Here is a 144,179-nt window from a genome sequence, read left to right as displayed (position 1 = left end):
TTTCATACCTCTTTTCTCCCCTCTCTCTCTAACAAATAATAGTTTTCAACAACTGTGATCCCTAAACCATGCCTAAACACATGTAGGAATGAATCTCTTTCATTGGCTTTCCCTCTTCCTCTTTCTCCTCAAATCTCTCTCATTCTCTTTAGATAAACATGGTCAAATTGGCTTATGATAAGCTAAATAGCATAGTAAAAATCTCCTTTCGTGCATAGCTCCATTGCATCATTCAAAAGCCTATAGTCATGCCCACAAACACACCAATGGTTTTTATATGTAGCTAGTGATGTTGCAAGACTCAAGCACCATGCTTGGATGATCATACATGTGGCGATGGTCCTAGATCCAATGCATGGCTTTAATATGAAAGATTTAAGACTATAAAAGGTTGCATATGTAATAAAAAAGAAACTTAGGTACAAATCCAATAGTCTCAAAATGAGGTTATCTCCTTTGCGATTTTTTGGAAATCTCTTGTAAAACTGATTAGTTTGAAGACAAGAACTTCAATTCTAACTAGTATCTCCGAGTGTTCGGATTTCTGTCAAGTCTATTTCTTCCTCTCCAATAAGATAGGCAATCCCAAAAACTCCAGGCTTCGAGCCCTCAAAAAAGAGTTTAAGTTGTTGAGCGTGTCCTCTCTTGTCTCTTCTCGTGTAATAAATGTGCATCTCCTTCACATTGGTGTTGGGTTGTGATGGGTAGCATGGTGGGCTTGATAGAGGTGATGCCATTGGTGTAGCTTGAAGGTTCAAACACTATAATTGAACCACATGTACTTGGAGAATATATAAAAGGAAAGAATTATACCCCTAATATTTAATTGATTTTATGAGAAAAGAGAGCGTAGAGGATTGTTCAATAGTGATTTATTAATTAATTCATTAAGCCATCTATTTATTCATCGATGCAACATGATTAAAAAAAGATATTGTAACTCACTTAGGATAGATGAGCGCTCATATGGAAGCTGCAACCAATGGAAAGCCAAAGAAGTGGAGAGTGAGCTTTTCCTTGGGAAAATGGATCTAGACATGTCACCATAATCATTTTCCACCATTTTTTTCTCATTGAAATGACTTCTCCCTCACCTCATGCTTCTTTCTTTTGTATGGTTTCAATATATTTTTGGCTTGGCAGCAGCACTATCCTTGGGAAATGAAGCCTTTCTCAAAACTAAAAATAAAATTTATTACACATACCAAAATACAAAGAAATGGACCAAGAATCCATAGCCATAACTTGCATCATGATAAAGTTAATGGAACAAATAATCCATGGTTAAGATCACGAAACTAGCAACACAAAGAACAAGGTTCTTGGTGAGGCCAAGACTTATGCATGATTATAGACTATTGTACTAGATTAGCATGAGGACACACTCTTATGTTGAGTAGGAGGATCCAAGTTCCTTAAAGGATGAATCATACAAATGATGTGGACAAGTTTTCAACTATAACTTTTATACTAAACCGTAATGATCCAAGGTTTAGTGTAAAGGCAAGTCTAAAATTGCTACATTTACAAACCATTGCTGGTCATCCTCAAATCTAAAATGAATTACCAGATACAATGAGAAAATAATGATGGAAACCCATATCTATAATAGGCTTTACTAATCATATGCCATGATAGAAGTCCTCCAATGAATAGAATTCATTATTTATTCTTTTAGTGACTATTGAATAAGGGAAGATTGATCACACATTGTGATTGTTGGAGTTCCCACATATACTGTCTCTTTCTCTTAGTCTCTTGCTCCATTTGCCAAAGATCTTGCTTCCGCTTGTGTGCTTCCACTTGAGCCAACTTGGAATCTTACTTTGATATCTACCCTAAGATAGATGAGCAAAAGAATTATTTTCCAATGCTTCACCTTGAGGATTTTGCAAACTTGGTAGCACTGTGTCAAGTGTGAAAAAAATTAGCCTATCCATGGGTGGAAGGACTTCAAGGCCCACATGTTGTAAGTGTTTGTCTCTCTGATTGAGAAGGAGCAATTAGCTAGAAGGTGATACCAACTAAATCAATGTAGCTTGTCTGTGAAAGAATACACAAGCCAATTTCTCAACTTGTGAATGTATGTGAAAAGTGCTAGAGTGATGTCTCTAGATTGCACAAATACATATATGGATTGAAGCCCAATTTATCAGTTGATGTAAAGGCACAACAACCTATTGCACTTTTTCGAGCACTCAAGCTTGCTAAAAAGTATGCCCGTAAATACATGAAAGATATTGGATTTCAGCATAGTTTTGGATAGAAAAGGGCTATAGCTAGACCAAGCTCTCAAGGATGTGCATATGGGGAAAGTAACACTCCTTATAGCAATCCAAAATACCCACTTACGTTCCATTTAATGCTTCAAAATAGCAATCAAACCTTAGGTAGCAAGCGACACTAAGCAAACTGAAAATGGATCCAGAACTACTTCATCCCAAAGCAACCAAGAGGGCCAATAATTCATCATGATGAACTTCTTAAGAGAGTGTAAAGATACGGGCTTATGTTTTTGGTGTGGGAAAAATAAATCATGGATCATGTATCTAAATGTCCTTATAAGAGAGCTAAACTCATTAGTATGTATGTCTTGGAAGATGTGAAAAAGGAAAATACATATGACACCATGGATCACTTCTATGACACATTGGATGTGTTGGATCATAGTTATCCTTTTGACCCCTATGGTAGTGTGGGGACACACTTGAATGGATGATCTCTATGCCCCTTATACCTACCATATAGATTATCCATTTGATCCCAAGAAAAGAAACGGCTTGAAAAGGCTCTACCTAGATCAACATTTCTCCAACACAATTTCCCTACCTTAGAGATGCACTCTTGGTTGAAGACTAGCTAACTTTGGCTTAGTTTGGACTATGGACACCTTGTAAACATCACAGTGCTTTGGAATAATTTCACCCTACATTAATGACAATCAAGTGTAACCTATATGGGATGAAAGTAACTTCATGAGCTTCATTTTGACATAACGCATGTCTCATTCGAAGAGTGGCCCATAGAAAGTTATGATCTATTCTCTACAATAGGTTTGTTTTGGATTGCATGCTATCCATTGTTTGTAAGACCCTAACAACCAATAATTGGTGGCCAAACTCATATATTGCCAACTCTTACATGTTGTACATATCACATGTACATCTCTATATTTCATTTTCACATGAAATTGAGCTTCCCCATATAGATATTACCCTTTGTAATGCTAAATAGAATAGTAATCAGTAGCCCCAGTGATGAGCCACACTAACAAGTCTTCTTCTTTTTATAAAAAGAGCAAAAATATTAGTGGTTGGGATGGAATGTAAAAGAGTGGGATAGATAGGTTAGACATGGGGTTAACGCAACAAAAATGCTCAATCACACTGAAAGATATATAAGATGTTGTAAGACTCAGTTATGATATTAGTTATTGCATAATCAAGTCTCTTCACCTTTCTCTCTAGCTTACATAACTTCCTTTCTCTCTTTCTTGCTCTTCTTGTCTTTCTCAAGTCATTCTCTCTCTCTCTCTCTCTCTCTCTCTCTCTCTCTCTCTCTCTCTCTCTCTCTCTCTCTCTCCCTCTCCCTCTCCCTCTCCCTCTCCCTCTCCCTCTCCCTCTCCCTCTCCCTCTCCCTCTCCCTCTCCCTCTCCCTCTCTCTCTCTCTCTCTCTCTCTCTCTCTCTCTCTCTCTCTCTCTCTCTCTCTCTCTCTCTCTCTCTCTCTCTCTCTCTCTCTCTCTCCTCTTTGTAGTCTTCTCTCTCTTCTCTTTTCCCTCTCCAATCCTCTTTATTACATTCTAACACAAGCATAAATTTTGAATTATATATATATATATATATATATACATATATATTTATTTAATTTACAAAAATATCCATACATTTTTTGGGAGGTTTTTATGATTTTTTTCCTTTAGTTGACAAGAACTCGAAAGGTAACTCGAATCTAATTTTCCACTAGGTGAAACCTATTTTTCTTAATGATTATTAACTAAAATTATAAATTATTATTTTTAAATTTGTCTTTGGTTGTTATTCTGCATTTCCTTTTTTTGCAGTGTTCCACCTTCCTACTTATCTTCTTTTCGAGCCTCCTCACTAATGATCAAAGAATTTTGCAGATCCCCTTTAGTCCTGTTCTGCATGATTTGAGCTAGATTTGGAGGGGAAATTGCATGGAAAGTTCCCATTGAATTTACATAGATAGCAAGCATTCAGGAAGGTGGAAAACTTGACACTAAGGATGATCTCCAATTTGCTTGGATCTTTAAGTTTCAGGAATTCAAGGGGTTCATTTCTCTTATCCCATAGAATGAATGCTCAACAAGTTGGCTTGAGGAGCCCCCATGCTATAATTGGTGATGGGAAAAAAAACACTTTGCCCATTGTCATAACAATGTCAGTAGCCTCCTCCACAGCCAAGGAGGAATGTGTTTGAGCTCAATCCATGCTAGGCACTCATGCACTAGGATGCCTTTAGTTAAGAAAGATGACGACCAGGGGAGGGTGTATACCAAGTTCCCTCTAAAGAAAATGATTGATGCTAGAACCCAATCTCATTCTACCTTAGAGCCAAGGAGGGCAATGTAGAATCCTTTTCCAACAAAATTATGTTGAAGCAAGGAATCACTACCTTGATAGGCATCATCAAACCACTTGATGAAGTCTTGCTTAGTCTTGGCAGCCTCCCCATGAAGTAAAGATACACCTCATGCCATAAGAGTAGCACTGTGGACCGTGAACCTTCCTAGGCCTTGGCCTTGTAAGCCTCGTTGTGTCTTTGCTGATCATTTTTCAATGCCTTCCCAATCGTAGCCACATCAAGATCATGGCTTTTAAGAGCTTTTCTATAATCGAGTGTGGCTGCAACCTATGCATCGATCATTTTCTTTATTCACTTCCTCTTGCTTTGTGCAGCTTGCATGTGCTTTAGATCACTATGTGTTGCATTCTAGTTACTTGAATGCACCACTCTTGATCATAAGTGGTGATTGGAATGCAAAGTGGCCACATTGTAGAGTGTCATTCACTGAGCCTAGAGAAACACCTACTTACCAACGACAACCGGGTCTCTAGCCTTCCCTTGTTCCCCACTTGTGCACTTGAGTACATTGATTTGGTGCCCTTTTAAAATTTATTTTCCTCTTTACTTCAATCTTCACTCAACCCCACCTTGGGAATGATTTTATTCTCCTTTCAAGATTACACTTGCGTGTGTGACTCCCTTTTCCCTTTCCCTTCTCTTTTGCTTATTGAGTGCACTCAAGGCTTGCCCATAGGGTGTTTATCCTAAGATGAATTCTACCTCCTCTTTCACAAAAATTGTTTTGATCCTTCCCTTCATACACATAGTATACTTAAGGGCTTGATTAACCAAGAAGTTCCATTAATATATTGTAGTAATCATCAAGTTAGCACAATCATACTCTCTCTTATAGAAGTTTAATGGGCTATTTTTTTTGGGGTTTTCAAGTTTTTCTTAAATGTCTAACTTCTACCTACTCTAATCTACTCAAAGAAATAGAATAAACTTCAAAAAACACTAATTCAATTTCCTATGCTAGCATGATGTAGCCATATGTCTTTTGACTTAAGCATGGTGTGAAATTGGGATATAGGCTCCTCACCTCTTTATCCCAATCTCAAAACATGCATGCCTCCTATTTCACTGCATGATGGGAATGTGAGCGCCTTAGAGTGATTGATTCTATCCATGTCTTAGTAATAGAACCAAAAATTAAGCTACATGCACAATATATAGGACATTGGACTAAACTACTATTACTTTAGAAGCTTCAATGCTCTTGTACTCAACCACCTCTCATATGGTTGGGTCATAACTTGTGGGTCATAACCTAATCTCACAAGCATCTACTCTCTCCTTACTATCCCAAGTAAGAAAGAAAAGCGCACAACCAAGAGTTCATAGTAGACTCATCTTACCACCTTTGCATGTTGTAGTCCAAATGTCTTTAAGTCTCTCTCTCTCTCTCTCTCTCTCTCTCTCTCTCTCTCTCTCTCTCTCTCTCTCTCTCTCTCTCTCTCTCTCTCTCTCTCTCTCTCTCTCTCTCTCTCTCTCTCTCTCTCTCTCTCTCTCTCTCTCTCTCTCTCTCTCTCTCTCTCTCTCTCTCTCTCTCTCTCTCTCTCTCTCTCTCTCTCTCTCTCTCTCTCTCTCTCTCTCTCTCTCTCTCTCTCTCTCTCTCTCTCTCAAGCAGTGGTACAAAAGAGAATATAATAGAAGCAAGAAGAGTGGCTGCTCTCAAAATTTGCACACACAAGAATGAGATCTCTATTCAAATTTTCACCTTTTATACATAGAGTTGATTTTAGGGTTTCCTAGTTAAGTTGGGTCCCCCCTACACTTTTCCACTTAAATTGTGACTAGCCATTTTCCTTGCATGCAGTTAACATTTTGTGGACATGCTAAGGAGAAAATGAATAGAGATTTCCCACACCCATCTCATTCGTTAAGGGTCTTCTAACCATAACTTTGGGTGATACTACAAGTAAGTTGAAATTACAACTATACTCTACATATGAGGGGTTCTTAAAATTAAAATAATGAAAGTTGAAGAAATAATCTCTTCTTAAAAAGAATTTCCAAGCATTTGGACTCTGTATACCTCTTACGATTTTACTTTAGCTTTGCATCCTTCATCACTTCTTGAATGTAATCATCAGGGCACTCCACTCACCACAAACCCCATCAAGGTACAAGAATTTGATGTAAAAGGCAAGGATGTTGAAACAAATATTGAATCTTGGATTGAAACCATCGAGGATTGCTTTCACCTTGCAAAGACTAGAGCTCCTAATCAAGATATGATAGCTAAGTTGAAATTGATAGGGGAGGCACATCTATGGTGGAAGTAATGATGTCCAAATAATGGAGTCCTAGAAGCCATTTCCACTTGGGAAGAAATGAAGGAAGCTATGCATATGGGAGGTATCTTCCATTCTCTTATCACACCTTCAAGATGAATGAGTTCTTTGAACTTCACCAGTTTTAGCATTTTAGTTGGAGGCTTATTACTCCCAATTTATGACATTTAAGAAGCATGCCTGCCCATGGATATCACTCAACAAATGGCCAAGTTTTGCAAGGTTTAAGTCCTCCCATTGAACGACTAGCTAGAGGCCATGTGACCCTAAAATCTTCAAGACACCATAATCTGAGCTAAGTCACTTTCTCAAGACATTCAATTTAAGACTAACAATAGGTGATATTGAGAATTAGGCTCATCATACAAAGGAACCTATACTTTTCAAGAGGTCACAAATCAAGCAATAGATATGTTAGAGAAAAAAATCCAACACCAATGCTATCAGTTCCTTTGTTCCAACAAACTAGAATATTGAAGGATAGAGGTGCTACCACTCTAGTGAAGTAGGGTGTAGTTTTCCAAGTTGAACCAACCCCCTTGACAAGCATAATTCACTAGGGAGAACAAAGGTGTAGTTGGAAGGGAGAAAGGAAGAGTAGCTACAGATAATGATTATAAAAGGAAGATGACAATGATGAACCCACAATGGAAATTGAGATGGAAAGGGGAGCAATCTATGTAGCTATCAGTAATACGAAGAGGTTTAATTGTTAATTCTTAGTGATTTAAACACCTACAAATTATCAAGGTAAGTCCTTCAAAATTTTGATAGATTGTGGAAGCACTTGTTCCTTCACTTCTCCTAAATATACAAAGAAAATAGACTTAGAAATTGCACTTATATCCAAATTCTTAGTAGAACTAGCTAATGAAAAATAAGTTGTATCACAAGAGACTAGAGATGTGAATTTTAATCTACGAGATGATCCCACTTACAAAAGGTTTCGAGTCATGAACTTGGGTGCATATGATTTTATGTTGGGAATGGAGTGGTTAATTCCCAATGACACCCATATCCACTAGGGGAAAGGCCAAGTCTCCTTCCACAATCAAAAGGGAGATTATGTAACTACCCAAGGAAAAGCTCATAAATAAAAAATCTAGTTAGCTAAAGCCTCATACATTGTTGAAGGATTGAGAACATGATTAGTGATTTATTTGAATAAGTTTAACAAGATTGACAAAGACCAAAAAATGGAAGAGGGTCTGGACCCTCTTGGGTGAAGGAGTTCTCAGATGTTTACCTAGAAAAACTAATCAACTTCCACCCAAGAGAGAAGTTGATCATGAAATTAAGATTATGCCATGAGTAGCTCCAACCTTCCAAGAGGCCTTATTGCATGTCCATTCTAGAGGCCATCAAGTTGAAAGACAAACTCAAGCAATTATTGGAACAAGACTACATTTAGCTAAGTAGTTCACCATGGGGACCCTCAATTTTGTTCAAAAGAAAAAAGATAGGACCATTAGTCTTTGCATTGATCATCATGGGGCTAAACCAAGTTACAGTGAAGAATAAGTATCCAATTTCTAAGATTGGTGAGCTTCTTGATAGGCTTCAAGGAGTGAAGACATTTTCAAAAATTGATCTATTGTAGTAGACCTAGCCAAGGTCAAAGATGTGTAATAATGGCCACCTCCAATGACAATTAAAAAGTGTAGCTCTTTAGGATTAACCAAATAGTACCACATCTTTATCAAGGATTACATATTGATTGCTACACCTTTGAGCAATCTACTCAAGAAGAAGACTTACATAGTGTGGACTCAAATTAAGGATTCTAGATTTGATAGACTCAATCCAAGTCTAGTCTAGTAGCAGATCCCATCTTAAAGCCTCTTAATCTAAACTAGGAATTTGAGGTTGAGATAGATGCAAGTTCTCTTAATTGGGATGAGTCCTTATGCAAGAAGGACACCCACTGGCATATTCTTGAAGGAAGCTAAAAATGCATGAAATAAATTATGCTACCCACGATTTGGAATTGCTAGCTTTGATTTATGCTCTCAAAATTTGTAGGTGTTACTTACTTGAGAAAAATTTCACCTTAGTATACTTGATCATAAAAGTCTGAAATGGATCTTTACTTAATGTGACCCTAGTATGAGACAATGAAGATGGGTCCTACATGAATATGGCTTTGAGATCAAAGTAAGGAGAATGTGGTTGTAGATACACTAAGCTGAAAGCCTTAACTTTGTTATCTTGAAAGAACCTTCAAGGGTAGATCATTAGCTTATATAATGTCAATTCCTAGCAACCCTATTATTCAGCTAGTAAGGAAGAAGTGGAGAAGGATTCAATGTATCAACAACTAAGGCAAGATGTTCAGCTTATGGACCAAAGTCTAAGTCTCAATATAAATACACATATTCCTTTATTGAAGAGGGAATTGTGTATTTTAAGAGGAGACTATGTGTTCTAGCAAGTCGAGAGCTTAAGAAGGATATTATTTGGGAGGCTCATGATTGTCCATTTTCAAGGCAACCATGCTATGCTACGGTAACCCCATTAGAAAGAGCTACCACCAGGAGAAGCTAAGAAGTGATGTGCTCAAATATGTTACTCAATGTCTCAACTATGTCAAAAGAGTCAAAGTAGGGGATGTCAAAGTAGGAGAATCCATTAGTATGGGCTTTGTTGTCAGACTACCCTCAGCTCAGGGAGGATATAATTGCATCATGATGGTTCCATTCACCTATGGCTTCTATATCGAAAAAAGGGATTCAAACCCCTAACTATTTAGCACATCTTGTTCTTATCAAAACAACTTATAAAGCATTTTAAATTGCAAGAATATTTGTCAAGGTGATATTTAAGTTTCATGGGTTTCCTAAGGAGAGGACAATCCCATGATTGAGATTCCTCATTCACTTATTCTTGATTTTGGGAGAGCTTATTTGAGGCCATTAGGACACAACTATATTTTAGTACGATTTACACTCACAAATTGATGGCCAAACAAAAAGAGTCAATCAAGTAATATAAGATATACTAAGAATATTGTTGTAGAGAGCTTAAGTGGCACATACCATATCTACCCTTAGTAGATTTTGCTTACATCTCATGTTGTTGAAGCATCTAGGTGAGTCCATTCCAAGCTTTTTATGGGCAAGACTACCTATCTCCACTCAAATTCTTGGATCCAACTCTAAAGCTGAAAGTATCCAAAAATATGCTAGAACTGATGGATGAATAGGTCAAGGCTATAATGCAAGACATTCAAGTTGTTAAGGACTACCAAAAAGAATATGCTAATTTAGTGAAAGGTGAGAAGGATCGAAGCTTGCACTCGAGAGCTATGGCAGGAGAGAAAGAGCAAGAAAGAGAGAGACAAGAAATGAGAACTCCAACAGTCATGATGTGTGACCGGGCCTTCCTTTATTCAAATTGTCACTAAAATAATAAATAATAAGTGATAGTGACGGACACCCGCCACCTGCGGTGTGCAATGGCGGTGACTGTCAGTGTAGTAATACACGAGCGGCTAGGCGGAGGCACCTTTACCCCCAACAACCTCCCACTTAAAGGCGAATCTGCCCTAGTGAGGAGTGAAAAGAAAAAGAAAAAGATAGTACAACATGTATACATGTACAACAAGATGAGGAAAGACGTCATCTCATCCCATGCCCATCAACCTCCTGAGGAAGGCAAAGTGCTCTGTAGAGAGGCTTTTCATGAGCAGATCTACAGGATTCTGGTCAGTCGAGATCTTGACAAGATCAATAGACTTGTCCTCAATGACTCCACATATGAAGTGATACCTCACCTCAATATGTTTCGTCTTCGCATGGAAGACCGGATTCTTGGCTAATTGAATAGCACTCATAGAATTCGAATGCAGTGTAAGGATAGCATCAATACCAAGGTTAGCAACCAAATGACCCAACCAAATGGCCTCCTTGCAAGCCTCAGTGGCTGCAACATACTCGGCCTCTGTAGTAGAAAGGGCCATGCATTTCTGCACCCTGGACATCCAAGAAACAACACCTCCAGCATAGGTGAATACATAGCCATAAGTGGAATTTCTACTATCTACATGTCCTACATAATCAGAGTCAGTGTACCCCACAACTCCTGTATCCTGGCTACCATAGCATAGGCACATATCTGCAGTGCCCTTAAGGTACCTCATGATACCCTTCATGGCATCCCAATGCTTCTTTCCAGGTGTAGCCATATAGCGTGTCACAACACCAACTGCAAAGGCAATATCTGGATGAGTGGCTATCGTGGCATATATAAGACTGTCCACTGCGGATGCATAGGGAATCTTGGCCATCTTGGCCCTCTGCTCATCTATCTGTGGACAATCAGCTTGTGAGACCTTCACATAAGAAGGCAATGGACAACCAATAGGCTTTACGTCCTGCATGCGGAAGCGCTCAAGGACTTTATGAATGTACTCCCTCTGTGACAAGTAGAGGAGTCCCTGATGCCTGTCGCATCTAATGCGCATATCAAGTATGTGAGCGGCCTGTCCCAAATCTTTCATCTCAAAGCTCTTTTTGAGCTGAGCCTTAAGAGCATCTAGCTCATCACGAGCTTTCCTTGCTATCAACATATCATCCACATAGAGTACTAAAATCAATAAAGAACCATCACAGGCTTTCTTTGTGTAAAGACACGGATCCATAGCACTCCTGATGTAGCCCTGTGACTGCATAAAGGCATCAAACTTATGATACCACTCCCTAGGTGCCTGCTTCAAGCCATAAAGACTTTTCTTCAATTTGCACACTAGGTGCTCCCTACCAGGTTCTGCAAAGCCCTTAGGCTGCTCTATATAAATCTCATCATGCAAGTCCCCATGTAAGAAAGCCGTCTTGACATCCATCTGGCATAAATCCAAGTCAAGCTGAGCAACCAAAGCCAAGGCTAAGTGCAGGGTAGTTATCTTAACCACAGGAGAAAAGACCTCATCAAAGTCCATACCATGCTCCTGCTTAAAACCCTGTGCTACCAATCTAGCCTTGTATGCCGGCTTGAGGTGTCCAGGGGTACTTTTCAGCTTGTACACCCACTTGCATGGTAAAGCCTTCTTGCCCTTAGGCAAGGAAACCAAATCCCAAGTGTCATTCTTATGCAAGGAGTCTATCTCAAATTGCATAGTCCTCTCCCAGGAGTGACTGTCACCCCTGCGCATAGCCTCATCATAAGTGAAAGGCTCTCTTGCATCTGTAACCAAGACATAATGCATCGAGGGCTGAAATCTATCAGGTAGATGTCTGTCTCTAGTAGACCGTCTCACGACAAGCTCTGCTGCCTACCCAGCTGCTTGTCCAACACCCTGACCATGAGCATCTGCTGCAGCTGTAGGCTATCCAACTGGCTGTGCGGGAGCTCTTGGCTCCTCCTGAAATATGACCTTGCGGATCTCAACAACTCTCTCGGGCTGCCTATGCATCTTGTCTTCATGGAAGACTACATCATGACTGCAGATGACTTTCCATGCCTGCGGATCCCAGAGATGATAACCCATCTCGCCTGCATCCCCATAAGCAAGGAAAATGCATTTGAAACTCTTAGGATCCAGCTTACTTCTCCTGTCCCTAGGCACATAGCAAAATGCCTCATATCCAAAGACATGGAGATGCGCATAAGAGGGAGGTTTTCCAGTCCATACCTCCTCTGCAACCTGGAAATCCAAACCACTAGAAGGTGATCTGTTTATGACATACATAGTTGTACTAACTGCATTAGCCCAAAAGCTCTGTGGTAGGCCTGCATGGCTAAGCATACTGCGTACACGCTCCTGGATGGTTCTATTCATCCACTCAGCCAAACCATTCTGGGGGGGTGTAGGGGGCGGTCAACTGACGCTTAATACCCCTCTCATCACATAATTGCTCAAAAGCACGTGAGACATACTCACCCCCATTATCTATTCTTAGGCATTTTAGCCTATACCCAGACTGGTTCTCAACCAATGCAAGCCATCTCTGAAACACAGCCAAGACATCGGATTTCAACTTAATGGGATAAGCCCAAACTTTCCGTGAAAAATCATCTATGAACATAACAAAATACTTTGCACCATCCATAGACTGACAAGGTATGGGCCCACAGTCATTCGGATGTACTAATGCCAAGGGCTCACTCATGCGTGGCCTACCAGACTTCTTATGCGTAGACCTAGTCTGCCTGCCATAAAGACAATGCTCACATGAATCAAAACATGCATAATCAAGGGGCGGTAAGTACTGCAAGCTAGAAAGCATTTTCATTCCCTTCAAAGACATATGGCCCAAACGGGCATGCCAAAGAGATACGTGTGGGATAGAATCCACAAACAAAACATGATCAAGGGAAGGAGCAGATACAATCAAGGGATAGAAGCTGCCAGCCTTGGCACCTCTCACAATCACAAGTCTGCCATGAGTGATCCTCCATGCAGAGTCTCCAAAAGATACATGATAACCTGCGTCATCAAGCTGTCCAGCTAATAGGAGACTACGTGTCAAAGTAGGTACATGACGTACATCCTACATAACAAAACTGCTGCCAGAAGGAAACTGCAGCCTAACATCACCAATGCCCACAATATCAAGAGAGTTGTCATCACCCAAGCGCAAAGAACCCGAAACATTACGGTATGAATGAAACCACTCTCGGCAAGGTGTCACATGAAAGGACACACCTAAGTCCAAGAGCCAATACTATGCATACATAGAGTGTATCTTTGCCATCTGTGAAGCACTAGAAGAAGCTGCAAGGATATAATCATCATCAACATCCTCAGGCTGTATAACATTGATCTCTTCAATTTTAACACTGGACTTTGCAGGCACTATGCTGCGATCAGAAGACTTATCCTGCAGTTTGTCTTTCCCCTTATCTTTGCACCTTTCATTGCGCAGTTCATGACATTGTTGCCTAATATGGCCCTTTTCCCCACAATGGTGACAAGTAACATCTGCATTCCTACCACGGGATTTGCTACGTGACTTCCCATGAGACTTGGACCAAGATTTTTGAGAATCCCATCCACGACCACTGCCATTGCCATGCTTTCCATATCCATCATTCCTGCCTCTAACTATCATAACATGTGACACACGAGAGGCATCCAAATTCTTACAATTAACCTCTTCCTGCAGAAGAGCACTCTCAATATCAAATATTTTCAAGGTAGCAGTAGAGGTACATAATGCAGTGCGCAATACATCCCATGACTCATTAAGAGTACCAAGCAAGAAAAGAGGAGTGACATCCTCTGCAAAAGTGGTGTCCTATGAAGTCAAGTTCTTGAGTATAGCATGGAATTGGCTCAAGTGAGCAGACATAATCACATTCTCCTTCATGCGTAGATCCATAAGCTGCTTCAGCAATACATCTAACTCGCTCAACTTTTCTTGTCATAAAGATTCTTGATTTTATCCCACAACTACCATGCACTCTGTTCTTCCTCAGATACATTGTAATGAACCTATTCTGTGAGAGATAATACAATAGTAGACTTGCATAACTCATCAAGCTCAAACCATTCCTCATCTAGCATAGTTGCAGGCGGAGCCGCCCGCCGCTGAACCTCAATGGTTTGATCTGCGATTTCTGCACCAATACCTACCAAATCTGGCTCTTCCAATAAGAGTAATTCGTACCATCAAGCTTAGTGATGTTGAAAATAGCATGATTAGTGGATGAACTTGCCATAATGCAGGCTAGAAGACTGTAGACAGTTCAAAATTGATTGCTATTTATTGCAGAAAATGACCTAAAAATCACCAAAATCGAGAGAAAATGGTGAGAAAAGTATAACCAAAGCTGTTGCCCACCAAGTACTAGTGAAAGTACGTCATTTCAGAATATTTCAGCATGAAAAATCCATGTCAGTCCGGAGTTATATGCTTGCTGTAATAAATGACAACAGGGTACTGTGAGAGTCAATTTCTGACCAAATCACTGCACCAAGTCAATAAATGACAACCAAGACATGACCATCCATAAATGGGCATAAATTAGCACCAAATAGTCATCAAGACCCTGAGCAAACACCCAAACATGTCACCAAAGCATCTGTCATGACTGAGTAGGCATACCCCCTGGACAATAGGGAAAAGTATACATAACACTGGCAAGACCTGACACTAGTAGGTGTATGCTCACTAGAGTGCAAAGCCCAAGCTCAAAACAAAAGCAATTCCAAGATATCAGTGCATGAACCATGCAACATGTAAGTGTAAGAGATCCCAAAGTCTCAAGTATCTGCAAAATGCTCAAATAGCATAAACCTCTTGCTCAATGTCGATCCAGCATACAAGATTCTCCCACTGGTTCAAAAGGTGGATAAACGAGCTCAACAGCTCAAGCAAACCAAGTCAAAGTACCAAAGATAGGTAACCAAGACAATGCCTCAATAGAATCTAAGGTCGTAATGGAAAAAGCCAAGTCGCAACAGAAAAATCCAAGTCAATATCCAACTACTCAAGGGAATACTCAAATGAATGTCGAGATGAGCTCAAACAACTGCCATCCACAGCCAAAGCATAAAGCATTCACCAAGACATCATAACCCGTACTAGGTAGCCTAGGCATAAACCATGTCATAGATGAAATGCCAACTACAAAGAATTGATAGTAAAACCCAAAGTGAGCTCTAATCTCAGCTCAAAAGCATTCCGGAGCATAAACAAGACATGTGGCATAGTAGCCAGGAGCACCTCGTGAGACCAATAGGCATAACCCAACTGTAGCATAAATAGCTTCATCCCTGAAGTTTCCAGCAGCATATAACCTCTATAAACTCAGCAAATCAGTGCTCAGTCCAAGCTCAAATCCATAGGCAAACCATAGGCATACATTCCCGTATATATAGGCACCAACCGGGCATAACCGGGCATCAAATGCCAAGACATGTAAGCATAAAATTGAAGTAACAGGTGGCTGCCCTGTTTTGGACAGATCTGGGATTATTCAAAACAATCAATGGCTGAGCTAAATTGGCTCCAAATGCATCTCACATAAGAGGCATAACATCACAAGTGATTCGGTATCAATAGACATCAGTAGAAGCATCACATAAGCCATAGGCATACAAATACATGCTTTCTCAGGACTGAAATCTATTGCAAAATATTATATCATGAGAATTTGGAAAATTTGACATCGCTATCGTGTCCAGAGCATGCCAAAACCCCAATTTAAACTCTTATCTTGCCTGAATTGGGTTCCGAATGCTCGAGATATGACAAAAAGAGTGATTTTTGGGCCAGATTTTGAAACAGGCCCAAAAAAAAAGTGAGCTGACTGGGGGGGTCTACTATCCCACGTGTTAACAATGGGGCCCAATGGGGGCACAAATGGGGACCAAAGAAGGCCTACACCAAGCCTTAGCAAGCCTTGATAGGCTGGAAGCAAGATTTGGGTGAAGGAATCTCTAAGAGGTGTGAGCTATGGCTACCCACAACCTGTGAAAACCTTGTTTACCTAGACCTGTGGATTGAGATAAATCTCTGAAATAATGAAGCAACACCTCAATGTCAATGCCCTGATGGTGCCTCAATAGGCCAGGAAGAAGCTCGGGAAGCCGTGGAGTGACAGGAGCTCAAGAGAATGAGCTATGGCTGCCGGAAAGGAGACCCAATGCGAGTGGGGAGTCGATGGGAAGCTGAGAATGCCATGAGCCAAGCTCAAGAGTTGGGAAGCCGTGCTCTGATACCAGTTGAAAGGTGAGAAGGATCAAAGCTTGCACTCAAGAGCTATGGAGGGAGAGCAAGAGCAAGAAAGAGAGAGACAAGAAATGGGAACTCCGAACCGTCACGATGTGTGACTGGGCCTTCCTTTATTCAAACTGCCACTAAAAGAATAAAGAATAAAGTGGCAGTGAGACGGGCGCCTACCACTTGCAGTGTGCAGTGGCGGTGACTGTCAGCATAGTAATACACGGGCAGCTAGGCAGAGGCGCATTTACCCCCGACATTTAGGGGGATAGGAGTGAATATTCAAGGAAGGAAACATGGTTTTTCTCCATGTCCATCCCCAAAAGAGCTTACTATCCTTAGGCACATTCAAGAAGTTAAGACCAAGATATTGTAAGACCCTACAATGTTATCAAGTATCTAGGGATAGACACATACAAGGTCATGAAGTATCTAGGCATACCTGTGTACCATACAAGTTGTAGCTTCCTGACCACTTAAAATTTCACAATGTCTTCCATGTTGTCTTGCTAAAAGCTCATGTATCCAATCTCAAACATATTCTTGATGGCCAACAAGTTGTAATGTTGAGCCAAGGAATTCTTAAGCTCCAACATTAAAAAGTGGTTGATGTAAAAGAGAAATAAAATCCTTAGGAATAAAACCCTTAGAGAGTATCTCATCTAGTGAAACTGCTAACTTGAAGAGGATGCCACTTGGATTAATGTAGAAACTTTATGTAAGTAATATCCTCAATTCTTCTTGAGATGAGAACACCTTAATTTCTCTAAGGGAAAGAGGATATAATGTCCCAAGTTAAAAAGGGGCATGTGAATGGAGGGCCATTATAAAGGCAAAAATAATTAAAAGCTCTATAAGCTTTATAAGCATAATAATTTTAGGAAATATTGTCTTTTTTTCATATATTTTTTTCACATTAACTTGCTTTTCTATCCATTACCATGCAAACACAGAGAGGATAAGATTATATATGCGATGCCATTGAGATCCTCTAAAGATGATGAGTGTAAATGCAATGATGAGCAAGAGAGAGAGAGCAATGACAAGTGTAAATGCAATAATGAGCAAGAGGAAGAGAGCATTGATCAAAACAAGGATGGAACTTGAGAAGGGGTGTATGTATCAATCAAATAGTAGCAATAAACTCCTCTCTAGTGTCACTTATCTGCCATGCAACACATCCATAAGTCGATGCTTTTGATGGCATACCTAAAAACTCACTATAGTGACACTTCACATTATCAACAAGGAGGGAGACATTGATATCCATGAAGTTGAAGAGGGAACAAGAAGGCTATAAGAGCTAGCCTTATGATGGCCTTTACTAAACATCGTTCTTGCTCCATTTGTTGCACTTCATGTGGTGGAGAGAAAGTGAGTAGATAGAGGGAGAGAGACATAGAGAAGGTAGGGAGAGAGGAATATATGAAATGTGTGTGTGTGTGTGTAGAGAGAGAGAGAGAGAGAGAGAGAGAGAGAGAGAGAGAGAGAGAGAGAGAGAGAGAGAGAGAGAGAGAGAGAGAGAGAGAGAGAGAGAGAGAGAGAGAGAGAGAGAGAGAGAGAGAGAGAGAGAGAAAGAGCCATAGGAACAAAGGATTTGAGATCAAAGGACCATCTATCATTTCCATACCTCTTCCCGTTCATTAATGTTCCTCCTCCATCTGTTGTCTGCTCCAATTAACCCCCATTTTAGAGCTAGTTTTTCCTATCAAACCCCCTTATTTTAAAGCCAATCAACTCCACTATTTCAACCCCCTATCAATCTCCATTCTTATGGATATCTTATCCATATCCTATTGCTAAAGAGATAGTAAGTAGAAAGGCCATCTAAAGTTACCAAAGACCCCACATTTGTTGCTTAAATCACCCAAACCTTAGCTCCCTATTCTCTAGCCTACACCAAAGTTTATTCAAATTCTACCCTCTCCAAATTTAACATTATTACAATATACTATTTTAATCAATATCACCTATCAACTATAAATTACTAAGGACTCCGTTACCTAAGCTAAGAAACCCATTTATCCTTGACCTAAGATCTATCTCAAGGATTGTGATTGGGATTTGAGCTAAGGGGCATTATAAAGGAGTGGGAAAGGATCCAATTTCTCCACTTTTCAAAGGGTTTCCTAGCAATCACTTATGATAGCTCCATTTTATCCTTTTGAATGGCAAGTGGTGTGTTGGGACTCATCATAGTGCTTTAACAAAGCATGCCACATCCTTGAACAAGGTAGGCCACCACAACTAGGACTATTAAAACTTAGAGTAGTAGCTTGGCCATCAAAGTGTCCACTAGCAATGCCTCCATGGGCTTCTTGAAGCGCACACTCAATCTCACGTTCACACATGTATCCTTGAAGGAGATTGTCCTGCCCTAGATGATAAAGTTATCTAGAAACCATTTGGTAGGGTCAGGTCTTAATCACCAAGAGAGTAGCTCAATGGGGCATGTAGGAATTCCATTGTTCGAAATAGCAACAATATCATTTGCCCAATGATGTGTGAGATTATCCTAGAACAATTGGGACTCTTGTTAAATTCTAAATATATGGGCATCAAGTTATCATCTACGCTTATGGCCTTTTCCCCACTTCTCAACCAAGACATGTTATTGGCCACACAAATGCTTCCTTTCTTTGTGCATGACCATAGAGAAATCAAACTCAAGCAAAAGTGATAACCATTTGGCAATTTATCCTATAATACATGGCTTATTCACAAGATAAAGAAGAGCTTGATGATCAACAAAGAACGTGAAGGGAGTGGCAAGTAAATAATATCGAAACTTCTTAACTTCATAAATCATTACTAAACCTTCCCATTTAGTGGTGGAATAGTTTGTTTTGGTCTCAATGAGTTGCCTCCATGTTATGTTCACCAAGTTGGCACAAATACTTCCAATGGAAATTTTGGGCATATCAATATGAGCATGGAAGGTAATTGTCCAATTTGGGGCTCGTAAAATGAGTGCAAAAACAAAATCCTTCTTCAAGGCCTCATAGGCTTCCTAGCATTTGTTGGGGGTAAAGGCGCCTCTGCCTAGCCGCCCGTGTATTACTACACTGACAGTACCCGCCATTGCACACTGCAGGTGGTGGGCGCCCGTCACCATCACTTTATTCTTTATTCTTTTAGTGACAGCTTGAATAAAGGAATGCCCGGTCACACATTGTGACTGTTAGAGTTCCCATTTGTGTCTCTCTCTCTTCTTGCTCTTGCTCTCCGCCATAGCTCACTTCCAAGAAAGCTTCGATCCTTCTCACCTTTCAACTGGTATCAGAGCTTTGGGTTAGAGCTTGATCATGGAGCTTGGCCCGACATTACTTCAACTCGGATTGAAGACCTAGAGCTTGGAGCTTCAATGCCAGCCATGGCTTCTTCCCCCGAGGTAAGATTTCATCTCCGGCCTCTCCCCAGACCTCATAAGCTCTTTGCAGGTGTTCTTTGGCTTCATTGGGCACCTTGTATGCCTCCATTTTCCCCCTTATCCTCAGCATAACCAGCAGGCTCCACAGTCAGCTCACGTTTTTTCTGTGCCTATTTCAAAATTTGGCTAAAAAATCCCATTTATTCTTATATCTTGGGCATCCAGAACCCGATTTAGGCAATATGAGAGTCTAACTTGCGGTTTTGGCACACTCTAAACACGATGAAAATGTCAAATCTGCTAAATTCTGATCACATCATTTTTTGCAATAGATCTGATTTGATTTACAGCAAGAAAATGTCATGCTCTTAGCTTATGTGATGCTCTCGAGGCTTGGTATTTGATGCCCATGTACTTTGGGGACGTTTGCCCACTGTTTTGTGATGCTTTGGGACTTGGTTTGAGATTCCATAGCTCAATTTATGCAGGGATTTATTGATGTACATTGTTTGGGCAGCAACAAGATTTTATCAGGGACAGCTTATGCAGAATGCCCTTGTTGACATTCGGGTGTCCTGTTGGATGTATTGATGCTTGATCATCATAGTTTATGCCTGGATATGCTATTTGAGAGCCATTGAGCCTTGATTTGGATGCGGACACTTCATTGTTAGTCGGGATTTATGCTATCTTGGTTGACATGTTATTTTACCTCCAGTTTGGTTATGCATATTGATTTCGGGCTATGTCTTTGGGATATGCAATGAAGTATTGACCTTCAGGGTACGACATCGAGCTTGTCTTTGGTTCCAGATCTTCATTTGAGCTTGAGCTTGGCTTTGTAATGCATTTGATGCTCCGTCTTGGATGTACATATAGCATGTATGTTACCTATGTCTAACCGGTCTTGACATGCTTGGCCTATGCCACTACTACATACTACTTACATTGTTTAGAGCCAATTGCTACTAGTGCCTTGTCTTGGCTTGCATCTGGCTTTTGGAAACTTACTTGAGATATTTCTTGGCTTGTCAGAGTTGTATTTGGGATACAATTGATGTCTATGGATGCTCTAATTGGAGGCTAGTGAGCCTATATGCTCATGATGTCTTATTGATGTCTAGTCTTGGATATTTCGTCACTAGTGCTCTCATATGCCCTTCTTGAGCTTCTTGGCTTGATCCATACGGCTTTTGTGCTAGTGGGAGCATCGTTGGATGCCTGACAGACATTGAGCAAGTGGTTTATGCTATTGAGCTTTGAGTCTTCCGAGACTAGGATCTTCTTCACTTGGATGTTGCATGGTTGATATGCCGTGGTACGCATACATATACTTGGGTTGATTTGGGCTTTGCACTCCCTGAGCATACACCTCTTTGTGTCACGTCTTGCTAGTGTTGTGTACACTTTGCCCTACTACAGAGGGGGTGTGTCGACTTACTGACGGATTCGTTTGACATGCTTGGGTGTTTGCTCGATGTCCGTATGACTGTCATATGCTGATTTATGCCCGCTTGATGCTGGTCATGCTTTGACAGTCAGTAGTTGACTTGGTGCATTGATTTTGCCTACAGTTTGCTCTCATTGTACCGGGCTATAATTTATCTTATGGACCTACACATAAAGGAGAATATGACAATGTCTACTTATTTGAGCCAATTCCATGCTATTCTCAAGAACTTGACTTCACAGGGTATTACCTTTAATGATGAGGTCACTCCATTATTTTTGCTTGGGACTCAAAGTGAGTCATGGGATGTATTCCGCACTACCTTATGTGCTCCTGCTACTATTTTGAACTTGTTTGATGTAGAGAGTGCTCTTCTGCAGGAAGAGATCAACCGTAAGAACTTGGATACCTCTCGTGTGTCGCATGCTTTGACTGTTAGAGGCAAAGATGGTAAAGGCAAGAATGACCATGGGAATGTCTATGGTAGAGACTCGCAAAAGTCTAGGTCTAAGTCACATGGTATGCCGTGCAGCGTCTTGTGGGAGAAATGCTAATGTGACATGTCATCATTGTAGGAAAAAGGGTAATATACACTCATAGTGTCATGAGTTGCACAATGAGAAGTGCAAAGAGAAGGGGAAAGACAAAGTACAGGAAAAGTCCTCTAATCGTAGCATTATGCCTACGAAATCCAATGTGAAAATTGAGGAGATAAATGTCATGCAGACTGATGACTTCGATGAGGAGTACATACTTGCATCTAGTTTTTGTGATGCTACATCATTGACTGATGTTCACTCTATGTATGCCAAGTGCTCGCTTTTGGATTCTGGTGCTTCATTTCATGTTACACCATGCCGTGAGTGGTTCCACTCCTACTGCACTGTCTCTGGTTCAGTTCACTTGGGTGATGAAAGTCACTTGCTATTGTTGGCATTGGGGATATACAGCTGCGGTTCTCTACTGGCAGTACTTTTCTGTTACAGGATGTACATCATGTACATGTGCTTACACGCAGTCTTATGTCTACAAGGTAGCTTGATGATGCTGGGTTTCATGTTTCATTTTGGAATTCTACTTGGAAGATCACCCGTGGTGGCAAACTTGTGCTTGCTAGAGGTGCCAAAGCTGGTAGCCTCTATCCTCTTGTAGTTGATGGGTCCTCTATTGACCATGTTTTGTCACTTGGGTTCCATCCCACATGTATCTCTTTTGCATGCCTGTTTGGGCCATATGTCCTTGAAGGGAATGAAAATGCTTTCTAGTTTGCAGTACACATGTTTTGATTTATGTGAGCATTGTCTTTATGGCAGACAAACTAGAAATGCACATAAGAAGTCTAGTAGGACACACATGAGTGAGCCTCTGGCATTGATACATTCGGATGTCTGCGGGCCCATGCCCTGTCAATCTATGGGTGGTGCAAAGTATTTTGTGACGTTGATTTATGATTTTTCACGTAAAGTCTGGGCTTATCCCATTAAGCTTAAGTCCGATGTCTTGGCTGTATTTTAGAGATGGCTTACATTTGTTGAAAACCGGACTGGGCATAGGATGAAATGCCTTAGGATTGACAATAGGGGAGAATATGTGTCACATTCTTTTGAGCAACTATGCGACGAGAGGGGTATTAAGCATCAATTGACCACCCGCTATACCACACCCCATAATGGTTTGGCTGAGCGAATGAATAGAACCATCTAGGAGTGTGTACGCAGTATGCTTAACCATGCAGGCTTACCACATAGCTTTTGGGTTGAGCATTCAGTACAGCTATGCATGTCATGAATAAATCACCTTCTAATGGTTTAGATTTCCAGGTTGTAGAGGAGGTATGGACTGGGAAACCTCCATCTTATGCGCATCTACGTGTCTTTGGATGTGAGGCATTTTGCCATGTGCCCAAAGACAATCGTACTAAGTTGCATCCTAAGAGTGTCAAATGAATTTTCCTTGGCTATGGGGATGCATGCAAGATGGGTTACTGCCTCTAGGATCCGCAAGTGCGGAAAGTCATCCTAGCCCATGATGTAGTCTTCCATGAAGACAAGATGCATAGGCAGCCTGAGAAGGTGGTAGAGATACGCAGGGTTATATTCTAAGAGGAGCCATGTGCTCTTGCACAACCAGTTGGACATCTTGCAACAGCAATTGGTACACATGGCTAGGGTGTTGGACCTGCCATAGAACCTATTGTGAGATGGCGGTCTACTAGAGATAGACGTCCACTTGATAGATTTGAGCTGTGGATGCATTATGTCTTGGTTACAGATGCAAAAGAGCTTCTCACCTATGATGAGGCTATGCGCAGAGGTGACAGTCGCTCCTAGGAGAGGGCTATGCAGTCTGAGATATACTCCCTGCACAAGAATATGACTTGGGATTTGGTTGCACTACCTCAGGGCAAGAAGGCTTTGCCATGTAAATGGGTGTACAAGCTAAAAATTACCCCTGGAAACCCCAAGCTAGCTTATGAGGCAAGACTTATCGCTAAGGGTTTTAAATAGGAGCATGGAGTTTACTTTGATGAAGTCTTTTCTCCTGTGGTCAAGATGACCACCCTACGCTTGGTTTTGGCCTTAGTTGCGCAGCTTGACTTCGACTTGTACCAGATGGATGTCAAGAGTGCATTCTTGCACGGGGATTTTCATGATGGGATATACATGGAGCAGCCTAAGGGCTTTGCAGAACCTGGTAGGGAGCACCTAGTGTGCAAGTTGAAGAAAAGTCTTTATGGCTTGAAGTAGGCACCTAGGGAGTGGTATCATAAGTTTGATGCCTTTATGGCTTGAAGCAAGCACCTAGGGAGTGGTAGCATAAGTTTGATGCCTTTATGCAGTTACAGGGCTACAACACAAGTGCTATGGATCCATTTCTTTACACGAAGAAAGCGCGTGATGGCTCATTGCTTATTTTGGTACTTTATGTGGATGATATGCTGATAGCAGGGAAAGCTCATGATGAGATGGATACTCTTAAATCTCATCTGAAGAAGAGCTTTGAGATGAAGGATTTGGGACAAGCCAGGCATCAGGAACTACACTACCTCTCACAGAGGGAGTACATTCATAAAGTCCTTGAGTGTTTCTGCATGCAGGACATAAAGCCTATTGGTTGTCCATTACCTTCTTATGTGAAGGTTTCATAGGCCAATTGTCTGCAGACGGATGAACAGAGGGCCGAGATGATCAAGATCCCTTATACATCAGCTGTGGGCAGTTTGATGTATGCCATGATAGCCACTCATCTAGATATTGCCTTTGCAATTGGTTTTGTGGCACACTATATGGCTACACTTGGCAAAAAGCATTAGGATATCGTAAAGGGTATAATGAGATACTTGAAGGGCACAACAGATATGTGTATTTGCTATGGCAACCAAGATACAGGAGTTGTGCACTACACAGACTCTGATTATGTAGGACATGCAGATAGTAGGAAGTCCACTTCAGCTATGTCTTTACCTATGCTAGAGGTGTTGTTTCTTGGATGTCCAGGGTTCAGAAGTGTACGACTATCTCTACCACTAAGGCCGAGTATGTTGCAGCCACTGAGGTTTGCAAGGAGGCCATATGGTTGGGTCATTTGGTTCATGACCTTGGGATTGATACTATACCTATGATGCATTCGGATTCTGTGAGTGCTATTTAGCTAGCCAAGAATCCGGTCTTCCATGCAAAGATGAAACGCATTGAGGTGAGGTATTACTTCATACGTGGGGTCCTGGAGGACAAGTCTGTTAACCTTTTCAAGATCTCCACTGACAAAAATCCTGCAGATTTGTTCACGAAAAGCCTCACTACTGAGCGCTTTGCCTTCCTCAGGAGATTGATGGGTGTTGGATGAGATGACCTTTTTCCTCATCCTGTTGTATGTGTTTATTGTACTGTCTTTTATTTTTCTTTCCACTCCTCATTAGGGCAAATTCACCTTTAAGTGGGAGGTTGTTGGGGGTAAAGGCACCTTTGCCTAGCCGTCCGTGTATTACTACACTGACAGTACCCGCCACTGCACACTGCAGGTGGCGGGGGCCCATCACCATCACTTTATTATTTATTCTTTTAGTGATAGTTTGAATAAAGGAAGGCCCTATCACGCATTGTGACTGTTGGAGTTCCCATTTGTGTCTCTCTCTCTTCTTGCTCTTGCTCTCCGCCATAGCTCACTTCCAAGCAAGCTTCGATCCTTCTCACCTTTCAGCATTCAATAGTCCACTTAGGGAATTGTTAGTCCTCATCCTCGAGAGGGGGTGGTGAAGGAGATTTAATGGAATGGCTCAAAAATCTCTAGCTCTGCATGAAATTATTAAGGTTCAAGCAAACCTGGAGGGGAGTGGTGGAGAGGAAAGAATGGCTGCAGCAAGTGAGCCGGCTGTTGCTCATGTCTTCAAGAACAGCGAGGTAGAAAGAAGGGAAGAGGCTAGCTCTCATCATCAGGCGGGTCATCGCACAGCTATCAATTTCATTACGATAAAAAAAGAGTGGAGAAAGGCCGCGTTCGACAGGGGTGGGGTCTTGCCTAAGTAGGATTTTTAGGAGCCTAAGATAGTTACAAGTGGTGATGAAGGCGGGATCCGAGCAGGAGGAGAAATCAACAATAAAGCATGTCATTGTGTAATCTAAGCTGTCAGAGGTGAAGTTGAGGCATGGGCTAAAGTGGTGGTAAAGGGGTTGTATATTATAGGGAAGTCATAACGGCCATGGGCGTTTTACATCGAAGTCTACTCCTATTCATTGAGGGTACGCCATGTAGGTAGGGTTGTTCCTCTCCGAAGGGAGAGTGTTAGAGAGGGTACGCCATGTAGGTAGGGTCATTCCTCTCCGAAGGGAGAGTGTTACAGAAGGCCATCCATACGAATATTTTGTCGTCCCAGATGCGCCTTCGCCACAGTGGTTGGTACTCGTATTCAGGCACGTACTGAGGCACTTCAAAAAATTTATTCTACAAGTATTCCACATCCTCGGTGCCCGAGAAGGTGGGATTCTTCTCTCTTTCCTTCAGCCACCACTGTTTGCTTAGTCAGCTTCCAACATTGATCACCTCGTCCACTATTTTAGTGGGAAGAACTCTGCGCAAGGCATTGGGGATGAGGAAGTTGAAGGTGAAGGGCTGCTTCTCCTGTTCATGTCTCTCCCAGAGTATGAGCTCCACATGAAAACTGGGAGGCATGTCATTTGGGCATGGCGGGAGGGGTATAGAGGGCTAGGCCATAGGGTTAGTTCTTAATCTTTGTCTAGCTTCTTCCACCAGTTTCCTCCTCTTCTCCCTCATGGTGGTTTTCCTCTTCGCCGACGTGTCTGTTGCTGGGCTGCCCTTGCCCTTCAAGATGGGGTGAAGGGGGTTATGGAACCACTTCTTCTTCGAATCCACCTAGGTCGATGTGCAGTTCTGTCTCACTCCATGGGTGCTCTTGCTATTGTATCCCTTCTAGGAACCCTAAAGCATCAATTTCCTGGGGGTTTAGGCCGGTCGATAGCAGATACCTATGTTGTTCCTCCGGGCTTAGCCCCATTGTAATGGGTTGGGAGGGCATGTGTAACCCTGCTTGCAGGGCTGTGCATGCTATGCTTAGTTTCTTTTTTATTGCCTCCAAGGACTCTCCTTCCTCCTCATGAGTGGCATCCATCAAGGTGCTCAAGAAGATTCGTTGTTGAGTGTGGAAGGCCACTTGGGATGCCTCTACTCTGCATTCTGCTAGGATTTTCTCTTTCTCCACTAGAGCCAGGCCATGCACCAAGGTCTTCACTCTTTGCTCATTCTGGCATGCCCACTCTTCAGCCCTCTTTTTCATTTCTTCCATGCCTTCTCCCTGTCTTTGCACCAAGGCTGTGAGCCTCCGCTGCTAATCTTCCGACTCTCTGCTCATTCGCTTCTGCTCTTCTCTTTCAAGGCTCAGCCTTTCGGTCATTGTTTCCATTTCTCGATGGTGGTGCTCCTCTTCTTGTTTCCTCCCTCCCTCCCCTACGATAAACTCCTTCATGCCCTGTTCGATCCGCCCTATTTTTGCTGCTAGATCCTCGTGTTGCATGATCATAAGGTTATATTCTTTTTGCATCTTCTCAAGCTTTTGATTTTCATCTATGAGATGTTGCCACCAGCTTTGCTCCTTTTCTTCTTTGGTCTTTAGTTACCTCTTCAAGTCGAGAATTTCCTTTTGTTGCATAGCCATTTGCTTTGTCTTTTCAAGCTAGAAGGCTTCTACCGCTTCCCTTTCTGCCTCCAACTCGGCCACCACGATCCTCCTTTCCTCCCTTGCCCTTTCTAACTGCGAGAGCAATTCATCAACGTATTCGTCACGATTTACGTGTGCCATCACAATGGTGGGGATTGGGGTGGTCGAGGCTTCCATCTTTTGGCGTTTTGGCTCTTGCCTAGATTTGACATCTGTAGTTGGCCTTTTGTGCCTGGTGGTTGTGGCCTCCCCGCTCCTTCCTTGTGCTAGTTGGCCGGGATGCTTGGGGTGGCAGTGGTGGCTTTGCTAGCAAGGGGGCCAGAATGGGATGGATGGGGGCCTTACCCTTGCCCTCGATGACCATGGACGGCATGGCTTCAGGTACTTGTGTGCTTGAGCCAGGTCTATCTTCCCTAAGCGGACTTAAGGTCCCTAGGCAATCGAGTCGGCTCTGTTGTTCTATAAACCAACGAATTGCTTCAGCCATGTCTTTCTCCTCCTGTTTTCTCAGCTCTACCTCCTCTTCCATAACTCTTCTTTCTCTCTTTTCTTCTATTTTCCTTGCTTCCTAGGCCAACCTTTCAATTTCTTCCTTCTCCTTCTTTTTCCACTCCATTGCCTCTCTCAAGGATTCCTTTTTTGCTCTTTCCAGATCTTCTTCTTCCTTTTCCCTGCACACATTCTATTTCTTATTTTGACTTGCCTTCCCAATGAACTCCTTTGTTTTTCTTCGTCCAGATTGAGCCTCCTGCTCCTCCTTCTCTGTCTCGATTTCTGTCCAGTTGCTCGATTGCTCCTCCTTTTGATGGGTCAACGAGCTGTCTAGGGTCTCATCTGCTCCTTTGCTTCCCTATTGGGCCTCTTTCATAGCCTCCTAGATGATGGCTGTCAGTATACTTCCGTACCCACTGAAGGAGGCTTTGGAGGAAGGTTTCTTCCTCTCCGTATTCTTAGATGTAGGGGATTCTCCACCTGCATGTTTGTTGCCCAGGGCTAGTGCTTTGGCCGCTTGGTCTATTGTTTTGCACATGTAGCCATTCCAATCCACCTCGTCCAAGGTGCGGGATGCCACATTCTCTAGCACAGGTACACCAATCCAATGCATGAGGGAATTGTAGTGTTGGCTAGAGAAAAGGGTGTGTACCAACTTTGCCTGTATGGGAATCTCAGCATCGGGGATGTCTTGTAAGCTGATGCTGTCGTTTGTCAAGACTTCTTCCCTATTCATCTTCAGCAGGGCATACACATCCCTCTTATGTTTTTTCTCCACCCTAGGTTCCAACCCCAGTGCTTTCTCCACCAAGGCCTAGTTTAGTAGCACATGCGCTTGTTGGGCATTGTCCCCCCATCCCATCGTTACCATTCTGCATTCTCGGTCAGGGTTGTACGTTCTCAAGAACTCTACACACTTCATGTGGTCAGGTTCCTGTGCAAACTTCTCTAGATACTTGTGGAGGTTGCACTGTTCCACTATTCTCCTTGAGGCCTACTCCTTGGCCACCATCTTCTCAAGGTTGTGAATGCTGTGGAATCTTAGCTGACTATAAGCTTGATTTTCTAGGCTAATGCCATACTGCGCTCTCTGTTCCTCTATGAAGGGGAGTCGATGGGCACGGTCTTGTTGCAACATCTCTCGTTCTTGTCATGAACCATACTTCCCCTTAGTGCTATAATTAATATATATACAATAATTTGCTGAAAAGAAAGATTTTATGTTTGTTGAATGAAAGCATTAAGATCCAATACAGATTCTTCCCTTCAGACTTTCTTTTTTTTTTCAAAGTTTTTGTGACATTCCTTCTACATCACCAGTTTCTTATGTGTTTATTGCGTTTACTTGATCTTGACTGGTTTTAATTTGATTCACCTTCATCCTACCCTCGTACCCTCTCCCCTTCCAAATTGAGAAGAATCCTTCCTAGGATTGAAGGTTAGGAGATCAAGGGTATTCAACGTTCGGATATAAGGGTTACTTGCGCACGAGCCAAGTATAGAATTTTGGGTTATATTCCAATTGAACCTTGGGGTCTAGAGCAAAGGGTCGGGTACTTACGTGTGTGATGTAAGTGAGGACATCTATTAGGAAATCACTAGAATCGACATGGCTAGCGATGAGGAGCTCTTCCTTAGTCAAGAGACGATCAAAATATGGGTGTCCCTTGACGTGCTCTTCCATGGGTCGGCCACAAAGAGTGGTTAACACTCTATATGAGGTGGGTGTGGCATAGGTTGGGTTGTACTCTGATGTCTTGATTGCGTGGCACTGCTCAGCGTTGGTCATGATTTGACATCCTTTGAGTTCCCACTGCAATCGCAGAGTGTACCAACTTCGTAAAAATGGGGAGTTGGTGTTAACTAACGCTTTCAACTCCCTGACTTCTTTGTCAGTGATGGAAGAAGTCACACGCTTATTGTAAGACGTAATGAGGCGTTTTTTGATGGCTCGTTCTCTTGATATCTCAGTGCGTAGCAACTCGGCAGTTGAGTAAGAAGCTCAACAACAAAGGGTCAACAAAAGGCATAAAAACCATGCAGCTTCAACCAAAACCACTTCAAACCATCCAAAACCATTCAAAATTCTCTTAATCAATCCTTAAATGACTTATTCACAATCTCAACCTCACTAACAGAGAGAAAATAGATTTTAAAAAATCTAATATAACCAAACAAACTCATCATAGAACCTATTAGAATATCAGATCTCAATCAAAACCCATCATGACTCTCCCAACCATAATCAAACTATCCCCACACATTCCAAAATACTTCCAAAGCTATCAAATTCCAATCAACACACCCTCATATCAACCAAAAACCATCCAAAAACCAACAAAAAATAGCTAAAAGGACAATCATACCTCAAATGATGGTTTAACCATAACAAGAACGGCCTCAAATAGTTCCCCCAATGGCAACTCAACAACAATAGTGGAACCCTACCAACTAGAACCAACATCCCCTAGTCTCAATAGGAGCTCTGAATCAGAATCGGAACAAAGGACCCTCTAGATCAACCCAACCAGTCTATGTAGTGATTACAGAGGCTTTCGAAAACCCTACTGCAAGTACTCCAAGAGGTGAAAATTTGAAGGACTATCTACCCAATTCAGTTGCAAGAATTAAGAAGGAGTTGATGGATGTGATTATAGAATAGTTGCAGATGTTGAAGGTGAATACTACCAACATATCCAGTCCTGTAAGAAGTGGAAGAGATGTGATGCAATCTAATACATGGTACAAAAAGTGCCATCAAGTGGGACATCTAGCCATTGAATGTACCCAAAAACTAACCATCCCTAGAGCCTTTTGTTTGTATTGTTTAAGGAAGAACCATACAGAGGATATCTGCTCTTTCAAGGAGATGCATGAAAGAAGGAAGAAAGATAAAGAAGCAAGATTCAACTTGTTGGAATCCAAGATGATCACCCACGATATCGAACCAAATCTTAGAGATTTTGGTCCTAATTTCGGCCCAAGGAGGTTTTCCTCTCAAAGTTATGGAGGATCACAGTCTAGCGATGGCCAGAGATTACAGATGGAGTGTTACAAATGCAGAGAAAAGGGACATACCTTACCAAATTGTCCAAACTTGATAAGGTCCATGGACTACAAACCCTTATGCAATCGATGCAAAGGAGAGGGCCACACTGCAAAAGATTGTCCTAGTCCAACCCCTATGAAAGCTACCACTGATACCCAACAGAAGACCCAAGAACCTCTCTCCAATTTCGTGGAATTAGAAGTTGCCACAATAACGCATGCCAAGAAAAGAGAACCCACAGTTCCAAAAGAGAGCATTCCTTTTACCAAAATGGTGATGTTCAATCTTCTCAAGGAGAAAATAGAACAATACAAAATAGAATGATACAATATAAAGCCTCCCAATAGTATAGAAGGATACAAGGACAGTTACAGAGATAGGACCAGAGGTCCAAGAGATAGAGGATGCCAAAGTACCTCCAATAGTAGAAGAAGTGTAGATGTTGCCACTTTTGGAAGAAAGAGAAAAGATAAAAGTAGGGGTTGCCCTATTTCCTAGCTGATTGGAGAAGCCCATGGATCCTATTAAAGAATATGACTTGGTCAAAGACCTAGACATCTTTAAACTAAACCCAATATTCTGACAATTGTGATGATGTTGTCTCCTATCTGTTTAAGAAAATTCAAAAGCATGCTGACTAGAAGAAGAGACCTAATGATTGCTCGTACCAATGTCCCTAAGTCCAACAAAGCCCTAGAGCTTGTAAAAGAAGTGGATGTGACTAACGCCTTCTTGGATTGTGGGCCTAGAGATTGGCATGTGGATTGAAGGATGCTTTATAGCAGATACATTGATTGACAGAGGTTCATTTTAGTAAACATAATGACATATGTAACAATGAAGGATATAAGCTTGCAAGGTATGCAACCTATGTAATGGCTTATCAGATTGGTAGACCAAAGTAGAATTAAGTCCTTGGGCATTCCTCCCATATGTGAAGACAACCCTCGTACAAAGAGACTATTGGTGGCTGACCTACTTGGTGATAAAACCAAATTCCTACGGGACCTCATACCCTGTGATACTGGGAAGACCATGGCTTTTTGAAGCAAGAGCACAGACAGATTGGTTCAAAGGAATCCTAATCCTAGACAGAGGACCCAACAAAGTAGTGTTGAAGTTATATGGATCACAAAAAGGTAATGAATCCACTTCCATTGAAAACAAACTCTTCTAATGAAGTAATAGATAGCACATCAGGAGACGAAGAGGCTTAAACCTGAAATGACTTTGGAAATCACTTCTGAGAGTGAGATAGAGACATGGATGTACTGTTCTCCTTGTTACATGGCTGTAGCAAAGACAAAGATAGAGAAAAACAAAGATTGAGACAAAGAGAGGAGCATAGACAAATGCAGAAGCAAAGGTAGAGGATACAATAGAGAATCTATTCTTCTCTTATAGAGCCCCTACAGAGGCAGAGACAGAGTCTGAAGAGAATAAAGATGGCAGTATAGAAGAAGACTATGAAAGTGAGCTAAAAGAATCTATCCTACCTGAAGAAGGTACAAGTGAGGAAGAAGTTCCAGAAGTCTCAAAAGTAGAAGATCCCGTGTTGTTGGACAAAATGACTCTAGTATCCTTTGGACTAGCTAATGAGTTGCATTATACGCAAAATATCCATAAGAAATGGATTAAGCAAAATAAGTTTTTCTTCAACAACAACTCTTGTCACCAGAAGTTACCCTTCTTATTAAGAGAGGATGATGATGATGCACCTTGCCAACAACCACCAGTCCTACAGCCCAAGCAGAACTTAGAAGGTTCCTGTTGTGTAACATTCTTGGAAGCATCCTCAAAAGACGAGTTCTCAAGCTAAGAAGCGACTAATTTCCAAACCAAAACTGAAACAACCTTGATACCATTACAACATCCCAAGGAGTCAGTCTAGCCCTCATTGACAAAGGAAGTCGGTTCCAGTGGGGCACATCAGAAGAGGAGACCACTCCCTTGAAGGAGTCAGATCTATAACCAAAAGCAGTCTGTGGGGACCTTCATTCGTGAAGTGGAAGGTGAAAAGAAATTAACATTCGTGGATGCTAATGGTACTGAACATCACCTGAAGATGGATATCAGTCTTCTAGAAGAGGAATTGCCGGTCCGGCATGACTTACTAAAAGAGAACTTGGATGTGTTTACATGGTCATACAAAGATCTAAAAGGGATTGATCCCATACTGTGTCAACGTCACATTGAAATAGATCCTGATACCAAACTTGTGAGACAAAGACAGAGGCGTATGAATCCAAATTATTCAGCCCTGGTAAAAGCCCAATTATTGAAGCTCCTTGAAGCTAAGTTTATCTATCTAGTGGCCAATAGTGAATGGGTTTTGCCTATCATGGTAGTATCCAAGAAGAATGGAAAGTTGCAAATATGTGTAGATTTTTGAAAGCTGAACTGTAAGGCTAAGAATGATAATTTTCCTATCCCTTTCACAGACCAATTGTTGGACATAGTGATTGGACATGAGCTTTATTACCCCTTGGATGGATTCAGTGGATACAACCAAGTCCAAATCGCTGAAGAAGATCAATCCAAAACAACCTTCACAACAAAATGGGAAACATATGCTTCTAGAGTAATGCCATTTGGACTCGGTAATACTCCTATTACATTCCAACGAGTGATGATGGCTGCATTCCAAAATCATTTGCATGACTTCATTGAGGTGTACATAGATGATTTCTGTGACTATAGCCTAATCCTTGAGCATTAGGAACACCTAAACCTGTGCTTTGATAGATGTCGAGAGTATGGGATCTCTCTCAACCCCAACAAATGGGTCTTCGGAGTCTCGTCAGGAGTTATTTTGGGACACACTGTCTCTACACAAGGGATAGTAACAAACCCTACCAAGATTGAGAAGATTGCAGCCTTAATAGTGCCAACCAACCTCAAATAGTTGAGGGGATTCCTTGGCCATGTGAGCTATTGCAAAAGGTTCATTGTCCACTTTGTAACAAAGGCATCTCCATTTCATAAGCTCCTGAGGAAAGAAGTAGAGTTTATGTGGACCACTGATTGTGATGAAGCATTTAACACCCTCAAGCAGTGCCTGATTAAAGCACCCATCCTATTGCCTCTTGATTGGATGAAGCAGTTCCATGTGCACACTGATGCGTCAATGGAAGGCCTAAGCGTAATCTTATGCCAAAAAGGCTTCTCAAAGTTAGATCAACCTATCTATTATGCAAGATGAAATGTAACTAATCGAGATGTGAAGGAAAGTTAGATTATTCTCAAAGTTAGATCAACCTATCTATAATAGATGAAAAGGCAGATGTGAAGGAAAGAATACTGAGATGGCTCCTTCTATTCCGGGAGTTCAACTTTGAAGTGGTTACCAAGCTTGGTTGCTCCCATATCTTGGCAGATCATTTATTGCTGATTTATTAGAGCGACAATGAGGAGAAGGATGATCCTAACCTCCTTGATGCTTCCCTCTTTCTAGTCAAAATTGTAAACCCATGGTATGTAGACAAAGCCAACCTCTTGGAAACTCAATAGTATCCTTCTGGTACCTCTAGCTATAAGAAGAAGAAGCTTCTATTGGAATCAGCCCCCTACACCTTTTTAGATGGCACTTTGTACAAGAAAGGCAAAGATAAGATATGTTGAGAAGATGTATTCCAAGAGACGAGATTGAAATAGTGCTAAAAGCATGCCATGATGATCCCTGTGGAGGACACTTTATAGGAGAAGCAACAACCAGAAAATCCTTGCTTGTAGGATATTGGTAGTCGACTCTCCACAAGGATGCCTATGACTACTGCAAAAGCTATGATGATGGGAAAGCATACCAAATCTAATTTGAGGCTGTTGCAACCCATCCTTTCTCTAAAGTCGTTCAAGAAGTGGGGAATCGACTTTGTTGGCCCCATTGATCCTCCCACCACAAGGAAGCCAAACAAATACATCCTAGTATGTACAAACTATGTGACAAAGTGGTGTGAAGCCAAAGCTCTCAAGCAAGATGATGGCAACATCGTGGCTCTCTTCTTATATGAGAACATCATCGCCCATTTTGGCAATCTCCTAAAGCTAAAAAGTGACAAATGTACTTACTTCCTCAACAAGATTATGGAAGAATTGACAAAGTTGTATAAGGTTCGCCATTGCAAGTCCACATCTTACTACCCTAGAGCCAACGACCAAGTGGAAGTTACCAATCGCATCCTTTGCTTGATCCTAACAAGGACGATTGCTACACATCACTATGATTGGGATGATCGACTTACAGAGGCCCTCTAGGCATACAAAACCTCCTATAAGGCTGCCATAGAACAAACCCCTTTCCAGCTAGTGTATGGCACAGAAGCGGTCTTCCTTGTTGAACTAGAGTTGTCCTCTTTGCATGTAGTTATCAAAGAGCACTTGGGAGATGAGAGTCCTTGCAATGTCGTCTCTTACACTAGAAATGTCTCGATGAGACTCATAGGATGGCCCTATAGTGTATGGAAGCCACGCAAGCTCCACGAAAGGGCTATCATGATAGCTTGATCAAGCAGAAGGAGTTTAAGGAAGGTGACTTAGTCCTTACTTATGATTCATATTTTCGAACTTTCCAAGAAAGCTTCAACAACGATGGACGGGCCCCTATAAGGTACTTGCTGTCAACCCTAATGGCTCTGTCTAAGTACAGATAGTCGATGCTTTTGATGATCCCTTCTAAATTAATAGCTATCACCTAAAGAAGTATTACCCTCCCTAGAGATCCTAACAACCACGCCTATAGTCTCTTCATTCCTTGCACATCAATCGGTAAGGCTTTACCTATTGTTCCTGATAGCCATCCTGCTTATCATGATGAGGTAGTCTCATTCTTCTAGCCCTTCATAGCCACCTTCCACCCCTCCTTTGCTCCCTTTCTATTTGATCCATCAGAGGTGGTGAGGATGGTTCTAATACACGATGTTCTTGCCATTCTCTTCTTTGAAAAAAAAAATCGATCATGAGAGAAAAGGACTTCGGTTCTTGTCATACCAACCTATTCTTCAAGAAAAGGTGGAAACACCCTCGGGAGTAGGAAAAAAAGGAAAAAAAAAAAGAAAAAAAGAAAAAAAGAAAAAACAAAACGTTTAGGGGAGAAAAGGAAGAAATTCCCTATCATAACAAGCCTCGTTCCAAGAAAAGGTAGCATACACCCTTAGACAGAGAGCTAGCTGTGGAAAAGGTGGCAACATCTCGCAGTCCAGGATAGTTGAATCACTAGTAGAACTCTTCTAGGATACAATTCCAATGCCACCTCCCTTGGTGCGATGTCTCCTGCAACTCCATCAGTACCTCTGACTCCTAAAGCATATGACATTTTCTAATATGCAATCCAAGGTACTAGACTTGTTGGCTACCTCCCTGGGTATACCTCTTCATCAACTAATCCAAGTTGACATTATCAACCAGATGAAACCGATATTCATCAACAACCCTTGAGTGACATGAGCTTGCATCCTAACCGAATGGGGATGTGAGTATGGGCTACCCTCTATATTTATTAGACGAGTGTGAGACAGAGGGTGGGGTGAGTAACCAATTTTCCTTACCCTTTATATTCAAATGAGAGGTGAGATGTGTGAATGGAGTGTTACACACAATGGGATGGGCCTCTCAATGCACAATGCACAATTTGTTTCTGTGCATGATACTACAAGGCTCATTAGCCTTTCTTCTCACACTGTATGACGGCATAGGATGGGATGCGTTGTTGCACTATTAATTGTGCACAAGATATATAACCTTTGCATAAGTGACAATGAGGATTACATCAATGGGGTGTGAGGAACTCTGTTGCCCTCCTGTATTTATCAATAGAGCATGAGACAAAGGGGGGGGAGGGGACTAAGTGAGACTGATTTTTCTTTCATCAATTGAGATATGAGGATTGAGGAATGTTACGACAATTGGAGTCAGGTATGTTTTGTTTTTCCTATCCACGCATAGGAGAGGCCTCCACTATCACTACACAACTCACTCTATTTGGTGCACTACACAATACAACTCCCTAGCCTTTCTTCTTGCACCTATGCCAAATGGGTTGGGACACACTGATATACCATCAACTATGCACACTAGCATACTCCTTTTGAACCATCTCTCTTGTTGATTTCTCAACCAGGTGTGAGATATGGGTTTCAATTATTATCCATCGAGTGACGTGAGTTATGAGGTGAGTGCTTGATCTATCATCTTCGCATGAGTGACTATTGAGCTAATTGTTGTATTCTTCTCCATATTGACAACTTAATCAACTCTTCATCAACAACGCTAACTCCTCGAGTGCTACCACATGGTCCCTGTCATGTTGGACAAGTGTGATATGGCGAGCTATAGTACCTCTTGCCAAGGATTATGACATTTCACGTGTCAATGTCGGTTCACCTCAACCATCTACAAATTGGGCTAAGTTTTTCTAATCCTATCCCTTTTTCTTGCAAGTATTGATCCTATTTTAAGTGTGGGGATGTACGGGTATAGGTCGTGGTCAAGTCTTGGATTCCTATTGCTTAGTACCCCCTCCTCAGTAAGGTCTTAAGTGTGGGGACACGTCCCTGCGCATCTATTCTGCATACCCTAATGGAAATGCCCCTATCTAATCACTCATGAATACCATGTCTTTATTTTCCCTACTGGGGTCCCTTCCCCACCCATTTGTCCTACTTTCATCCCATCCCTAGGACCACCATTATCTTTATCCTTTATTTTGTCACTTTTCCACGAGAATGCATCCTACATTCATCAAAATTGAAATCTGATTCTATAGCCCTATATGTCCCTTTGACTGGCCTCTTTTTCTTTTTATGATCCTCATTTCTAAGCCCTAGTTCATAAGATATTCATTTTTTAATAATGTTCTATAAATTTGATATGTTTCCATGCGAACATGTCCTTTGTGCTTTGGAACAACAATATGATGTGAAAACGCGTTTTCGAGTATTCTCACATGTGATTTTTGTCTTTTTCCATGTAACCTACCCTTTTCTCCTCAAAATTCAATTCTAATTAGATAGCCTTGTCTAGCCTACTTCTTTGCACAATTCTTATTTTTTCTCCATCATGTTCGAGCCCATCGATTTTGTGTCATTAATTTTTACGTCTATTTTTTTGCTCATTTTTTCTATTTTTTCCATGTGAACACACCTTTCTTGCACTAGAATCGTGTTTTGGTCTGATAGCCTTGTCGGCTATCATTTCTTGAACATTTTTCCTTATTGTTGCTCCATGTTCCAACTTACGAACCATTGAAAATTAATTTTTGTTCAAGACTTCAAGTGTGTTTCTACGGTTTTTTCCATGCAAACCCCCCATTTGCCATCGGAACCATGTTCCAACTAGATAGCCCTATCCCACTTGTTCCTTCCCACATTTTTCCCTCTTTTTCCCTACTATTCTAACTCTCTGATTTTTTGTTATTAATTTCCAATTCCATTTTTGAGTTTGATTTTACAAATTTTCCCATATGAACGGATCCTATTCTTGTTGAAACTACATTCTGACATAATAAGCAGATCCATCTCCTCCTTATGAATGCTTTTCCTTCTTTCTACATTTCATTCCGAATGATAGATTTTGTGAAATTAATTTTTATGTGATTTTTTTGTAGCCAATTTTTCATATATTTCCATGTGAAACCTCATATTTGTTGACAAACATACCAATCGCATTGTCCATGCCATTTCCCTTATCGCCCTACCTAGTTTTTCTTTTTACAACATCTTTTCCAATTCCCATGTCTCTTTAAATTAACTTTTCCGTTTAATTTTTGTATTTTCGCCCCCGCGTGTCATATAAACGACAGGTTCTTGTCTCAATACGCAAGCCCGGCTTTCGTTGCATGGCGTTCTGTCGCTTGGATTCTCATACGTCCCCCCTAGTCATTCCTGTTGGCGTAAATTTTTTTCTCCCCGCCCATGTTCGTGCACGGGGCACACTTTATATGCATAAAGGGGTACATCCCATCAAATGTGATGTACATACGCAGCCATTTAGTGCTCTATTCACTTTAGAAACATTGGAGGCAACCCTCAACAAGATGGGTAATGGAAAAACATGTGATACTTTGCAGTTGAATAAGGAGATGTTGAAATGGATAACAAAGGAGACGAGACTGTTTATGTTGCATGTGATACATCATGCTTTTGCATATGGTTTTCACTGAGAATGGCAAGAGAATTGGATACAACCGTTGTACAAGGGAGGAGATTGCAATTTACTCACAAACTACCACATGATTATGGTCAATTCAGTCATGGCAAAGCTATTCAACACTACCCTGGAAATGCAATTGAGTAAATGGGCAGAAAGTAATAACAAACGAGCTTATGAACAAGCAGGTTTTCGCCCTGGTCATAACACCATAGACCATTTGGTTACTTTACATGTGCCTATGGATGAGAGTTGACTTGAGGGAGCAGCCTTCTATTGCTATTTTGTGGATTTTAAGAAGGCTTTTGACACCGTACCAAGGGTTGGCTTATGGCAACAAATGCAAGAATTAGGGGTTCCAAAAGATCTATGCATGGGAATTTACATGATATATCAACGAGTGGTGTGCCGCCTCAGAGGTCGCAACGGGCTATCACAAGTATTTGAGAGTAATATGGGAGTCAAACAAGGTTGCATTCTCTCCCCTACATTATTTGGTTTATGCATTGATAAGCTAGAGGAAATACTTCTCACAGCTATGAATGAAGAGGAAGCTAAAAGCCCGCATATTGGTAGGTTTGTCATCTTGCTCCTGCTTTATGCAGATGATGTGGTCTTCTTTACATATACTAGGGAACGTATGTAACAGTTAATGGGGATTCTTGAACGGTTTTGTCAAGATAGTGGTTTGATAATGAATGTGTCAAAAACAAAGCTAATGGCTATGCGCACCAAGCAATCAAAGATCCCACCAAAAGTACATTATGCGGGACAGTCTATAGAGGTAGTATCTACTTTCAAATACTTGGGGATTGAGATACGTACAGACCACAGAAGGCATATATGTGCGGAGCGGCGATTAGCAGCAGGGAAAAACAAGTATTATCACTTTGAAAATGACTACAACCGTACACATACTAAATGATGGAAAATACGGTATATGATTTTTTATGCATATGTTCTACAGAGAGATGGTATTATATGGGGGGGGGGGGGGGGGGGGGGGGGGGGGGGGGGGCATCTCCTCATCTGCATGGAACGACATTGAGAAGCTACAAAAAGCTTTTATTCGTAGACATTTGGGCATCAAAAGTACCACATCATATGTACTTATGCTTTTGGAAACTGGTCGTCGGCCAATTGAGGTACATGCTACAATGCGAGTTCTGAGATATGCCACCCGAGTACGTCAAATGGATGACAGTAAGCTCCCCAAATGGGCATGGAATGCTAGCACATGCCTACAAAAAATGTGGAAAAGTAAAGTGATTTCAATGGGATGGGTGCTGGATATGCAAAAATGGTTTAAAGGGTGGGGAGTGGATAGTTATCTAGATATGGCATCTGAAGATATATGCATGGACACATTTCAATCAGACCTCTTACGAGCGTATCAAGCAAAACATCAAAGAAAGGGAGCAAATGGAAAACTTGCTTATTACAGTATGCATATATATCCTTCATGTTGGGAATGCTACATGCAGGTAGAGGCACACATGCAGCCATACATAGCCAACCCGCTCTCAATGGTATTTAGACGGAGTTTGCATGACTTTGAACTCAATCACACACTTTATTGATCGAGACAGGTGCATGGAGTGGACACACAAGAGAGACGAGGTTATTCAAGCTGTGTAGGCTATAGAGTGTAGAATCAGAGGAGCACATGATTATGACATGCCCAGTATATGTATACATATAGGTTGACTTTGATATCCTTTTAGAGGGACCACTTCGCCAATTTCTGATCACTACTCCTATATCGAAGTTAGAGACTCTCATCACCCGCATGTTACGCTTTTGGGAGAACCACGCTGCATAGATCTTCCTTTCACCATAGCCATGGGGGAGGAGAATCATTGTATATCTGGAAAGGTCCCATGGCTCATAATTTGGCCTTCCATGGTGGACGATAATAAACTACTCTACTCTCTCTCTCTCTACTGCATATTCTATCTCCTCCCTCCATCTCCTCTCCTCCCTCACCTTCTCCTCCTCCTCCCCCGCCTTCTCCTTCTCCTTCTTCTCCCTCCCTCCTCCATTTTCCCTCCTCCCTACCTCCTCACTTCTTCCCTCCTCCCTACCTTCGCCCTCCTCACTTCTACTCCCTCCCTATCCCCCACTTCGCCTGCAGCCATCCTTTCGGCTGTTGCCCTGTCTCCAAATGCTACCACCATGGTCTTCCTCGCCATTTCCCAATCGCCTAATGATGTTGCCACCTTGTGCCCTACTGTCAACACTCGCGGCCGACTTGGATGCCGCCCCACCTATCGCATCGCCCTCTTCCTCTCCCTTGCCGTTCTTCTTTGTCATCTTCCTCCTCTCCCCTTCCTCGCATGCCTCCCCACCCAGCCCCACCACTCTCTACCACCCATCCCACCCATCCACCTCCACCAAGCCCTTCCCCCCCCCCCCCCCCCCCCTCCCCCTAGCCTAACTCCCCACCATATTACCCCACCCCTCCCCAATTAACTACCCCCTCCTACACCCTCACACCATTACCCTATCCACCCCCCCCCCCCACCCACAAACAATTAAACCCCACCTACCCCGAAAATGTACCACAGTATCTTAATTTTCACCCTCCCCCGTTCCTTTTCCTCCACCATGTGAACATCTTCTAGACTGTGCGACGTTTGTGTGTCACCTATGGAGGGGAGGTTCATGTGCAAGATTTTGGTCCTAGTGGGTGGTCATTCCTGTAAGCCACTGTTCACATGCAAGGACACGTGTGCGGTGGTGAGTTTTCAGCTGTTCACATGCATTAACACACAATCCATGCCCGACTACCCTATTCTTGACATTTTTAAATTCTAAAAAAACCCTTAAAATATTTTTAAAAATATCCAAAAACTATTAAAAATTTAAAACAAATCATTAAAATTTACAAAAAATAAAAAACCAAATCTAGAACTTTAAAAAAGATATTATGTAAATTAGATGAAAATATAAATAAAAATGGCTAAAAATTTAAAAAACTTGTAAAAACCTTAAAATCCATTAAAAAATCATAAAAGTTCACAAAATTAATTTAAAAATACCAAAAAATAAAAAATATAGAAAATACCCATGACCGCTTTTTTAACTTTGTCTTATTGATTGAATATTTATTTATTTGTTCATTTATTTTTTAAAAAATAAAAAAACACAAAAATATTTTTTTTTTAAAAACCAACACAAAATTTCAGTTAGCCACACTATATTTTGGACTCAATCATGATTGTGCTCCTTTCTTCTCTTATCAATTGATTTTTGTGTGTGTTCAAATTTATTTGTGTACACACCCTCCTCTAAGTACCCCATTCCTCCCCTTATTTTCCTTCTTGCACCAAATAACACAATTAATTTTTTTAAAAAACCAATTGACTACATTTTTCATGTGCATTCACACATTTTAATTAATTAAAATAAACCCATCGTTCATGTTGCACACGCTTTATGCAACAAACACACTTTTTTAATTTATAATAAAATGAAATTGCTGTCATAAGTGCACGCACTTCAAAAAAAGTGCTTACGCACATTAATTTGTAAAAAAATGAACGTAGTCTGAGGATGTTAATAAGCATAGTAAAACTTAATAAGTTTTTAATTGGATAAAATAAACTGCCATTTTCTTATGAAGGTTTATCACCTAATAAAAGTTCACCCCTTGTTAATTAATTTGTCAAATGAACATTCAATTAAACTTCCCCTTTCTCCTCACGTTGCACAATTCCCTTTTCAATGAAGCATTAAGTGGAGGATAGGTGACATGGTTGTCAATCGTAGTCCCTATATTGACCGACTTAGTTAGTTGAAGTTTGGTTTATCAGTCAGTTGTGGTTTGGTTTAGTCTAATTTTTTTTGTTGGTCATTTGATTGGAGTCAGGGAGACGGTGTGATTTGATTTTATAGGCTTTCCTAATGGGGATATTGGGTGCCTATTTGTATGCATAGTATGAAGCTTTTGGTTGAATAAGTGTAGAGGTCATGCCGAAATTTTTCTAGGATTTGGATTATTTAGGGTGGTCAGATAGTCGGTCAGGTCCTTGTAAGTTTTTTTTACTGTAAATATCTTATCTGCTGGTATTTTGTTGTTTTGTAGGCATTCCTTGTGATTGTCTATGTTTGAGTGTGGTATGTGTTTGAACCATCTAAATGGTGTTTGATACTCTTCCCCCACTCCAGTATTTTCCCTTAATGTTGCATGATTATTCACTGTTGCTGGATTCAAATCTTATTGTCAAGGCAGGATTATCCAAATTTGTGACACTTTCACTACCACTTATCCCAAATGATTTTGACATGTGTTATCCATTTTTAGCCTTACAACAAGAGGTCTAGTCCTATTCATGGTATAGTTATCCACATGATGTATAAGAGCCTAGGCAAAGCTCTTTCTTTACCATATTGTGGGGAACCTTTTCCTACTGCCCGTGAATTGTTCTCTAATGAGGTTTCTGAAGCTGTTACAGAAGCAGACCTAGGATATATTGGATCCTAAGAGGGTTATCACTACTTCAACAGTTAGTGTGTCCATGATCTTCAATCCTGTTTGAAAGTAATTGTGCCAGTTCCTTCAAAACAGGTCTATGCCTATTAAAACCCTCTAATTACCTTTTGAAGGAGTTATTCACAGCTTCTCCCACATGATGATGTGAAAGGAATTACCATTGATTAGATTTCATATCTCTTGGCTAAGATGGATCAGTATTTCATTAGAGCCACGAGCAGTAATGTGACTAATGTCACGTTTGGTTCTTACCTTTGTGTTTTCCTAACATATGATGCCCTTGTGAAGGAAATTCCAACACTACCAATTGATCATCCAAAGGTTCCTCCTTCTCCTCCTATTGAAGATGATGATGTTATGATTGAGGATGTTGATCCTTCTCCTCCTATGGTCATTCAAAGAGGAAGTTTCTTAAGCGAGTGGTTGAATCAGTACCAGTTTTCCCACTCCTCCAGTTTCAATTTTTGTTCAATATTGCAATCAACTGCCTACTTTCCTTACAACGCCAAACCTTTTCAGAGCACATAGAGATGGTACTTTGGATATTTCCATTCCCTCTGTGCAATGTCTAGTGACAGGAGATGCAATTCCCTTTTTGTGCAAAGGCATCCAGAGCTCTATTGAACTCTTAGTTACTACTTGCATCCAGTAGCTTTTTTCTTCTTGTTATGAAGGGGTTCAACAATCCAAGGAGGAGTTTAATAAAGTGAATAATAAGCTAGCCTCTACTCAAGAAAAAATTTATGACCTGTATACAAAGATGAAGTAATAGACTAAGGTCATTGATGCCTAGAAAGAGAAGATCACTCAGTTGGCAAAGACTAAATCCTAAGTTGTTACTGCCACTGAGGAGAGGGATAGGTTGTTGAAGGAGGCTCAAGAGCTACAAGCTCTGATAGTAGCTACCAAGACAAAAGAGCTCAAGCTAGCTAATACTATCCTAGACCAGAGCAATACCTCGGGTTCAACAACTCAAGAAACAATTGGCTCAATCCCGTTCTACTTCACAGAGTCTTTCTGTGTAGCCAGTTCCTTCCTTATCCCGTGCTTGTGCTTCAAAGAAATGCCACATTATGCTCTTTATTCCAAGTCAAGGTGGAAAGACTTTAGTCAAAAATGGACTTATTGTGGTCTTCATTTGAGTACTTCTAGGAGTTTGTTCCTCCAAATTACTCCTTTGTTCATTATCAGTAATATAAGTTGGCCTTTTATATTAAACTTTCCATGATGGATTTTCCTTTTTCGAAGAGGATGGTTGGAGTGGAGCTTAGTCTTCTGATTTGTTAACTGAAGTGGTCTGGATGATTTTTGAGGATTATGTGACTATAGATACTATGCTTATGTCTTGCATGTACTTGTGAGGTGACTTGTTGATCCCAGATGATGAAGACTTGGCTTGGTATTTGGGGGATGTAGTATTATAGGTTGTTTGGTATGTCAAACATTTGGAGATGCAGACAGATCAAATGTTCCAAACATATTCCTCCAAAGTGGATGATTGTCTTGAGACTTCTTGGCATACAATGATTGATTCTGTGATCTTAAATTAGTGCAAAAAAAAAAAAAAGCTTTTGCTCATGTGAAAAATACTAACCAACTGAGGGTGGACCTCTTAGTCCACCTTTCCAACCTCCATTTGATTCATCTTTCTTCGATGCTTATCATTGTAGATCTATCTTAGGTCCATTAGTGCCTTGTTTATCTTATTATCAACATAGATGGCCCATAGATATGAAACCTATCTTTCACTTTATCAATCTAATCCACAAGTTATTTTACCACCTCTATTTCCACCCCAAGGTGCTCCCCAAATCCCTATTTTCACTCATTGTTCTTTTATTGAGGATTGTGTTTTTTCCACTCCTTGTCCTTCCCCATCCATCACTATTCTTTCCACTTTTCCAGCAATACTTGTTAATATCCTTTTTAATTGATTTTCCTAAATTCTCAACTAATCCCTCTTTAGCTCATTCTTCATTTTATGATTTTGCTCACTTATCCCTTCATCCTCTCTTACTTGTTCCTCTTCGCTCTCTGACCACTTTTTCCCTCATCCCCCTCAATTGGTTAGTGGTTATATAGGCTTTGATCAAAGATTCCTAAACAACGGGGATGGAGTTCAACAAATTCTCTTACAGAACCTCAAATAAATTGGCCATTGATTCCAGGGGAATGGACGACTGCTAGCAAAGCTTTTCAAAATTATCTGTATTTTTCTCAACAATATTCTTTGTCTTCACATCCTTCAATGAGACTGACTTCTCACTTTGTTTGGTATCTTGTGTACATGCACTGGCATTCACATAATGATCACAAGTCAATCTCGAAGTTGTGCATGAATGTGAATGTGAATATTGATCCTCAACAACTAGATATATTATACTTTCATGCCCTTTGTTTGCCTAGCCGATATCTTGTACTGGTGGAAAGGATGTGTTGCCTGCATTTTTTTCAAACTCGTCCCACGACTTTTGTAGATGAATCTCTATCCATGGATCATTTCTGTAATCACCAAGCTTTTAAGCAGGATCATCTTCATTGATACCCATGGATGTTATTTTTATTATTCATAATGATACCTCTCTTTTCAAGGTGCCATTCAAATGGTTGTTTTGTATTAAGTGACTGTATGTGATGGTTATTTTGTTCTATGATGGGGTTGTGGTGGAGGGATATTCAACTTGTTCAAGAAGATATCCTTTTAAAAATTTGTGGTAGTGATGGTGATGGATGGATAGCTCAAGATGTAGAACCTCTCATATCCTTTACAAGTTTGTTATGTTTTTCTAATTTTAAGTTGTGATAATGGATAAAGGTGTTTTCCTTTCATTGCAATTCTTTATTAGATGCAAGTTATGAGTTGGGGTCATGTTTGGATGGTGTTTCCTAAAGATGCTATGGAAGATCTAGCTAAGTTATTATTTTGAACTTCTATTCTCTTTTTCTAAGGTCACGAGGATGCTCCCTAATTAAGCATGGGGATATGTTGACTACTGAAATGACTTAATTTTCTGGTTCATTTTTGTTGTTTTTGTGGACTAAATGGTTGATTTTTGATTGATTTTGTATGTTGATTAGTTGTTTTGGAAGTTTTTGAGAGTGTTTTGGATAAGGTTGATTAAGTTTTAAAAGCTCGTGATGTTTTTCAATGGAGATATATGTGCTAAAAGGTTTTAATAATGTCTGATTGCTTTCCTTCTGTATGAGAGGGTGGAATGATAATTGATGGAGTTTGAGAGTGTTTTGAAGCTTATTGAATGATTCTTGATGGTCTTGAATGGTTTTAGTTAAGCTAAAGGCTTTCTAATGACCTTCTCTATGGTACTATAGACCCTCTGTTGAGCTTCTCTAGAGCCTTTGTCTCTGTTTTGTTTCTATTCTGTATGCCTCTATAAGTGTTCTATGATATGAATGTGTAGCTTGAGAAAGTCTTTTAACCTTGGAAAGAGATGAATACAAGTTCAAAATGGCTCAAAGAAACAGAAGAAGTATCTTGTTGAAGACTCAAGTAAAGATTTAAGTAACATGACATTGTTGAGCTACGAAGAGTCAAACATACCTCTTGGAAGGGGTATCCATGACCAAAGAGGGGTTATGGAGGATTATTCTTGAATGATTCAAATGTACTGTTGAGAGAGAGCATGTGACACACACACACACACACACACACAGAGAGATTGAAAGGTAGCAAAATTTTTATGAAAAATAATGTATCTATGAGTGAGAGATCATTAGAGAGACTATAAAGACTATGAAACTATTGAAGAATAATGCTACGTGATGATTTCCATTCAAAGTGGATCATTCCTTTGCGTTCTCTTGTCCTTTTTATGAAGAATATGAAGAATATGTTGAGGTTTTGTTGTGATAAAGATAATTGGTGTTGTTTTTCTTGTTGTAGTTGATTAAGTTATAAAGAACATGCTTGTTGATGATACAATATAGATTTTCTTGCAATAGATTCCCCGTTTTCTTGCATCTCTTTTAGGGCTCCCTGCACATTTTATCAGTACAATCTAGTCTATCTATTTCATCGCATCTACCATTAGATTTTAAGTTGGGTGTTTTCTATCTCAAGTTTTCCTCTACTAGATTGGGATTTAGATTCTAGGCATTTTCCCTTCTTGTCTCAAGTTCTCTCCTTGTGTAGGTCTTCTATTTCGAGTGCTTCATCTAAGACTCCATTGAGATTTGTGTGATCAAGCACAATGTTGCTAGCTAGCACCTCATGAATCCTTGCATTGTGGATACCCTTGATGAAAGCCTTTATAATTCCTTTGGAAGCTAGTTTTTCTACTAGTAGGATTCATTTGTATATCTCTCTAAATCTAGATACATAATCTCTCATGGTATCTTTATCTTGTTGCTCAATGTTCATGAGGTGGAGAATGAGATTGTTTCCATAGCCTACTTATGTGAATCTCTTAATGAAGAGAGTTCTAAGGGCTATGGACAAAGCCTTCTCATCCGATTGAGGCTATAAACCAAGTATGGACCTTCTCACCCATGTAAAGCCCAAATTCTTAAGCCTTCTTGGCATATTCTGTAGTATTATTGGCCTCAGGAAACTTTCTCGATTTGCTCTATGAAGCTATACGTCATTTGGTTTGTATCCTTTTTCTCTATTTAGGGATTTATATAGAAATTTAAGCATGAAACAACAAGGTTTGTATTATTACTATTTTTTAAAATTGTTTTGTGTTTCCAAGCTTGATTTTGGTATTTTTTATTCTTTCAAATCCTATCATGGTCTACTCAGTCCTTCCAATCTCTATCCATCAGCTGAGTCCTCATAAATATGGTCTTCCTAATGTGCTAAGTAAACAAAACAACAAGGTATCTCAAGAACCATCAACATCAATTGCCTCTACATCCTCATCATACCATGATTTATCTCTCTTCTTGAGTAGTATCATCAATTTCCATCTATGTGCCCCACCTTTTTGGGCATCACCTATAGAATAATAGGAGCCTCACCTTCTTCAATAATAGTTCTTCATTAGCATGTATATCACTCTTATCATCTATGCTTCTTAATCAACAACTTTTATTTTTCTTCGCCAAGATACCTTCTTCACCGGGACTATTCCCAACATTTTGCATCTGTGGTGCAAGCTACAACATGTTTTCTTTGATGTGATTACCATGGGACTGACTCTTGTCTCGTAGGGGGATAATGTTAACAATATTTTGTGAAGGCTAAAGTCAAAAAAGGCCAAAATAAAGTGAAAGTTCAAGTGCTGAATTTATTTTATGGTGGATTACTATTTTTGAGAGCCACGCTATGTTATGTTTGGGAACTTGTATTATTTTTGTGCTTCATGGACACGTAATTATCATGATTGTATTATTTTGTGAGAGTCAGGATCACTACTCTTGTGCACATTATATTATTTCCCACACTTGTATCTGTCACACTTGCAATTGTTGTCTGGGTTGCACACATGAATCTGTACTTGCAATAGCATAGGCTAGGTCTAATTAGGCTAAGGTACAAGCACACTTCAAGGATTGACCCATCTAGATCCCACAATGTGGGTAGGATGCCCAAAAGATAATGCAAACCCTAATTCACAGTTGTGCAAACCCTAAAATACTAAGTGGGATACTAACCCTAAAACGCAAACAGGGCACCACCCTAGAGAAGTTATTTCTTCCCATATGTTGATTTATTTCTCCACGTGTTTTTAGCTCATTAAATTCTATTTGGATCTTTTTAGCCATATTCTCTATTATCTCCCCTTCATCTTTTTTAAGGAAATCAAGCCACTATTTGTAGGTGGTTACCTCATTTTTAAGCTCCTCTATCATCATGTCTCTCTTGAAGACATGACCCAACATCTTCTTTCCATAAGGTGAAATGTGCTTTTTTATCATTATATATTCCATTCTTCCATGCTTGCATTTTTATAGGAAATTTGTCCCTCATTTATTTCATTGCTTCATCACATGGCTATCATATTTTCTTTTACAATTTTCCAAGTTGTAGTGCTAGATTTTGCACACATACTAGATTGCTTCCACTTTTTTGTACATGAACATCTTTGATTTTGTCAAGGCATCTCCAAACGGTAAAGTACTTATCACTTCTCTCCCCTAGCGTATGGCTTCCATAGAATGGTGATGCCTTACATATTTCAAGTAATCTTGCCATAACTAATTTTCTATTGGTTCTCTAATGGTACTAGTTTTGTATATGTGTGTGTGTGTGTGTGAGAGAGAGAGGCTACAGGAAAAAGTTGAAAAAGAGAAGAGTTTATGAGCAAGGGACAGATATTGGCTATGTCAGTGGAGCAAATGGATGTGATTGTTACCTTTTCATGCCTTGATTTTATCGAGGGTAGGGTAAGAGTCGTGGTATGTTTTATTGTTTATTTCTGGTATCGGCTTGATGCTCTTTGTGATTACGTATGTGCAGATCAATTCGTGGGATTCGACGGACTAAGTGGCCCTATCCTGTGGTTGCCAATGAGAGTTGGATTTTAAAAGTCGATTTTGAGCCATGCTTAAAGCATTTGAGACCTATTTGAGGTCGTTTCTGGAACAGAAAGTGCCTAAGAAGCATTAAAGACCAAATTTTCATGAAAAATCAAACAGTGACATAGAAAATTAGAGAAGTACCAAATACCAAATTACATAAAAAATCATAAACAATGGCGCTTTTGGATTCCCAAAATCAAAATGCATCTAGAAAAATTGTAATTTTACTTCATGCTTTCCTCTCTTGTTGAGACACTATGATAGTACCTAATTGAACCTTGTTCTCCCAATATTGGCCTTAGTTTAACCACTCTAAGCTATATGACTTTAAACATAAAATAGACTTGTTTTATCTTCAATCTATTAGAAAAACATATATAAATATTTTTGTATCTTAGATAAAGATTTCAATGGTTTGAGTTGTATTAATCAACTGTCAATTGTGCACCAAATCATCTGGAGAATTGTTTTGTGACATTAATATCATCTCATAATTATGCAATATAAATTCAATGAATTTTGACATAGTTTAGATGTATTAAAAATAGATGGAGGATAAAAAACTAATATATATTAGTTATAATGTGAGTTTTGATGTCAAATGAACAAAAGTAAAATTGGTATTGCAATTATCCCTATTCATGTTTTTAACAGTAAGACACATTTGATATATCCAATGACTAAATATAACTTCTATCCACAAAATTAATGACATGAAAAAGTCAAGTCCTACTTATGATATGAGAAATTGCATGTGAAGGTATTGCAATTATCTCCAATCATGTTTGTATTAATAAACCATATTTGCCAATGGGACCGTGGCATAGTGGAGAGAGAGAGAGAGAGAGAGAGAGAGAGAGAGAGAGAGAGAGAGAGTGTGTGTGTGTGTGTGTGTTGAGTTCAATAGGTATATGAGTTCAATCCTTGTCCCGTATCCCTGAAGGCACAAATCTATTTGTGTCCAATAATAAACCATGTTTGTTATATCCAAGGACTAAAAATGATGTCAACAAACAAAATCAATGTCATGCAAAATTATAAGGATTACTTTTCTTCTTTTGTCACGTGATGATCAAAAGCATTTTGATTTTGATAGTAGGCAAGTTTTCACTAACTAATGAAGTTTTTAAGGTTGTTCAAGTGTGATACTAATTGTAAATTATTTTTACATGAGTTTTGTGCAAGCACTCCTTAACACGAGAAAGTGATGAAAATTAAATAAGTTGAAATGCCAAGGTTAGCTTGTCTCAAATGCATAAATCATTCTTAATGCTACCGACGAAATTATGGGCAAAGAAAAAGATTATCTTTTTAATACCAAAAAACAAGAGGCAACTTAGAATACATGCTACAAATCAATAAAATGAACTCACGATGGTCAACCAAGCCACCTTCATTACCTTTTAAGGATTTTAATCAATATCATGTTAACAAGCGACCAAAATCCATATATTTCTTTGCTTTAGCATTTCTACTAATGCACATGCTTGTATCTAGCTTGTATGTCTTTGAACATCTATCATAACTTTCAAACTCCAACGTTGCTCAATCCGAAGGACTAAGTTACTTTTGGGTCATGATAGATGTAACTTGATAACTTTAGAAGTTGGTTTTCGTTTTGTGCTCATGGCACCTTGGCTTCTTTTTGTGCCAATGACACTAGAAAGTGGATTATAACTGAAAACTAAAATATATCTCTTTCTCTTCTATGCCTTTGAGGCATCTCTCTCTCTCTCTCTCTCTCTCTCTCTCTCTCTCTCTCTCAAAGACAAAGGTAGCTTTATGTGTACTTGTCTTTTTTAAATCACAAGGTATACATCCCAAGCAAAGTACTTCAAAAGAATTTTCACCAGTTGATTTGATGTAAACTCCTACATCAAAGACATAATCACTCAACTCCACCCACAATGGATATCCATTGATTCTTATATTGGACACACAATCAATCACACCTCCATTCATAAACTATTTTATCAACCTATTATATCTAGCAATTGGAAGTAAAGAATTATATACAAATTTCTAGTGTATACATCAAAATATTATGGTCTTGCAAATGCAAGTACCCGCCTCCCGCACACACACCCCCCCCCCCCCCCCCCCCAAAAAAAAAAAAAAAACCCCCAAAAAACAAACCAACCAGAAAAAGAAAAAAAGAGAATTAAAAAAAAGACAAAAACATCAACCCCTTGAGCTCTCTTAGAAATTCTTCATAATTTCTAGAGTGGCTCTAAATAGTGAAAGATCAAACTTGCCATAGTTGCAATGTAAATAGGTTTGTTAATAGGTCTCGTAGGAAAAAGGCCAAAATTATGGATAAATTGATTAATGCATGTTAATGTTACTATTGCATTGACATGTCAAGGTAGCCCAAGGCTGCAGAATTGGGAACTTGCCCCTGTGCTTTATTCCAGATAGTTTTCCAGTTTTCCTAATTTCTGCCTTGGTAGTTGGTCATGACAAGTCCAATAGGATATAACCCCTAGCAGCCTTCAATCAAACTTCTGAATCTTTTAAGGATTTCAATCTAATGTTCAATTCCCTTGAACCTAAGTCTTCCGAAAAAGAAGAATAAAAAGCATATGGTTCGCACTGCTGATTCAAGAGTATAAGAACATGAGGCTTTCAACACAAATCTTGTTAATTTCAATGCATAAATCAGATTGCAGGCAAATCATGCCAATTCATCCACTAAAATCTTCAGTACATTGGAGGATCTAGCCATCTATACAAACTTGAACCTTCAGGCATTAAGCTTCAGGCTACTAACCCTGTGAGAACTTACAATTTGTTGTGATTATCCAAACGTTGCATATAATGTTGATTGCAGGAAAACCAAACCTTGATTTTTCGGCCTATAACATGGTGGTTCACCATGACACAACAAATCACCTGCTTGCTTAAAGCAATTATTCACCACTCGCCTGACACAACCCTCATACACTGGGGGTCACTTATAACCAGGCAGACCCCATGCAGAAGGTAATTGCTCCAATGACATATTGGCATGCATTAACATCCCAAGCTATACAAAGAGTAAGGGCTTGAGCACTCTGACTACACTAAGGACCCCCTTCTTACCTTCTGAAAAGCTGCTGGAGTATTGTCTCAATGAATCTGGGTAGATTGGTTAAAATCCGCCATGTGGCTATAATGGTACATTGATGACAAAAGAATTGATCCCCTTCACAAACTTGTTTCCAAGTGACATAGATAACAATGTTACACATTAGCTTGGCATATGCCCTCATTCTCTTTGCCAGTAAGAGCTATTTGTTGGCCCACAACTCTAGAGAGGAGTTGCAGCTGTTTAGACTTTACACAATGTTGTGATTTATTGGCTTTTAATCTGTACCAAATCTAATAGTTGAGGTCTTCTATATCTTTTCAACAACAATGAAGAGAGAACAACACTCACAGAGGAGGCAGCCATTGCAGCCCCCGCTGCCCAAGGAGGCAACTGTAATCGTAATGCAGGATACAGAACTCCAGCAGCAATAGGAACAGCAAGGATGTTGTAGCCCATGGCAAACACGTAATTCAAGCGGATGCGAGAGAAAGTTTTCCGAGATAAGTCAATGGCTGTCACCACACCTTCAAGATTGTTCCTCATTAATACAAAGTCAGCAGCTTCAACAGCAATATCTGTGCCCGCTCCTATTGCAATACCAACGTCTGCTACTGCTAATGCAGGTGAGTCATTAATACCATCCCCAACCATTGCAACAATAAGACCATCTTTCTGCAATTTCCTAATTGCCTCTGCTTTTTCATGAGGTAGAACCTCAGCAATCACTTCCCCAATTCCAGCCTGCACAAGAGCAATATGAGCACTTGCCTAAAGACTAAATGACTGCCTAAGATACCAATAACAGCATGTTTAAAGACACTGCTTAAAGATCCAGGCAAATAGGTGGCAGCTAACATGTACCTCCTTTGCAATAGCTTGTGCAGTTCTCCGATTATCACCGGTAACCATGATGCTAGATATTCCCATTCTTTTTAATCCTTGAACAACTACAGGAGCTTCAAGCTTCAAAGGATCTGCTACGCCAAATATACCCTCCAAATGACCATCAATTGCTACAAGAACTTCAGACCTTGCTTTTTGTTCAACATCCAGCATATGGAGTTCTGCATCCTGAGAAATTTCAACTCCAAAGTCCTGTAACAGTTTCCGATTACCTACCTGCAGCATATAACATTGTAAAGAGTCAGACATTAAAGTTTCATCAGCTGATGGGAGGCTTTTCCTTCAGCTTTGTGGAGTGTTACCAAGAGATTGGCATTGTCCACCAAACATCGCACTCCTTTGCCGGGTATATTTTCAAACTCGGAGACTTTTCTCAGCCAACCTGTATTCTTTATTTTTTGTGCATCAGAATTGTTTTCTTCTTGAGAGGACAAAACACCATTCATATAATCAACAATTGCCTTTGCCAGAGGATGTTCACTTTCAGCCTGCAATAGATGGTGTTCACTTTGTTTAGAATTGCACTATACTGATAAGGAGGTTTCATCACCAAAATCACACCCAGAGAATCATACATGAATCCAGACGAGTGACTGCAGAGAATCATACATGAATCCAGGCGAGTGACTGTCAACAAGATGTGATGACGATATGTTAATCTCACAATGTCACCAACTATGACAGAGACATCTGTCCATACTGTTCTCTGAGGCTGAAATGTTAATCAGATATTTAAAAAAGCTTAGAGAGGTCTGATAACCTGTCCCATAGTTGCCCTCGTATGTAGTACAGACCTGTTTGTTCTGTATGATCTGTACGGTATGGTACAACTCCGTACAATTCTGTACAAAAATACTGCTACTTTTTGGCCACCGCATCTGGTGTGTTCTGTGTCCCAGCGGTCAAAGTCAATTCTGTGCTTTATGCCTGTGTTTTTGTCCTGTTTTCTGCCCACCGCACACTTGCCAGCCCATTGCCACTTGCCATTAGATGCCCAATGCTCATTGGATGCCAATTGCCATTGGATCCCATGCTCTAGCCTTGGATGACGTTTTCCACACTCTTGAGCCTTCTCTCTTTTTCGACTTTGGATCCCTCTCTTGTTCTACTCTCTTCTCTAGTCTATAAAAGGTGCTCCTCCCCTCCATCCACACCATATCAACAAGCATTCTCATTGCTCCAGCCTCTCTCTCTCAAGCAAGCTATTTATCTATCAAGATTTAAGCCTATCCCAATTCCTACCCCCTCTCTCTCTAACTTCCACCCCCTCTCACTCTAACTTTCAAGCCTCTCACTCTCTAAGTTTCTATCTATCTATCTAGCAAGCTATCTATCTATCAAGATTTAAGCCTATCCCAATTCCTACCCCTCTCTCTCGAACTTCCACCCCCTCTCTCTCTAACTTCCACCCCCTCTCACTCTCTAAGTTTCTATCTATCTATCTAGCAAGCTATCTATCTATCAAGATTTAAGCCTATCCCAATTCCTACCCCTCTCTCTCGAACTTCCACCCCCTCTCTCTCTAACTTTCAAGCCTCTCACTCTCCCTCTCTTTCACGGCTCAAGGCTCAAGGCTCAAGCCTCTCACTATCCCTTGGGCCTCTCACTCACTCATGACTCTCCCTCTCCATCGGCATCATGACTCATGAGAATCATGAGGCCTTCAATTTGCATGCCATCCATGTGGAAAGGGACACAAAAAAGTCTAACTCCCACCACTGGACGTGCAAGTATTGAAGGAAGCACTACACAAATGGTGCGACCCGCCCACTTCTACAATATCTTTCCAAGAAGGGGGGCAAGTTACTCCATGCAAGAAAATCCCTTGAAATATTGCGGACGAGATTCTCACCAAGATGAGGGGGGGATCCACTAGAGGGGGAGGAAGTGGCATATTGGCACCAACACCTATGCCTACCAATGAGGATGCATCGAATGTGGGCGTATCTTCAACTGATGCACATGAGGCCTCCACCATTGGTGGCAAGGGCTCCACATCCGCATCCGGCTCTGGCAAAAGACAAAGAGGAAGGCTAATGCGGCACTGGAGAGGCAATCTTCTCTCTCTCTCAAGCTCTTGGTCATGTGTGTGGATCCATTGCCTTTCTTAGAGAAAGGTAATGACTTGCGGACATTGAAATTGCACACGCGGTGATTGAGTGTAATCTTGCATTCAATGTCCTAAAGCAAGAGCAATGGAAGAAGATGGTAAAAGCCATTGCCAATGTGGGTCCATGTGAAGAATGAACCAATGTAACATACAATGACATGAGGACGAAAAAGATTGATGAAGAGAAGGAGAATATTGAGAGAGTCCTTAATCCTATTTGGGCCGCATTGATAAAATATGGTTGCTTCATTCTCACCGACGGACGGAGTAATCATAAGAAATGGGATATCCTCAACATACTCATCTCATGTCCACTCGGTACTTACTTTTTATGGGCCGTAGACACCGGCAAGAGAGGGAGGAAAACAATGGGCTCCTTTATCAATCGCCACATTCGGCAAGCTATCATTGAGGTATACATTGTCTTTTAATTTTTTTTCTTTCATTATTCATAATTATCTATCGCCCTATTCTTTCTAATATCTATCTCGATTCTCTCTTTCCCCCAAGCCTCTATCTCTCTTAATTCCTAAAAGTTGAATCTTTCAAGGCTCAACTCTCTCTTTCTCTCTCTAAGTGTTGTACTTTGTGGCTGTAGGTGGGTATCTCGAATGTGGTGCAAGTTGTTACCGAGAATGCATGGAATCGTCAGCACATGGACCATTTGTTTGAGGCTGAGTTCCCTACAATTTTCTAGACTCCATGTGCAAGTCATTGTTTGAACTTGCTCATGGAGGACATTGGGAAGCTCAAGTGGATGAAGAGGGTGGTGCATAAAACCACATCAATTGTCACCTTCTTCAAAGTAAATGAAGAGGATGGTGCTTGCAATGTATCGCAAGCATAGCACACTCGAGTTAAAGAAGCCTTCTTCAACCCGCTTTGCATACTGAGCACTTCTGTCTCAATGAGCAATTTTGGTAAAAAGTCCATGTCATTGTCATTGTCATGACTCCCTTTTATAGGATTTTACATATGAGTGATTGCGAGGGGTCCACCATGAGCCTTCTCGTTAACTTCTATAGAGTGGCATTGGTGGAGACACATGCTTGCACGATGACCATAGACACGCGGTACGCACATGTTCTAGAGATAGCAGAGAGGATAAGGACATGGATGCATAAGCCTATCCATGGTTTTGTAGCACTAGTGCATCTAGCCTACAAGTCAGCGGCAGTCATGGACAATAGAGAGCTCCGTTTAAACCAACTTGCTTATTTGACTCATGTGGTCCTTGTGGATAACCACAACACAGTGCTAGAGAAGCTAGGATGTATGCAAATTAGAGAGGGCATATGGCTTTTGCTTCTCCCACTTGTTGGAGGAGAGAGTCACTTGTGAAGCCTCTATTTTAGTAGAAAAACTTTGGATACATATTGAAGACCCTTTATCCCTTAGCCATGAGAGTCCTTGCTCAGGATTGCTCTTCGGGTGCATGTAAGAGGAACTAGAATGCCTATTCTCTCATTCATACAAAGATTCACAATCGGCTTAGCACACGACAATTAGAGCGGCTAGTCTATTGCCACACTAGCTTACGTATCATGAGGGTTATGATGAGCATGGATAATCCAAAGTAGATAAATACTTAACCATGAAGTTTAAAACTTTTTATTTTAAACTTTAAAGTTTATACTTTACAATTTAGACTTTAGCATTTACAATCTTATGTGCATTGTATAGGTGAATATAGATACATTCAAGTTAATGAGCAACACTCTTCCAAGTCAATGTGATACTAGTGACGCTCTTCCAAGAGTTTATAGCAGCAAATACTTGTGACACTCGTAGTCGTTGTATTCATGGGTGAGAAGTTCGAGTAGGTGGTAGCAGAGGCACGGTCATTCAATGCCCTCCGATATCGAGGAGAGATGGTTCGAGTGGCTTGCAGACATATGTAAAGCAGGGCTCTAGTAGCTCCCATCTCGCGCGTCACAATGGCATCCCCTTTTTGCCTACACAACCAGGGTCTAGAGAGCCATCATTTGATAATGATGGTACCTCATCAATAAGGATGAGTATAAGAGTGTCTCATCATTCGATGCCGAGGAGTCATCTTCAAACTCTCTTGATAAGCACTTAGATGGTTCTTATGATGATGATAGTGACATCTCATCATAGATTCATAGGTTTCTCTCTTTTTTATATATACTATCATTGTATCCATATGCCACTATGATCCATCGTACATGTATGTACTAGACTCTAGTTATATTGCATGTTCCATGTAGTGTATGTGACCGTGAGGACCCCCTCATGTATTCATCGTAGTTTGTTAAAAAATGGCTATTTCCATTTTAAACATGTGTTCTATCATTTAATGAATTATGGGTTTTTTTTTAAATTAAGTTTTTTTTTTTTAAATCTTACTAATATCATGTCGTACCTTATAAAGTCATAAGATACCATTTAATACCGTATTTTATTGTACCATACTGTATCGTACCTTTCGTACCTGACAACTATGACATGTCTCCATAATTTAGTAATTCAAAGGTTTTATTTTGATATGATTGATTAAAGAAAGTGAGGTTCATGAAGATTCAAGAATTATTGAATTCACAAAGGCATTTGAGCTTTGCAAGCAAGGCAACTTCAAGAGTTTCCATCAACCAAACTTGCCTCAACATCACCTTCATCATCCCTAAAGAGAAAAAGGGATAATCAGAGCAAGACCCCACTCCTCTAAGAGACTTTACAGTGAAGTGGCCAAAAACATGTGTCTTCTTCAAAGAGGAAGATAAAAGGAGGGTGAGCATAAGGAGTCCCCAGTAGATGCTTCTACCTCCAAAATGTGGCTTTATGATTTATGATCCTTTGATCTACAATACCATCATTTACTTTAGCATTTGAGAGAGAGAATCTGAACGATTCCAAATAGAAGAGAGAATATAAAGTTTCTCAACATCACCCCAATTCTCCCTTCTATTAGATAGTTTCAGCTCAATGTTTGCAAGAAAGAATGTTGAGCAAAAAATGCATTAGCTTTATTGAAGCAACCCCAAAATTCAATTGATTAATTAATTAACCCTTTCATTAAGAAGAAATATGTTCCTAGAGAGTATATGTGTCCCATACGCACAAACCCTGATTGGGAGGACCCAAACTTTCTACAAACAGACATGTTGCCCTCCCTCCAGCCTCAATCTCGTTTTTGCAGCTTGCACATGCTTCCTCTCTGCTGTCCACACCCCGTTCGCAGAGGATATCCCAACCAGAGCTGTCCACCATTGCTACCTACCATCTGGCACCTACCGTCCAACCCTTTTTGCTGTTTTCGGAGGAGTTTCAGCCTGTCCAGCCCCTACGCCAGCTGGCAACTACTGCCAAAGGGGTCTACCAGTCTGCGTTTATCAGTCTACAGCCTTCAAAAGCTGCTGGCCTGCCTGGAACTGTTGTCACCCTGCTGCAAACATCAGCAAACTGCTGCATCTTCACCAATCTGCATCTGCCCTGCCTTGAGAAAGTTGCTGCAGATTTCCATTTTGCTGTGTACAGCCTCTATACCACTGCCACATCATCATCTACATCTGTGTTTGCTGATTCTACCCTATCTTCAGCCTGTCTAACACTGATCCAACACATCTCTGATGTGTTTGCTACTGCAAGACTCATACGCAAGCTGCCTTGCTGTGTTTTGGGGTCCGTCAATGTACAACAATCTCCAACTCATATTCTCCTTGAGACATGGGAGTTTGGGAGTCAGTATTCTCACTGCATAGTGTGTTTTTTGCATTGAGCATTGTATTCTATTTAGTATTCATTCTTCATTATTCACTATATTCATTGTCTTTGAGTTTCCCTAACCCTAACTGTGTTTCTTTATCAGTCTATGTGTTTGTCGTACGATTGTTTTTATGTTTTTTGTGGTAGAGGATTTCTTTACATAATATCAAAGCTAAGTACTCACTTAAAAAACCTAGGCCCTTGATTTAAAAGCTCTCCTCAAAAGCGGAAACTACAAAAGGGAAGATGACATCATACACTTCCATGCTACTCAGTCCCCCAAAGTAGCCTATATCGAGATCCAAGCTGGAGTGGCATCCACTACCAACTCCCTAAGGTTCCGACACGATCAGAGATCCTTTCGACTATGTTGGAGATGAGCTACGTCAACAAGCCTTGAAACAAAAGCTACATGAAGAAGTTATACTTGATTCTTTCTCGTCAAGTGTTGCAAGGCCCTCGAGTACTTTATTAGGGATGGGCCGCCCTCTTGGAGAGAGAGAGAGATTGGGAGTACCTTGCTTATTTTCACCTCTCCCCTACTTCGGTATAAGGTGCAAAAGTTCCTACTTTTGTCCCTTTTTCTATTTCTTTTGCTTCACTGCCTTTGCAACATTTTGGTAAAGATCAAGCTAAAGGTAGAGTGCCATATGTTGATCATAGTAAATCTCCCATTGAAGTTTCACTCATGTATGTTAATACAAGAAGGGGTGATTATAAGAAAAATCATGGTAACTTTTCTTCCTTTCCTTCTTTTTATTTTGCTTCTCAAAGTCAAAATGAGAATGGTGTTTCTTTTCATTGTATTCAGCAAGTTCATATTCATTTCAATTTCATCCATTAATCAAAATCAAATTAATGTATATTCCTTTCAAAACCCACCCATCCCATCCACTTCTTCCACTACCGCACCATTACCTTTCACACCATTCACCTTTCAATATCACACACCACATGGCATTGCACACACCACACACTAATGAATCAAATCCTCCTTATGTGAAGTTTGAACCTTTTAGTGGTGCACAAGATAGGCTGAAAGCACTCGTTTTTATTCAGCAATTTAATGCAACCTACTCTAGAGGCAACTTCACAAAGGCATCTAAGATACGAAAGTAAGCCACATTTTTTAAGGAAAATGCATTGCACTGGTGGTCTACACTTCTTATTCAAGGGAAGTCACCTACCACTTGGGTCCAGTTCAAGCAAATATTTGCTTCACATTGGTTGATAAATACCTTTGAAGTAGACATTATGACAGCTTGAAATCAGTTGAATTCCAAAGATTGCAAGATCTTGGATCAGTGTAATGAGAAGTGTTGGGATGCATTGCTACAAGTTACTTCTTATCACACAGTATCCCTCCATGAGCAAATGGAGAAGTATATTTGTAATTTTCCAAAAGGTATTCAGGATTTTTGCATTAAGTCCATTGTTTCCAGCATGTCTCAGCTTATAGAAACTACTACTACAGCCAACACGTTGCTTCATGGAAAGGATGCAAGGTTCCAAGATAGTGATGTCAAACCACATGTCACTGAGACCAAGGCTGAGAAAAAGAGTAAATCTGAAAATAAAGCTAAAAATTAGAGCAGATTTTGGCCAAAAAGTGTGAAAGATCAGGGGTAAGATTTTCAAAAGGTACTTGGTGAACTTTTACAATTATTCACCAATGGATGCCAAATGGATGGAGGAGGATGACTTGGTAGACCATCCTTAGTTGTTGCAAATTTACCTTGATGCTTTCCAATTATAGCCGACTCAATCAAATTCAATAAAGCAAGGGTCCAGAGTATAACCTGATGCTCGTGAGGAAGCTAGCACCTCCACTCCTCAATGATGGACAGCTCTAGATGTAGTGGATCTCATATGTATTTAGCATGCATTCAAGGTATTGTAGCTGACAGTATGTTTGCCAAGAGATCACTATTCAGTGTACTAGTCACTATGTTTGGTGTGTAGATGGGTATGATTTTCACTGCACCTCTGAAGCTGTACATTTACATTGATTAATGATCATCGAGGAGGACTAATTAACGAATGCTTGTTTTTAGTGTATGATCATTAATATTCAATGGTATTCAGCTGATTTTGTGGACAGCAGCATATGTAATGATGCCATTGATGTTTTAGCCATGGTTTATGCTATGCTATGGTTTGGTTTTACCAGATGAATTGAGCTCATGAGAAATAGACATGTTAATGATAATCTGGCAATGTTTTTGAGATGCTTTGTGAGTCTTATATTATGTTATGTTGGCTGGTAATTTTCAGCATCTGTTAGGCATATAAAATGGTTGAGTAGCAATGCACAATGTTGTGTTAACTATGATGCCTTGTGGAAATTCTAGTCTACTATTTTGCTTTTGATGCATCTGGCAGTGCAATTGAGGATGATTGTAAGGATTTTAAGGGGGAGGGCTATCATAAGGAAATGTATTTTTGAAACCTCACTTAACATGTGGATTAATTTTTAATCGCATGGTTTAGTAAATGTTAGACAAGCCCGGGACCCGAGCAAATCACAAGATTTCAAGGAAAATGTTGCTATAAGTTATGTTGCACAAGTACTTGGTAGTATCTAGTGCCAATTGTTGGCCTAGATCATTCATTTGGCCACAAGTGTTAGTTGATAATACTAGAGAAGTGGCGTTTAATGGTACCTAACACCAATCTAATGGTCAAAGATAGCGTAGAGACACTTGGCAATGGAAGTTGCCTAGCCAATCTAATTATTGATCAATCAAATTATTTTTCTGAGCACCAAGGTAATTATTAGATTAATTTTCAGTATTTAAAGACTAAAAACTAATATTTAATTATGGGTAATGCTGGAAAAACCATTCGAGAAGACTGCCATTTGGCAAACTTGCCCACGAAGGCTAGTGGGAGACTGAAGAAGGAAAAAAACGTCACCATTCTACTATTGTGAATCATAGGGAGCTATTGGAGCTATTTGGGACTGTTTTTCCTCCATTTTCCAGTAGGAAAGAGCTCTTGAGGGCCCCTAAACTACAATCAACAGCATCTAGGTTGCTAGCATCATTTATTGCATGTGACAGTAAGGACAGGATTCCCAACAACAGGTGACAATATCTACAAGCTGTTGAGACAAGGTATTAGCAATAAATAACTGATTTTCTTCAATTCTTCGCGAAGAAAGTATCTTTCATTCTCGTGATCTGCTTAGAGCATCGAGTCGAATAGAGAGCTTTCACAATGGAGCTCTATAATCCTTTTGATGGATTGTCTATTGAGGATGCAAAGCCCTGTCCTTGGATGTGAATGTTTTGCTATAACCGTGTATTTTTGGATCAGTGGATTATGTAGCATGTTGAAAGAAAACACATCCGCAATATCACATGTAGTCAAGTCAATTCTAGTATATGGCTGTGAAAGCAATCCATCATTCCAAGAGACTAGAGGATTATAGAGAATAGATCGATAGTCCAAGGTTTCATTCACAATCACTCTTGTAGTTTTACACACTGAGAGAGATGTATCAATGATGCTCAATAGTTGAAGCTGTAACGGCTTTGCATTGAGAATTTATTTTGTGTAGTCTGGTAAGAGTGACACCACGTATTTGTTTCTCTCTTTCTTCGCAAGACATGGTCGGTATTTAGTTATCATCATATTGACTCTGTGTTGTTGGCATGTAAGGATGAGAATAGTGCTTAACAAAGCCGTTGTAACTTGTATTTCCTTTATAGATGGATCGTTCTTTTGCAAGTTGACAGCATGATGCTGCATTGTGACTAGACCATAGGATGCGCACATTATTAGTTTTCCAATGATGGTTTCACAATATATCGCCCAAGATGATTCGAATTTTTCTCTGTTATACCAAGTTGCAACAAACGGTTTTAGTGATGTTTTTCTAAAAGCCATAGTTTTCTTTTTACAAGAACTTTTTTTTTTTAATAACAATAACAATAACAATACTTCAAGAACTTTTTTAAAAAAACTAAATGAAATGAGAAAACATGCTATATAGCATGCCAAAGAGTTGACACAAATCTCTTCGTAATTAAATAATTATGGAAGAATGTGTCATTCTCCCGTCCATTCAAAATATCCGGTTTGTTGAAGTTTTACGTTTTCTTTTATTTTTTAGTACATTCGAAAGTGCGTTACGCTTTCGTTTTTACCATACGTTCAAAAGATTGTTTTCTTTCATTTTCGTTTCACTACTATTTACTAATCCTAAAAAGAACAAATGAAGAAAATTTGAATCTAACCTTAATAATCTAAATAGACGAAGGACAAAATTGTTTAAACTAATCCTAAAAAGAACAAATGACGAAGATTTGAATCTAACCTTTTAGCTTGCAAACGAGATGATGAAGAAACTGACGTACGCATCTCCACATGCTTGTGTATGACCTTCCTCTCTTCTCTAATAAGAGATGAATTTCATAATGAAGAGAATGGCCCATACTACTTGACTCTCCCCCCTTTATATAGGCTTAAGGCTTCCTAACATTCAAAGATTTCCTTTAAGCTTTTTAAAGCTTTTGTAGTTTACAAACTTAAAAAGCCTAAAAGCTTTCAAGCATTTCAGCTTTTCTTAAATAGCTTTTATTCAATTTTGAACATTCACTTCTGTTTTTTCTTTAACCCAAGAAAAAAAAAAACAAAAAAAATAATTACAAAATGTCATATAGTTGCACCTGTAAAAAGATAAAGTGCACTATGATTCCATCCGTCTTTATAGGTCCATGGAGGCCACCCAACAGTCAACAAGCACCCTTTATTCGATGCCTTAGCCTCTCTAGGGTGATCAATTGGGCTCCCTTGATAAGATTACCATCGCCTCTCTAGTCTTAGTAGATCATTAGACAACTCATGTGTACCCTTTACCCGATCCCTTTGTTGCTTTGCGGTGGAATGCCTTGGGGTAAAGAAACGAAAATTTGGGCTTGGGCTACTACAATCCCTTTTTGGTTCCTATTTTAACCTAAGAGGTAGTATTGAGCTAAAAATGCATTAGCTTCATTAAAATAGCCCCAAAACTTAATCAATTAATGAATTAACTCTTTTATTAAAGAGAAATGCATTCTTAGAGAGTGTCTCTGTCCTGTAATGAGCACAAACCCTAATTTGGAAGGTCCAAATCTTTCTATAAATAGTCATGTTGAAACCAGCCTTCCTTCTCAAATAGGGTGTCTTGATCAAGCACTTAATTACAGCAATCACTAAATAAACATAAACCGAAAATGCACATTTTACCTTAAATTCTTGGATACGGGACACCCTATTGGCTACAAAACTAGTGCCCCTTTTGGTATTTCTTTATCTTCAATTGCTAATGGAAAGACTACAAGTCGAGATTCCACAATCTCCTTGGTTGAACCAAAAGCCCCTTGCTATAGATGCAATCAGCACACAAATTGGGCAAATTAATTGGACCCCAAAAGGCCAAATGCTGCTCCAAATTCAGAATGGATGGGCTAGCATCTGAATTCCTTGATAATTCCACAAATTTTAGATGCTGAATTCAGTGTACAATGCCTTCTATTGATGACATAGGTCTTGAGGTGGCTGAAAAACTCTAATTTTTGTAAAAATTTAGGGTTTACAGTAGAAGTCCCTCTATTGTCCACCAAATTAGGCTGAGATCTGCTCCAAATTGCTGAGATAAGCTGAGATCTTTTGAGAATTGACTAAAGGAGGTGAGAGATTGCCACAATGAGAGAAAATTCAGATATTTCTCGTAGAGAAACCCTCCAATCTACTTGCTGCTTGTTCCAACCAGCAAGAAAATCAGTCGTCTGCAGCCTAAAAGCACCAAAGTTGCTTTCACCAGCCCCTGATAGGCCTTCTACTGCTGTGGGCTGCCTATTGATGTCTCCAAATGACAGTCACCTACTGTAATCTGCTGTTTTCTGCTCAGAAAATGGACCAGCAGCCTTCTTGCTCTCGTCCTGTAGCTGAAAACTTATTCAAATGGCTGAGACCAAGCCCCAAAAACATTTTCTCAGTTTGCATGTGTATTGATGCCAAGTGGCAACCGGGTAGTCTCCAGGATGGCGTATCGCCTCATAAGGTTCTAGAGCCTTTGTGTGCTCAAAAGGACTTAGTGCGCGTCGGTCGCGGCTTATTGCCTTGAGCATAATACTCTGATAGCCAATGCTAAAAGATCTCCATGGCCCAAAAAGGAGAGGTGGCACACGAAGTGCCAGGTGGGAGATGCATATACTCCGGGGGGGTTGGGGAGCAAAGGTCGAAGTCGGTAGTCTTCGGTGGGATGACTGTTCATGCCGCAGTAGTAGCACCTAGTAGAAGGGCAATCTCTCGATGGAGACGCCAAATAGAGAAATCAAATGTTGATGCTGAACCTACCACCAATCTTTGTCTTCTCTAATGAGGAGGATCTTTGTGGATCCCTGAGTACCTCCGGCTCTAATACCATGTCAAAATGACTAAGTGACCAAAGAGATAGTAGGGTTTGCAAGGAAAAACACAATATATACAGCAAACACTGAGAGATAAAAGTAACACAAAAGATCATAAAAGATAAATCACGCTGATGAGATGAATCTGATACAAGGGTGTCGTAGCACAAAGGAAGTTCTCGAGTGCAAGAAGACTACCCAAGAAGCCTCTGAGTCTACAAACGCATGATGAGAAGGTGTCGCCTAGAGTAGGGAGACTGCCGACGAAGGGTGAGAAGCCTCTAAATCTGCAAATGCAAGGATGAAGAGTGGAACCTATGAGCAAGGAGACAACCAATGAAGCCTCTTTGCAAACGCAAGTCTAATGAGGTGACGCCAACTGCTGGAAGTGGCGCCAGGTGGTGAGGATGAGCCAGATGCTGAAGACGCAAATGAAGACAACCTCTGGGAGTGAAACACTAGCTATGGAGTGACGTCAAAAGGGTGGGAAGCAGCCAGGAACCAAACGCAAGGTGCAACTGCCACTAATGAAGGTGACGCCTACTGGAGAGCCGCCAAATGGTGACAAACCTCCCTGGCAATCAAACACAAGAAGGTGAAGCCGCTAGAAGGATGGAGGATGATGCTAGATAGGGTGGATGCTGACGCCAAGAGAGTGTGGACTCCAAAAGCATACAAGATGTCGCCAACAATGGAGGATGAACACCAACTAAAGAGGAGCACATTACCACCATAAATGCAACCAACTAGAGATAAAGGCTGGCGCCAAGAGAGTGTGGTAATGGTGGTAGGAGAGGAAAGAGAGAGATGATGGAAGAGAGAGTGTATCAGAAGACTAACGAAGAGAGAGTGGGAGTGACGGACTGAAGAATCAACCGTAACGAATGAATGAGAGAGTGACCTATAAATAGGCACTGTCAGTCTAGGGTGGTGCTCCTTTTTGGAGCTACAAACCCTAAACGCAAAACACAAAATGCAGAAAACCCATAACTATGGGCAAAGGGTGAAGGATTTCTCAACACTTTTTTCCTCTTCAGCATTGCAATGCTTTTATACTTTCACATTTCTGCAATTCTAGCTTAACTAATATGCAATATAACATCTAGTTGACTAGCCCCTAATCTGTACCTGACATGCTAGGAGCACCACATGCATTAGGAAACATTCTTATTTGCATACTTTGGACCATTGTAATGTGACTCTACATGGGAATTTGTATACTGCCAACCATACGAAGATATGTTTTTCCATACATTGCATGCATTAATAGCTGCATTTTCCTCATGACTAACACTATACAAAGCATTTGCATGACCAACATTAATACCATGAGTCCCAAATACAATGGGCTACATATATGCATTGCCAGACTTGCCACTTTGTGCCCCAGCATCATGCCAACATTGCTATACATGGAATTATGCATCTTATTAACCATACTCGGATACATTAGATCTTGCATACCATGCATTGGTTGTTGCATACCATAAGAAGTTATGCCATACATCCCCATATGCGGTCCTTGACCCACCATAGCATGGAAACTAGTACCACTACCAATGTACTCTTCTACCCCATCATTGCATGCATGCCATGTTGTCCAAAAATCATTAAATTGGCACTTTCAAGTTGGCCTTGCATATGCATCCATTGCTACACTAGCATCATTTGCTTATGCTCACTATCCACATTTGAAACATCATGCTAGTGCATTGGCTCTTTCTTTGGTGTATCTTGCTGTCCCGAAGGTCTTGAAAACAATTTCATCTTCTTGCCTTTGCTGCCCTCCTTTAAGGGGTTCAAAAAACACATGAGCTGAGGATCATTTGCCAACTACACAAATATTTCAGCTATTGTCCTCAGCTGTGATCTTTAAATTGATCATCAAATTCCTCTTTCCCTTGCTGGCCATCATCTTCTAGAGACATAGAAAGACCCACCTCTTATCCAATTCCCTCACTCTTAGCTTGTTGTCCATATCGCATGGCTTATTCAAGATCAAGCATTGCATTTTCCCCAACACTTTGTGAATTTTCAAACTGAGAGGCATCATCCTTGCTTGATCCCATCTCACTATCTAAAGACATTCTTGTTGTAATCCTGAGCTAAATACAATTTCAACACTAGAGCAAAGCTTTTGACATTTAATCACGTACCTTGAGCTAACCAATTCAAGGAAGTTGATGATATCCTGGCAATGGGACCGTGCAACCAACCTCCCTACTCGGATAGAGAGGTAATTCCCGATCAAGCACTTAATTACAGCAATCAGTAAATAAGCATAAACTACATATGCACATTTTACCTTGAAATTCTTGGACAATGGACACCCTATTGACCCAAATATCGATGCCCCTTTCTATATTTCTTTATCTTCAATTGCTAATGAATTGATTACAAGTTGAGATTCCACAATCTCCTCAGCTGATCCAAAAGCCCCTCGTAGATGCAATCAGCACACAAATTGAGCAAATTGTCCCTTGAATTTCACCCAAGAGTTGCTCTAATTGGGTCCCAAAAGGCCAAATGCTACATCAAATTCACAATGGACGAGATGGCATCTAAATTCTCTCATAATTCCACAAATTTCAAACGTTGAATTTGGTATACAATGCCTTCCACTGATGGCACAGGTCCCGAGGTGGCTGCTAAGTCCCAATTTCTACAAAAATTTAGGGTTTACAACAACATTCCCTCTACTGCCCCCAAATTAGACTGAGATCTGCTCTAAATGGCTGAGATAAGTTGAGATCTTCTAAGAATGGAGTGAAAGAGGTGAGAGAATGCCAAAGAGAGAAAGTTCAAAGATTTCTTGCAGAGAAACCCTCCAATCTGTCTGTTGTCTGTTTCAACCAGCAAGAGGAGCAGTCGCCTGTAGCTTGGAAGCACCAAAATTGCTATCATCAGCCACCTGATGATGTCATCAGCCCTTGATGGGCCTTCTCCTACTATAGGCTGCCTTTTAACGATGTTGTAATCTGTTGTTTTCTGATCAGAAAGTGGACCAGCATCCTTCTCTCTCCCCTCCCCTAGCTGAAAACTGATCTAAATGGCTAAGACCAAGCTCCAAATAATTTTTCTCTTTGCATTGATGTTTTTGCCAAATTAAACATGCACATCCATAATTAAATTGGCTGGGCCATTTGCAACCTAGAGTGGTCCCCAATCTCCGCAGACCCTTAGACTGGCATTAATTAATTAAGTAATACTAGTTCCGACTAGTGTCACCACTAACACTTATTGGCCAAACAATTGTTGTAGGGTCAAAACTAATACCAACTGACCACCAAAAGCCCAATTGGCATAACTTGTCACAACTCTTGCCTCTGACACCCACTGCATCCTCAAGGTCCTTGGCCTGTTACCATGAGATAAAGGCCATGTGCATCACATGTGCTAAACAACTTTGCACATTTAATTAGTAACTTAATAAAATATTATCAACGAGATTAAAGCGTCTCAAAATTTCACATCCTGAATACAACTTTTGCCCTCCAACCAGCCTCAATCTCGTTTTTGCACCTTGCAAGTGCTTTCTTTCTAATATCCACACCCCGTTTGTGGAGGATATCTCAACTGAAGCTGTCCATCTCACTACTACCTACCATTTGGCGCCTGCTATCCAATCCTTATTGTTGTTTTCAGAGGAGTTTCAGCCTGTCCAGCCCCTACACCAACTTGCAATTGTTGCCAAAGGATCCACCAGCCTGTGTTTATTAGTCTACAGCCTTCAAAAGCTGCCACCCTACCTAGAACTACTATCGCCCTACTACAAACATCAGCAAACTGCTGCATTTTCACCACACTTCTGCCCTAGTTCAGGAAAGTTGCTGCATATCTGTGTGTTTTGCTGTGTACAGCCTCTGTACTGCCACCATGTCACCACCTACACCTGCATTTGCTGATTCTACCTAATCTTCAGCCTGTCTCACATTGATCCAACACATCTCTACTGCATTTGCTGCTGCTAGACTCATATGAAGGCTGCCTTGCTGTGTTTCGAGATCCATCAGAGTACAACACTCTCTAGCTCATACTCTCTACCCCGGTCCTCGAGATGGGGGAGTTCGGGAGTCAATATTCTTCACTGCATAGTGTGTTTGCTGCACTGAGCATTGTATTCTATTCAATATTCATTCTTTGTTATTCACTATGTTCACTATCTCTGAGTCACCCTAACCCTAACTGTGTTTCTTTATCAGTTTGTACATTTGTCGTACGATTGTTTTTGTGTCGCCTATGGTAGAGCGTTTCTTTACAAATAGTACAATCAAGATTCCAAAATGTGGGTGGTCATCAATCATCTATAGTAAATACAATTGACTGTTAAGCTACAAAATATTTTGCCTAGGTTGATCTCACAATTACTGGCTAATTTCTTCAGCTCTCGTACAGCTCCAATGACAATACAAATCCTAGAACAGATCCGGCAGGCAGAATCAAGGGCAGTGGGAGCGGGTCTGAGTATGACTGGGCACTCTCCTAAACTCCTGCAGGCTCTTACAGCAGTCACGAGTTACTGGCTCAACCTGTGCAGATAAGGCCCCAACTGTACACACAAGCACCCAGGATGCAAATGGAAGGCTCAGGCATAATGGTAATAATAGAGGAAAACCCCTAATTGTGAACACTGATTGTAGTACCAAGTCATAATGTCATCATATGGCATATGCACAGGAAATTCAAATAGGATAGTAAAAATATTAACCTTCTCTCACACTGTCACGCACAATACAAGAGACAACCTGACAATAAAGGCATGCTTCAGGAGGGTACAATTAGGAGGCGAAGAAGCCTGAGGTCCTTGAATTTCAGTCTACTGCAGCTTTGTGAAGTACTCTTAGGAGGCACAACAGAAACCAAAGAAATCATACTGCACACAGGGACGAAAGCAAAAACATAAGGGCAGAAAAGACAAAAGATCAAAAAGTAAAAGAAAGTTTGCAGCCAAGTTTGCCTATCATTTAAAACCTATAGAGAAAGCTGTGGATGCCAAGATGCAACACAAGATAAACAGAACAGTGTAATGCAAGTTCTATCTTCAGGAAGAGTGTTGGTGCTGATGCTGAGCAAAGTGCCTTTCTATTCGAATCTCAATCAGGTGGAAAAAATCACAAGGACATCCACAGAGCTGCATGGCTGGTTTAACACCATCTATAGAAAATATTGAAATACCTCTGCAGATGCAGCTAGCTCGAGAAAATCAATCAGCTTCCTGCTGGAGAACCTTTTGATACTCATCACACATGGTTTTCCTTTAGTAAGTGTCCCTGTTTTATCAAAAACAATACATTGGACTCTCTGTGCACATTCTAGTGCATCTCCACCTTTGATAAGAACCCCTTGAATGGCTCCTACTCCTGTTGCAACCATAACAGCAGTTGGTGTGGCTAGCCCCAGTGCACATGGGCAAGCAATGACCAAAACTGAGATGGAGAACATAAGAGAAAATACAAAATGATTGGCCCCCACTGGAATCCATGTCGGGGAATACAACCCAAGCTTTCCAGACAAGTACCTGCATATGCAGTTTTCATACTATATAATCCATATAAGGTGTGCAAAATTGAAGGTGTCAATTTTGGAGGGACAAACAGCATACCAGGAGACCCATGTTATAAACGCCACTGAAACAATCAAGGGAACAAAAATGCTGGCCACCTGCATCAACCAGGAACCACAGAACATAGATATCAGTGTGTCCATCAAATGTTAATCCCAATCACATCCAAGTTTTTTTGGTAACCTCCTAAGTAACAATTTATCTTACATTCATCTTTTCAAATAATGATCATGACATAGTCCTTAAATTTCACTCTCATGAGTAATGCCTCTCGTGTTCAATGATCAGAGAAAGACAGTACGGTCTGCCTAGTCTAAGCAGACATAGCTGTATCCAGCAAATATAGTTGGAAGTTGGGTCTAGGATACTTGCATACATATACTTTGTGCAGTGTATTGACCAGATTTCAGTATTCTCTTCTCTTTTCTGCCTCTGTAAGAAGAGTTTCTTGCTGTTTTCTGCTACTTAGTGGTCAAATGTGATAGCAGAGACTAGGACAAGATCAGATTTCCAAAGTGATTGTTGGGTCTAGGATACTTGCATACATATACTTTGTGCATTGTATTGACCAGATTTCAGTATTTTCTTCTTATTTCTGCCTCTGTAAGAAGAGTTTCTTGCTGTTTTCTGCTACTTAGTGGTCAAATGTGATAGCAGAGACTAGGACTTGATCAGATTTCCAAAGCAATTGTTGTAAAAATTTTATAGAAAGGCCTCTATCTTGGATTCATGACTGCACAATGCACTTTCAGCCACGCCCCACCAAGAAACTCATTGCACTCTAGATCAAAGTACTCTTGACTTTATCTCACCCAGTCATCGAGAGATGGCTGAGATATGAAATATAAAACACTAGGTCCTAAACGTAAAACTCAAGAAGAGAACACAAAGGCAGAAATGATCCTCTAATCATAGATTACAGCAGTAATATGGGCGTATACGAGGTATAGGTCACCAACATGTACACTACAAGCCCAAGGATTGGTCTCACTTGAATTTGAGGAGCCTAGGTCATCAAGATTTGACATTCTATTTACATTTAGAAACAGCAAGTCCAATCCATTTCCTCACTTATAAGGTTTCACAGCAGGTCTCACCTCTGTTGTGGAAAAATATAGGAATTTGTTAACATTGTATGTGATTTTGCAAGTCAAGCATGAGACCCTTGCGAACGTTCTTGCACAATGCTTGTCCTTTGTCCATGCATGTCTTGTCCATTCATCTTTCTTTAAATATCCCAGACAGTTAGCAGAGATGATACAAATTCTCCACATAACAAAGATGATACAGATTCTTTAGATGATCACCTCCATGATGATTACCATCTACTAGCATTTCTGGTTCAAGAGTGGCCTCTTGATCCATATGATGTTTTTTTAAAGTGGAGATATGTGCCCAAGGGAAAACGCAGTGTCAAGGATATAATGTGACCAACATAGAGCATTCATTCTCACTAACCTCATCACTACCTAGGGTTTCGGAGTAGTTCACTTGAGAAAAACACTAACCCTAAGATAGAGACAAGGTGACCAAGAGAATTTGTCAGTTAGATTGAGGTGAAATCACAGAAAAACATAACTATGTCATTTGTGTGAGCCCAGGTCAAAATTAAACAGTTACAAGCTTTAAGCCAATGGATGTTTGTGAACAAGGACTAGGGCCAACTAAGTTGGTGATGTGGGCAAACATGCCTTAATGTACAATCAATCAAAGAATAATCATGTGAGGTTGGGAGGTGATTCAAGACAGCTTTCACCCACTTTCCTACTATCTGAATCTCCTGCTAAAGCCTAATTTTGGTGCTGCATAACAGCAGCCAGTATTAGTCATCTATCATGCGTAGCAAAGCCTAATTGATCTTTGGTATAACAAAAAAAGCTTTGTTTGCTCTCACAAATATTGTAAAAGCAAAAAGAACCTGTTGGAAATGAATTTGACAGTCCCAAACATTCAAGATTGCTGTTTATGCCACATCAGCAGTTCAAAAGTCAAAGAAAACATGTCCAGCAAAAAAGACCCAATTTTAAGCTGTCATGACTCGATTTGCAGCAAAAAATGTCATGTTCCAAGCAGTGAACAGCAGCAACTTGATTCATCCATCCTGGCATAACTGCATTAAATGCTTTGGACAGCAGTCAATCAGCTTGTGTCAGTCATGATAGCACCCAGAACAGCTAAACAGTGCTTCAACCAGTAACTGGGGGCCCATTTTCAGCAATAAAAGAAGACAAAGCAGCACTACATTCAGAAGGACAAGACAATTGATTTGTATGATCATGAAGTGCATGTGCACAAGGACTCAACCAATTGAAGTCAACTCTTCAACGAACGAAAAATAGTGAATCATTAATCACATATTATTTGCAGCCTGTGAGTATTTAGTTTTCTTCATTTTTTTGATTTCCAATGATCTAAAAATTAAAAGAAAGAAAACACATAAGAAAAAATGGAAGGAAGAGAGAGGGTACATATGAAACTAAACGAAATCAGCCTATGATTAAGAACTCATAACAGAGAAGGCTGAGTTTGATGGGAGGATAAGGTAGCTACTCATGAGGAACATGAGATTCAGACTGCTCAAGTATAGTTTAGAAATGCAAATCAACTTTTCTTGAAACACTAGGCACAATGAAGTCGCTATTAAATACATTAATCAAAAAAACATGAAACCTCGTCAATTTAACAATGAGCAAAGTGATACCCCAAATGTGTAGACACCCCAAACAACACAATACACTCCACAATTATAATCTTCGTTTGTTTGCAAGATTCCATATTTCAAGAAATGGAGAGAATATATACTTAAAGCTAAATATCACAATTTACAGCCATGGAAGTGTATAAGTAATGGAGACAAAAATGAGGGTTGAAGATAGGCAACCAAATATAAACCCCCCCCCAAACCTGGGCAAGCCCCGAAGGAATGTATTTTTGCTCAACCCAAGTCCTTTAGGGTAGAGCTGTCAGAAGTGGTGCAGCAATGGAAGCATAGACAAGTGCTGAAATAAACTACTGAACACAAGACAAAAGAGAGAGAACAAAAGAACAAAAGATCAAAAGAATACTACAAAGGAAGAGAACTTAGAGATGTGCTCGGGAAATGCAATCCATATACCAAACACGAGAATGACGCATACAACAATGAGTCACTAGCTGCATGGGCACTAGCACTAGCTCCAAAATGATGATGACTGAAGGAGAGGAGGAGGAGCCACTCAATAAATAGACCCAAAATATGCCAAATATGGCAACTGGTCGACTAATATTTAATACTAGTCGGCTAGTAATAAATACCTAAATAATCACTAAAATGACCACTATAAAATGCCTAAATTACCCAATAATGTCAAGCATAGCCCAAACTCACACATGAGCTAACTAGACTACTAACAAGAGCTCAATTACAATCAACTAGAGAGTGACGAAAAGTAGTTTTCACTCTCACAAGATCATGTAAAAATGTATATGTACATATGCATCACTTACTATGCAATTAAAACAACTGATTTCTTCTTTACAAGATGAGAAAGAAAGAGGAAACATCAACCTTTTGCCATTGATGAACAAGAATACATCGATATAGCTTGCTTCTAGTTGTTGAAATTGAAAAAAAAGCTCAAGAAGGAAGGGTTGTGATGACTTTATAGGTTTGTTGTCTTATAAAACAGCAACAAAAGAAGAGGGAATATAGAAGTATTCAATTATGGGAGAGTGAAGCATAATAATATAGACAGATGGGGCCAACTTTAGGCTATCTCCAACCGAGAAAACTAACGTAGAATTAGAAAAAATAAGCTCTCTTTATAGGAGAAAGTGGAGAGCTAGTTCAAAAAGAGAAAGTGAAGTAGCATAAGACAAGTATCTAGCCATATATCATGAGGTATGACAAGTGTTAGGACACTTCGAAGCTTGTGTGATAAGTGTCCTGACACTTGTCTCTTCTCTATGGCCTTTCTTTTTAGGTTAAGTACTATCAAGAATAGAAAATGTTAAATTTAGTAAGCACTACTAAAACACAAAACTTACAATTTTAGAATATCATCCCTCGTTTTTAGGACTAGCATTAGACCAATCCAAGGCTCCTAAAATTTAGGGACCTCCCATATGGGTGTCATGTGAGAGCTCTTTTCCAAGTACATTATAAAAACATTGCTAAAATCTTCATATAAGTTTTCAATACAAAGCTATATACATTTTAACTTTTTTATCTGCACATGCACATTGTACAAACATTTCATGATCGGGCTATCTTATTGATTGTAATTCTTTGTTCTAGCAAATCTAGCCCACATTTCAAGGCATTAACCCTTTTTATCTGCAAGCCTGACCCTAATACGCTTGAGTTTCGGTCACAGGCACCCAATGGTGCCATGTAGCTGGAGGTATGTACTATCTTGTCTTTAACCCACTACGTGGGTTTACCATAACCTATGGCCATTTATTAGTGGCCAGCCCTAATGCACTTTTCTTTATATCTAGTAAGTGCAAAGGCAACAAATTCAATAAAATGTGCAAAATAATAAAAAGGATACTCAATTTTTTCCATTTTAACACGACAAGATGCTCGTCAACATTTCATGGTCTTGGCTTATATATAGGCTAGGCTCCCTCCTTATACATCATCTTTAGCTTACTCCATTACTTGCATGTCCTATTGGAGATAGGAAGTCAGTACCAATGCCTACACACAATCGATGACTCATCGTTGTATTTGTACCGTCTCTTGTCTTAGTGTACAGATTCCATTTCCCGAGTATTCTTCTTCTTGAGTTATTTTGCAATATTCATCTTTTCTTTGTAATCTCTATTTTATCTCTTGTGTTGTACAGTCTATTACAGCAAATTCTCATGCTGCCATCATTGCATCCACTTCTAACATGGCATCAGACATATCCATGTTCAAGATCTTAGTGTTGTTTTTGGCTACTGCCAACTTACCCTCACACTATTCTTTTGTTGATCAGCCTTTTCTTGTTTGCTGCTGCTGCCTAGGCGACCTATTTTTAAGTAAAAGTCGACCTATTTATAGCCATTTGCAATTTGTGTTTTGTTTACGACTACCTACATTTTGATTTTCTAACCTTTGCATAGCTAACGCTTGTTTTCTCACAGTACGGCTGCACATCATGAGGATGTGTATTTTTGCAAGCTTCACTTAACATGTGGATTAATTTTTAATCACATGTTTAAGTAAATGTTGCACATGTGAGGTGCAACTGAGGTTAGTGCAAATTAATGAGCCCAAGACCCGAGGAAATCAACAAATATCAAAGACAAAGTTGCAGTTAGTTATGTCACACAGATGCTAGGTGGTATCTATTGCTAGTTATTGTTAGAGATATGGTCATCTGGTCATCCCCGGGACAAGCAAGAGTCAAATCAGCCTGCGTAGTAGCCACGTTAGCAATGCAATGTCATCACCAATCGGATAGTTTGGGTGCAATCGGCCACATTTGGCAAGCCGACTACTATTTTTACTACCTATTTTTCCTACTATATATAGTAAATTTCCAGCACACTTTGGCATTCTTCTGATTTCCAATTCAAGCTCTCTACGGGCAAAGATTGTGCTGGCTGCTGCAAACTTCGAGGTGTACAGCAAGGTGACATCATCAAGGTGGAGATACGCAGACATACGAACTGCGCCTGTGTACATATCTATATTCCTTATTCAGCATTCTTCATATCATAGATTCGCATTCTTCTGTCTCTTTTTCTCTCTCTCTTCTCTTCGTGTTCACTCTCTCTCTCAGTCTCGGTCATACGCTTCCGCAGCACTACACTCTAACATGGCATCAAAGCATTGCAAAGATTGATTGATCGTGCATAGACTTGAAGAGGAGTTTTTGGCACAACACAACGCTGAGTTTTCAGCATTTGAGGGTGAGCAAGAGGGCTGCGCATCGAAACAAGGTTGAGGTGATCATAGGCGTGTGAGAAAGGAGCAAGGTTGCTGATTCTGCTTCGGATTTTTGCTAAAAAAGAAGGAAGGCTGAGTTTTGAGCCTTCAATTTACAGATTTTATCTTTTCATCTCCTTTGGCGAAAGAAGGTGCAAGATGAACAATGAAGAGCCCAAGCAAGCTGCATTTTCATAGTCAAAGGGGGCTGCTTTTGTGTTTTTACAAGCATTTCAAGTGAAGATATCTTCTGAGGCCAATACGGAGTTTCAAGTGATTATGGATCGGAGGCGCACGTTCTACCAGCTCTTTCATCAAATCAAAAGCTCGATGGTGAGAATCATCGCATCTAGTGTGTTATGATGCTTGCTATCTTAGAGTCCTATGATTTGGCAAATAGGAGTGCGAGAAAGGAGCAAGGTTGCTGATTCTACTGCGGATTTTTGCTAAACAAGAAGGAAGGCTGAGTTTTGAGCCTTCAATTACAGATTTTATATTTTCATCTCCTTTGGCGAAAGAAGGTGCAAGACGAACAATGAAGAGCCCAGGCAAGCTACATTTTCAAAGTCAAAGGGGGCTGCTTTTGTGTTTTTGCAAGCATTTCAAGTGAAGATATCTTCTAAGGTCGATACGGAGTTTCAAGCGATTATGGATCGGAGGTGCGCGTTCTACTAGCTCTTTCATCAAATCAAAAGCTCGATGGTGAGAATCATCGCATCTGGTGTGTTATGATGCTTGCTATCTTAGAGTCCTATGATTTGGCAAAGCTTGTTACGGAGACCATTGACCATCCTACATTGAGAGACAAACCCAAACTTTGTGCAAGAGCTCTTGACTATGTTTGAGATGGACGGCAAATGCAAGTTTCTATCGACTCCTATGGATCCAAACTCGAAGACCACAGCCCATATGCAAATTAGAGTGGTTGGAGAAGCTTGGTTATCCGTCAACCTGTCCTACTACACTTCATTGCGACAATGAAAGATGCATTGCCTTGGCTCAGCACCCCTACATGCCAAGACGAAGCACCTTGAGATCCAATGACATTTCCTCCGGAAGAAGCTTATGGGTGAGACTATCGATGTAGTTTATTGCAAGGACAGAGGACAACTTAGCAGATTTGTTTACAAAGGCACTTCCCCAATTTTTACTTCATCAACATTCTAGATCCCTTAATCTCCTACTATGTCCAGGATCTGAGAGGAGGTGTTAGAGAAACAGTCATCTAATCATCCCCTAGACAAGCAGCAGTCAATCAGCTTGCGTAGTAGCCACGTCAATAGCATGTCAACAGTTGGACAGTTCTGGTGCAATTGGCCAAATTTGACGGGCCGACTGCTATTTTTGTTGCCTATTTTTCTTGGTGTAAATAGCAAATTTCCAGCACAATTTGGCATTTTTCTGATCGTAGATTCAGACTCTATTTGAGGCAGAGATCATGCTAGTTGTTGCAGACTTCAAGGTTGAGATACACAAGCATACAAATTGCGCCTGTGTACATATCTGTATTCCTTATTCAACATTCTTCATATCACAAATCTGCGTTCTTTTGTCTCTTTCTCTCTCTCCCTCTCTTCTCTGTATATTCACTCTGTCTCTCAATGTTGGTCGTACGCTTTCACACTACCATACTCTGACAATTATTGGCCTAAGTCATTTATTTGGCCATAAGAGTCAATTGGTGACACTTAGACATGTGCCGTGTAATGGTACTTAACGCCCATTTGATAGTCAAAAGTGACACAAGGATACTCAGAAGATGAATTGGATAAACCAATTTGATTACTGGCTGGCCACACTATTTTTTTGAACACTAAAATATTTATTATATTAATTTTTAATAGTTTTAGACTGAAAATTATTATAATAATGTGGATAATGCTGAAAATTCATTCGAAAAGGCTGCCACTTGGGATTTTTCAAAACCAAGGCTAGGAAAAATGTGGGGAATGCTAGGAGAGCAACACATCGTGAGGAGCTGGAGCAACCATCATGAGCTAAGTTTTAACCATTACCAATAGACATTTGCAGATTTAGAGCAGCCGATAGCTACACAAGATCCTAGGTAAATAGCTAACAGCCGCAGGCTGAAGGCACCAGCAAATTTTGGGTCTCCAAGTGCAAGCGACAACATTTATTGCTGTTCGGACAGGGCAGCAGCTGCACTCGACAGATTTTCAATCATTTCTCACAACAAAACTTTGAATAATCTCTCTCCTCAGCATTCTCTGTCATTCTCCAACCATTTCACAGCCTTGCTTTGAAGATCTCAAGATTTGGACCCTTGGAGACTGAGGAATTTCAATTTTCTCTACTGTAAACCCTAATTTACAAAAGAAATTAGGGTTTAGCAATTGCCTTGGGAAGCGTTGAAACTAGTCTTCCTTCTCAGATAGGGTGGCAAAACCCAATCAAGCACTAAGCATAAACTAAGATGCACATATTATCTTAACAATCTTGCATAATAGACACCCGGTTGGCCCCAAAACTAGCGCCCCTTTCAATATTTCTTTAACTTTGATTGCTAATGGACAGTGTACAAGTTGAGATTCCACAATCTCCTTTGCTGATCCAAAAGCCCTTGACTATATATACAATCAGCAAGTAATTTGGGCATATTGCCCCTTGATTTTCACCCAGGACTTGCACAAATGGAACCCCAAATGCTGGTCCAATTTACAATGCATGGGCTGGCATCTCAAATCCCTGTCAATTCCGCAAATTTTAGGTGTTGATTTCAATGCACAATGCCTTCTCTTGTTGGCATAGGTCCCAGCGTGGCTCTCAAACCCTAATTGCTACAGAAATTTAGGGTTAACAACAAAAATCATTCTACTATCCACCAAATATGGCTGAGATCTACTCAGAAATGTTGAGATCTTTTGAGAAATTACTGGAGAAGATAAGAGAAGACCAAGATGAGAGAGAGAGAGAGAGAGAGCTGATTGTTTTCATGAGAAACCCTAAAATCTGCCTACTGCCTGCTGCAACCCCCATTCAATGCAGTCATCTGCTGCCAGGCATCTCCGAAATGCTATCACTTGATCAACAATGCTATTGCGAGCCCCTAGAAGGTGTCTCCGTTATGTCTCCTCCCTATTGAGGCTCCAAATGGCTGCCTTCTGCAGCAAATTGTTGTTCTCTGATCAAAAAATGGACCAACAACTCTCTCTCTCTCTCTCTCTCTCTCTCTCTCTCTCTCTCTCTCTCCAAGCTGTAAACTAACCGAATGGTTGAGGCCTAGCCCCCCAAAAACGTTTTCTCAATTTGCATGGGCATTTTTTGCCAAGTGGCAACCTTCTAAACCCATTCTTCAACATTATCCAACCATTTAATTAATTTTTAAAATTAAATAATCTTGAAAATTAATTTCAACCCTTCTAACCCTGCTCAAAATTAAATGTGCCCATTCATGTTTAAATTGACTAGGCCATTTGCAACCTAGAGTGGTCCCCAACCTCTGTTGACCCTTAGATTGGCATTAATTAATTAATTACTGCTAGTCCCTAGTATCACCACTCACTCTTATTGACCAAACAACTGTCCTAGCATCAAAACTGACACAAACTGACCCCAAAGCCCAACTGGCATAACTTATCACAACTTTTGCCTTTCACAACCACTGCACCCTCAAGGTCCTTGGCTTGTTACCATGAAATAACTACCTTGTGCATTACATGTACTAAACAACCTTGCACGTTTGATTAATAACTTAATCAAATGTTATCGGCAAGATTAAAGCGCCTTAAAATTTCACATTCTCGTGACAAGCGTGCCAAACATTGAAAACTCCAAGACCTAAATTATTCAGGGCTAAAAGTGATTTTTGTTGGATGTAAAGGCCTTTCGCTACACTTCTCGTGTATATATATTCACTTGCACATGTGATCGTACCCTTGCAGGTGTGAGTGTATCGTACCCTAAGTATAACTACATTCTTCTATTCTTTGTGTGTACCACACTCGTACACACCCAACTAAAGTCTCCACTCTCTCTTGCTAAACACACTCCATTCTCCCTGTGCACACCACTTGGATACTCTCATTTCCCTTGGTCAAGCGCAATCTTTCTAGGTCATCACTTTTCACACACATGCATACTGGGCATGCAAGCGACAGGTCAGTTTCGAACTGGGCAAGCATGCGATAAGTCAATTTCGACCAAGTGACAATGTATAAGTCAGGTTGGTCAGCACAAGCAACACAAGTCAATGGCTGTATTTTCGTCAATTTTTAGGCATTTTTTGTCTTTTTTTTTTCTTTTTTTTTGTAAACAAGTTGCCCTACTCACTGACGGGGGTTCGCGCGTATAAGCACAATTCTTAGATTTGTGCAAATTTGTTCCTAAAAATTTAGGGCTTTTTCCAAATTTGATCTTGTTCATGCAAAACAATAATATCTAATCCAAAAATTGCAAACATTGTGCACATTTGCTCCGGAAATTTTGGGCTTTTTCATGTACAAGTGAAATGTTGCTCGGCTGAGCCAATTTCACTAAAATTTGTGCACATTTGAACCCTAAAATTTGGGGGTTTTGCAAAATTCGTGAAATTTCTGCAACATTAGCCCATATTTGACACTTGGATGATGTATTAATGCAATTGGGGCAAATTTATTGCAAATATTTTGGGGCTTTTTCGCATTGTTGATGCATTTTGAGCCAATTTGTACTTTGACAGTGAAATTACAGCAGATTCACTGTTAAGTGGGAGAAATTTGGACTTCGGATGTATCAAATGTTGTAAAAAGGTAGCTTCTCTTGGTACATGTATTGCTAAATGCTCATTGTGCAGTTAAACAACGGTACATAAAGCACTTGGGTTATTGCATTTGGGAAATATGATGATGTATTATTGAATTGGGAGCTGTCTTTTATACACATGTATCAGATTTGGTTCATGTATATGCTATAATCAGCCCTTGGGACTGAAATTGCAGCAAAATATCTGCTTCTTGGGCACTTTTGGAAGTGCAAGTTTGTGTACTTGCTGTTATTTTCAGCAACCTTGCTATTGGCTGAAAGTATTCAGTATTTTATTCCAGTTTTTTTAAATTGCTGAAAATGGCTGGTAGTGCATCTACATCAGACACAGAATCTTTCTAAGATTTGCAAATTTGATAGCAATGGCTTTGATCTTTGGAAAGATCGTATGCAACATATACTTTTTCTGAAGGATTGTGATGATGCTTTGGCAGAACATAAGCCTATTGCTTTGTCAGATGAGGATTGGGCTAAAATGAATAAGAAAGCCATTACTTACATCAAAATGGCAGCCACCACAGATGATAACTTGGTTGATATCAAGGGACTCACCACTGCACATGTAGTTTGGGAGAAACTCAAGGCTACATATGAGAATATGACTCCTATCAATCAGGTCCATCTCATGCAAAAGTTGGTCAACTTGAAGCTTGATGAGTCTAAGCCTGCCTTAGAGCATTTAAATGCATTCTTTGGTTCAGTCTCACAAGATGCAAGCTTGCCGGCTTTTGATCCTAAGCTTAAGGCTATCTTCTTGCTCATGACTTTGCCAGATTCATAGGAAACATTGGTTGTGTCATTGAGCAACAACCCCAACTTGACATTTGATGGTGTGTGTGGTTCTATTCCCAATGAGGAGATTAGATACACGGCAAGTGGGGAAAACATTGGTTGTGTCATTGAGCAACAACTCCAACTTGATATTTGATGGTATGCGTGGTTAGATTAGACGCAAGGTAAGTGGGAAAAATAATGGATTAGTCTATAATGTAAGAGGACGAACTGAAAAGAGGTCAAGTGCTACAAAAAAGTACAAAAATTGTAGCAAAAGGAAAAACAACAAGATGTTACTTGCTATCAGTGTGGACGCAAAGGGCATAAAAAGCCCGATTGCAGGTACTATAAAAGGAAGTAAGCTAATGCAAAAGGCAAAAAGAATGAGAATGATAACAATTCTACCCCTAAAGAAACAGAGAAGGCAAATGTGGTATCTAATGTTGTCATTGAGGAGATAGAAGAAAATAAAGATGTTGATTTGTTGGTTGCATCTTCAACTCCACATGCTATGACAATGGAAGACATGTATATCACTAAAAGGGATATAATAGATACCTTGTTGTCTGCTGATGATGGTTTGTCACAATCGTGGATTGTGATAGTGGTGATTCATTCATGTAACTCCATCTTCGGAGTGTTTTTCTTCCTTTGCAATAGGTAACCTTGGGAAAGTTTACCTAGAGAATAACTGTGCACGTGATATTGAAGGAGTAGGCACCATACACCTAGCTCTTGAAAATGGCCAAAAATTGATTCTTCATGATGTTAGGTATGTGTCTGGCATTACGAAGAGCTTTCTTTCTGTTCGACAGTTAGACAGCAGGGGTTATTTCACTATCTTTGGTAGTGGAATATGAAAGATACAAAAAGGATCCACGCTTGTTACTAGAGGCAGTAAAAAGGAAACTCTATATTATCTTCACTACAAGGCACTTCCTGGAAAGTTTGTTGCAGTTGCAAAAGTGCAATCACACATGGGGCTATGGCAGAAGCATCTTGGACACATGGGCCAAAAGGATTTACAGACACTTTTTTCACTTGAAAGAGTTCATGTGAAAAACTCAAATCTTGACTTTTGTGATGACTATGCCTTGGAAAAGCATGTAAATAGTTCATACTCTTATGGAACCTCTAAGAAGTCATGTACTTTGGATTTAGTCCATTCTGATATATGTACAATGCCAATAAAAACTCATAGTGGTTTCCATTATTTTGTATCTTTTATTTATTGATGACCACTCTAGAAAGCTATGGATTTACTTGCTTAAGCAAAAAAGTGAGGCAGTAGACACCTTTAAAAAGCTTTATGCATTTATTAGTACTCAAAAAAGTTTAAAACTAAAATACATAAGAACAGACAATGAGGGAGAGTATGTATCTAAAGAATTCAATAAGTTTTGTGATGTAAATAGGATTAAACAAGAGCTTACAGCCCCTTATAATCCATCATCAAATAGTATGGCTGATCAAATGAATCGCACTTTATGTGAGAAGATTCAGTGCATGCTATCCACAACTAATCTCCTCCAATCATTTTGGGAAGAGGCACTTAAAACCGGGGTGAATATTTGCAACTAATCTCCACATTGTACACTTGAAAATGGCATCCCTGAAGAGGTTTGGTCTGGCAAACCTACTTCATATGACCACTTAAGGGTCTTTGGCTACGAAAGCTATGTACATGTACTTGTTGATAGCAAAACCAAACTTGACATGAAATCCTTCAAAGGCATCTTCATGGGTTATGGAGATGAAGGTGAAATGGGTTATAGAGTTTGGATTCCAAGCATGAAAAAGTACTACACAACCAAGATGATGTATTTAATGAATCAAAGCCGCTGAAAAATGCCACATCTAGTGATTTAGACAAAAAGAGAGTGAAATTTCAGCATGATCCGCCACTTGAACAGACATCAACCACTGAAAATTCAACTCCATTTGATGCTAGTTTTGATAATCAATGTGTCATTATTGAACCAGATGAAAATGGGCAGTAAAGGGATGCTGAAAATCAGTTTGGGCAACAAAATCAGCATGCTGAAAATGAATTACAACAACCTGAAAACGTATTACAACAACCTGAAAATGCAGTTCAGCAGCCAAATAATGAGATCATTGACATTCCTTTAGATGTAAATCCATTGCCTAATAACACAGACCATTGGGTGAGAAGGTCTACACGTGTGAAGAGACCTATACGGAGATTTGATCCCTCTTTGGACTAAATTTTACTCACAGATGACGGTAAGCCTCTCACATATAAAGAAGCGTTATTATGTGAGTTAAAGAAAAAGTGGGAGCTAGCTATGTAGGAAGAAATGAGAAGTCATTGTATCAGAATGATACTTGGGATTTCGTTCCATTGCCCAAAGATAGGAAAGCTATTCCTAACAAATGGGTCTATAAAATCAAGTGTGTGGATGGCAAACCCAAATACAAAGCTAGGCTTGTGGCTAAAGGTTATACACAGAGCGAGGGGATTGATTTTCAAGAAGTCTTTTCACCTGTTGTCAAAATGACCACTCTTCGGGTATTGTTTGCTATTGTAGCACCTATGGATCTTGAGCTTGATCAGATGGATGTTAGACCTCTACTCTTACATGGTGATTTAGAATAAGAGCTGTACATGAAACAACCAAAGGACTTTGTTATGCCAAGAAAGGAGCAATTGGTGTGTAGGCTTAAGAGAAGCTTGTATGTTTTAAAACAAGCTCCTAGACAGTGATATAAGAAATTCGATGCCTTCATGCTCTCACATGGGTTTAAAGAAGCAATGCAGATCATTGCTTATATACAAAGAAGGCTGATGATTGAAGCCTTTTCTTGTGCTTTATGTGGATGATATGCTTATTGTTGGTAAGCATAAGAGCCAAGTTAGTGCACTAAAAAGACAGCTGAATTCAGCCTTTTCCATGAAGGACTTGGGTGCAGCTGAACACATTTTGGACATGCGTGTGACAAGAGATAGGGAGCAGCAGCTCTTATGTCTCTCACAAGAAAAGTACATCAACAAAGTACTTAATCGTTTTTCTCTGGCAAATGCTAAGCCACTTGGTGTTCCATTACCACTATACCTTACACTTAGCAAAGCTTAGCAAAGCAAATTGCCCAAACGATGATAAGGCAGCAAGCTCTATGAAGGGTGTTCCTTATGCTTCAGCTTATGGGTCACTCATGTATGCTATGGTCGCCACTAGACCTAGCATTACTCATGCAATGGGAGTTGTGAGCGGGTTTATATCAAATCCTGGCAAAGCACATTGGGAGGCAGTGAAATGCATCTTCCAATACCTTAAGGGCACACAAAGAAAGGTATTTGCTATGGAAAGGGTATGTTAGATGTACAAGGATATTGTGATGCAGACATGGCAAGTGACCTGGATACTCACAAGCCTACTGGAGGCGAGTACATATTTACCTTAACTAGTGGGGCAATTTCTTCGTGCTCTAGATTGCAATAGATAGTAGCCATTTCTACCACTGAGGCTGATTATATTTCGGCCATTGAAGCTTCGAAAGAAGTTGTTTGGCTTGGTCGTTTGGTCAACGATTTTGGGCTGCCCACCGAAACACCTATACTTGGATATGATAGCCAGAGTGCTATATGCTTGGCTAAGAAAGCCATGTTTCATGCATGTACCAAACATATTGATGTGCTGTATCACTTAATCAGACAGGTTTTGGATGATGGTCTAGTCACACTGACTAAGATCAAAACACAAGATAACCTTGCAAATGTTCTCACTAAGAGTCTTGCAAACGTGAGTATTGCATTCGACTAGTGGGAGTTGGTTAAAGGTTCACTCAAGACCTCTCCAGCTGCCATCGCCAGCATCTCCAACATCAGGTAACATCTTATAGCCTGCATTTGCTTCCTTTTGGAGCCGCCTGGTTCATCTCTCTCCTCCGCAGTTGTCGCCTCAATCTTTGGCAGCCATTGGAGTCAGCATTTTGCAGTTTCCTCTCTCTTCTCACTCCAAATGGTGGTCACAAACTCAAGATCCGTCTCCGGTGGACGTCACACTCCGACATTGCTCTACCCTTGAGCACACTGTACACTCTTACATTCATTTGCAGCATTCATTCACTTCAGAATTGTGTTCTCTCTCTCCCTTCTTCTGTTAATGTCTGAGTTTCTGTGTTTGAGTTTTGAGTTTTGCGTTTAGGATTTGAGTTTTGAGTTTTGCATTTAGGGTTTGAGTTTAGCTCTCTGTGTCTACATCTGTCTCTTTGTGTTTCTCTCATGGTCGTACACACTATGTGTCCTCAGTGCAACCCCTAGCAGTTTTCTTCACATAGTATTAGAGCCGATGCTCTTGTAAAGAGTATCCTGTGGATATTGTGAAATGCTAGCCTTTGTGCGAGGCACACAATACGACTCATAACCAAATCACAATGTCCCAGGCACCTTCTTCTCCAGTTCCTATGATGTCCTATCAGGCTTCTCCATCATTGGAGACCCTGAGACAGCAATATGGACTCGGTGAGGAGGACAAAACTCCACTTTCACCTTCACCTTCTCCTTCTACTCCTATTCTAGAATTCACTAACATGACAGAGGAGGACTTTGAGAAGTACTATCCCAACAAGTACGGTGATGTTTACACCCCTCCTACTGGTTTTGCTACCACATGAAACATCAAGTGATCCATCTTTATCATCTCAGCCAAGTCCAATGTCAGGTTTGTACAATTTTTTTGTGTTGCATGAATCAAAACCCTCGCCTATTTCTTCTTTTGAGGTACAGCATCCAGATGGCTTTACGTATTTGAACTTCAATAGAGGGAGCTCATGAAATAGACGGAATTCAAGTACATCTACAACTTCTGATTCATTTGAGCATATCACACACACTTCTCACTTCCCTCCCATCCCACCCTCTTCTATATCACACCTCTCATCATCTTTCCAAAACCTTGGATTACACTCCACATCTGCATCACACGCCCTAGGGGTCGGATCTTCCATCTCCGCTCCTAGCACCTTTTCCTTCTCCACCCCATTCTCTACCTCTTTGCACCATGGTACTTCGTTAGGGGGATTGCCACCCTTTAACATAGTGCCTCTCACCTTTCAGCAAATGAGAACACCCATAACTCTTGGGTCAACTATGATGGGCATCCTGCTCACTATCCCCAGCTTCACATCTCACATGGCCACTCAAACGCAAGGGTTTCCATCCTCAGCTTATGGTACCTCTTCACACTCTCCTTGGGTTACACCTACGCAAGGATTCCCATCTTCTGCTCCCCATGTTCCCATCCCACCTCCTTGGGTTCTTCATGTGGCTGCCATGCCCATGCCTAGTCGCCCCATCCCTACCTATATGGATCCACCTTGCACACTACCCGCATGCCTAGTGAGCACTCTGGGGCCCATTCCCAAGTGTACTCCACTCCCCCATCCTACCCACACTACACTTTTTTACACTGTCGATCTCCGAGCACTACCACTCCTATTGCAACGGCCAAGAATGCCTTCACAGATAAGACATGTTTTAACGGGTCAAATTTCACCACTTGGTCTAATTTCATACAATAAGTGCTTGAGTCTCAGGGTCTTTGGAACCTCCTCATTAATCTAGAGCCTATGCCGAACCCTCAACTACTAGCTCACCCTGACTATATCCGTCGATAGAGAGCTCACAATGCCATAGCCAATGTTGAGCTGATGCAAGGATTGCTTACTGAGTTTCACTCTTAGCTGTAGCACTTCCCGCTCGCGTCAGAGCATTGGAGTCACCTTCTCAACCGCTATGCGGCTCTGATCATACTTAGCACATCAATCTCGACTTTGAGCTTCAAGAGTTCTCTATTCAGAAAGGAGATGATTTGAAAGTCAAGCTGGCTGAATATCGGCGGTTACTTGCCGAGTTCGCCACTACTGGCTCTCCAAAGTCAGATGACGATGAGGTTACATTCTTCTTGAATAAGTCGCCCGAAAAGTACTTTAATTTCATTCAATACATCATCTCCCAACCTAGATTGCCAACCTCCTACGAGTTTGAGTGCCAATTCTTGCGTTACGCGAGGCTGCATCATCAAGTCCACAAAAAATCCTCATCACAGTCTTATTTAGAGCAGAGAGGGTTGGTTGCCTCTTTTTCGAGAGGGAAAACCACCAGTGGCAAGAACTCGCAAGATGTGAAGGCAAGCCAATCAAAGGGTGACTCCTCTTCCTTAGATAAAATCAAAGAATCTAAACCTATTTGGTAGCAACTCCCTAAGAAAAACCGGTTTTGCACACACTGCCAAAGAGCAAGTCATGTGAACGAGAAGTGTCGCTCCAAGGCCCAAGGTCTTCCACCTAAAAAGCCTCAGCAGACCGCTACAACTACAATCCAGTGGGGCCATGCCTTCCACTCCTGCTTCATCTGCTCCTTCAGCACCCGTTGTTGCTGCTCGACATGTGACTCGAGTACAGCCTCAGCAGCCCATCTCTTTCACTACTCCCGAGGGACTGATGGCTCATTGGTCTATAGGTTCCAATCTCATTGCACTTCATGCATCCATCTCACCTTCCTCTCCACCTCGTCAAGCATTCCCTTGGCAAAGCCCTGCTACTGGATGTACGCGATGGTGGTCACCTTCTTAGCCTAGCATGTCTCTAGGTCCTTTAGGATACCCTAGGTCAATCTAGCATTCATTTTTCGCACTCTTAGAGTCGCGCCCATAGGATTCATTGTCCTTAGCTTTTCCATTCTTTTGTCTTCCACTACATTTACTCACACACATACACATCATTGCATTTATTTTGAGTTAGATTTTCTTTATGTTATGTTTTGCTTTGAAGCATCTCACCACTAGCCTCTGTGTTTGCAGATTCTCATCTCTTTTGCAGGGTTTTGTCTTTCAGTGTAGGGCTAGAGACGTGAGGATGCGCACCGTTCCTTCATGGTTTCATCGTCCTAGGAGTGCTTGCTCTTCTTCCAGGATGGCGATTTTCCCTCTTGAGGTGGATCATGCAACATCTCTCTCGATGCTATCATAGCGATGACTACCTTGCTCTTCTAGCGGGGTGCTTCATCCACTTCATCTTCTTTCTTTCCTTATGGTTCTCGGCACCATATGAAGACCGACATCAAGCTCCTCTTCCTTCTTCTACATCTACATCTAGATTGAGAGGGAGTTCCTACCCTTCTTGGTATTCTACAGGCTTCAACACTTTGTCTTCAACATCGTCTTCTTTCCCCTGTTGTACCTTACTCTTTGCATTGCATGATTTCATCATCTTTGTACTAGGGCGCTTGGGCAAGTGAACAATTTTCCCATGAGGGATACTATCCAAGTGACACTTGTTGCATGAGCATTCTTCAGCATGTAGCATACTTTGCATCTCATTGTGCAGAGCACCACTCGAGTGGATCCTAAGTTGTTTCCACCGGTAACTATTGTTACCACACCACCATCCTCCTTCATCACATGGATACCTCATCACCTATTTTTCCTCGTCAGTGACACCCTGAGTGGATGGGTAAGCTTGTTTTGTTTTGTGATATGTTGGGTGTACCCTCCCTACTCTCGCCTTCTGGGTCACTATTACTCAATCGGTCACATCCCATTAAATTTACCTCACTTATTCCACACAAAAAAAGGTTTTATGTGGTTTCATCCACCTTTGTAGTGCTTGGTAGGCCACTGGGCAGCTGACGTGCACCCTTTGTCCGATGCCTTGTTCTCTCTGGGGTGACTACTTAGATTCCCTTCGTACGATAACCATCGCCTCTGTATTCTTGGTAGGCCAATGGGCAGCCGACGTGCACCCTTTGTCCAATGCCTTGACTGCTTGGGGTGGGACCCCTTGGAGTCAATAAACATCGCAGTGGCTCGCCTAACATTTCGGCTCGGTTTTGGGCCTGAGAGGGGGTGTTGAGCTAAAACACGCTTTTCAGCTGATTAGCATTCTTAAACAGTCCCAAAACACACCTAATTAATGAAAAACCCTAAAAAGGGAACGCGGTTTGAGAGAGTTTTGGTGGTCTCCCAAAAACCCTAATTTTTGGGGCACCCTTCTACATCTATAATCGACAACCCCCATTCAGCCTTATTCCATCTGTGCGGATTTCACACTCTCCAGTGGAAATTTCAGCCATCAATCTACCTCAACGTGGTTGTCCAGCCTTCACTACTGCTGCCACCTCTCCCTCCAGCCTCGCAATGCCCTAGCGCCTTCTTCCAGCTGTCGCCCACTATCAGGCGTCGTTTCCCAAGCTGCGTTTGGCCTCCAACTGCCATCGCCAACATGTCCAACATCAGGTGACATCCTACAGTCTGTGTGTGCTTCCTTCTAGAGACACCTGGTGTCATCTCTCTCCCCTGCAGCTGTCGCCTCAGTCTCTAGCAACCATTGGTGTCAAGGTTTTGCAGTTTCCTCTCTCTTCTCACTCCAACTGGTGGTCACAAACTCCGGATCCATCCCCGGCAGACGTCACACTCCGACATTGCTCTGCCCTTGAGCACACTGTGCACTCTTGCATTCATTTACAGCATTCATTCACTTCACAGTTGTGTTCTCTCTCTCCCTTCTTCTGCTTGTGTTTGAGTTTCTGTGTTTGAATTTTGAGTTTTGTGTTTAGGGTTTGAGTTTAGCTCTCTATGTCTACGTCTATCTCTTTGTGTTTCTATCATGGTTGTACACTCTGTGTGTCCTCAGTGCAAACCCTAGCAGTTTTCTTCACATGTTCGTCACTTTGGATAGCAAGGGAAGTTTGGATTGCGAAGGGGATTGGGAGAATCCCATTGTAAATCAAGCTCTACTTCAATAAAGCTAAAGAAACACTAAAAGGGGGGCGCCAATTTTGGGGTCAAAAGTTGTAATCATGGAATTACCACCCATTAACTGAACGACGGTTGGTTTCATGGTTCCACTGCCGAGATAAAATCAAATCCGTTGAATTGGTGGGCTCATGGCACTTGATTGCAACTTGGGATCATTGCAATCTTGCTAAAGTTGTTCTCAACGGTGAAATTATAGCAAGCATGTCTTGACACAATAATACGGGATCAAGTTGATAGAATACATCACTCCTTGGTAATTTACATGGTGAAGGACGAAACGCAAAGACTAATGTTGGTTCTCAGCATGGACAACAAGCTAAAAACAGGGGAAATGACCCAAATGTTGGCAGTTCTATGCATCAAGGGGCTGATGACCAATAAGAGGCTGAAATTTTCAATGCTAGCTTCAAGAATTGGATGCGAACAGTAACAAAACTCTTTGTTGAATTGGCAAAGGATCCCCAATTTACTCAATTGGACAAGCACCACCTACATGAACGTATGGCACAAATCCCTATGGTACACACCAACCAATGCATGTGAAACCAGCCTTCCTTCCGTAGATGGGTGGTAAGTCCCTGATTACAACTTAATTATAGTAGCAAACAATAAATGCGAATCTGAAAATACAAATTTACCTACTAATCTTGGACAATGCACACCCGATTGGCCCCAAAATTGACACCCCTTCCGGTATTTCTTTAGCTTTATTGAAGAAAAAGTTGATTTACAATGGGATTCTCCCAATCCCTTTTGGTATTTCAACTCCCCTTGCTGTCCAAAGTAACCCACAAGTCTTCAATCTATTTCACCCCTAAATTCAAGCACTCAATTGGCCTTCATCCGCTTTGATGGAAATGGAAAATGCCCCAAATTCAATTATCTATTGGTCCCTCCACTTGAATAGGCTAAAAATAGCTTTAGCCTTGTTCAATCCAAGTCTTGGAGCTTCAAATTTCTGGCATGATTCTCGAGGCTGCTGCTAAACCCTAATTTCTGCTGTAAATTAGAGTTTACAGCAAAGAACTTTGCAATTTCTCAACCTCCAAGAGTCCAAATGCTGAGATTTACGAAGCAAGGCTGTGAAATGACTGGGAGATGAGAGGGAATGCTGTAGAGAGAGAAAATTCATAGTTTTGTCGCGAAGAATAACTGAAAATCTGTCAAATGCAGCTGCTACTCTGCAACAACAACATGTAGATGCAAAGAATTGAAGAAAATCAGTCATTTACTACTATTGCCTTACCTCAACAGCCTGTAGATGCTGTCTCCTGCTGTTAATTGTTCTTCTTTTGCCCCTGGCTGCCTCAAAAGGTCCTCCAATGGCTGCAAATCAGACCAGTAGCCTCCTCTCCCTCTCTCTTGCAAGCTGAATTTATAAAAAATACCTCTCCCCAGCCTCTAAAGACGTTTTTCAGTCTTGCATGGGCATTTTTGACAAGTGGCAACCTTCCCAAATGGTTTTTCCAGCATTTTTCATAATTAAATATTAATTTTCAGTCTTTAAATACTGAAAATTAATCTAATAATTATTTTGGTGCCTTGAAAAATAATATGACTGGCCAATAATTAAATTGACTAGGCAACTTCCATTCCCGAGTGTCTATGCGCCATCTTTGACCATCAGATTGGCGTTAGGTACCATTAAACGCCACTTCTCTAATGTTATCAACTGACACTTATGGCCAAATGGATGACCTAGGCCAACAGCTGGCACCAAATACCACCAAGTACCTGTGCAGCATAACTTATAGCAACTTTTGTCTTTGACATCCCATGATTTCTTCGGGTCCGAGGCTCGTAAATTTGCTTTAACCCTAGTTGTACCTCACATTGCATCATTTACATAATCATGTGATTAAAATTTAATCCACATGTTAAGTGAGGTTTCAAAAATACATGTCATCATGACAACCCTCCCCCTTGAAATCCTTACAATCGTCCTCGATTGCACTGCCAAATGCATCAAAAGCAAAGTACTATATTGAAATTTCCATAGGGCATCATAATCAACACAACATTCATTGCGCAATGCTGTTAACCATTCCATATGCCCAACATATGCTGAAAATTACCAGCCAACATAACATAACATAAGACTCATGAGGAATCTCAAAAACATTGCTAGATTATCATGTGACATGTCCATTTCTCATGAGCTCAACTCATCTGGCAAAACCAAACCATAGCATAGCATAACCAAGCATAAACCATGGCTAAAACATCAATGGCATCATAACATATGCTGCTATCCATGGAACTAGATGTAAACCATTGAAGCTACAACAACTGAGGATGGTCTACCAAGTCATCCTCTTCCATCCATTTGGCATTCATTGGTGAATAATTCTGAAATTTCACCAAGTATCTCCTGGAAACTTTACCTTTGACCTTTCTTTCCTTATGTGCCAAAATCTGCTCAGGTACCAAAATCTCATCTAGATCCTCAACCTCAGGCTGAATTTCAGCAGACATATCCTCTGGCACATGACCATGAAAAGGCCTCAACAAACTAACATGAAAGGCATTATGTATCCACCAATGTGGAGGTAATTTCACCCGATATGCCACATCACTGATCTTCTTCAACACCTGGAAGGGCCCATAGTATCTCATACTCAACTTCAGATACAATCTTCTCTTTCTTTCATCTTTTTCAGCCTTGCCTTTTCAAAACATAGTAATACATAATCACCCTCTGCAAACTGCAAAGCATGTCTATGGCGATCAGCTGCCCTCTTTTGCTTTTCTTGCGATCTCTAAAGTGCATATTTAACCTTCTGATAAGCTACATCCATGCTTTCCACATAGCGATCAAACTCAAAGATCGTATCTTTTATGTGCAAAATAGGGGGTACTTTCTTACCACCCTCTACTACCTCAAAAGATCTAACACTGTGAAATTTGCTTCCTCAGGCTGACCATCTCTCTGTGGATGGAAGGATGATGAGAATTTCACGTGGTACCCATATTCTTAAACAAGCCCTTCAAAAATAAACTGGTTATCCAGGGGTCTTGATCACTAATAATCGACTCTAGCATACCATGATACTTAAAGATGTGCTGCAAAAACAATTGTGCCATATGATCAACCTTTATTTTCTTCCTCATCGGAATGAAATGGGCTTGTTTTCTAAACCTACAGATGATAGTCCATATCCCATCATTCCCTGTAGGTGTCTTAGGAAGCTCAAAAATAAAGTCTGTTGCAATGCTCTGCTAAGGCCTATCTGGAATAGGCAAGGGCTGCAACAAACCCGGCATCTTTTGCCTATCATGCTTTTCCTTCTGGCATACGATGCATGTATTAACAAACTGTTCTATATCATACCTCAAAGCTGGCCAACAAAAGAAATGCTCCACTGCCTTGACCATGGCATCAATACCTCTATGTCCTGCATACGGAGGAGCATGACTTTCAGTGATAACTCTAGGCCTTAACTACTTTATGACACACAGTCATCCATGCATCATCAGAAATCCATCTCTTACACAAAGTGTCCACGCCTTTGGCCATTGCAAAGCTAATCATAAACATTAGCAAAGTTCAAATCAGCAACATATTGCTCTTTTATCGCATCCAACTCAGTGTGATAAACCTGTCAGAGTGCAGCGATGCAGAAGCGTAGGACTGAGATAGAGAGAACGCAAAGAGAGAAGAGAGAGAAAGAGACAATGGAAGATGAAAATCTGTTGTATAAAGTGTGCTGTATACAAAGATATGCAGATATGTACACGGGCACAGTGCGCTGGACTGCATGTCTCCACCTCGACGATGCAACCTGCTGTTCACCTCGAAATCCGCTGCAGTCTGCACTGTCTCCTATCTAAAATCTGCGAACACAGACGGAATCTACGCGTGCCACCAGTCTGTAATCTGCGAGCAGAGAAGTGCAGGAGACTGCTGAAAACCTCGGCTATTTATAGCCAGAAAACAGGGCGCCAGAAAAAGACCTGTCGGCTGCATTAAATGCAGCCCTTAATGCAGCCGACTGACAGGACAGGTCGGACTACCACGTGGCAGTCCGACTGTGCAGTCCGACTGTGCATGGACAGAAACTGTCGGACTGCACCTGGTCAGGTGATGATCTCTAACAAAACCATATTGATAGCCGACAACTAAGGTTTACGTAACAGTGCATCACTTTTTCCACTCTTTCTCTGTGATCTATTTCTCTTTCCAACCCTATTTTTCAGATCTGCCCTGATTTTCAGCTTTATTTTTAGATTTACCCTTTTTCTCAATCTTTGCCTCTTTGACATGTGACTTGGCATCATCATCATGGAATCTTGCATCCTCTCCACGCAGCAATGTGTCAGCTGTAGTAGCAGTTTCTATAAGTTCGGACATGCTAAAAACAGTGGACTTAATGCAAAAATCCCGAATACCCTTTAGCGAACCACAAATATACTTCTCCACCTGCTCATGGAGGGGTACTGTGCGATAAGGAGTAACTGGCAGCAATGCATCCCAAAACTTCTTATTATATTGATCCAAGTTCTTGCAATCTTTGGAATTCAACAAATTCCAAGTAGTCATAATGTCTACTTCAAAGGTACTTATCAACCAATTTGCAACAAACATTTGCTTGAACTGGACCCAAGTGGTAGGTGACTTTCCTTGAATAAGGAGTGTAGACCACCACTGCAATGCATTTCCCGTCAAAAATGCGGCTTCCTTGTGTATCTTATATGCCTCTGTGAAGTTGCCTCCAGAATAGGTTGTATCAAATTGCTAAATAAAAACAAGTGCTTTCAGCCTATCTTGTGGACCATTGAAAGGCTCAAACTTCACACTTTTCCCACCTTCATCATAGTCCTTCGATGGACCTATAGGAGTCAAGTTATCATAAATGGGCTGCTGCAAAAAAGGAGCATTGGCTGTAATTGCATGAAAACCAACACTATCTGAAGCACCTACATGACCAGCACCAAATCCTTGTGCTCCAACAGTCCCTCGGGGTGCCAATACATATCCATATGGCCCGCTTTATGCCCCAAGCATCATACTTATGCTGCCATACATGGGATTAGGCATTCCACTTGCATTACCCGGATACATTATACATTGGCTGTTGTGAGCCATGCATTGGCTACTGCATATTATAGGGATTTGTGCCATACATTCCCGTATGCGGTGCATGTCCAACCATAGCATGAAAAATGGTACCACCACCAAAGTATCCTTGCAGTCCCATGCTTGCATGTGCATAATTGCCTTGCTGCGCATGTTCCATTGTATTGGCACTACCAAGTTGGCCATGCATTTGCATTTGCTACCCCACGGATACCAACTGTTTGAGCTCATCAAGCATTTTGGGCTCTTTTAAAGAAGGTTTAGGCATTTCCTTCGGTTCTTGTCGTTGTCCCGAAGCTGTAGAAGGTGTCTCCTTCTCTTTGCCTTTGTTGTCCTTCTTTGGGGCATTCAAGAATCGAGTAAACTAGGAATCCTTTGCCAATTCAGTAAAAAGATTTGCTACTGTATGCATTCAATCCTTGAAGCTATCATCAAATTCTTCAGCCCCTTGCTGGTCATCAGCCTCTTAATGCATTGAAGTGCCAACATTTGGATCATTTCCCACATTTTCAGCATGCTGTCCATGCTGAGAACCATACCAACAATTGAGCAATTTGTCAGGACATGCATAATATGCCAAAAAGTCAAGTATGATAAACAAAAGATGTCGGGTTTATTAAAGCCCTTGCCTATTCCTGATAGGTCTTGGCAAAGCATTGCTATGGATTGTATCTTTGAGCTCCCATGTACATCTACAAGGAATGATGGGATTTTGACTATCATATTCATATTCAATAAGCAAGCCCACTTCATTCCAATGAGGAAAAAGATAAAGGTTGATCATATGGCATATCTTTTTATGCAGCACGTGTTTAAGTACCATAGTATGCCAAAGTCGATCATTAGTAATCCTGATCCAATGATGATAAGTTTGTTTTGGAAAGAGAATATGGACACAACACTAAAAGTCTCTTCATCCTTTCATCCACAAATTGATGGTCAGTCCAAGAAGGCTAACTCCACAGTCCTAGATATTTTGAAGTGCTATGTATCAAACCACAAAGCGCAACAGGAATAGTATTTGCCATTGGTTGAGTTTGCACAAAACAATATGGTGCATAGTTCCACTACTAAGGCTCCTTTTAAGATAGTGAAGGGTGGTAAGAAAGTACCCCCTATTTTGCACACAAAAGATAAGATCTTTGAGTCTAATCGCTCTGTGAAGAGCATAGATACAACTTATCAGAAGGTTAAGTATACGCTTCAAAGATCACAAGATAAGCAAAAGAGAGCAGCTAATCATCATAGATGTGCTTTGCACTTTGCAAAGGGCAATTATGTACTGCTCCATTTTCAAAAGACATGCTTGAGAAAGATGAAGGGCAAAGAGAGATTATATCCCAAGTTGAGTATGAGATACTATGGGCCATTTCAATTGTTGAAGAGAATTAGTGATGCATGTTATAGGCTGAAATTGCCTCCACACTGGCGGATACACAATGTCTTTGATGTGAGCTTTTGCTTAGGCCTTTTCATGGTCATGTGCCAATGGATGTATCTCCCGAAATTCATCCAAAGGTTGAAGAGCTTGATGACATACTCGTACCAGAGCAAATTTTGGCACACAAAGAGCGAAAGATCAAAGATAAGGTTTCCAAATGGTACTTGGTGAGTTTCAAAACTATTCACCAATGGATGCCAAATGGATGGAGGAGGATGACTTGCCAGACCATCCTCTATTGTTACAGGTTTACATTGATACTTTCCAGTTAGAGCCAACTTTAGATCACGCTCAGTCAGATTCAACAAACCAAGGGTCCAAAGTATTATCTGATGCTCATGAGGGAGCTAGCATCTCCGCTGCTCAGTGATAGACAGCTCTAGATGTAGTGGATCTCGAATGTCTCCAATATGCAGTCAGGGTACTATGGCTCACAGTATGTTTGCCAAGAGATCACTATTCAGTGTCCAGGAAATATGTTTAGTACGCATATGGTATGGTTTATTGTCTGCAGCTCTAAACTATATATTTGCATCAGTTAATGATCATCAAGGGCTGATTATCGAATGCTGGTTTTCAATGTATGGTCATTAATTTTCAATGATATTCAGCTGATTTTACAGACAGCAGCATATGTTATGATGCCATTGATGTTTCAGCCATGGTTTACGCTTGCTTTATGCTATACTATGGTTTAGTTTTATCAAATTAGTTGAGCTCATGATGAGAGGATCCATTGCATGATAATCTGGCAATGTTTCTGAGATTATTTATGAGTCTCATATTATGTTATGTTGGCTGCTAATTTTCAGCATGTGTTGGGCATATAGAATGGTTGAACAGTAGCGCGCAATGTTGTGTGACTATGATGCCATGCGGAAATTCCAATGCAATACTTTGCTTTTGATGCATTTGGCAATGCAATCAAGGACAATTGCAAGGATTTTAAAGGGGGGGGTTGTCATGAAGACATGTACTTTTGCAACCCTCACTTAACATGTGGATTAATTGTTAATCACATGTTTAAGTAAATGTTGCACATATGGGTGCAATTGAGGTTAGTGCGAATTAACGAGACTGGGACTCAAGGGAATCTATAGATGTCAAAGGAAATAGTTGCATTTAATAATGTCGCACAAATATTAGGTGGTATCCAATGCCAATTATTGGCCTAAGTCATTTATTTGGCCATAAGTGTCAATTGGTGACACTAGAGATGTGGCATTTAATGGTACTTAACAATGCCATTAACAGTTTCAGCCATGGTTTATGCTGAGAATATGCTTTACTATGGTTGTGAAGTTAGAATAGTTGAGAAACATAAGTTATGGATGCATCCAACGGGTTTCTAGCAACAGTTTTGGACTCTCTTTCAATTTTATGTTATGTTTTTGCTGGCTGGAAATTTTCAGCAGCATTGGGGCATATGCCATGGTTAGACAACAGTGGCCAATGTTGTGACCATGATGCCTCATGGAAATTCCAATGCAGTATGCTTTTGCTTTGGCACTATGCAATGCAATCGAGGACAATTGCACAGATTTCAAGGGGGAGGTTTGTCACGGGGATGTGAAATTTTGAGATGCTTTAATCTTGTTGGCAACATTTGATTAAGTTATTGATCAGATGTGCAAGGTTGTTAAGCACATGTCACACATGGCAGTTATTTCAAGGCAACAGGCCAAGGATCCCAAGGAGCAGTGAGTGTCAAAGGAAAAAGTTGTGATAACTTATGCCAGCTGGCCTTTGGTTGTCAGTTGGTGTCAATTTGGACCTAGGACAATTGTTTGGCCACTAAGTGACAATGGTAACACTAGGGACTAGGCATCAATTGATTAATTAATGCAAGTCTAAGATTCAACAAAGATTAGGGACCACTCCACATTGCAAATGGCCTAGCCAATTTCATTATAGATGGCCACATTTAATTTTGGACAAGGCCGAAAGGGCTGAAATTAATTTTCAGAATTATTTAATTTTAAAAATTAAATTAATTGTTGGGTAATGCTGAAAATTGGGTTTAGAAGGCTGCCACTTGGCAAAAATACCATGCAAACTGAGAAACATTTTTGGGACTTGGTCTCAACCAAGGTTGCTACTCCACTTTGTGAGCAAAAAACAGCAAATGACAATAGGTGACAGCCATCTAGAACCATCAACAAGCAGGCCACAGCAAGAGAAGGCCCATCAAGGGCTAGCAACATCATTAGCTGGCTGGCAACAACAATTCTAGTGCTCCTGTTGGCCTAGACACCAATTTATTTGCCACTAATATCAATGGTGACATTAGAGACTAGGCATTAATTCACTAATTAGTGTCAGTCTAAGGGTCAACAATTGCTCACAGATACTAGAAAGACAAATTGGCCCATCCAATTTATTTATTGACTAGTGAAATTAATATTCTGAGCTCTAAATAGTGATTAAATTAATTTTCAAAATTAATATTCTGAAAGCTAATTTGATAAGCTGGATAATGCTTGAAAATGGGATTAGAAGGCTGCCATTTGGCAAAACTTGCCATGCGAGTGGAAAACGCATTTTTGGGGCTAGTGGAAGTATATTCCAACCATTGTGAAAGAGGAGGAGAGGGAGAATAGGCTGCTGAACTACTCTACAACATTGGAGACCTGCCCAAAAGCTAGAAACAACTTTTTGAAGGCCTACAGTAGTAGGTGACAATCCTAGAAGGGTAAGATAGGCAAGTGACAGCAATTGGAGGCTGATGACAGCCATTTTGGACTCCCAGACTTAGGATAGTTACAGGTTGCACTCCCCTGATCAGGGCAGGAGCAAATTGGAGGTGGTTTTCATGAAGAAAATCAAAAATTTCTCTCTCTACAGCATTCTCTCTCATTCTTCAGCCATTTATCAACTCCCCTCAGCATTTTTCAACGGTTTGAGTCGTCAGTGGAAGAGATTTCAATCAATCTCTACTATAAACCCTAATTTACGACACAAATTAGGGTTTTGACAACTACCTCAAGATGCGTGGTCAGAATTAAAGGCCTAAGACTTGAATTCCAATAGGTGAAATTGAAGAATCTCGAGGAGATTCAAGAGGCTAGCCAACTAATTTCAATTTGGGGCTAAACTTCTCTCGCAAGGAGCAAGGTGAAGGTCAATTCTCCAAGCAAACAAAGGGGTAAATGGGTTTGAAGGCTTGCTGGTCATTAATGGCAAGAAGTAGCACTTGGATTAGCGGAGGAGATCAGTGAATCTCAATTAAACTCCATCCATTTGCAACAAAAGATAAAGAAATACCAAAAGGATAGTATGAAACGTAGGCCCAAGCTATCGGGTTAACCGTTAGCTGGTAGAAATTGGTCACGTCGTGCATGCTACCCCCGCCCCCATTTGATCACCGCGCCCACCACCCCCGGATTCATCGCCATCGCCAAGGCTGCTACTCCCTCCCCCATCGCCATCGCTAGGGCCCCCTCCTACTTTCAGCACGTTGCCACTGCCCCATCCAGCGCCTGTTCGCTTCCCCCCTACTTGTGCAACCGCCTGTGCTTCCGCGCTGCCTGCACCCGCCCTGCCCCCCCCCCTTGCACTTGTCCCGCCCGCCCCAACCCCATTTTCTTCTCATCTATTGGTCACGTCATGCATGATACCCCTGCCCCCATCTGATCGTCGCGCCACCCCCCACCGGATTCATTGCCATTGCCAAGGCCGTTGTTCCCTCCCCATCGCCATCACCAGGGCCCTCTCCTACTTCCGGCACGTTGCCACTGCCCCATCCAGCGCCTGTTCGCTTCCCCCCGCCTGCGCAACCGATTGTGCTTCCGCGCTGCCTGCGCCCGCCCTGCCTCCCCCTTGCACTTGTCCTGCCCGCCCCAGCCCCATTTTCTTCTCACCTGGCCGCCCACCCCCCCCCCCCCCCCCCTCGCCTATCTTTTCCTCCCCTCACCCTCCATCCCCCAACCCGCACGCTGCCCTGCCTTGAGGACTAGCCCCTTATCAGACTGACACACCACCGGCATCGAAAAGAGCAACTTCCTCCCCCCTCCCCCTGCCATCGACACCCCCCTCACTCCAGTTGCTCCCTCCCCCTACAACAACTCCCCCTCCAGTAGCATCTCCATCCATCCCACCATCCCTTGACCGTCTTCCCCCCCACCCACCCCCCCTGATCCGCACCCGGTTCAAGTGAGTCACCCCCAGACCCACCCCCCTCCTCCCACAGGAGGTGATGAGCCACACACACCTACATCCTCCGTGCACCAGCACTCTTCCCTCTCCCACACAACCACCAGCTCAACAGCCCCTGCCACCTGCCACAGCATCCCGAGACAGGCACAGCTGTTGCCACAAAAGTTCTTCCGCAATGGCCCATGGTCCTACCTAAGAGTTGCGGAGCGTGGAGAGTTCCCACTACCTCTAGAAGTGGGGATCTTCATGGTTCATAAGTCAAGGAGGGGCAAGGTCCATCTACTAGCACCACCGGATGGACCAAACTACCCCTTTTTTCTTCACTCCTCCTACTCATGGGAGTGGACGACTACACAGATTGAGGAGGAGTTGAAGAGTCAGGTGGCAGATCACATCTCCAAGTGGATGGGAGATGAAGGATTAGCACTGTTTCCACAACAGTGGCCAGGTTACATGATGGACATTAACTGGTGGGCTGATGCCGAAGTCCCACACTTGAGCGTTATCTTTCAAGCCCCCCCACAGTGGAGAGCTCCGAGGGACGTGATCGAGTCGCCCTCGCCACAAGCGGCCTGTTTCTACCAGTGTACAAAGTCGCGACTCTTAGCATGGTTGATAGATGCATTGATAGTACCACCTGGAGCATCTATCACCCATATGGTCGGCCGAGGGCCACCATGGGGGACTAAAGTTCACCATCCAGAGCGGCGGCAAAGCGCACTTGCATACCCCACAGTTTCTCCTCATCAGCAGCATCCACACTAAACAGATGTCTGTTCGGTCAGTCACAGGTTTCCCCATGAGCTTACACCTTGCATCCTAGAATGTGAATAGTCTCCACTACAGTGGGGTACGTGGTTCCAGGAAGTTGATTATTCAGCAGGAGTTGCACTCTACCCTTGCCGGACGAATCGACATATTGCTTCTGCAAGAGCACAAGCTCACCCCCACCCTGGCCCAGCGGGTTGGGAAGGTACTTCCAGGTAGTTCGCACACTTACTCGGAGCACGCCATAGGTGCCCACGGCAGGGGTGGAGGCATATGCACCTCTATTGGCCCGAGTCTCATCGCATATGTACGAGACCACGTGACGATAGTGGCAGGAAGGGTTCTATGGATCAGATTGGATATTGGGGACTCGTGTATTGGAGTCCTCAATGTCTATGCCCCTACGGAGGTTAGGGCATGCAGCAGGTTCTAGGTGGAGATCGCAAATGGACTCCTAGAGATGGACCCCCGGATTGTTGGAGGAGATTTCAACAACCTGGAGGCCTTGGAGGACCAGCAAGGCAGAGGCAGAAACTACCAGGGCATGGCTGGGGAGGAGCAAGAGGCATGGGAGGTCTTTTTGCTTACAGTCAGAGCACGTGATGCTCGGAGAGACCTTGCCTTCCATGAGAGGGAGAGGTCGTTGGACTTCACTTGGGGATACAGGCGGGTAGGTGGAGTCCTGCTGAAGCGGTTGGACAGGTTTTATGTGGGAGAGTAGGGAGACTCTCGTGGAGGCCAAATTGAGCAGTTGGCAGGCACCACGTTGCCTAATCATTGCCCGGTTCTCCTGACACTAGACCCCCCAGCATCCGTCCTAAACACATGATCCTGTCGGATCCTTGACTCGATCTATAGAAGGGAGGAGGTGAGGAGGCAGATAGAGGAGATTTGGACCAGAGAGTGGGACAGGAGGGACCGGATAGCAGAGAAGGTTGCAGAGGTCCTAGCCGAGTCGAGCAGAATCTGCCAAGAGGCAGCCATACAGGCCAGTCAGTAGTGCTGGGAGGAGGAGAGAGCACTCCGACGGAACCTAGCAGCCACCCAGAGATTATTGCAGGAGACACCAGGGGATCCCACCCCCCACACACAAGAGGTGCGTGCGCAAGCAACCATTGCTGACTTAGAGAACAAGCGCTCGGAGTCCTCTTTCCGAACCTCAACAGCCTTCTGGGCGCGGAAGGGGGACACAATGTGCAGGGAGTTCTTCCAGGTGCACCAACCCCGCACTGCAGGAGAGCAGATACGTAGCCTTTGGGATCAGTATGGGCGGACCAGTTCTAGCCCAGAAGAGGTGATGGAGATTGCCACAGACTATTACACACACCTTTTCCAGTAGGAGACAGCTTCAGCTAGAGGACAAAGATGTAGACAGCAGGAATGGGATCACATCCCGTCCCTCCTCACAGAGGAGATGGGACGCTCCCTCCTGGCCCCCTTCATAGAGAAGGAACTAGAGGAGGCTTTCCATACACAGGATGGGCAGAAATGCCCAGGGGAGGATGGCCTCTCTAAGGCCTTCACTTACCTACTAGGAAATGGTGAAGGGCCCCCTACTGATGGCCTTCCAGGAGATTTTCACTTTAGGACAGATGCCAGGGTGTCTCTCGGCAGGCCTTATCAGTCTTCTCCCCAAAGGGAGAGACCGGTTGGAGCTTTCCCAGTGGAGACCGATCACCTTATTGTCATTGGCCTATAAGGCACTGGCAAAGATGATTGCTAGGCGACTACGCCCCGTGCTTCCAGATATCATTCACGACACACAGACAGGCTTTGTTCAGGGTAGAAGCATCCTAGACAATGTATTTACCTTCTTTGAGGCGACAGAGTAGGCTCAACACAGTGGGCAGAGACTGGCAATACTACTCTTGGATTTCGAGAAAGCTTATGACAAGGCGGACTGGGATTTCCCAGAGGGCACCATGGTGAGGTTGGGATTCCCCCAGGCTTGGATTCGTGGCGTCTTCGGCTTGTACAGATTGGCCACCAGTAGGGTTCTCATAGGCAAAAGGCGAGGGGAAGAGTTTCGGCTGGAGAGATCGGTTCGATAGGACTGCCTCTTGGCCCTATACCTGTTTCTACTCTTCGCAAAGGCAATGTCTCACTTCCTCGAGTCACGTGTGAGTGGATCACACGGCCTCTGACTTCCAGTGAGAGAGGAGACTGAGTGTTAGACTTAGAGTACGCAAATGATACAGCCCTCTACATAGAGGACGATGAGTTGATGCTGGAGAGCGTAAGGTTGGCTCTTGACGTGTTCTGCTTTGCAACGGGAGCGAAAATCAATTGGCAAAAGTCGGTTGGTTTTCTCACAGGCCCGGACTCCAGCACGGAGTGGGTTGTCCACCTGGGATTTAGACGGATGAGCAGAGGGCAAACCTTCCGATACCTAGGGTTCTAGGTGGGACTCGACATCACTCCTGCCCAGCAGTTTCTTCCTGTCCTTGATTCTATTCGAAGGAAACTGACCTACTGGAGCACGGTTTGCCTCTCACTAGCCGGACCAGTCCTGGTGGTTAACCAAGTCCTCCTAGCAACAGCCTGGTACATCGCCTCGTGTTGGTGCTTCTCCTCATCGTACGTAGTGCAGCTTCGTCGCCTAGTGCGGAATTTCCTTTCGTCAGGGTTTGATAGTTCCAGGGATTCTAGGGCCAAGGTGGCGTGGGCAACCATCATACAACATAGGTCAGAGGGAGGGCTTGGGATCATAGACCCAGAGTATCAGAGTATAGCCCTCTTGGGCAAGCTAGTTGTCCACGGTCTCACACCAAGCGGGAAGACCTAGAAGGTCTTATTGCAGGAGGGCCTTCAAGACTGTAGACCGAGGCTTGGCGGTGAGTGAAGGCCGTCCATGAGACGGATCTTCACGTCAGCCCAGATTACCCCCCCACCCCCCTAGATCACCTTTCCTTCGCAGCTTACTCCACGTGTGGCACGGCCTCCGTAAGGCCCTAATCCAAAGCCCCCCAGGCTGCCAGGAGGAAATAGACCGTCAACCGGTAATCTGGAACCCCCAGGTCAAAGATCGGAAAGGGGCACAAATAGGTGAGCACCCCCACATTCAATGGGTTGGGTGGGAGGCCGGCCCGACTCGTACCATCAAGACATGGCGGGAGGTGTACAAGATGGCGGACGAGGAGGTGTTGCAGCGAGTATCAGGCTGCCACAGAGGAGTGGAGTTGAGGAGAAAGGAGATAGACGCAGCAATACCTCCGGAGTGGCTTGCTCCCCCGATATGCAAGCCAATAGAGGACAGGGAGGTATGGGCAACTAGGTTTTCACCAACAGGCATCCCCCTTTAGGTGGCAAGTAGAGTGGGTGGCGCCCCACAGGGGACTTTCTTCACCGTTCAGGAGGAGGGACGTCTAGCCCTTGACAGAGGGCAACAAGATGAGAGGATTGCCACCCTTTCGTGGAGGAGGATTCGGGTGGTGGGCCTTCGAGGGAAGACATGGCGACTGGACCCCTATGCCTTCTGGAAGGAGCTCGGGGAGTGACGCCTTTGGATCTAGGAGGGCATACCACTTAATGAGCTGGAGTGGGATCCAGGAGTGCCTATGGCCAGCCTCTCAAGTCGCCAAGAAGCCACCGAGTTCCTAGAGTACACTGCCAAGATTGGTAGACATGTACTGATGCATGAGGATATGGACTGGGCGTCATCACGTAGCAGGCACTGGGCGAAGCACAGCATCACAGAGCCCTTCCGATAGACCTTCTGGCGCCGCCTATGGGATAGCTGGAGACCGAGGAGGGTGTCATATTTTTTATGGTTGGTGGCACATGGAGGCTTGGCGGTGGGAAGTTGGCTTACCCAGATGCAAGAGGGAGGTTGTAAGCACTGCACACAGCAGCCTCTGGAAACCCCAAAGCACTGCCTTTGGCCATGTGAGGAGGCGCAGCTTGTCTGGAGAGAAGCATGCCACATCCTTCGTTGTATAGCACTCAGCCTTGGGTGTATCTCATGGGGAGCTTTTTGTTGGCAGGCAGTCAGCCAAGGCCATCACCTTTTGTATGAGGTCGGGATGCAGGACACGATATTCATTATCGAGGCAGGGTCGTGCACAATGGTCGGTTTGGAGACTCTACCCATCCGCCAAGTACTAGAGCCCACAGCAGACCGCTCAGAGGTATGGGAGATCATAGGGAGTCTTACTGGATGGCATACCTAGAAGACGCAGTGTCATGAGGCTTTCGATGAAGAGAGACTTTCAGCACATGCGACCTTAGCAAAGCTCTGGACCTCCATCATCCACTCCCTCCGCGGCCGATGGGATCAGGTGCAGGGCAAGTCCAAGGCTCGTCAAGAGCTCCAAGGTCACTTCATGCGCACTTCGGGCGGCCAAGGTCTGTTCTTCGTGATGCAAGCAAGCAACCCCAGTTGGCGATATAACCCTCTTCCCCATGGCTTCTTGTCCCCATCCCCCCTAGACCGCCTTGAGAGGCTTGTATACATAATGTAGTGGTGACTTTGCATCAGCTCCAGCTAGTCTATTGAGCATGAGCACTCTATTGTAATCAGTTTTTTTAGTAATATAATTAGCCACATTTTACTTGCAAAAAAAAACCAAAGGGGGTGCCAATTTTGGGGCCAACAAGCTGTCCATTGTCCAAGAATTAAGAGAGAAAAGTGTGCATTTCAATTTATGTGAATTTATTATTTGATGTAATACTATTAAATCAGGTTATTACCACCCTATCCAAGGAGGAAGGTTGGTTTCACTCTCCGAGGCACCTTGGTGGTGGCAATCACCCACTACTTGGGTATCCATAGTACATTCTAATGATCCTTGTTATATGTACTACGATAAGTCATTGTCATTGTAAATTGTATTGTAATAGATCACCCATGATCTAAGAGAGGACATTCAACAAATTACTTAATTCATGTGTGAATCTCAGTTGTATTCATTAGGCTAGGCATTTCTTTTTACCAATTGTGATGCAATCACCTCCTCATACATCATCTTGAACATACTCCATTACTAGCAGCACTAGTTGGAGAGGAAGCCAATGCCAATGCCTACACACAACCAATGACTCACTGTTGTATCTGTATTGTCTCTTGTCTTGGTGTATGAATTCCATTTCCTAAGCATTCTTCTTCTGAGTTCTTTTGCAGTGCTCATTTTTCTTTGCAAGCTCTCTTCTCTCTTGTGTTCTACAGTCCATTACAACAGATTCCCATGCTTCCATCACTGCACCCACTTCTTGCAGGATGTGGGCAGCACATATGCATTGTATATCAGAAGATCAAGTTTGACCAATAGAAGGCAAAGGGTTTGTTGTAAACTTGTCTATTCCGATAGACACTAAAAGAGCATAGCCATGGAATTTATCTTCGATCTTCCTGGGACACCTACAAGGAATGATGGAATATGGACCATTATTTGTAGGTTTAGCAAATAGGCTCACTTTGTTCCAATGAAGAAAAATCTGTGTGAGAGAGAGAGAGATATATAGATATTGCTTTGAAGCTTAAAGGACAGCATTTAAATAAGTGGCAGTGTACAGATAGTTAACCAACTGCTATTGGCATTTATTAAACTTTTAAGCTTAAAGGACAGTATTTATATAAGTGGCCATGCACAGTTCGTTAAGGAACTGCTTCCCACCAGATTCAGGGTAGCAAACAAGAGATGATAACATGGAAGCTTTTGCCATGTGGTAAGAATCAAGATTCACTGGTGCTGACCTACACAGTATTCAGTCAGACCAGTTTGAAACTAGCCAGGTCAGCCACAATGGTTTACTGCTCCAGTCAGCAGGTTTACTTTATCCAGCTGGGCAATGTGCTGTTTACAGCCTATGCCCACCCATTTCATTAATGTGCTACTGTTTCCAGCAATGTCCAGCAATTCTAGTACTTTTCTGTTTTCCTTAGATACATAAGCAGCCCAGACACTTAGGCACATAATTTCTAGGCATTGAGCATTCTCTTCTTTGTTACATCAAAGGTGTCTATCAATGTCAGTTATTTATCAAGCAAACCATCTTACCATGATCCATCTCACAACTAGTTTTGTAAATACCAGGAACTATATCTAATGTGCAAAATGCCGGCTACAATCCATAATTAAAATAATGTAGCTAGGCTGAGACTACCCTGGGCCAAAAAATATAGTCTGTCAAAACAGATCTTCGAAATCTGCAATGACTGAAAATGGGACATTGGCTATTTGATTGCAGATTTATAAGAACTGTTTGAATCCCACTGGTTGGTGCCCATCACAAAAGGTTCCAAACTTCGTAAGAAATAAGCTGTACAATGACCACCAGATACACCTGAGTAAAACTTCCTAGAGAATAGGCAGTACAATGACCCTCAGACTCAACTATGTGATGTTGTATTGCTTCAGCATATGGAGGCACTTGTATTTCAAAACACCATCCTTAAAAGGTTCCCTTCACATTGCAGTGTGGTTATAATCTCTCTGCATATGAAGGCACTTGTATTTCAAAAACCATTCTTCAAAGATACCTTCACATTGCAGTGACTACAGGTGGTTATAATCTCTTTGCACACTCCAATAGAATCCAGATATGCTTCTTTATGCTGAAGAAAAAACTTTGTACAGTAATAATTCCTTTGAAAAGCACTTTTTCATGGAAGAACAAGAGAACAGGGCAAGGTAGCTGCAAGCTCTATAGAAGTGTTAAATGGGAAGAATGAAGAGAATGAAAGTTTCAACTTACATAATCTGCAAACTTTTGAATTGGTGCTTTCACCATTTGAGCACTTTCTACAAGACCAACGATTTGTGCTAAAGCAGCCTCTGAACCCACTCGCATGACACGGATAAGCAATACTCCATTTGTATTAAGAGTACCTCCAATTAGAGCATCACCTGTCTCTTTTGCTACAGGTATGGCCTCCCCAGTGATCATGCTTTCATCCACACGACTTGAGCCCCAGATTACTAAACCATCAGCCGGTACTTTTGACCCTGGATAGACCTTGAGTATATCTCCAAGCTCAATAAGTTGGGCATCCATCTCCTCCTCTTTTATCGGTGTGCCATCTGCTCAAGAAATGAAATAATCAGGATTTGCTTGTTTTGTTAAGCAAAATATTGTCCAAAATCAGAGTCCCACAAATTACTTTTTATGATACAGGTTAAGTTTAAGTAAATTTACAGAATTTATATCAGCATCTCAAGACCTAGCAGTGTGAGAAATCTAGGTGCAGCTTGACCATCAGAGAGAAATATACAAAATACCAACGTGATCTGCAAAAAGCTTACCAACTCCAAAGGTAACAAGGACAGCAGTTGTTGGAGCAAGTTCCAAAAGTTTCTGGATGGCCTCTGAAGTTTTACCCTTTGCCACTGCCTCTAAATATTTCCCTAACAAAATAAAGTTGAAGAGCATGATAGTAGTCTCAAAGTAAGTGACCAACCAGTGCCCACTTAATGCTGCGAATACCACTGCAAAAGCAGAGTATACATAGGCCGCCGTTGTCCCAAGAGCTACCAGCACATCCATATTTGCTGATACATTTTTGAGAGCCCGATATGCTCCTACATAGAAGCGCTTTCCAACAACAAACTGAACAGGTGTTACTAGTGCCCATTTGAGCCAATCCACTATAAAAAATGGCCCACAACGTAAGGTAACCAAATGATGGAATGCTGGAATTCGCGGACAGATTATGCCAAGGAAAAGAACAGGAATCTGCAAAATCAATAGATCAGGACAAGCAAATGGTCCATATATTTCTGGGCTGCAGAAGGTGGTACAAATGGAAACTTACACTAAATAGTAGACTCAGCCGTATTAATTGCAAAATACGGGCGATTTCTGGAATGCGTCCTGAAGAGTGAATGCTGTAAGGTTTCGGTAGAATAACTTTAAATTGACCCTTGCCTTTTGTGTCAATAGCCTTCACAATAGCTCTAAGTCCAATAACTTCTGGGTCAAAGGTTATTTCTACCCTCTCTAACATTGGATCAATGGCAAAGTCCCTTATTCCCTGCATTTGATTTAGGATTTCCTCCATAACTTTCTCATCCTCATCAGTCAACATGCCTGTGACAGTGATAGCCACCTTATTTCTCTGCTCACTTTCCAGAAACTCAGCATCAAAACCTGCATCATTAATGGCAGATATGATGACCTCCTTACTTAAAACATGGGGATCATACTTTATCTCCCCCATGCTAGTTGTAAGGCCTACAGATGCAGAGTGAACACCAGTTAAAGATAATAAAATCCCTTCAACTGATGCAACACAAGCTGCACAAGTCAGGCCTGAGATTCTGAACCGCCCAGTTATGGAAGGTGTATTGACAGCTAAAGAATGCCGAATAACTGCCCTGGGCAAAATTTCAGAATCAAAACCAGCATCCTCGATGGCCTCTTTTATATCTTCTTCCTGTGAAAGTTGTAGATCATCATGACTTCTGAATATTTGAACAAAATAATCCTGCTACCAACTGGCAGAAAAGAATGAAAAAGTAGACAGGCATCTGATAAATGTGCAAAACTACATAAAAGTGCAAGCTGTCAATAGACTGGTTCCAGCGGAAGAGAAAATAACACTATGTAATCATAGAATTAAACAAGAAATGTTACACACAAACAGATGTAAAGTATGAGCAATCTGTCTGCATTTTTCATACACAATATATGTACACAAATATACCAAGGCACATATAAGATGCTTGGAACAAATATGACAAAATGAACAGTGGAAAGTAAGAGGCAATGATGACTCCGAAGTCTGGTTAAAAAGAAAAGGTACTATAGTACTGTTGTAAAAAACGACTGTAGTTTATAAAGCATACACTAGAATCAAGAAAATGCTCTCTTTAGGCAAGGTCACCACAGAGCATTTTCACAGATGAAATGAATGTCAAAATGTTATGCTTTATAATGAAATGTTTCAGTGCTGGACAGGAAGCCTGGGCAGGCACAGTGAAATGCTGGATTGAAATTATCATATTTAAATATAATATACTTCAGAAACCTCAAATTTTGAGGTTCCCCTCTCTAATTGAAGGCTGAAAACTCAATTCATGTTTTTGGCGTTGGATCCCCTTCTTTAGTTTAGGCTCCAATCTAAAAGTTCTGGTTTGTGCCAAGCCCAATTGTGGTCCCCCAATTGTCAAAACTTAACTGTGAAATTGGGATTTTAATGATCCTGAATCTGAATGTCACAAATCCTACCAATTTGGGATCAAGCCTGAATTTTCAGAGTTTGAGCACATTTGGAGAAGGAAGAACCAAGAAATCATCTTTACAAGAGGGAGAATGCATACATATTGTATAGCCATTGTTAGCAAGCATTTGAGGGAACAATATCTTTAAAAAGACGAAGAAAAGTTTTTCTTAGAGCAAAATAACAATTTAACTGTCACCCAAAAATATTGTTTCAGTGCCCGCAGTGAAATATTTCAGTCATGTTTCATGTTTCAGCGCCTGTAAAATGCATTTTGCAGTGGGCGAGTTATAAGTAATCCAGCAGCCTTGGTGAGCCATCCCCTAGGATATGGTCATCCCCTGGACAGGCATTCATCAGAGATGGGTAGGTTACATGCATTTCTTGTCAGTCTGGGCATTCTAGAGCAATCGCCTGCAGTTGTGCACTCTCATATGGCAGTTAAGGCAGGTACCATCAGTCATGGGCAGGCAGGAGGTGTCACATTGCAGGTCTGACAGGTTATTGCAGCAGGTTTCCCACACATGTGAGCAGTCGGACCAGCCAGGATCAGTCAGCAGCATTTGCCACATGCGATGGTCACACATGTGCAGTGGGCTGCATTTAATGCAGCCAACCTGCACTTTATGACATTGCTTTTTCAGCCTATTTATACCTGCCCCCCATCCCACACTTGAGTATATCAGATTGCAGATCTTCAGGCTCAGCACATGGGGATTGCTGCAAACTTCGAGATTCACAGCAGGGTGAGATCGTCGAGGTGGAGATACCCAGACATACGCACTGTGCCTGTGTACATATCTGGCTCCCTTATTCAGCATTCCTTCATTGCAGATCTTCCATGTTCTTCAATCTCTCTATTCCTGCACTTTGCTCGTCGATATGGAGATGGTGGAGTAGGAGACCTGGAGAGCCTCACGAAAATGGAGGAGGGAATGCCAGAGAGTGGCCGAAGAGGATGCTAGGGAGGGAGGGAGGGCAGCAGAGGTGCAGCACTGATGATCAAGGAAGCCAGTTGGGCATGGCCAACGAAGGGGTCGTCGTAGCTGGTCGAGGGTATAAGTATGTTTCTACATCGATATCTGGAAGCTGTGGCCGCAATAGCAGCTGGCCACAGGTTTCAAAGTTGAGCCCGCCGTCAACGGGAATCACAGCTCCAAGAAGGGCACAGCGGAGCGGAGATCGATGCCAGCCAGTATGCCCTTCACTATCGCAAAATGCTCCAGCGCCTGGAATATTTGAAGGCCCTCATTAATCACACGTATCAAGCGGAGCAATGCATTGTAGTTAAGCAGGCTCCTGATCGATCTCCAGAATATTTGCAAGGCATTAGATCATGATTAGTCAAACTGGTGCAACGTATCACATGATCAATCGATGCATAACCAGCTTGTCTCAGCCCTTGCCCATAAGTGAAGCATTATATCAAACTCTCACTCTAAAGGCCAACTGGATTAATTCGGTCTTATCTTCTTTATGGTACCACTCAACGATTGTTTAATGCAAAAGGAGCTAGGAGACAAATTAGAGAAGAGAAGAGCTTGAGCATTAAAGGGGACTACTGCCATTCGAGTCTACGTCCTTGGGCTTCAAAGCTTCTGGTGTAGTTGGCCTTATAAGCAAAGGTCCAGCCCTGATTGCCGCGACTCATCTGCCCCAACTGCCGTGACTCGTCCGCCCCGACAGCCGCCTCGATTGCCGCCTGCCTGTCGTTACTCATCCGATTGCCGTGACTCGTCTGCCCCGACAGTCACCTCGATTGCTGCCTGCCTGTCGTGACTCGTCCGCTCTGATTGCCACCTCGACTCCCGCCTCGATCCCTGCTGGCCTGTCGTCCGCCCCTTGACTCCCGCCTCAGCTCATGCTTGCCTGACTTGACTCCCGCCTATTGTCCAAGGTCGCGCTTGTAGTCCGCGCTTTGCCCTGTTGCCCGCAATCAAACCCAACACAACCAAACGGAGTTCGCCCCCAAAATGGAGAAGGTCCAGATAGAGCAGACGATTACCAATGCCATCAACAAAGTCAAGGAGTATGACAACGGACTAAGCATAGCGAACAAGCAGCTGAACGATAAGATTAAAAAGCTGGAATTGAAGATAGAAGCCCAAGATGGGGAGATTCAATCACTTAGGCAGCTACTGACTGACATTCAGCTCAGCCCCAAGCTAGAGGAAGGAGAAATCCAACCTAGCATGACCGAGGAGCTCACCCCCATCAAAGAGGAAGTACAACAACTCCAAAAAAAAGAGACGACGAAGGAGGCTGTTTCTTGGGCAAAGATGCTCAAGAAAACCCAACAGCAAGTAGAGGAGGCGGAGCAATGGATTCAAATTGCAAAGAAGGGGAAACACCTAGCACACGCACCTACAACAACCATAATCAATGACACATAGGAGGAGGAACGCTGAGATGCATGAAAAGGTGGATGAGGACACCAAGGTGCTATACATGTTAATGAATATTAAGAAAGACGCGCACCTACAACAACCATAATCAATGACACATTGGAGGAGGAACGCTGAAGATGCATGAAAAAGTGGATGAGGACACCAAGGTGCTATACACGTTAATGAATATTAAGAAAGACACGCATGTCTCCGCTTGGAGAGTGGGCAAGAAAAGCATAGAAAGGGAGAGCTCAGAAGAGCATGCAATCATTCTCCGCTTCCCCACCATGGAGGCTAGGAGAGACTTCCTAGCTCAATGCTGTACATTGAAGGGGACCGGTGTGTTTTTGGGTGACAATCTCACACCAACCCAACTAGCCCACATGAGAGAGTGCATGCCAAAAATTAAGGCAGCCAGGGAGGAGGGCAAACTTGCCTTCTACAGAGGAGGGAGAGTGGTAGTCATGGAGAGAAGCCACAAATGACGGCGTGAGACCTATGGAACCAGCCTTGCAGTGGCAGTCTGGAACTGTAATGGAGCCCTCTGATTGGATGTGGGAGCTTTTAAGGAGACATTCAGAGGAAGAGATATGGTGTTCTACTCAGAGACACATCAGGGACCACATACTACACTTCCACGGATGACAAGCTATAGGTGGGAGTCAGCTTGCAAGAAGGAGACACGCACAGACTACAGTAATCACGGGTCGCGAGGAGTGGCAGTATTATTCAAGGAGGAGCTACAACAGATGATCCAGGTAGTCCGCAGAGATGAGCAGGCCAGATACATGTGGGTGAGAGTGCGTAGTGAGAAACGCCCTTTGTATGTTGCCATATGCTATTTCCCCCCTATGACATCCCGATACGCCCCACCCAAGGGGCAATCACGATATGCCACTTTGGATGAGGACATTTGGGAGTTCTCGAAGAAGGGAGAGGTTATCTTACTAGGAGACTTTAATGCCAAGACAGCCTCCCATCAAGTGTCTTTCTTTGATGCATCTGAGGAGATGCTACAGGAGCAGGATGTGTTAGAGCTACAGCTGGAGAGAACATCTCAGGATATGGGGGAAGTCACAGAATATGGGAGATACCTTGTGGAGATGGGCACAGCACACAGGTTGGCCATTCTCAATGGCCTGGCTAGATACCCCCTATATGGCGCCTTCACATGTTATCCTCACCGACACGGTGCCAACACAGTAGACTATGTTCTTGCCCCACCGATGCTGATATCTCACATCCACGACCTCTCAGTATCCCCACGCCTTCTCGGAGTTGCAGTGGATCATGCCTACCTATCATTCACCATTGACCTCCAATTCACTGACACACAGACCCATCATGCAGCTCACCGACACTCGAGATACCTCTTTTCCAAAGAGACAAAGGATACCTATGAGGTGGAGATCCTTAGATTGTTACATGATGCAGACCCCGACGTTCCATTACAGAAGCTGGCTCAGCAGTTCAGTGAGGCCCTACACATCGCTGCAGGTGTAGCCTTCCCACACTCACGACCCACACAGAGAGCCTCCACCGGGGTGACACCCCGGAACAGCTGGTATGATGATGAATGCTGTGAGACCAGAGCACGGCTACAGAGAGAGATAGCACTGGGGTCCACTACCCACAAACAGGCACAAATATTCTTTAGACGCCTCACACGGTGGAAGAAGAGAACATTCTTGGCCCAGCTGGTGCAAAAACTATATCAGTTATTCTTGAGCCAGGACCCTAAAGAGGCTTGGAGGCTTTTTAGAGAGCATTGCCCGACCACACCTATTACGTTCACCGTTGTATGGGAGGAGTATGCAACTAGTCTTTATACTGTGGAGGGTCAACCACCTCTTCCCACTTGAGCCTTGCCCAGAGACCACCACTTTCTTTACAAAAAGTAGGGTCCGAGAGGCCATTGACAGACTTAGCAAAGGAAAGGCACAAGATCATGATGGATTAGTAGTCGAGCACTTAATCCATGCTAGAGATTTGGTGGCAGGATTCCTAGCTTACATGTTTAACAAAGCCATGTGTGAAGGCCTACCAGAAAGCTAGAGCATGAACACTATTGTACCCATCCTCAAGTCAAGGGACCCTACTCTACCCAGTAACTATCGGACTATCATGGTTGGGCATACATTGGCTAAGTTATATGCTTCCATCCTTGAGCATGAGTTAAGCAGGTGGGCAAAGATGTGGGGTCTTAGAGCACAGGGACAGGTTGGCTTTAGGAGAGGTTTCTCCACATTGGATCACATCCTCACACTTACAGCGATCATTAAGGAGGGAGGGGCCCATGGCCGATGGACCTACTGCTACTTTGTGGACTTCCACAAAGCCTTTGACACAGTACCGAGAGACTGCATGCCATGGGAGTACCAAAAGAGCTCAGCTGAGGTATTTTGGCACTGTATGAGAGAGTTGTGGGCAGAGTCCGGACACTTGAGGGCCTTTCGGCACCTATTTACTCCACCATTGGGGTGAAGCAGGGATGCCCCCTCTCTCCAACATTATTTGGCTTGTACATTGATGGGATTGTTGATTACATTTCACAAGAAGGAGATAGAGGAGCTCCACTAGCTAGCACTTGGATACCTTTCCTATTGTATGCAGAAGACATTGTATTGATAGCTGACTCTCCAGAGGGTCTACAAAGACACTTGGGCGCATTACACTCCTATACTTGGGACAGTGGGCTTTCAGTGAACCTTGGTAAAACCAAAGTGATGGTATTTAATACTACACAACAATGGGTCAGGAGATCAGTGCCTAAATTCACATATGGATCTAAGGAACTAGAGTATGTGGATTCTTATACATACCTAGGAGTCTTATTAACAGGGCCCACCTTTTCTATGCGAGAGGCAACAAACACTAGATTGACTCACGGATACACAGCACTAGGTGGTTTGGAGAGGATGTGCTCACACGTGCAATTCCAAGAGCCCCGCACCAAGCTATGGCTCTTCGATATACTAGTCACATCCACACTACTTTATGGAGTACAGATATGGGGACCCAGTCTTGACCACCGTAGTAGATCAGGGCGCACTTATGACGGATGGAGGTCAATGGAAAAACCCCTAGTGTCCATGATATCCAAGATTATCAGATGTAAGGCCTTAGTGCCACATGAGATCATCATAGCCGAGCTAGCAACTACACCGATTGTGGTAGAAGCCCTCACCCGATCAGTCGCATACATACATAGCCTATGGGACTTACCCAGACACAGATATGCACAGTTGGCCCTTGAGTCCTCCAAGCAACTTGCTAGAGAGGGTGATACTTCATGTTGGTATGCACAAATGTCAGCCTGGTTTGAGCTGCATGGCTTTAGCATGGACAAGTTACCCCCCTTCCAATACTCCCTTGATCCACCATCTCTTGATCTGAACAGGTTAGAGATTTGCAAGATCATCAGGATGGATCTTACCCAGTTGGATATCAGGCGGACATGGCTGATACCAGGGCAGGAGCTAGGGACAAAGATGGCTTTCTACCGCGAGCATTTCCTTCACACTACTGACAATGGATTCATTGTTTGCCCGAGATACATGGATACCCACCTTTCCCATGGGATCAGATGTACTATTAGCCAGTTGCACACCTCCTCACATCAGCTAGAGATTGAGACTGGCAGATATAGATCCATCCCACTAGAGGAGCACATATACCAGATATGCCAATTAGAGCTAGAGACAGAGGATCATTATATATGCCACTGCCCAATGTATTATGAGGTTCGTGGTCGCTTCCACTGTCTCTTTAGAGACGGATTTGGACCACTATCCAAAGTCATGAATTTTACCGATCAACAATGCCTTGGCCTCTTTCTTATTGAGATACAACGGCTTTGTGGCATGCGCCTCAGGAGTACAGCTGCTCCAGGACACCGAGGCCCTTCGCAGAGGCAACTCATAGACTTCTTTGCAAAGGAGACTCAGAAGACTTCAATACAGTTACAGCCACAGTCCACAAGAGAGCCTCTCCCACCGCCACAGTCCACATAGAGACAAGGGAGTATTGATTAATCAAGCCATTCAGCTTAGCCGAGATCCAGACGTCCTAGACCTCGACACAGACACCGATGACACCTTCATAGGCGGATATTGGGGATTATTGCTCGGGCTAGAGCTAGGCCCTCCATACCCACATGAGATTATACCATTTGGAGTTCATTGTTACTAGATAGAGTTCTATGTTTACACATAGCCATAGTTAGTTCCTTTCTTATTTTGCTTTGTGCTATATATTTTGCCTAGACAGTTGTACCATCATACACATGATTGTAACTCATGGTCTCATAGGTCATTTTGGCCTTTTGTAGACGTTAATATATCATTTCATTTCATTTCATCTCTCTCTCTCCCTCCCTCTCTCTCTCTCTCTCTCTCTCTCTCTCTCTCTCTCTCTCTCTCTCTACGTGTTCACTCTATCTCTTAGTCTCAATCATACGCTTTTGCACCACGACACTCCAATATGGTATCAGAGCAGTGTAGGACTGATTGACCTGTAGCAGACTTGAAGAGGAGATTTCAACATGACACAAGGTTGCGTTTTCAGCGTTCAAGGGTGAACAAGAGGGGTATGCATCGACACAAGGCTGAGGTGAGCATGGGCATGCCGGAAAGGAGTCAACTACCGGAATTTGCTGCTGATTTTTGCTCTTTTTGAAGGAAGAAAGCTGAGTTTTCAGCCATTCTTGGTAGATTTTACCTTTTCATCGCCTCCAACGGGTAAAGAAGGTGCTTTATAAGCAAAGAAGAGCCCTAGCAAGCTGAGTTTGCAAATCAAAGGGGAACTCCTTTTATGTTTTTGCAAGCATTGTAGGTGAAGATGTCTTCTGAGGTTGACATAGAGTTTCATGTGATCATGGAAGTTACCCATCCTACAGGCTCTTCCATCAGATCAAAAGCCTGATGGTGACAACTATTGCATTTGACACATTATGATGCTTTGCTATATTGGAGTCCTATGATTTGGCAGAGCTTATAATAGAGCCTCTCGACCGTCCTTCATCGAGAGATGAGTCCAAAATTTTCTATTGCAAACCATTTGAAGTTGGCCAAGGTTCAAGTGCATAGGGAATGCCTACATCTGTTTGTTTCTCTTTCTTAAATGCGCTACAATCATGATCGCCCATATAGAGCACTTGATGAGTCCAAAAATTTGTACTACAGACCATTTGGAGTTGGCCAAGGTTCAAGTGCAGTCAGAATGTCTGCATCTGTTTGTTTCTCTTTCTTTCATGCACTACAGCCGTAATCGCCCATAAAGAGCACCTAATGGTGGCTATCGAGATTTGGATGGGAGCTTGATCAGATGTACAATAGAATGACCATTATGAAATCTCTCTCTTTGGAGGTACAGATGAGGACCTTGAGTATCAACAAATCACAAACACCGGTGTAGAATGCGGGGAAGGTAATCACTTCCAAAGACATGGCAATAACGCTTCTTTCGCAATTACCGTCTAAATTCAATGCATTTTACTCCGCTTTGATTGCTTTAGGGTGGACAGAGACTCTTCATTGGGAAAAGTTAGTTCCTATGGTTTTGGACCATGATAAGCAATTAAAAGGGCGGAATGCTTCCAAATTGAAGGCATTGATAGGTCAATCATCTCAAAAAAAGGGAAAGGATCACAAGAAGAAGAAGGACAAATCAAAGAAGGACAAAGAAAAGGATTCCACTTGTCACATCTGTAGTAAGATAGTTCATTGGAAGAAGAATTGCCCCAACAAGGAGAAAAAGAACAAGAAGAAAAAGGAGAAGTCTTCAAAGGATTCAGGAGCATTGGTTGCTCCATCATCAACTACCTTCCTCCACTTGTAGGTGATTGAGGCATCAACCCCTCGGGCTTTTAATGCCGCATTGATGACCCCACACCCTCATGAGTGGATTGTTAATAGTGGTGTCTCTCGGCACAAGACTCCTCCTACAGCAAGTGTTGCCCATTTGCGGCCTTTGCATGGGCAAATTCTCATTAGTGATAGCTCTTCTCTTTCCATTCAAGGAAGGGATAAGATACAGCTTATTTCAAATGGGCCACGTGATGCCCACACTTCAAAAGTGCTTTATGTGCCAACCTCACACTATCATCTATTGTTCTCTTCCTATTCAAGGGAGGGATAACATACAACTTATTTCGAATGGGCACAGTGGTGCCCACACTTCAAAAGTGCTTTATGTCCAAGCTTGAATTATCATTTGTTGTTGGTACACAAGATTTGTGCCCTTGACCTCTTCATTGAGTTTGACGAGGATTCCTTTCAAATTCTTAATCATGGATCGAGACGAGCTTACTTCCGATTACGAGGCATGTAAGCCTGATGATTCTTATTCCAAGGCCTTTGGGTGTGATGCCTATGTTCACATCCCAAAGACACAACGCAATAAATTTGAAGCAGCTTTCCAAAGACAGGTGTTTGTGGGCTTCAACTAGCAGCCCCAAGGTTACCAATTGTATGATCCGTTAAGCAGGATGTCTACATGAGTCCAGATGTTTGTTTCGTGGAGGTTCCGGTCTCAGAGGGGGGTAAGGAGCACCTCGTGCTTGGAGATCCAAGACATAGTCGAACACCAGCAACTATACCATTGGAGCCCGTACCTAGTGGAGATGCTTCATCTTTGAACGAGGATACTACTTTCCCACTGGCTGCCCCGACTAAGCCACCGCCGATGGATGTTCCCAAGACTTCACCAAATGGAACGTGACAAGGAGAGATCCAGCCTCCTCCTCGTTGGGCTCAAGACACACTGTGATTCAAGGATTGAGGGAGTCCTTGAAGAGTGGCAGCTATAGGATAGTCCGCAACAATCTTAGAGAAACCACACGCATAAAACCTGAGCTTGTTTGTACTAACTACTCTTTGATAACCCATGCTATACAGGATAGGAGGCCCACCTCCATGAAGAAGGCTTTGCAATCACAACATTGAAAGATAGCTATGGAGCGGGAGTTGGATGCTATTAAGCAAAACGACAATTGGGATCTTGTGCCTCGGCCAGTTCATCAAAAGGTGATTGGTATAAAATGAGTCTTTATTTAAGACTAAACATCATAGTGAGTACTCTAGATAAGCACAAGGCACAGTTCATTGCAATAGGCTTAGAAGTTAGCACAACGACTAGGGGTGGATTTCCATGACACCTTTGCACCTACAACTCGAATGGCTACCATTAGAGTTGTTCTTGCCTTAGCCAACCATAGGAAATGGCTGGTTTATTTGCTTGATGTGAAGTCTGTCTTCCTAAATGGTGATTTGGAGAAGAAGTTCTATGTAGAGCAACCTCTTGGCTTTCGATCGTCAAATGGTAAGATATATAGGTTGAAGAAGGCCCTTTACGGCTTCAAACACGCTCCTCGTGCTTGGAACGAAAAGATGGACCCATTCCTCTAGGACAAGTTGGGATATTGATACTTCAAGGCCAATCCGCAGCTTTACATACACACCTCAAATGGAGGTCGTGTGTTGTTTGTCCTTTATGTGAACAACTTGATCGTGAAAAGTGACCATGCCCTGATGGTTGAGTAGATGAAGGCAGCACTTCATAAGAGATTCGAGATGACTAATATGGGACTTCTATGCTTCTTCCTAGGTCAAAAGATCTATCAAACTCCGAGGGGGATCTTCATCTCCCAACAACAATATGTGCAAGAGTTCTTGACTACGTTTGAGATGGAGGGATGCAAGTCCATTGCGACTCCTATGGATCCAAACTAGAAGGCCGTAGCCCATATAAATTCTCCTTTGGCGAATGCTATCTACTATCAGCAATAGATTTGATCTTTGATTTGGCTCCTCAACACTCATGTTGACTTGTATTTTGCTGTACATTTACTAGCAGGGTTCATAAGTGAACCCAAGATGGTACATTGACATGCTGCTCAAAGAATTTTGCAGTTCCTAAGAGGGACCCCTAATCTAAGGATCTATTATCCAACAAGTGCAAATGGTTTGGATCCTGTGCTTATAGGTTGGAATGGTTCAAAATGGGCTGGAGATGTGGACCACAGGAGGTCCACGAAAGGTTATTGCTTTACCTTGCATGATGGTGCTATTTCTTGGAGTAGCAAGAAGCAGCCCATGGTTGCCCTGTCTTCAACTAAGGCAAAGTATCGATCGGCTTCTTCTACCACATGTGAGTCAATGTTGCTTTGAAGGTTATCAGAGGAACTTGGCTGCCCACAGACAAGTCCTACTACTCTTCAATGCAACAATGAGAGTTGCATTGCTTTGGCACAGAACCCCGTGTTCCATGCTAGGACAAATCACATAGAGATACATTACCATTTCATTCGAGAGAAGCTTCGGGATAAGACTATCGATGTGGTGTACTGCAAGACAAAGAACAATCTTGTAGACCTGTTTATGAAGGCACTTCCACAAGTTTTACTTTGGCAGCATTCCAGGTTCCTCAGTCTTATGCCATGTCGAGGATCTAAGAGGGGGCGTTAGAGATATGGTCATCGCTTGGACAGGCCTTCATCAAAGATGGGCAAGTTACATTCATTTCTTGTTAGTTCAGGCATTCTAGAGCAGTAGCCTACGATCATGCACACCCATATGGCAGTTTGGGCAAGTACCATCGGTCATGGGCAGGCACGGGGTGCCATGTGGCAGGTCTAACAGGTTATCGCAGCAGGTTTCCCAACACATATGAGTGGTCAAACCAGCCAGGATCAGCTGGCAGCATTTGCAACATGTGATGGTCAACAGGTGATGCATTTATGATGGTAGTCGGCACTTTTATCATAGCAATCAACGATTTTTTAATCACGTGTGCAGTTACCTACATTTTATGACACTGCTTTTTCAGCCTATTTATACATGCCTCCCAGCCCACACTTGAGTATATCAGATTGCAGATCTTCAAGCTCAACACATGGAGATTAGTGCAAACTTTAAGATTCACAACAAAGTGAGATCATCTAGGTGGAGATACACAAACATACACACTGTGCTCGTGTACATATTTGCTTCCCTTATTCAGCATTCCTTCATTGTAGATGTTTTGTGTTCCTCTCTCTCTCTCTCTCTCTCGATCATATGCTTCTACAACATTGCATTCTGACACCAACTTGCACACAAGACACGACACAAGCCATATCCACAAATAAAAGGGACTAGACATCAAACCCACCTCCCAACCATAGAACCAAATGGGCTCACCCCCAAGCTTGGAGCTAGCAGCACTCCGGGCCACAACACATCCTAAGGATTGGTGTCCCATACCACCAGCCCAGACCATCTCGATGTATGGATGCGTCGGCCAACGGGCCAATAGTCCAAGAGTGGTGATCACACAATGAATGTACACAATAGGGCCTTGAGTCTCGGTTACCCTAATCCCAAAGTATTCTTAGTGCATTCACACGAAGTAACTTCATGACCACTGTGGCCAATACTACTAGCACCCATCCAGATATCAAAGGATATAGGACTTTTCCCCTTATGAATGATTGCTGCCCTCAGCAATATCCTCACAAAGAAGTGGAAAAAACAACTCTTCAAGACTCCCAAGTCGCCTCTGCCTCCAAACATTTTTCCACTTGACCAAATATTAGGGATAAACGGTCCGCGACGAGATCATTTAGTCTTAAGGCCAAGAACCAATTCAGGTGTGAGTGGAACATATCAAGCAATATCCTCAAGCCGTGAAACCTACAATTAGTTCACCTTGTCCCAATCATTCTTTCAAAAAACTAATGTGGAATACATAGTGAACTTGGATTTCCAAAGGTAAATCCAACTCATAAGATATGCTACTCATCTTCTTGGTAATTTGGAAAGGACCACAATACCTCAAAGATAACTTATAACATTTATCGGTAGTCATCAAATCAAAGTCCTTTGGGACTTTAAGGTAAACCCACATGCCCTCTTGCAGCTCTCAAGAAGTATGATGTTGGTTAGCATAAAATGTGGCACCATCCTAGGCCGTTCCTGAGCAATCATCAGCATCTCCTACATGTCGTGCAGAAATTCAACATCTCCTGCATATCTTGCCATCTTTCTCTCAGCAGCCCAACTTTTGGGCATCCGGACCGCCAAAGCTTCCTAGACTACTATACTAGATACCTCTTGAACTAGTTGCCAGATCTTACCAAAGTAAAGATCATTTTGGCAACACACCTTTAGAGAAAGACAGAAATAAATCGAGATTTTAGCAAAGTAGAAGGCATGAACTTCAGGTATTTGACTAAGAGTGTCAATAACCATATTAGTTGCACCCTTTCAATAACTAATCTTAAAGTTAAATTATTGCTTAAGCTCTACCCATCTTGTTTGATGGTCATAGAGATCGGTCTAATCACAAAGGTATTTCAACGAATGGTAATCAAACCAAAAAATAAACTGAGTGTCGTACAAATAATGATGTCATATTTTAAGCACATGCATTATTGCCGATAGTTCCTTCTCTTGGGTGATGTAATGTGTTTGGCATGATTGAGCTTACAGCTCTCAAATGCAATTGGTCAACCATCCTGATAAAGAAAAACACCTAAAGCATAATCACTCATATCCATATGAACCTCAAGAGGTTTATTCAGATCGATAATCTGTCACACCAATACATTGGTAACTAGCTGTTTCAATGTTTGAAAACATTGATCAACCTCACTAGTCCAAACAACTCACCGACTAACAAGCTTTTCCTTGCTTCAAATACCCTTAAGTAAACATGTTAAGGATTCAACAATATCAATATAGTCCTTCATGAACTTCCAAAAAATCCCAATAAAACCTAATAAAGATTTTACTTACCTTATAGTCATGATGGTAGCAAAACCTTGATATAACTCCAATAGACCACTAAGAGTGATGAAAACGAGCTGGTTATCAAGAACTTCTTTATCAATATTTAATAATTGCTCAATAAGATCTTTGATGCCAGTGAGATAGGCATCCATATTACCTCCTTCTTCCATACAAATGCCGTCCAATTGCTTACACAAGTAAGCAACGCATATATTGCACACTTGATATATTGATGCAAGCTTATCCCATGCTTCCTTGGATGACTTGCATGATCGGATGTGTGGAACGTCCATCCCATCGAATTTGATCTTGAGTGGGAGGCATTGTCGAAGAAAAAGATGATTCAGCCACCTTGCAATGTGGAAGCTAGAGGTAGTGCCAGTGTTGGAGAAGCCGGCCTTTGCTTGTTGTCATTGGCTATATACCATAGATTCTTTGCGACAAGAACATGTCACATCATGTAAGCCCACATTGGGTAATTAGTGCCGTCAAGCTTGTCGTTGACACCCGGCATACCCAACAAATCATTATTATTGCTGGCCATGATTGATGATCTCAGCAATAAAATAATATTTTCTAAGTGAAGAGATAGAAAATAGATGCCTGAATAATAATAAGTCACTAATAGAAGAATTGATACCTGCCTCAATGAAGTCGAATAATATGGAGAATAATAATTTATCTTCCTATTTTTCTGCAGAGGAGAGAGAAAATATGCAAAAAATAATTATTTTCGAAAATAAATATTACATGATCAAGGCAGTGATCAGAAATATGCTGAAATCAGAGATTAATGGCAGAAAATGCTCCAATAATGTGGACAGCAATAGAATATACTGAAAATTCACCCAATAATAGGCCAAAATAATCAAATTTATCTTCAATATTGGGAAAGAACAATGCTAGCAGCCAAATAATATAATTTTGGAGCACCTCGAGGGCCAAGAAGATGAATTGAGGCAAAAGCCCCACATTTTACCCAAAAAAAGAAGAGAAATTTTATCATTTTTTTAAAAAAATTACCTGAAAGAAGCCAAATGTCGCGCCAAGTGATGAATTCTGCCTCAATGTCAATGAACAATGCCGGATTCTTGAAAATCCCCAATTTTGGCAACAAGATTGGAGTGAAATTCGGTCAAATTGTTGAAAAGCCCCAAATTCGATGAAGATCATCGGGTAATTTCTTCAATTTGATGAAGGATTTAGTGACATTGATGGGAGAATCCTTAAATTTTAATGAAATTTGAAGTAAAACCCATGGGTTTGGCAAAAAACCCCAATTTTGGCACAATTTGTGCTTGAGAGGGGTAGCTGGTGTGAACAATGACCTAATTGAAAATATATCAAATGAGGGAGAGAAATAATTGCCCTTTTTTAAAAAACGATTTTAATGTCGAGGGTGTCAAACGTAACGTTGTAGGTCCACAATTGATGTGGAACGATCAACAACTTTTTTGTGTTGAATACGTGTGGGCACTGTAACCAGCCTTCCTCCTTGGATACGGTGGTAAATAACCTGATTATGCACTATTTACAGCAATTAACAAATTCACAAAACCGAAATGCACACTTTACCATATAATCTTGGAAATAGGACACCCTATTGGTCCCAAAACTGGCATCCCTTTTGCTATTTATTTAACTTAATTGAAGAAGAAAAAGACGTACAACAGGATTCTTCCAATCCCTTTCAGTATTCCAACTCCCCTTGCTGTCCAGAATGACAGCAAGTCTTCAATCTGATTTGCCCCTTGATTCGGGCAATCAATTGGCCTTCACCTGCTTTGATGGAGATGAAAAATGTCCCAAATTCAATGATTTGCTGGCCCCTCCACTTGAATAGGCTAGAAACAACTTTAGCCTTGTTGAATCCAAGTCTTGGAGCTTCCAATTTCTGGCATGCTTCCCGAGGCTGCTACTAAACCCTAATTTTTATCGCAAATTAGGGTTTACAATAGAGAAATCTAAAATTTCTGAGTCTTTGGTGATCTCAATGCTGTAATCTTTGGAGCAAGGTTGTAGAAAGGCTGGGAGATGAGAGAGAATGCTGAGGAGAGAGAAAATTCAGACTTTCTTCGATTAATTTTAGTCTTTAAATATTGAAAATTAATTTGATAATTATTTCGGTGCCTTGAAAAATAATCTAACTAGCCAATAATTAAATTGGCTGGACAACTTTCATTCCGGAGTGTCTTTGCACCATCTTTGACCATTAGATCGGCATTAGGTACCATTAAACGCCACTTCCCTAGTGTCACCAACAACTGACACTTATAGCCAAATGAATGACCTAGGCCAACAATTGGCACCAAATATCACCAAGTACCTGTGCGGTATAACTTATAGCAACTTTTGCCTTTAACATCCCGTGATTTTCTCAAGTCCCGTGCTCATAAATTTGCTCTAGTCCCAATTACACCTCACATATGCAACATTTACTTAACCATGTGATTAAAAATTAATCCACATGTTAAGTGAGGTTTCAAAAATACATGTCCTAATGACAGGTAGAGCAACAACAAGGTCACGAGGATATTCAAGCACGTCAAACCAAATGGCGACCAGCAAAAACGTAGCGGACTCTGAGGCGTAGGTTATCAATTCGCATGTAGGCAGATAGCACACGATAGATCAGTGTATAGTCACCAGGTCGGCGAGAAGGCGGCAACTCTAATATGACGTACATGTCTACAGGTCATATCACAAGGGAGATGAGAGCAAGGTAGCATCAGCTCAACTCAAGGGCAGGGATGTCGAGCAGCCTAGTGACTGCAATGGCAACTCTGACAGTTGCAGACTAGAAATACGACAATGTAGATAATCAATAGCAGACTCAAGAGCAACAACATACAACTGCAAGTCATTAGCTATAGGTGGCACTGCCGGTAATGGGTAGGGTACAGCACAATGCAGGACTGCTGCTTTGCAAAAGATTGGAGATTTAAGGGCGAATGGGCAAAGATGGTGGCATGGAGTGCAATTGTTGATGAAGAATATAAAGCCACGGCAAAAGCAATGGCTTGTGGGACAGTCGGCTGAGCGATAGAAGCTCAATGGCGATGGCTAGTGGTGAATGTCACGAGCGACAGGGAGGGCGATGAACGAAAGCTACTTTGATACCACTATTGGCCCAAGCATGGAGTGATTGTGCAATTAATTTAATGGAAAAATAAATGAGAATGAAAGAGTCAATTGATACACAACAATACTCGATCATGAATGAGAAGTAATGAATTAATGAGAGAAAGAGAGAGTACAACGCTCTAGGCGATCACACTGAATAATGCTACCCTTGTGCAAAATGAGGCATAAAGTGTCTTTAAATAATAAAAATGAAAACCTAATGGCTTAGCCATCATAGGAAACCATACAATAAACCCTAATCCTAGTCTCACTTAGTGCTAGGATGCTAGGGGTAACAACTACATTTAATGACAATTTAAATACCTGGGAAGTCCGGATCATGGATCAAAGGCCATCAACGCATAGCCCACAAGATGGCCTACAAGCTGCCCCCACAATCTATCAATAACATCATTGATCTGAGGGATCAAAAAGTGATCCTTTATTGTGATCTTATTCAAAGCATAATAGTCAATGCATATATGCCATGAACCATCCTTTTTCTACACCAAAAGCACTAGAGAACAAAAAGGAGATGAAAAAGGCTAAATCAACCCTTTTCTAACAACTCATTCACATGACTCATTATCTCCTCTTGCTAGGCTGCAATGACTCTGTAGAGTGGCTCATTAGGTAGACTACTTCCAAGGATACAATCTATGTCATGATCTTCAAGCGATTCAAGCAGTAGCTGCCTTGGAAGTGACTGAGAGAAGCAATTAGCATATATTTTCAAAAATGACATGCGATCCTTCTCTAACTTAGACATGTTCCCAACATTCTCACTATCATCTTTATCCTTAGTAAAAACCAAGTATGCTGAACGATGATTTCTCATTGCTTCAAAAATGGCAGCTACTACACAAACAACAAGGACAATTTTTTCTTTTAGCTTTACATCAAGTGTGAGTGTCTTTTCCTTATGCTAAATAGTGATCTCTTTTTCATGAAAAACAATCAATGCGGCCATATGGTGACACCATGGCATTCCAAGCAATACATCACAACCCTCAAGTAGAGAAATGAAAAACTCTTTATTGTCCATATATCCCTGTATATGCAACTGAAGCTTTCCAATGAGTGGTATGACAGGTTCTGCATGGCCTTTACATGCCATTCCAACTTTCCCATGGGTCCCATCTCATCCTCTCTGATGCCCAGACAAACTGCCATGTCAATAGAGATAGAGTTGGATCATGCACCATTATCAAAGAAAATCGATACATGTTGATCCCTAATTTTGCCCCATGCTCTGCACAACTCAATAGAATCATCATTGAGATGATCACTACCAACATCAAGCACCAATCCCACTGATGTTTTGGGCTTCTTTCCTTTAGAATCTCCCTGATTTTCTAATTTTCCAACTTTCTATCTATTGGGACAATCCCTTGCAATGTGACCCTCCTATTCACAAATAAAATATTTATTTGCAATCATCAATTCCCTACATGGTGCCAATTTTTATGAGCCCTTTCTTTGCTGTTTTGGCCTCTTTTCAGACTGATTTTCAGATCTTCCCCTTTTCTTAGCCTTAAACAACTTTTTATTTGACTTCTCCCCACTCTCTAGGAAGCCTGAATCCTTCCCATGCAGCAAAACATCTACTGTAGCAGCAATCTCTATGAGACACGGTGGATTTAATGCAAAAATCCTTGATTCCTTTGGGCAGCCCACAAACATGTTTTTCCACTTGATCATGAAGGGGTATGGGGAGATAAGAAGTGACAAGTAGCAATGCATCCCAAAACTTCTTATTATATTGCTCCAAATTCTTACATTCCTTAGCATCCAACTCATTCCAGATTGTCATGATGTCCACCTCAACGGTACTTGTCGACCAATTCAATGCAAACATTTGCTTTGTACCCATGTTGACAGTGCTCTACCTTGCATCAAAAAAGTGGACCACCACTACAATACACTCCCCTTCAAGAAAGTGGCTACCTTTCAAATCTTCGAGGACTCAGTGAAGTTTCCCTCTGAGTAGGCTACATCAAACTGCTGAACAAAAGTCAAAAAGCTTTCAACCTATCTTATACACCCTTGAAGGACTCAAACTTCATTGCTTTTGCACCCTCATCATAGTCTTTTACTACCCCTTTGGGTGCCAAGTTGTCATACACTAGCTGCTACAAAAAGGATGCATTCATTGAATTTACCTCAAAACCAATACCAAACGAAGCACTTGTATGACCAGCACTTATTCCTTGACCCCCATAAACCTTCAGGGAATGCAAAATCCAAATGCATTACCAAACATGCTACTTTGTGTCCCAAGCATCAAGCCAATGCTGCCATACATAGGGTTTTGCATATTTCCAGTCATACCCGAATACATTGGGCCTTGCACACCATGCATTGGTTATTGCATACCATTGGGATTTGTACCATACATTCCCATATGCGATCCCTGTCCAACCATAGCATGAAAAATCGTGCTACCACTAAAGTATCCTACCTACCCCTATTATAGCATCCATACTCGACTATAAATCCATTGAATTGGCACTTTCATGATGGCCTTGCATTTGCATTGCTTGCCCCGTAAGTACTAACTATTTTGCTTCCATAGCATCTTTGGGAGCTTCAAATGAAGACTTTGGCATTTCCTTCAATGCATCTTTTTATTGCAAAGATGTAAAAGATGACTTCTTCTTCTTGCCCTTGTGGTCCTTCTTCGGAGCATTCAAATATCCAGTAAACTGAGGATCCTTTGCCAATTCAATAAAGAGATTTGCTATTGTCCTCATTCGATTCTTAAACTAGTCATCAAATTCCTCTTCACTTTACTCATCATCATCAGCATTATTATGCCTTGAAGGCTCTTGTCCAACAATAACATTTTTAGCTTGTTGTTCATGGTCTGAGCTTTGTCCAAGATCAAGCATTGCATTTCCTTTATTCCCATGAAAATGTTCATACTAAGAGGCATCATCACTGCTTAATTCCATCTCAATGTATGAAGACATATTGCTGTAATTTCTCATATGAGAGTAAAAATTAACACTACCACGAAGCTTTGGCTTGCAATCAAGTGCCTCTAGCCCACCAAATCAAGGGATTGAGTGGTAACCGAACAATGGAACCATGAAACCAACCTTCCTCTTCGGATAGGGTGGTAAAACCCAATCAAGCACTTAATTACAGCAATTAATAACTAAGCATAAACTAAAATGCACACATTACCTTATCAATCTTGGACAATAGACACTCGGTTAGCCCCGAAATTTGCGCCCCTTTCGGTTTTTTTTTAGCTTCGATTGCTAATAGATAGTGTACAAGTTGAGATTCCACAATCTTCTTTCCTAATCCAAAATCCCCTTGCTGTACATACAATCAACAAGCAATTTGGACCGATTACCCCTTGATTTTCACCCAAGACTTACACAAATGGAATTACCAACTGGCCAAATGCTACCTCAATTTACAATGGATGGGCTGGCATTTGAAATCCCTATCAATTCAACGAATTTCATGTGTTGATTTTAGTGTACGATACCTTCTCCTATTGGCACAGGTCCCAAGGTGGTTGTCAAGCCCTAATTGCTGCAGAAATTTAGGGTTTACAACCAAAACTCTTCTATTGTCCACCAAATCTAGATGAGATCTGCTAAGAACGACCGAGAAGTGCTAAGATCTTTTAAGAATTTACCAAAGAATGTGAGAGAAAGCTAAGATGAGAGAGAAATCTAATTTTCTTCACGAGAAAACTCTAAAATCTGCATGTTGCCTACTCCAGCTTGCATTTAATGCAATCACCTCTATACCAGGCACCTCCAAAATGCTCTCACCTGATCAACAATGATGTTACCAACCCTTGGAAGGTGTCTCCCTACTGTCTCATGCCTGCTAAGGCCCCCAAATTGCTGTGTCAACAATGCTGTTACCAATTCTTGGAAGGTGTCTCCCTACTGTCCCATGCCTGCTAAGGCCCCCAAATGGTTGTGTTCTTGAGCAAATTGTTGTTCTCTGATCAAAAAATGGACCAATAGCTCCCCCTTCCTCCCTCTCTCTCTCTCTCTCTCTCTCTCTCTCTCTCTCTCTCTCTCTCTCCAAGGCTGTAAACTAACTAAATGGATGAGACCAGTCCCCCAAAAAACGTTTCCTCAATCTACATGGGCATTTTTACGGAGTAGCAACCTTCTAAACCCATTTTTCAGCATTATCCAACCATTTAATTAATTTTCAGAATTAAATAATTCTGAAATTTCTTTCAACCCTTTCGACCCTACCCATTTATGTTTAAATTGGCTAGGCCATTTGCAACCTAGAGTCGTCCCCAATCTCTGTTGACCCTTAGACTGGCATTAAATAATTAATGCTAGTCCCCAGAATCACCACTCACTCTTATTGGCCAAACAATTGTCCTAGGGTCAAAACTGACACCAGCTAACCCCCAAAGCCCAACTGGCATAACTTATCACAACCTTTGCCTTTTTCACCCACTCCATCCTCGGGGTTCTTGGCTTGTTACCACAAAATAACTACCTTGTGCATCACATGTGCTAAACAACCTTGCACATTTGATTGATAACTTAATCAAATGTTATCCGCAAGATTAAAGCATCTCAAAATTTCATGTCCCCATGACATACAGCCTAGGAGAAGGAGGGAGAAAGCTGCTGGTCCATTTTCTGATTAGAGAACGGTAATTTGTTACAAAAGACAGCCATCTAGGGGCCTCAATCACATGACATTCTTCCATTACTTTAGGCCTAGAATCTTTAGTAATGCATAATTTATTCTCTATTAAAAGAAATCCATCTTTAATAACATAAGAGTTACCCTTTTAACAGGTTGTAAACTCTCCCAGATGATTTTAAAAACTTCATCAGAAGCATTCTCAATGATCACAATGCATAACAAAAGGACTATAACTATAGCTAATTTCATTCATTTCAATGGCCTCAAATACTAAATCGATCACCACTCAAATTCACAAACAATAAATGATTCCCAAAAGCTCATCCAAACAATCCCAATGCACCATCCAATTTGTTAGTGCCATGTACGATATGTGTAATTCTCAATGTGTCTCATATAATGACTCATCGTCTCTTCAACCTCTACAAGGATCATTCAAGTGAGTGAGAGAATTGTCTGGTTATACTGACATGAGGACATGTATTTTTCAAACCTCACTTAAAAGTGAATTAATTTTTAATCACATGAATAAGTAAATCTTGCACATATGAGGTGCAACTGGGATTAGAGTAAATTTATAAGCTCGAGACCCAAGGAAATTACGAGATGTCAAAGATAAAAGTTGCTATAAGTTATGCCACATAGGTACTTATTGGTTTGGCCATAAGTGTAATTGGCGACACTAGAGAAGTGGTATTTAATGATACCTAACGCCAATCTGATAGTCAAAGATAGCGCAGAGACACTCGAGAATGGAAGTTGCCTAGACAATTTAACTATTGGCTAGTTAGATTATTTTTCAAAGCACCGAAATAATTATTAGATTAATTTTCAGTATTTAAAGACTAAAAAAATTTTTTAATTATAGATATTGCTAGAAAAATCATTTGGGAAGACTGCCACTTGTCAAAAATGCCCATGCAAGACTGAAAAACGTCTTTAAAGGTTGGAGAGAGACATTTTTAGTGTATTTAGTCTACAAGAGAGAGGGAGGAAATGTTGCTGGTCTGATTTGCAACCATTGGAGAATCTTCTAAAGCAGTCAGGGGCCGGAGAAGACCAATCAACAGCAAGTGACAGCATCTACAGGCTATTGAGACAAGACAACAGCAATAAATGACCCATTTTCTTCAATTCTTTGCATCTACATGCTATTGTGGCAAGGCCGCACCTGTATTTGACTGATTTTCAGCCATTCTTCACGACAAAACTCTAAAATTTCTCTCTCTACAACTTTCTCTCTCATCTTCCAACCATTTCGCAGCCTTGCTCCAAAGATCTCAACATTTGAACCCTCATTTACAACAGAATTTAGGGTTTAGCAGCAGCCTTGGGAAACATGCCAAAAATTGAAAGCTCCAAGACTTGGATTTCTCAAGGCTGAAGGTGAATTTCAACTAAATTTAGGTGGAGGACTAGCCAACCATTGAATTTGGGACATTTCCATCTCCATCAAAGCGGGTGAAGGCCAATTAAGTACCTGAATCAAGGGGCAAATCAGATTAAAGACTTGTTGGTCACTTTGGACAGTAAGGGGAGTTTGGAGTGCGAAGGGGATCGAGAGAATCCCATTGTAAATCAACTTTTTCTTCAATAAAGCTAAAGAAATACTGAAAGGGGCGCCAAATTTGGAGCCAATCGAATGTGCATTGTCCAAGATCAGAAGGTAAATTTGTATTTTCAGATTTGCAGTAATTGTTTGTTGCTCTAATTAAGTTGTAATCATGGATTTACCACCCATCTACGGAAGGAAGACTGGTTACATATACCCATTTCCAAGAAGTGAAGAAGAGATTGAGATTGCATCAACCATTGTATGCCAATATCTGAGAAAAAGATGGCATATTGACAATGGCATTGCTAATCAAGTGACATCATTTTGAAAGTGCCTAGTAAAATGTGGCTGCGTTAAATGCATGCTGGAGCAATCTACAAGCTGGTTTTAGGGTTTTCTCATGAAAAAAATCAGATTTCTCTCTTATCTTGGCTTTCTCTCACCTTCTCCAACCCATTCTCACGAGATCTCAACATTTCTCAGCCATTTTGAGTAGATCTCAACCAAATTTGGAGGATCGAAAAGGAATCCTCTAGTGTAAACCCTAAATTTCTGCAAAAATTAGGGTTTAGCAGCCACCTCAGGACCCGTGCCAACACGATAAGCCATCATACACTAAAATCAACACCTGCAATTTCTTGTGTTGTCAAGAGTTTCAAATGCTCAGCCATCCATTCTAAATTTGGGGCAGCATTTAGCCAGTTGGGGTCGGGTTAGAGCAAGTCCTAGCTGAAAATCAAGGGACAAATTGTTAGAGTGAAGCAAGGCAGAAGCAAATGACCATGACAAAGAGTGAACAGAGAGAAGAGAAAGAGAGAGAAAGACATTGTGAAACCCAGAAAATCTGCAGTGAAGAATGTTGTATAAGGATGCAAAATTATACACAGGTACAGAGAAAATATATGTGTATGTCTCCACCTCGAGGTTCTTGATCTCCATCAGCCTCGAGCAATTTCCGCAGTCAGCAAGCTGAAATCTGTTAGAGACAATGTACAAGACTGCTGGAAACTCAGCCTTAGAAAGGCTGAAAATAATAGCCTCAAAATAACCCAAAATAATCAAGTTGGCTGCAATGCAACCGATTGCAGTCGGACAGTCCGACTCCGCCATGTGGCACTGCTGATGTGGCACTGCTGATGTGGCACATAGAATGACTCTCAACACCCCCTTTCAGATCCTAGACAAGGCAGCACACAAAGGGATCTAGAATGTCAGATGAGAAATGGACATGTCACATGATAATCTGGCAATGTTTTTGAGATTCCTCGTGAGTCTTATCTTATGTTATGTTGGTTGGTAATTTTCAGCATATATTGGGCATATGGAATGGTTAAACAACCGCGCACAATGAATGTTGTGTTGACTATGATGCCCTACGGGAATTCCAATATCGTACTTTGCTTTTGATGCATTTGGCAGTGCAATCGAGGACGATTGCAACGATTTTAAGGGGGAGGGCTGTCATGACAACATGTATTTTTGAAACCTCACTTAACATGTGGATTAATTTTTAATCACATGATTATGTAAATGATACACATGTGAGGTACAACTGGGGTTAAAGCAAATTTACGACCCGAAGAAATCATGGGATGTCAAAGACAAAAGTTGCTATAAGTTATGCCGCACACATACTTGGTCGTATCTGGTGCCAGCTCTTGGCCTAGGTCATCCATTTGGCCATAAGTGTCAGTTGATGACATTAGAGAAGTGGCATTTAATGGTTCCTAACGCCAATCTGATGGTCAAAGATGGCGCAGAGACACTCGAGAATGGAAGTTGCCTAGCCAATTTAATTATTTGCCAGTCATATTATTTTTCAAGGCACCAAAATAATTATTAGATTAATTTTCAATATTTAAAGGCTAAAAATTAATATTTAATTATGAAAAATGCTGGAAAAACCATTTGGGAAGGCTGCCACTTGTCGAAAATGCCCATGCAAGACTAAAAAACGTCTTTAGAGACTGGGGAGAGGCATTTTTTATAAATTCAGCTTGTAAGAGAGAGGGAGAGGAGGCTACTGGTCTGATTTGCAGCCATTGAAAGACCTTTTGAGGCAGCCACGGGCAAAATAAGAACAATCAATAGCAGGAGACAGCATCTACAAGCTATTGAGGTAAGGCAATAGCAATAAATGATTGATTTTCTTCAATTCTTTGCATCTATATGCTGTTGTCGCAGAGCACCAGCTGCACTTGACTGATTTTCAGTCATTCTTCGTGACAAAACTCTGAATTTTCTCTCTCTACAGCTTTCCCTCTCATCTCCCAGTCATTTCACAGCCTTGCTCCGAAGATCTCAGCGTTTGGACCCTTGGAGGCTGAGAAATTGCAAATTTCTCTGCTATAAACCGTAATTTACAGCAGAAATTAGGGTTTAGCAACAGCCTTGGGAAGCGTACCAAAAATTAGAAGCTCCAAGACTTGGATTCAACAAGGCTGAAGATGAATTTCAGCTGAATTCAAGTGGAGGACTAGCCAGCCATTGAATTTGAGACATTTCCATCATCTCTAAAGTGGGTGAAGGCCAATTGAGTGCCCAAATCAAGGGGCAAAATAGATTGAAGACTTGCTCGTCACTTTAGACAACAAGGGGAGTTGAAATACCGAAAGAGATTGGGAGAATCCTATTGTAAATCAACTTTTTATTCAATAAAGGTAAAGAAATATCGAAAGGGGCGCCAATTTTGGGACCAATCGGGTGTGCATTGTCCAAGATCCATAGGTAAATTTGTATTTTCAGATTTGCATTCATTGTTTGCTGCTGTAATTAAGTTGTAATCAGGGATTTACCACCCTATCCAAGCAGGAAGGCTTGTTTCAACGCCCATCTAGAATAAGATGCATATTGCCCCGTCCCTGAATAGGAATAGACAACTATCGCCAATAAGAATCTAACCATGAGAAGGCCGTAAATGAGTAACACCTGTTATAGAAGGCGTCATGTGCCTAGAGGCACCACTATCAATAATCCACTCCCAAGTAAATGGGGTGGTCAACACAGCAACGAAAGCCGGCATAATCGACTCCTTAACTACCTCCAAATGAAGGAAAGCAGCTAATGAGGGAGCAGCCACCGCTCCAAAATCCTTTGAAGATTTCTCCTTCTTCTCCTTGTCGGAGCAATCCTTCTTCCAGTGACCTATTTTTCCACAAATGTGACAAGTAGACTCCTTGTCTTTGTCCTGCTTAGATTTTTCTTCCTTCTTCTTCTTTTGGTCCTTCCCCTTCTTCTGAGAGGATTGACCAACCAAAGCTTTAAACTTTGAATCATTGGTTCCTTTCAGTTGCTCCTCTTGGTCCAAGACCATAGGAACCAACTCTTCCCATGGAAGAGTCTCAGACCGCCCTTAAGCAATCAAGGCGGAATAAAAACCACTAAAGCGAGAAGGTAATTGTGAAAGGAGAGTTATCGCCATGTCTTCAAAAGTGATCACCTTTCCTGCGTTTTGAACCCGCATTTGAAGCTCATTTGCACTTCCAAAGAAACTCGCTTCATGACCGTCATCCAATTATACATCTAATCCAACTCTAGCCATATCTCCCTAGCCACCGTCAAATGCTCTATGTGAGAGATAACAGCTGTAGTACATGAGAGAAAAATGAGCGAATGCGAGCATTGAGTTTATCCCAATGCAACTGAGCCTTTGCCAACTCTGCCTTCTCATTGGAAGAGAGTCTGGACTTGTCTCGCAAGAAGAAGGACGATTGATAGCCTCTGTAACAAGCTTCGCCAAGTCATAGGACTCCAATATGGCAAGCATCATGACCCGCCAGATGCAATAGTTCTCACCATCGAGTTTAGGATCTAAAGGAAGAGCCAGTAGGATAAGCACCTTTCGATCCATTTTCGCCTGAAACTCTATCTCGGCCTCAAAAGACATCTTCTCCTACAATGCCTACACAAAACACAAAAAGCAGCCCCCTCTGATTGTGAAAATACAGCCTGCTAGGGCTAAGGTTTGCTCATCCCCTTCCTTCTTCATCCACCGGGCGATGAAAAGGTAAAATCTGCACTTGAAGGCCAAAAACGCAGCCTTCTTCCTTCTCTAACAACAAAAAAACAGAAGTAGCTTTAGCAAATCTTCTCTTTTCTCGCACGCCCACGCTCCCCTCAGCCTTGTTTTGAAGGGCAACCCACATGCTCGCACTTAAACGTTGAAAACGCAGCCTTGTATCGTGCTGAAACCTCCGCTTCATTTAGGTCCACAGTCCTTCAATACTCTCATACCATGACAGAGTAAAGCAATGCGGAAGCGAATAACCGTGACAAAGAGTGAACAGAGAGAGAAGAAAAAGAAAGAAAGAGACAGTGAAACGCAAAAAATCTACAACAAAGAATGTTGTATGAGGATGCAAAATAATACAAGGTGCAGAGAAAATATCTACGTATGTCTCCACCTCAAGGATCTCGATCTCCGTCAGCCCCAAGAGCAATCTCCGCAGTCAGTAAGCTTAAATCTGTCATAGATAATGTACAAGACTGCTAGAAACTCAGCCTTGTAAAGGCTGAAAATAATAGCCTCAAAATAACCCGAAATAATCAAGTCGACTGCATTAAATGCAACCGACTACAGTCGGCCAGTCCGACTACTACCACGTGGACTGCTGACATGGCACAAGGAATGACTCTTAACACAAATTGCCCAATTCGTTTGCTAATTGTTGCATCAACAAGGGGCTTTTGGATTAGCCAAGGAGATTGTGGAATCTCGGCTTATAATACATCCATTGGCAATTGAAGTTAAAGAAATACCGAAAGGAGCACCAGTTTTGGGACCAACAAGGTGTCTACTGCCCAAGATTATTAAGGTAAATTGTCCATTTCAATTAATGGTTATTTGTTAATTGTTGTAATTAAGTGCTTGATCAGGGAAATATCACACTTTCCAAGAAGGAAGGCTGGTTTCAACTTCCTTTTGGGCTGTCTAATGCACACACTTACTTTTCTAGGCTCATGGCTTGGTAATTGCAGCCTCTTCTTGGGGTGTGTTATTGTTTTCCTCAACGGTTCTAAACTCAAAATGGAAGGAACAACATATGTACAAAGATGATAGAGTGTATGTTGAAAAAGCCATTCATTAAGTTCATTTCATTACCTTAACTCCTATTTTGGTTTCCATTTACAGCCCCAAAAAGGCTTTATTTGTATCATTAGTCAGGGTCCGAGCACCACCCGAGAAACTTCAGTGGGTGCCACCTGAGCAAGTTCAATGGCTCATGTGTCTATAAATAGGGCATAGGCATTCATCCATCTACAATGCACACTTACTCCCTCGTTCCTTCTTCTTCATTGCCCCATCACATCTTTAGCCTCAATCATCTTGCCATTGCTGTCCACACCCCTACCTTGGTGGATATCTTAGTTTGTGGTGCTGTCCAACTGCTCATGACACCTTCTACATATCGTCTTCACATCACCATCAGCTCCAAACACTCTAGATTGCTGTGTTTTGAGTCCACACAGCCTAATGACCTGTTCTTCATTGTCTCTATTGCTGCATTTGCTGGTTTCACTACTCCTTGGACTGGTATAGCAGATTATCTTCATTGTTATTGTGTGTTTCCAGCTCCTGCTGCCACCCCAGCACCCAAGCAACAGTTCCCAGCCATCAGCCACTTTATGAAGGCTTCATCTGCAGCAGATTCAGTCCATTTACATTAAATTACACCCTCTTCATCAGCCCTATATCAAATACCTGCGTTTTTGTGTCTTCATCACTCTTGAGGATTGCATTTTGCTCCCTACACTACTGCCCTTCATCTTTCAGCATCTACTTCGATACCCTACTGCCTAGAAGACTGTGTTTCACTCCCTTCACTTTGCAAATTCCCTACAGGTGCTGTCGCCTGATCAACCAGGACAATGCAATCATCTTCGAGCTTTTGCTCCATTGTATCTGCTTGATTTATTCAGCACAATTCAGTGTTCATCATTCAGCTTCTTCTTCTTCTTCTGAGTTTCCGAGTTTTCTTCTCTCAGTGTTTGCCATACACTCTGTGTTTCTCCCCACAATCCCTATTGTCTTTCTAATATGGTATAAGTGCATACCGTCCCATCACTTCTCTTGACAGTGTCACCCTAGAAGCATCAACGTAAATAATGGGGCCTTGGACAAAAGATGAGCATGCCTGAATAGGAATTCGATACTAGATTAAGTTTTTAAATTATATTCTGCAATTCTGTGTGTTTAGAGCAGTTATGATGAAGGTGATCAAATGTGATTATAACGTCAGGCAACATATCATTAACAGCATTGTTTCTGTTTTAGAGAGCAACCTCATTTAGTCAAATTTTGAGTTGACCGTAATACCTACAAGAGAAAATGTGTTTTGCAGATGATGAGGGTCCAAGCTGGTACTAGGTAACTGTTCCTACCCATTGGACATTATTCTACTGAGTAGGCTGGGGAAGTCCGCAGGCACACGAGCTCTTAAACTCATTTTTATTGCTCAGATCAAAACTTCATTATCAACTCTAAATTCCAAAATCTGACCATACAGTAGTTACCAAAACAGAAGCATACCTTAACCTTGGTGGAATCATACTCAACACGGGCCTTGTTTTGAAGAAGTGCCACTGATGCTGACAGTACGCCATCCAATTTCAAAAGTGCTTTCTCTACAGAGCTTGTGCAGGCAGCACATGTCATCCCAGTAACTTTCAATTCTACATTGTCAGTGGTCCTTTTAGCGAAGCTGGTGCCTTCTTCCTGTTCCACGCCATTCAAAAAAGCAGATGATAGCAAAGGTACAGCCTCTAAATCAAGATCATCCTGAGTCCCTGAATCTTTCTGCAACCCAAGAGAACTATGTCCATTTCTGGGCATCAGCTGAAGAGCTTTACTGGCAGTAGGCATTTCTTCGGTACAATTGAACCAATCAGTGATAATGTAAGGGACTGAAGGAGCTTGGTTGCGTTACAGAAACTCGTCCCCAAAACTTTTAATGTCTATAACTTTTGTTCAATTGCATATTGAACATGCGATAAAGGCAATATATAAGGGACTTTGATTCCAGCGTGGATGCTGTACATTGGAATATAACAGGCCCGAAAAACTAAGAGGGATTTTTCACAAGGTGTACCGGCAAAAAAGTACTGTGCTGGATGCACCCGTATGAAAATCCAAAGCACTGAAAAGTGCAATGAATGATCCAACAGAATTATCTGGTTTCGCACAAGACTATACTAGAGCTCCAAATCTGCAATCCAATAGTGATCTATCCGGTACAGCCAGAGATCAAACACACAGAGATGTCTTGCAGATACTCTTGACAATAGAAAAATCTTGTAAATTCTCCTTAGCTTTACTTGGCAGACTCGCTTCAGAAGAATGATCCAACTATCTTCAGGCCTGTAAACCCTAGATTGGACAACTGTACTCAATAGGCTCAATGCTAATCGGAGAAGAATGGGAACGAATCCGGGTCGGACGTTGGACAGCTGTATCCGTAGGACACTTAATGCTGAATTGCTCCTGTCAACAGTGAGACAGGGATAAACAAAGACGGTATGAGGCAGAGGGAGAGGAGGACGGAGGATGATGGTGCTGATGACGAGGGAGAAGAACAAGAACAAGAACAGAAGTTGATGATGATGGCTGCTGAGAAGCTGCTGTCAGGGCTGACGGTAGGACTCAGGAGGAGATCGTGATTGAGGGAAGGAAGGACCTGATTATTAAACTGCAAGTGCAAGACATGACTGGGGTTTATTTGTTCTTCTGAGTTCCAACTTCCTTCCCTTTTTCTTTCTCGTTTTGTTTCGATCGTTTGTTTACCTGCCTCTCTCTCTCTCTCTCTCCTTGAGCAAGCGGACAACGAAGGTGGTAGTACGAACGCGAAGTACAGGCTGCCGAGTGCGTGTTTGTGTTTTCTGCATTTATGTGGCTCCCGCGTGAACCCTGCCCTGTGCGGCGGCCAACCGAAGTCCCTTTTTTTCCTATTTAGCTGTGTTGATTTGGCCGCTTGGGTTTTTTTTTCTCATCACGTGTATTTTTTTGGTATTGCGTTTTCTTTCGCCTTCTTTCCGAGTTTCCACACCGACCGCTTCAAAGTTCAAATATGAATCTGCAGTTCGCTGGGGGCGGCCGATTTCTAGAATTCGATTTTTCACTTTTTTCTTTCTAGGGTTCAGGAAATAAATTTTAAGAGGAAGTAAATGGTTTCCTTCATCAAACCGGATACATATTTCTTTCTTCTAAAACATCGGGATGGATTTTTCCCAAGGTGAACAAGTTTTAGGTTGAAGCAATCGTCTTTTCCCAAACCCAGGACCCTTGTCATGCACATGGACTAATTCTCAAATTTGGAAGAAAAAGGTGGGCCTTTATTGGATAATTACAAAATTTGTATTGAAGACAAAGGGAAATAAAAGAAGTTACATCTAGTAAGTCACAGATGTATTGGGACCTTTGGCTAGCTACAAAAATTTTGCTATTCTTAATGTTGCATCTTTCTTTTAGCGATCAAGGTTATTTACTAGAGAGTGGCCTACATTCGTCATTTATTCTTCATAGGATGTCTTTAAGTGATGCTAGGATACCAGCAACCTCAATTCTTCCTCTACCAAAGTAGCTCTTTCTTTTGTTTTCTTGGAAAGGAATACCTTAAATGGGAGGATGGCTTTACTCACTGCCTCCTTGAGATCTTCTCCTTGTGCATAAAAATCTACAATAAAAATAAGCTTTTCGATCCAATAACTCCATTGATTATCATTGTATCTCACATTTTTTAGAATTGCCACAAGTTATTACATTTCAACACACAAAGCACGACCCTAATGGCTTCTCCTAGTAGAATCTCTCTCCATGACAAGGCTTAACACTGAAGTGGGAACATTATTCATCATAGTTCTCTCTAAGTATAGCTTGCTTAGGGCATGTAATGAATCAACGTGGCATGGTTTCAATGTGAA

General features: G+C 41.6%; 2 protein-coding genes and 1 pseudogene across 2 annotated transcripts; 2 read left to right on the top strand and 1 right to left on the bottom strand.

Annotated features, from left to right (window-relative positions):
• Nucleotides 1-52,848: 52,848 nt before the first annotated feature.
• RAN1 (copper-exporting ATPase / responsive-to-antagonist 1 / copper-transporting ATPase (RAN1)) lies at nt 52,849-143,156 on the bottom strand. The gene is made up of 9 exons (XM_087688334.1): nt 141,793-143,156; nt 111,376-111,996; nt 110,867-111,296; nt 110,319-110,644; nt 72,010-72,068; nt 71,583-71,925; nt 54,476-54,661; nt 54,132-54,389; nt 52,849-54,011 (listed from the first exon to the last, which is right to left on the bottom strand). Exons 1-9 carry the CDS (start codon nt 142,123-142,125, stop codon nt 53,535-53,537), a joined length of 3,033 nt encoding a protein of 1,010 aa, XP_087544460.1. The 5' UTR covers nt 142,126-143,156; the 3' UTR covers nt 52,849-53,534.
• LOC148029493 (uncharacterized) lies at nt 114,975-117,653 on the top strand (annotated as a pseudogene).
• On the top strand, nt 117,881-119,220 carry LOC148029492 (uncharacterized). The gene has a single exon (XM_087688335.1). It carries the CDS (start codon nt 117,896-117,898, stop codon nt 119,180-119,182), a length of 1,287 nt encoding a protein of 428 aa, XP_087544461.1. The 5' UTR covers nt 117,881-117,895; the 3' UTR covers nt 119,183-119,220.
• Nucleotides 143,157-144,179: the final 1,023 nt, after the last annotated feature.

Source organism: Lygodium microphyllum, chromosome 11 (genome assembly GCF_053477565.2).
Source record: "Lygodium microphyllum isolate KBCC chromosome 11, Lygodium_microphyllum_v1.1.10, whole genome shotgun sequence".
NCBI lineage: Eukaryota > Viridiplantae > Streptophyta > Polypodiopsida > Schizaeales > Lygodiaceae > Lygodium > Lygodium microphyllum.
This window is presented reverse-complemented; position numbering and strand designations above follow the sequence as displayed.

Coding starts and splice junctions, on each gene's coding strand:
- LOC148029492 (XM_087688335.1), top strand. CDS start 117,896: ATGGTATTTAATACTACACAACAATGGGTCAGGAGATCAGTGCCTAAA.
- RAN1 (XM_087688334.1), bottom strand. CDS start 142,125: ATGCCTACTGCCAGTAAAGCTCTTCAGCTGATGCCCAGAAATGGACAT. Junction 111,997..141,792: donor ATGATTCCACCAAGGTTAAG/GTATGCTTCTGT, acceptor CAACTTTCACAG/GAAGAAGATATAAAAGAGGC. Junction 54,390..54,475: donor TGGACAATGCCAATCTCTTG/GTAACACTCCAC, acceptor TATATGCTGCAG/GTAGGTAATCGGAAACTGTT.